This window comes from Sitophilus oryzae, unplaced genomic scaffold, assembly GCF_002938485.1.
Source record: "Sitophilus oryzae breed Bouriz unplaced genomic scaffold, Soryzae_2.0 scaffold_1442_pilon_pilon, whole genome shotgun sequence".
NCBI lineage: Eukaryota > Metazoa > Arthropoda > Insecta > Coleoptera > Curculionidae > Sitophilus > Sitophilus oryzae.
This window is the reverse complement of record NW_022146107.1, coordinates 2,668,225-2,771,685: the sequence shown is the minus strand read 5'-3', so window position 1 is coordinate 2,771,685 and position 103,461 is coordinate 2,668,225. Positions and strand designations below refer to the sequence as shown.

The following is a 103,461-nucleotide window of genomic DNA, read 5'->3' as shown; positions in this document are numbered from 1 at the left end:
GTTTTCCCGAAAGACTAACCGTTTTTTAAATAACAAATATTGTAATATTTGAGGGGCGTTTTCACCCTCTTGGAATTTGAGATTCGAGAAACCCCTCCTTATCACCCCACAGTCAATGCGTTTGCCAAAAATCAGCTTTAAACGTCAAGCAGTTTCAGCAGAATCGTGATTACTCAATGGTCATATTTTACGAAACACCCTGTATAAATTTTTAAAAAATCTTAAAATATGTAAAACAACAAAATAAAATATACGTGTTTAAGAGTTTTTCCGAAAAACTCACCGGTTTTTAAATAAAAAATATTCTAATATTTGAGGGGTGGTTTCACCCCCTTAGAATTCGAGTTTCCAAAAATCCCTTCTTATCGAACCTCTACACCCCAAAGTCAACCTGTTTTCCAAAAATCAGCTTTTTACGTCAAGCGGTTTAAGCAGTATCGTGATTAATCAATGACCAGATTTGTACAAAACACCCTGTATACATTTTTAAAAAATCTTAAAATATGTAAAAAAACAAAATAAAATACACGTGTTTAAGCGTTTTTTCGGAAACTTGACCGTTTTTTAAATAAAAAATATTGTAATATTTGAGGGGTGGTTTCACCCCCTTGGAACTGGAATTTCGAAAAATCCCTTCTTATCGGATCTCTACACCTTAGAATCAACCTGTATGCCAAAATTGAGCTTCTTACGTTGAGTGGTTTGAGCAGGATCGTGATTAATCAGTGAGTCAGTCACTTAAGGATTTTATATATTAGTATAGATTAGATAATCATAAAACTTTATTTTTCTTTATATCTTATTACATTTTAATTTATTAAACCTATAAAACAAAAACAATAAAACAACTAAAACTAAGTATTCTGGGACACATTTCCAAAACTGTCCGCGTTCCTATTCAGTAACTGCTGAGCCGATCTCGCAGCTATTGTTGGATCATAAATCAGCTGAGACGTATGAGTTTGTAAATTCGGAGTCGTCACACCAGGCACACTGACTTGCGGGTAATTTACATTAATTAAACCAGCTTGCGGGTACGAAACTTGATGACTCAGAACAGGTTGTGGTACTACAGCCTCAGAATAAGTAAAACTCGAAGGATTTGAAGGCAGTTTGGGGTAATTTGAAGGATTATACATCGGTACTTGTGGTGTTGCCGGTACTTGAGGTACGGTCAAAGGTGGTGGTACTGTTGCTTCAGAATAACTAAAACTCGAAGGGTTCGACGGCATTTTTGGATAATTTGCAGGATTATACATGGAGACTTGTGGAAGTGTCGGTACTACTTGAGGTACGCTCGAAGGTGGTGGGATATGTATCGAATTAGAATTAGGCAAAGAAGATGTTTGAAAATTACTAATGGTTGTATTAAACTCTGGCAAACTCACTGGGGGAGGGATATTTGAAGTTACAGAAGGTTGTTGAAGGTTAGGTAAAAACGAATTAATATTCTGAGAACTTAAAACTGGTGATTGCCCAGCGGTTGAAGGAATAATATTCAGTTTCTGTGTATCCTGTATGATATTCTCTATATTTTTGTCCATTGTACTGCTTTCAGTCAAAGAATTTCCTGGTTTTTCTGATGATAATATTACATTACTGGATTCACTTGCTTTTGTTGGACTTATATTAAAACTTGCAGTATTAGTGCCAGTGTTTGTCAATGTACTGTTGAATAGTGGAACGGAAGTGTTTGGTTGAGACACATAAGTTGGTGCAATTTGATCAGGATGTGCACGAACAGGTATTCTATGCAAATAACCATAACCTATTCCACAACCTAAAGAGAAACAGTAGTTGTTATTAATTTATAACTATGTATATGTTACAGTGAAAGTCCGAAATTCAGTGATTATTAACATTAAAGAGTTTTGTCAACTTTCCCAGTTTCCCTAGTAATTAAACATTCACTAGTGAAAGTAACATTTACTAAAGGTTGCCAGTAAAAGTTATTCTATTGTACAGGGCGAGTGTGGTGAGGAAGAATGTTGATGGAAGTTAGAACAAATAAAACTTTTAAGAATATTGGATCACTTCAATATTCAAGCTGATCCACATATTATCTTAAAACTACAATTTACTTCTTTTCTTAGTATATTTATTAAAAAACTATAGAAAATAACGACACAACGTTCTAAATATTAAAAGAGAAAACAAAGTAAACATTTTAAACTGTACAAAACGATTAAAAAAAACATTCTTAAACTTAAGATTACTTATGGGTACAAGGTTTTTTAATAAAGTTCTCCATCATGGACAAAATAAAGTGTGCCCGAATTTTCTTCAACGGGAGTTTATTAGTTCTTTCAAAGCCGCTACTTCAAGCATACCAAAACGTTTAATAACTTCATAGTCACTAGATTCTTTTTCTCTTGCATGCTTAGCTTTTGCTATGACTTCATTATATTGCAAACATGAAAAACCAGCACTATTACATGCTTGTGAGTGCCTAGTTTACCTTAATTTTTCACAGAAAATTTCTTTCATAGGGAAAATACCACACAGCACTTTTTAGAACAATAAAAAAACAATTATACATAACCACAAAAAACAAAGTGAATTTACGCCAGATGGCCAGATGTCTTTCAATCTCAATGTTATCTTTATATTGCCTATTATTCAACTTATCCTTGTTTATCCTTATATTTTAAATGTCCAACCGCGCTAACTGAATCTTTCAAACTCATTGCTATCGTCCAGGGAATGCTAGCATTCACTAGTAAAAGTTGGTTTCAAAAATAGCTGTTAAACTTATACTGGTGTAGTCTTAGCAAATCAGTGAATATGAGCTTTTACTAGTAATTGTTAGCAATCACTGACTTCCAACTTTTACTGTAACATATACAGTGACTAAAGAATAGAAGGACATACAAAGAGTACTTTATGAATAATGCATTTTATTCGTATGAGGTAACAATTTGGTTTCTGATGTTATTCCTTGTATTCTCTCGCTAGTTTTTGTATGTAAATAATGTGTAATATGTACTAACCTACTAAGCCTTCCCCTCCCCATCTAGAATTGGGTGTAATTGTTACTTCCCTACATGCATCATCGTCATAATTATAAACAAACAATTTTAGGCTTCTCCCATTGTGACTTTCTATTAAGCTATATATGTCATCACTGTGTTGTAGTATAGACTCAGAACCGATTATATAATCCGAAAAAGCCTTTAATCCTAAAATACAAAATATGAACAATACATACTTAAGTACAGGTCCTATATTCTTGAGTTTTATAGGGTGTTTCGTTTATCTGTATACCATCTTTAGTTTCAGGAAAAAGTAACATAGTAATGTAAAAACTGCATCTTTGTACCTCTACTCATAAACAAGAAACCCCAAGAAACACAAGACAATGAGACATACCGTACACAATAAAAATTCAAATACAAACCTGCTAAATCAGCAGGTGAATTTGGGTGGACTTCTAATATGTGCCAAACGTTATCTTTAGCTATTTCAAATGAGCAAAATCGAATACTGATCCCTAAAAGTCCCTGACCACCCCAGGAGTCACTTGGTTCCACTGTAACGCTCCGTACGTTCTGCGTTTTACAACTATATATTGTAACAGGCAATGATTTTCCTTAAAACATCGTTTTAATATATTTTACGGCAAGTTAATTTGGAATAATACTCACCAACACCATTTTTTAAGATATTTTTCAGCGTTCCATCATCTTTATTTAGTCGAACTCCGTTTATTGAAATGATGAAATCAAAAAAAGGTATTAAACCTGCTTTAGCACCCGGAGAGTTTTCCTGAACCTAAAACATAAAAGTTAACAAATGACTGGTACAATTTATTAAGTTGTTTCATACTCGAAGGACGTGAAATCCGTCTGAGCCTCCTCCGGGAATCTCTACACTTTCCGAATTTCCCATTTTTTACAAATATTATTTAAAAAATACGTGGCATTTCGTATTATATTCGTTTTCTAACCAAAAATAACACTTTTCTGACATCTGACTTAAATGTTATGACGTGTTTTTGTTGACTTTATTTGACAGGCACAGACATTAAAAATCGGTCAGGCGTCAGGCGTAGAGCTAATAAACAAAGATCATATATAATGTGTATATGTTTAAAATTTTCTTAAGGAGTTTGGTGATGATGAGCCATGAAGAATTTAAAGAAGTTCTTAAATGTCAAATGTCAATAAATTTGAATGTCATCTAACCATTACAAAACTACGATCTACGTTTTTCGTTTTACATTTTTATAAAATTAATAATCAACGATGCATTTCATATATTAGAACAATTTCAGCAAGAATGCACTTTTAATTTTTAAGAAATACGATCTAAATCATCAAGTTGGGAAGTGGAATGGAATTTACTTAACCTTTAGTGACATTTTCTTTGTTATCTTTATCCAAAATTTTTCGCATATTATATTCGATCTATTTTTGTCCTACTCTATTTTGCTACAAATTCACTGGGAGATATTATTTATAATGCTGTTTTATGCATCCCTTAGAGGTGAGTAAAAAACGTATTTGTTTTCATAACATTTATTTAATGCCTGTCATTTATCAGCTGTTTTTGTTTTGATTATAATTTTTATCAAAATGGTTTAGTTTAATAACCATTTAATTAATAAGCATTGTCTGTACCGTTACATTATAATTGTTATTATTTAAAATTTTTATTTAACATACTGTTTTGTATAGATAGGCTTAAAAATGTAAAGTATTGAATTTCTCTATCAATAATCTAAGTAAATTGTTTGTATTTTTATGTAAATATTGAATATAGTACCTATTCTTGTAGCTTAACATTATCTACTATGCACAATTACGCATCACTACACGAATATCCAGACCCAGAAGAGCAAGCTATCCCTCATCACCATGTCTCTGAGCCTACGAGATCTCGCTGGAATCATATTGATAACCTGGATTCATTTTTTATCAGGGTCTACAAATACCATCAAAAGCATGGATTTTGGTGTCTTACCGTTACGGTAAGTCAAAAAATATCTGTTAATTTTTATCGGAACTACGGAGAACTACGGAGAGAAATGTTGGAATTTTGATTTTTAGGAAATAGTAAAGTTGCACAAGTTCGTTTTCGTTTGTGGTTTGACTCTGTCTTTATTATACGCTGTCGATTATGGGAAATTATTTAACACCAATCCATCACAGAAGCATCAAACGATTTTTGATGTTCTTCTTCCTTTTCATGAGGTAATGAGTTCTATTAACTAGTTTTTTTTAAATGTACCATAAGAAAATATTCAATATAAACTTAATACTATAGCTATCCAACTCGGTAGTCAGCTATCAAAACAGTGAAATCTCTATGGAGTCTGATTTGCTTCATAAGTAAATGTGTGTGTGTAAATGTATGTGTATTTTAAAATGAAATAATCTCAAATTTTTTAAATGGCACACCCTGGTTTTTATTTTATTTTTTAATTTTGTGTAAATTTCTATATCTTTTTTAGGGTTCCATACCCAAAGGGTAAAAACGGGAACCCTATTACTAAGACTTCGCTGTCCATCCGTCCGTCTGTCACAAAGGTCTATCTTATGAACCGTTATAGCTAGACAGTTGAAATTTTTACAGATAATGTATCTGTGTTGCCGCTATAAGAACAAACACTAAAAACAGAATTAAATAAATGTTTATAAATAAAAAAGTACTTCCACTAAACATTATCTTTTAAGTAAGAATTTTACATTGAATCTTTCAAGTCCTCGGCGGCCGCGTGGTTTCAAGCGTTAGGACTTTACGCTGCTATGACGTTGGAGCCGTAGTAAGGCAGGTTCGAATCCTAGTCAAGGTGACTTTTTTTTAATCGTTTTTTTTTTAAATTTTTACATATTTTTACATATTTACTTTTACTTTTTTCATATTTATTATTGATTAATACAATTTTTAGTAATGTGTTTTTTCATTTTTTTTAAATTACTTATACGCGCATTCAAAATTTCAGCTAAATCGGAAAAAAAAGTTTATAATAATATAGGGTCTAATGTCGTATAGATAATGAATGGTACGGAACCCTTCGTGCGCGAGTCCGACTCGCACTTGACCAATTTTTTTATACATTTTGCGCCCAACGTGGGTTCATTTTTTACACATTTGGCGCCCAACGTGAGGCTATTATTTATTTATACGTTTCGCGCCCAACGTGAAGTTAACTCTTGAGCATTGACCAATTTTTTCTATATAAAGTTATACCTAAAACTAGTAGTTTTTGTAATATTTCCATTTATTTAAAAAAAATGTTAGACTGAAATCTGTTTGTGATTGTCAGTGGCTCTATTGCTTCTGAAGTTAGAGTATTGAAATTTGGTAGGAGAAGTGTTATAGAGATGAAGAAAAAGATTTATGTAAAGATATTAAGTTAGATACTATAGGGTGTTCAAAAATAAATTTATAAATTTTGAGTATTTAAAATGTTCTGATAGATTTTACAATAGACTTCAGCTTGCGATATATTCTGAATTTTTTAACATATTATGTAGCATAACAGTAGCAAGTGTTATTGTGTAATACTATTTATTAAACATAACATAAAAAACATCTACAAAGTGATAAATTTTTCAGGTTATGACAAATATGCCTCTAATTGGTTGGCTGCTGCTCCTGTTTTTAAGTTTACTATTTCTTTTGAGTTGTGTTAGAAAATTATACGCTATTATAACGTATTGGGACATCAAACAATTTTATAATCAAGCTTTACACATTAGCGACGACGAGCTGGATAATATGACGTGGCACGACGTACAAGCTAAACTTAAGCAGGTAAGCTTCACACATATAGAATGTTCGGCTATTGATCACCGTCACGCCACGTCGTCACGTCGTATATTGTCGAACTCTCTCAATCACTTGACAACCAGATGAAAGAGATTGGTGACGTCATTACGGCATTTCGTAAATTACTACATATTCTTTTTAGTAATTGTCATTGTTATTTGATTTGGGGTTATAATTTTATTGACGGATATCTATCAAAGTCAAAATTTGATTATTGATGTAAAACAAAATTGATTTTTTTTTGCAAAAATACCTCAAAGATTTAACCAAAATGAACAAGAGCTCATTGCTAAGCTTATAAATTATTTTTCTCGATAAAGAGACGCTTGTAGAACACTCTTGCTCGTGGACGCCTTATATGAAGTAAGTACAATGCAAAGTTGTAATAGTCCTATGTAAAATACAAATCGATAGCGTTTTTAAATAATATAGCGAGTTGTTGATGCTTTAGAAATAGGAATTTCAACAGTCCAAAGGATTGGAATTAAAGGGATCGTAACTGATGAAGAGTTTAAGAAAAAATAAATAAATGCCGAAAAAAAAAACGAAACTAGCTCAATCACTAATATAGGAACGTACTTAAAATTTTCTAAACAATATGAACCGATCTCAGACACACCCTAAAACTCATATTTGACAAATAATGATGACGTAACGGTGAACGATGGTTGAACAGTCTTTAGATAAATAAAACAAGTTATTTTTATATTAATCTCAATACAGGCACAACTAGAATTGCAAATGTGCATTCACAAAAGGGAACTAACGGAATTAGATATATACCATAGAATACTCAGACAGACCAACTATTTAGTCGCGTTAGTTAATAAGAAATTGTTGCCACCCAGAGAAGACTTTCCATTCTTAGGAGAAATTGTTTACTGGACCAAGGGTGTCAGGTAAGTAGTTTATTAATGTTTAGAACTACCATACGATCGAAAAAAACAGCGTCAAGGAAGGCTGGGAAATGAAAATCGATTTGATAATTTTTGCGAGGACAAATAATTTAATATACACTCACCGTTTAAAACGACCACCTTAAAATTTTCATGTATTTTAAAGTTTTATATATTGTGTTCGAGTGGACCGATTTTGATGAATTTTTAAGCAGTTTGTAGCTAAATTATTTGACTTTTTAATATCTCTTTCTAAATTAAAAATGAAAGTTGTCATTTGTCAATTATACGAGGAAAAACAAAACGTTGATATTTTGGTGAAAGTTACAAAGCAAGGAATTTAAAAATAATTTTGTCATCTAGGTGTATCTTTTTTCGATGGTTTGTTTTTTGATTCATCCGAATAGCTTTATTTTTTTGGAGATATTCGCTTTTGAAGAAGACACTAACATTTTAAAGAATTTTTTACATTAAAGGCATGCCTTTGGTTTTGGTTCTAGTCAAGAGACCTATAAAATAGTGTTTATGATTTATGTAATGTCATTGTCTTTGAAAAATAATATTATTATTATCTGTAGGGCAGTTACTCTAGTAGATATGGTTTTACCATGATCAATTAAAGCAGCAATAGCCAATACTTTAAGCGGGGTTTCTACAGGCAAGGATTACTGGCGCCAGTGTTCGCCAGTTTATTGGCGCCACAATTAAATGGCGCCATTACTCGTTTCCACAGGTCTATATGAATTTAAAACTGCCATGTCATTACATTCAGTTTTGTGAGATTTTAACACCTTGTTATGCTCTAGGGTGTAAGCATTGCTAATACTTTGAATTTTGGCCTTTGCGGAATTTACATCAACGTTGCTGAGAGAATCAGACATGACACCAACAATTCTTCTTGAGGCTTCCTCCCTTTTATTTCGGTCCTTATAATCACTTATTTTATTGTTCCATAAGCAAGGATGTTGTTCGTAGGCTTCCAAGAACTTTATTATTAATTCAGTAGACCACTTTTTTAAAACAAACGACATTTTTACGACTGAAGATGCTCGCTGTATTGTTACTATACAGCTGTTTACTCATAAAACTGGCGCCAAAAAGTACAGGAGCGTTTAACTTTACTGGCACATGAATTAGTGGCGCCGCTAAACTTGCGCCAGTCGATTTTACAGGTTTCCACATACAATAAAACTGGCGCCAGTAATCCTTGCATGTGGAGACCCCGCTTCAGAACTTAAAACCATCTCTACTAGAGTAAACGTCAATGAACAATAATAATATGACATTTCAATGACAGTGATATTACAAAAACAATAAAAACACTATTTTATAAGACAGATACGTTGACGGGGACCCAAAATCAATGCTAATCGTTAATGAGATCTTATTCAAGAGCGAATATCTTCAATAAAAATAAAGATATTGAGATGAATCAAAAAACAAACTATCGGAAAAAGACGTACCTAAACGATAAAATTATTTTTAAATTCCTTGCTTTGTTAACATATTCCACAGGGTCTTTCAAATTTTCACGAAAATATTTTTGCGGACCCGTGTGGATTCGGCCTAACCTAACTAATATGTCCCGCCCCCATATGACCTAGCATTAAAGAAGGGACACCGTAATGATCCATCGAACGTTCGAGAACAATCGAGTTCCACTGGAATGGAGGCTTACATACCGTCACCCTAGAATTAGGTTGTTCTATATCCGCTTTTGGGGTAAAATGAGTTACATACACCATTTTTTAATGCAGAATTAGCTTGTTCTATTTCCACAATAACAATATAGCCAAATTCACAAATAAAGAAAAAAAATCTGATATTTTGTACTATATCCATATTAATTTGAAAGTCGCGAAACCATATAATGGCCTACATCCAAAAATCACTATTTAAGGCTACAGTAAAAAAAAATAGAATTATTGTTTTCTTTATCCTAAGAAGTGGGTATGGAACGAAAATACCAGATCAAAAAATATGTTACTATGCATAAAAATTAGATTGTTCTATATCCATTTATTCTCAATCTCTTTCTCGCTAACATACAATGGATGTATCTGTTTTTATTTAAATTTAAGGTTTTTGTTTTAAGCGGGTGAAATTGCACCACTAAACGTTCGTTTGTCAAATAGGCGGTAAATCGGTTCGTTTGAAAAGCACTGATTGCCTGATTTGTTATCAAATTCGAATGTTTCACAGTTTGCAATTTCGTGAAACCAACTGCTTCAACGCAATTGACTGATTAATCGTTCGTTTGAAAATCACTGATTGCCTGATTTGTTAGCAAATTCGAATGTTTCACACTTTGGAATTTTGTGAAACCATCTGCTTCAACTCAGTTGACTGCTCAATCGTTCTCTAATACTATCAATACGAGAGATAGCTGAAAAAACATTTAAATAATCCAATGAAAATTAAAAATCAGATTTAAAATCTGAATAACTTATTCTATCATCACTATATACCAAACAAATAGGCGGAAAAATGATGGTTTTTAATAAACAATGCTTAAATTAGAATAATTACTACTATTGTATTTTAGGTTATTATTTTTTTATGTTGTTTTTAGTTAATGTCTTAATGTCTCCACTTCAGATATTTTGTGTTGAAATAATATTTTGAAATACAAGTAAATCAGCTTAAAATGAGTATTATATTATTCTATATCCCCTTATTTTGTTCTATATCCCTAAAATCGGCTCATTGCACAGCTAATAGACACATTTGTTCTACATCCAAATCTAAAATCACTGATATCTTTTAAATAAAGCTTCTAAAAGTAAAATAAATACATATGTTTGATAGGTTTTTATATTATCTTTAATTTATATGTTTAATAGAACCATTTTGGTATATAGTGTTCGCGGATATCCAGTTTAAACTTTAAACCTTGTTTTCTCAGTTTCATCGAAATGGTCTATAGAACAATCTTATTCTAGGGTGACAATACGAGAACATTCTAAACCTTCTCTATGCACCTAGTGATCTAATGGACTATTCGAGAACTGTTTAGAAGAGTGGGTATATAACCCGAGGCCTGTGCAAAGGAAGGGACAGACACAATCGGTCGACGTGTACAGTTAACGCGCTAAATTCAAAATAAATTCCTTTTAGATAAATAGTAAATAAGTTGTAAATAGTTTTTTAAGTAGTTTTATCGTTATTGTTTTGTTACTTAGTCTAAAATAAATTGTGTTTAAATAAATTAGACTTTCTATCCAACGGAACCGACGAAAAACGTAACAATATCAACATTTGTTATGTATGTTCTTTTTATTTTGTTTGCCTTCGTATAGTTTTTCGTTTTTAATTTAGAAAGAGACACTAAAAAGTTAAATAATTTAGCTACACATTGCTTAAAAGATCATCAAAATAGGCTCACTAGAGCAAAATATATTAAACTTTAAAATACATCAATATTATAAGGTGCCCGTTTTTCGTGCCGGTGAGTGTATTTGTATTCACAGGATTAATGATAATTTCCACAATACATCAAAACACTTTTACTTTTACACTGGACGCGCGTTTCTCTAACCATGTTAGCATCATCAGCAGATGATTATAAACTAAAGTACAATCTACAAGTTGAGCGTTTATATATTCGCTCAGTGGGCACCGAGTGGGCGTGGCAAAATCTAGCCAACCGAGTCAGAGCCAACTGAGCGTAACAGTTAGATTTCCGCCACTAGAGTAGTAGGAACAAAGAACTTGAAGGAATTGGACCGTTGACTCTGTTCATACTATCTTTACATTTATTAATTCTGATGCTTTCATATGCATCTAATTGCCTGTAATTTGAGACTTGTTTAATTAATTTTAAATTATTAAGATCTATACAATGTTCTTTATCAACAATATGTTCGGCAACGCAAGATTTATCCGGTCTACCATATCTTATCTGAGCTAAATGTTCTTTAAATCTAGTTAATATTGATCTTCTAGTTTGCCCAACATATTTCTGATTACAATCTTTACAAGAAATTTCATATGCTAACATGGTTAGCGAAACGCGCGTCCAGTGTAAAAGTAAAAGTGTTTTGGTGTATTGTGGTGATTTAGTGTTTTTATTTTGCTGTGAACACCAAAGGTTCCAACCCTCAACTGTAATGATAATTTATTTAACTTTTTTCAGAATAAATATAATGTTTTTGTTATTTTGGTCTCCCTGGTCCTTGTTCGAAAATCCGTGGCACTTAAAAGAAGAATATAAGAGAGCGGGACAGAGGGAAAAATTAGCAACCAAGCTGGGCCATCACGTGCTGTGGTTGTTTCTAGTGAATGTTCTGGCATCCCCTTTGATCTTCGTCGGACAAATAATCTTCTACTTTTTCAGTTATTTCGATTTAATTCGGCGAGAGCCTGGTAAATTTGGGGTTAGGTATTGGTCGCAGTTTGGCAGGCTCTATTTAAGGTACTAATAATACAGAGCGGTCAACGATGGTTGAAATAGTTGGCAATCAGCAGGGTTGGGTAGGTAGAAAATTTTATATTTTGTAGCGTGCGGTAGATCTCGGTCAAAAATCGAGGGAAGTAATGGAATAACTTTTCACTAGTAAGTAAACTTTTGTTTTGAAGCTAGTCAGAACAGTCTATTGCCAACCAAAACGAACAAAATCAAAACCAACTACCTCAATCGTTGTTGATTGCTACTTATTTAGCTACACTATTATTTTGACTGAATTTTAAAATTTTTGTAGACATTTCAATGAGCTGGATCACGAACTGCATTCGAGGCTCACAAGGGCATATAAGCCGGCAACAAAATATTTAGATTCATTTAACAGTCCTTTGATGGTTGTTATAGCACAACACATGGCGTTTATATGCAGTTCCCTCTTGGCAATATTAGTGACCTTGGGATTCTTGGATAACGAGATTTTGTATTGGGATCAGGTAATTTTGAAGCTAATTTTGGGGTTTATTATAGCCTGTCATTTTAATTCCAAAGTAGTTTATTTTGAAAAATAGTGTGAGAGAGACGGAAATTATTTTTTCTATCGCGCCCCACGTTGGGCGCCAAACGTATATTTACCCACAGTTTTGTAAATATTTGTGGACTATGGATGTTAAACTTTTTCTTTGTTTTATTTAACTCTGAAGTACACTTCCATATTCCTGGAATCTTTACAAAATTGTGGGTTATAATTAGAAGAAAAAAAACAATTTTTGTTTATAGGTATTGACGATATTGGCCATTTTGACAGCGATTATTACCGTTTGTCGTTCTGTTGTGCCCGATGACACTCTATTTTTGTGTCCAGAGTCCTTATTGCAAGCCGTGGTACTGCATACTCACTATTTTACAGGCGATTGGCAGGGAATTGCTCATACTATACCAGTTAAAACGCGCTTTCAGCAGTTGTTCCAGTACAGGTACAAGAATATTTTTTTTTTAATTTTGAGAATTTGTTGTTTCAAAACATGCCAGCAAAATATACTGTAGGGAGTTGCAATATTCCGTGGACATAGAACAACTGCGTATTTTCTGAACCAAAATAAGGTAAACTTGGCCACAATTTACCTCTAAACAAAAAATGCTTCGTTTGTCCGTTATAGGGCATCTTTAATTAATTTAAAATTTATGAAGCTTATTCTCAAATATCATTTGTGATACTAACATAATTCCATATTTTCGCCAACTAGATTAGTGCATATTAAATTTTATGCGCCTACAGCATCTGAAAACCTTTTTTCTATTAAGATCGAAGATTTAATTTCACCCAAAATGAGTTATTTGGGTCACAAATGACCTAAATACAAAATATTTTCATGGTGTCTGTCTGTCTGTCCGTCTGTAACACGATAACTCAAAAACCACTAAACCGATTTTAACCAAATTTGGCTCAAAAATACTGTGGCACCCGAGAATCTAGCTATTAGTTTTTGGTGGGGGTGGGGGGTTGGTATGGGAGGGGGTTAAAAATTTTAAAAAATCGTTTGTCCGTTAGAGTTACATTGTGATACTAACATAACATTCCATATTTTCGCCAACTAGATTAGTGCATATTAAATTTTATGCGCCTACAGCCTCTGAAAAACTTTTTTCTATTAAGATCGAAGATTTAATTTCACTCAAAATGAGTTATTTGGGTCATAAATGACCTAAATACAAATTATTTTCATGGTGTCTGTCTGTCTGTCCGTCTGTAACACGATAACTCAAAAACCACTATACCGATTTTAACCAAATTTGGCTCAAAAATACTGTGGCACTCGAGAATCTGGCTATTAGTTTTTGGTGGGGGTGGGGGGTTGGTATGGGAGGGGGTTAAAAATTTTAAAAAATTGTATCTCCAAAATTACAGTAGTTAGCGAAACGCGGTTTTCAATTTAAGATTAAGAATAATATTTGCAACAAAATTTGTAATAACATCAAAATCAGTCAAAGTTTTTGAGATAAAAAATTGAAAAAGTTCCTTTACTATGAAACTAAAAGAACTGAGTACCAACTTTTTATTAACAGTGCTAATTTTTTTACGACAAAATGTAGCAAATACTAAATGGGCCACGTTAGGAAAACCAAATCAGTCGGTGGCGGAGTTGGAAAATGTTTCTACTAAAATTTATGTAGGGGTGGGGGCAGTTTTCACAATTCCCGTACTTTTTCTTGATTTTTGTGAAAGTCAAATGTTAAACGTGCACAACATGGACACCCAAAATTTCATTCAAATCGGAATAACGGTTCTTAAAATATCTTAAAAAAAGTCTTTATTTTTTTGAAGTTTGACGCCCTCTAACGGACAAACGAAGCACTTTTGTATAGAGGTAAATTGCGCCCAATGAACTTACTTTGATCTCAAAAATACGTAGTAGTTCTATGTCCACGGAATATTTGGATACCCTGTGTTTGTAATGGAGACATCAACATTCGATTTGACAGGAAACGTTATCATAAATTGAATGATTTGCCATTTTTAGATTTGCAGCTTTGTTGGAGGAATTTCTGTCGCCTCTCCTAACACCTTATTTTTTACTGAGATACGTTTATCCACGATCTTTGGATCTAGTGGATTTCTTCAGAAATTTCACTGTATCGGTTGTGGGCGTCGGTGATGTATGCAGTTTTGCGCAAATGGACATCCGTAGACACGGAAATCCCGATTGGCAACCTGAAGACACTTCTGCTTCTATGGTTAGTTAACCAACAACACTAAATAGACAGTTAAAGCACGGTCAAAGACGTATACGTAAACTATGTAGGGCTAGAGGAACTGAACTTCATAGATAAATAAAACAAGTTTAGATTGGAAAGTGCCCATAAGGACAATGTAAATATGTATACATGATCGGTGTTATCTATGGAAACTGTCGATTATTAGATAAAGTATACAAGGAACCGTAAAAAGTTAAATACAAAAATTATAGGGTTTTTAAATGTCTATAGGCGAGTAATAAATTTATGTATACAGGGTCGGTCATAAAGTCGTGGCTCGTGAAAGTTTATTTTTTAAATAGATATTATTGAATATTTCAATTCTTCCTTCAATTCGAAGCAAAAATCGAAATACACACAAGGTACCTCCTATATTTTACCTAATAATCGATCGTTTCCATACATAAAAGCGACCCTGTATATGTGTGCTGAATACACAAAATTAAGAACTATTGAAGAATATTAAAACTAAATTAAAATCGTGTATTCGGCATTTTAGTGAAAATGTTTATAAAAGTGAACACTAGTTATGTGGTTGTAAGGCACTCAATAAACATTTTTGTTGGCCTAGTCCAAGGATACTATAGAGATAAGGATAGTTTGATTCCTATCTTTCTGCACTGTCAGTTTTTTACGTCATCTACTGACCGAGTTGAAGTTGGCGCTAAAGATTTTAGACAGTGACAGTTATTTTTGCATTTGACGGACGAGCGCACAGTGCGTTGGAAGATAAATTTAGCGGGACAAAAGCGTTTGGTTAGAAATAAGCCAAAAAATATGTACTGATAAGAATAAATAGAAGACATTCCAATTGATACAAAAATGCATGAATATTCTTTGTATTTCGATACATTTTTATCAACCAAATTTGGTCGTTTTCTGCTCAGCAAGGCAGAGATCATACGAAAGCAAAATATTTACTAGTGCTTATACATTTTATTAGAAAGCCAAATTATGTTGAAGATTGCCAAAGGTATGTACTTTTCTACTGTACGTATATTATTTGTTAAAATCCTTCGTGCCTTTGTTCTGCAGATATCAAACTTTCACTTTTTTTTCAAATATCGATATATTGAATGATGTAGATCTTTTGAGTTACCAATAGTTACCAACACAGGTAGTCACAGTCACAGGGAGTTCAAACTTAACAGGTGAATGCCCAAAAAGATTCATTTCAATCGGATAGTATAAAAATAAAACAACTCCATCAAAAGGCACTGAGCTTAAAAAATTGTCTTAGATACTTACTATATATGAATTTACAATTACCGAGTGTTAAAATTAAAATTAAAATATCTATCTTTTTTAAAATAAATTATGGAGGGTGTCACAAGATTACAAATTAATTAAAAAATTAAAAAATAAACTGCTAAAGAGTTTTTTGATATCATAATTATTTGTATTTGGCAATAGTTTACAATACGGTTTTTGTGTGTCATGTACGAATAATATCATAGTTTTATTATCTTGTATTTATTTATTAATAAATTAAGTTGTTAATAAATAAATAATTTAACCATATAGTTGCTATATATTAGACCATTTGCTACGTTCTTAAATTTTAAGTCCCAAACATTGCTCTTGAGATTTTGTCCCGCTAGAATAACCATCCGCCGCACTGTGGAGCGCTGGTCAGCGCGTGACGTAGCATTCCACGGCGACTACGACAGCGGCGATTTGACGCGATCGAACAGTCCTTTAGAATATATACAGTCCTTGGGCCTAGTCTACTATTTTATCAAAAAGATACTTTCACAGCTTTGTTTTTTTTACCTAAATTTAGTTCTTTTTTTAAATTGGTTTGATTATTTTTTAACCTGTTACATTTTTTGTAACTTCAAAATTACTATTTAATAAAAAAAGTATTTAATAAAAAAAAGAACTTTATTGGGCTGGTAAAATGTTAATTGCAGTTGCTTATTACATCCCCTTGTCGACCAAAAATTTGGACGTCGATACGTCCAAATTTTTTGCCGTGCTTTAACTGTCCTATATAAAGATATATGTATTAGGGTGAGCCAAAAAAACTAACCTATGGAATTTATGGGTTAAAATGAACCTAATAACCGAGAAAAAAATATCCCCGGAAGGCAGGATTTTTGCTTAATTTTAAAAGGTGTCGGTGAACATTCAAATATTCCATTTAAATAACACGTAAAAAAAATCTTTCCATTAAAAGTATCATAACTTTGAAACGGTTTACGATAAAAAATTTACATCGCGGATTCTTCTAGAGCATAAAATTTCCCAAAAAATCTACCTGAGAGTAATAGATTCTTTTTACTAAATATGAAAATTTTTAATTAATAAACACTAAAACTGATTGAATTTTGATTGAAAATTGATTCTTTTCACTTTTCAAAGCTTTCAAATATACGAATTATTGAGTGGAAAAAAATTTCTCTCAGATAAATTTTTTATTAAATTTTATGTTCTACAAGAATCCGCGATGAAAATTTTTTTATCATAAACCCTTTCAAAGTTATGGCGCTTTTAATAGAAAAATATTTTTTTACGTGTTATTTAAACGGAAAACTTTGAATGTTCACCGACACCTTTTAAAAGTGAGCTAGAAATCCTGCCTTCCGAGCCTATTTTTTCCTCGGTTATTAGGTTCATTTTAACCTATTAATTCCATAGGTTAGTTTTTTTGGCTCGCCCTAATATGTATGTATGTTTTATAAATGTTGTATTGCAGGAGCCTACCGATCAATATTCTCAAGCAGAAGACGGTAAAGTCGAGCTCTCTTTGATGCATTTCACCGCAACGAATCCGGAATGGGATCCTCCAAGAGATGTGCGAGGTTTTGTGGATAGCGTAAACGATGAAGTCAGAGACTATGAACGTTAGTTTTCCCATAAAAATTCTACTTTCTGTTCGGCGATTGCTCAGTGTTACGTCATATGTTGTCGTGCAGTCTCTCTCTTTCAGTTATCTGTTATTTTATAACAATTATTTAGAAATAACATAACGCAACCGTTACTACTTTTAAAAAATAACAGATATAAAATAACGACACGCAGAGATCGACCGTTCGTGAAACGAAGTCGGCGCTCTGCACCGCCACCAAATTCGATGCTGCTCGAAGAAATTCCAAAAAACAACTAGTATGGAGTATGGATGGAAGATGGAAAACATGTTATTTCGACAACCATCGATACAGGCGGCGAGATACAACGGAAACGGAGTGGGGTATGCGCTACAGCGCGGCGCGGCGAACGTAGCTGCATCGGTCGATGCCGTCGATGGTCGTGTTGGGATTGCAACAGCTTAAAAATAATGGGATATAAAAGCAGCAGCTTTTTTGAAACAGTTGCGAGCATAACGCCTGGCGGTCGAGATAACAGGAGTGGGAAAGGAACGCTGCTACATCGGTCGATTGTCGATAGAGGCTCGCAACAACCTGTTACGAGCATAACAGAGCGGCGGTCGAGATAATCGGAGTGGGAAAGTAACGCTGCTGCATCGCTCGATTGTTGATGGAGCTTCGAAACAGGTTGGAGAATAACGCATCAGTTGTTTTAGATATATTGTTTTTCAACTTGTTACGAGCATAACGGGCGGAGGTCGAGATATTATGGCGCTGATTTTTGGAAAACGGATTGACTTTAGGGTGTAGAGGTTCGATAAGGAGGGATTTTTCGAACCTCGAATTCTAAGGGGGTGAAACCACCCTCAAATATTAGAATATTTTTTATTTAAAATCCGGTGAGTTTTTCGGAAAAACTCTTAAACACGTATATTTTATTTTGTTGTTTTACATATTTTAAGATTTTTAAAAATATATACAGGGTGTTTCATAAAATATGACCATTGATTAATCACGATTCTGCTTAAACTGCTTGACATTTAAACCTGATTTTTGGCAAACGGATTGACTGTGGGGTGTAGAGGTTCGATAAGGAGGGGTTTCTCGAATCTCAAATTCCAAGAGGGTGAAAATGCCCCTCAAATATTACAATATTTGTTATTTAAAAAACGGTTAGTCTTTCGGGACAACGCTTGGACACGCATAATTTATTTTGTTTTTTTTACATATTTTGAAATTTTTCAAAAAAATCATACAGGGTGTTCCAAAAAGCTGAGTAATTCATTAACCACGATTCTGCTTAAACTGCTCGACGTTTAAAGCTTATTTTTGGCAAATGTGAGAAAATTTTATCCAGTTTGTAAATGGAAATTCTTGCTTCGCTTTATCATCACCATTACAAATTATTAATTCGACGCGAACGAGGTCGCGGGTAATCGCTAGTTTAAGTGTAAAATTAATTCGAACTCTAGTGTGTAGTTGATTTACTTATGAAGAATATACTGCATATTTTCTTATATTGCTTTTTTTAACCGCAGATGGTAAAATCATAACTAAGAGCTTCTCGTCCGTCGAGTGAGATGCACCCTGTACACTGCTACGTAATTCAGGATCTACGCGGATCGAGTGGCAGGGCGTAGGTAGATCGGAATGTATAGGTATAGACGAGTGGCGGCATTTTGGCTTTTTTATATCGCAATTTGTAAACAGCGCTTATTTGTAAACAACCACCGTTTTTAGAGAGGCATTTTAGATAACAATCGATATTGAGAAATGTTTTGACACCCTGGAAATACTACCACCGAGCACGTCATTGTTGCAACTTGCAACTGCGTTAATACTCCGGGCGGTGACCGCCTCACACTTTTTCAAATATTTAGCAATAAAATAAAGAAACCTGTTATTTTTAAGCTGTTTTGTCCAACATATCGCATGTAGCGGTATTTTTTCTATAGATATCAAATTCTAGACAATTAATAACACACCCTAAAACGTATATTTGACAAATAATGATGACGTAACGTTGAATGATCGCTCAACCGACTCTACGTTTCTTTTTAATTTAATAATTTTTTTTCAGTGTTCGATCTAGGAGTTATGTCTAGCATGGAATTGGATGCGCGTTCTTTGCCCATCTTCAGGACCTCTTCGATAGGGTTGCCTGCCTTGCCCAGCAAGTCGAATCTCGCGAGAAAGAGCATGTTTAATTGGAAAGCCGAAGGGCCCGATTTCTTTACGGGAGCTTCCAATATGCGAGCCAGTACGCTGGTGTTGCATACTCAGCATGCTAATAAGTGAGTTTGATTGAATCTGTAGTCTAAGAAGTCGTCTTGAACGGTAAGAGTAGACTCTCAAGAGTCTACTTCTACTGTTCAGGCATAATATATAAGCGATACCAATTAAACTTTTAGTTACGTAATCGATTTTTAAATTCATTGTTGCCAACCGTATATACATTCGGTGCCGTGCTGATTGTGCAATTTAAATTTACCGGCAACGTCGTGCCGGTAAAGCTTAATCACGTGACTAAAAGTTTAATTGGTATGAACTATACATGATATGGAGGATTCAGAAGTCAATCAGTGTAAGTCAATTACCAACTGCATTGAAAAAATGAGATTTAATAAAATGAAAGTTGTTTTGTATGATATTTCTCGTGTGCGTCATCCTTTAGTATTAAAGAAGATGCAGACTAGAAAAAGTCCTACTGTCAAGTAGAAAAACGAGCGATCAATCATATTATACGAAAAAAATGCCTCTTGCTTTCTGTAGTATTTTTAATAGGTCTGTTCTACAGGCAACACATTCGGTAAGTTTTAATATACCGATCTGGTCATTAAAACTGCGCAGTCCGGATTTTAACGTGTAAGACAGTGATGTAGACAGCTTAATGAAAAATCAAACGTATTAAAAAGAGACAAGAGTTGGGTTGATACGTTTCTTCTATGCGGTATTGCCGCATTTTCTATCAAAATTTCAAAACGCACAGGTAGGCGTGTACGAAAAGTGGAACTTTATTTTTCACAATACAGCTGTAATAGATTATATTTAGTTTAGATATATTATCTTAATTTTAGTAGTATGTATACATGAAAATTTTTAAAATAGTTAATTTTTTTCTACACGCGTAAAAAACCGGCAACACTGTATGCCGCTTTATATTTTCTTTCTGTCTGTTAACCGGTCATTTATATTTATCCCTGTCGCATGCGTTAAAATACAGACCACGCAGATGGAGTGTCCAGGATGGTATATCTTCGTTTATTAAAAATTGATCTCAAAAAATATTATGTCGCATGGCTAATTATAATAATGTTGTTAATAGTATTTAACTTGCTATATTAGGGGACACTAAGATGAAAAATAAATATATATGTAGATAATAAAATATATTTTAAATGAAATTATAAATTTTATAGGGCTAAATCCGAACAAATACCGGTAAAGAAATAAAGCGTGTAAATCATGAATATTAACAGGAATAGGCAATCAGTTGAGGATATGATAAAATGCGGCAGAGGAATACATTTGAAGACGAAACTGTATTGAAATATAAAACGTAAAGTTAACTTTTTCTATTTCAAATTTTTTTCTTTCTTTATATATATACAGAAAGGTCCACAGACTTCGAGACATAGGAAAAATCAAGTCCATTTAGCGTGTATCGCAATTTTCACACCTTAAAAAACTGTGTGGTTTTCATAGAAAATAAGGGCACCTGTAATTCATTTGAGAATGTTATAAATTGCTAAAAGAGGTTTCAAACCTCTTAGATTTCTATTAATATTAAATAAATTTTATTAAAAAATGAACTAAAATTGTTAGTGTCATTAAAAACAATTCAAATTCAAAAATTGTATCAGTCAAATTCCCTCATTTAAGGTGAATATTAAAGTAAATATAAATACGGCTCATTCTAAGCTCTACTTATCTTCAAGAAAAATTTAAATTATTGGTGCAATTGGGCCTTAATGCCATTTCGAATGAATAATAGTATTAATAATGTACATTATAATAATAATAAATTTTATATCATAGAGTGTATTAAAACTACTAAAACACTTTTAAATTGTTATTATATTAACAGCTTTTGTTTTTTTAATCCAAAAAAATAAAAGTAACAAATTTCTCAATCAAAATATTTGTGGTCCTGAAAAGGACCTTTGTTTTCCCATGTTCGTCAAGGTAGGTAATGGGTAAACGGTAAAAAAAAACAGTATAATGAAATTTAAAAAATTACAAAAATTGTTCAAAAATGTGTGCCTCCCTCTTGCATTAAACAATAACTCAAACGATCATAAAATCCCCTCCTCACATTGGATAACATATCAGGGGTGACAGTGTCAAGGCATTAAATATTTTCTGCCTTAACTACTCCAAGTTTTGAATTTCTTCATGGCCGTAAATTTTAGATTTTATGTACCCCCTTAAAAAGGAATCATTCACCGAGAGGTCAGGTGAAATTAAACGTCAGTCTAAACAAAACTGTCATTTTTGAAAACTTGTCAAAATTTGGACACACGCTAAATGGACTTGATTTTCCTATCTCTCGAAGTCTATGGACTTTTCTGTACACATACATTTTTATGATATCAAACTCTTAAAATTCATTGGTGGCAATTTCATAAAATAGGGGTTGGCAAAATTATTATAACAGTTGGAAATATTACTGATAATTTCTTTGAATAAAAAGATTTAGGAAGGAGTATAATAGGGTAGGGATCCTTGACAGTTCTGTTTGAGGATTCATTTGACATATTTCAATTTGATTTGAAATGTTGTGGATTTGTCTGTCTACTGACCTTATTTTATGTTATTAATTTCACTCTACAACTGGTAGTTGTTTAGAGGTAGTAATTCTAGAAGGATTTTTTTTGTGGCAGAACTTAAATAACGGTGAAGCTATTGCGATTTATTGAAAAAGACTTTAAAATAGTTGGTTGTGTAGCTGTGGTGCTGTAGATCTCGGTCAAAAATGAAGGGAAATAATGGAATCGCTCACTAGTAAGCGACTATACAGGTTGTTAATTTGTTTATTACTCGCGGCAAGAGCTTTATGGTTGAAATATGGCAACCTCGGTCCGCTCGTCGAGAGACGACGCGACGGAACGAATCGGCAGCTTAGCTTAGTACTAATTTGGAATGTAGGCAGTGTTGCCATTCCCTTCCCCAATAAGTAACCGTCCAGTTAACATCCTGTATAATATACATACGTGTAGTAAACTGGTCATTTATAAAATTCACTTAAAATTAACTAATTAAATATTTTTTCTTGCATTTTTGCTTTTATTTACTACTTGTCAAAGAATTTAGATACGTCAATTTGACTTACTTGTTTGTTGAAGTAGCGTATCGGATATTTGTGTTAATAACTAATAATTATAACTTATCTATTTTTATAAACAATTTTAATTACTACAACATTAACACTAACATTTATTGACAACGTAAAATAAACAACAAATTATTGAGTCTACCCTAAACCATATTTTTTTTGATATGCTCTTTCCTTTCATCTGTTTATTCAAGGGGTATTTTAAAATATGTGTTTAACAGGTTTTTGTTGGTGGCAATCATCCATTAGATCTATGGTGTATTCAGAAAAATTAAAAAACTCTTGAAGGACTTCCAACGCATATTTTGAATATTAATACTAAATTAAAATCGTGTATTCGTCATTTTAGTGAAAATGTTTAGAAAAGTGAACACTATTAGTTATGTGGTTGTAAGGCACTCTATAAATTTTTATATTATCTAACAGATAGTTTCACAACTTTGCTTTCTTGTCTAAATTTATTTTTTTTAAATCGGTTTGATAATTTTTTACCCTTTACCTTTTTTCAAAAAACTTTAATAAAAAAAAGAAAAAAACTTTATTGTGTTGGTAAAATGTATCCCCTTGTATTGGCGCCACGCTACGCCGCTGTCTTTAACTCCATTAACTATGAAACACGGTAAAATAACTTTATTAACGATTATTTAAATATTATTTTTATTGTAGGGTATCCAACCACCGCTACCCACAGCCGGCAGCACAAGAAACCACGCCACTGCTGTTTAACAAATGAGAAACAGTTCTAGTCAAAATATGTAGTAAACGTATATCGAAAAATTGTCTTTTAAATCGTACGAATTACATAGTTTTGTGTATATATTTTTATAAGTAAAATGATGCTGTATATCGCGAAGTATTTAATTTTTGTTAATTAATTATTATTCAGCTAATTCACAGAGATGTGATTCGTCTCAAAGAAGTGATATGAACGCTGGCAGTTTTATGAATGATGAGGCAACTGATATGAGTTTTAAGTTAAGGTAACGATTGGTAAGAAAATTATTGGTTATTTGTCTTTTTTTTAGTCGTATTATACAGGGTGGTCCGAATTGTATTCAACTTTTGGTAAGAAGCCTAGTTTTTATTACTTTTACAACTCGATAAGACTTTTTTCTTGATTCAGGCTAAGCGCTGACATGCAATTTTTGGTCGGCCGATTATACAGGGTGATTCAGTCATGGTACTTTAGACGTTTATGGAGAACCAGTGATTTTTTTTGTATAAAGGCACCTGCTCCATCTGTCTAAATTATTTTCAGCATTACAGTGTTGCCCTTTCATAATGAAAGTGGTAGCATCTTTGTTACTTTAAAAGGAACACCTGGTATATTATTACATTTTTCTAAACCACTTTCATATCGTAATTTTTCTATTATATTAACCTATACCTACATATATTTAATAGCTGTCGAGATAAAAAATTAATTGTGTAAAATTGACAGAAATATGATCTTGAATAAGCGTTGGTTAAATCACTTTCGATAATTTATTATCCAAATTTCAACTTTTCAAATGTTCAATTCATGATTTTACCAATTCTTATTCAAGAACATGTTTTTGTCAATTTTAAACGTTTTATTTATTATCTCAAAAAATATTAGAGATAGGTTACATAATAGAAAACTTATGAAGTATGAAAGAAATTTCGAAAAATGTAATAATATATCGGGTGTTCCATTTAAAATAAGAAAGATACTACCATTTTTCAAATGATGCGGCAACGTTGTAACGCTGAAAATAATTTAGACAGATGGAGCAGGTCTAATGCGCAATCGCCGTGAATAATCGGCCGACCAAAAATTGCATGTCAGCGCACTCAGCGCGTAGCCTAAGTATAACAAATAAATTTAAAGACCTTTTGCAAAAGATGCTTTGTAAATATAGACCTAATATTTTCGTGTATAATAAATAGAATATAATTAAAAAAAAAACTGGCGTCAGCGATGGCTATGAAACGAAGCTGTCATTTTATATATAAAATTATATGGGGAATGTCATCGATCGCGCGTCATTTCCAAGCCAACTGGACGCCGTTTTTTTTCGATCTTACGGTACTATATTTTTAAGAGTTTGTATATAATTGTATAAATGTTGTGCAATGGAAGTACTGTTAAGAATTGATAATAAATCAGGAATGAATTATTTTAAATACTTTTTATATTTTATTCATTTATTTACACCCTAATAATAATCTAATAAATATTAAGATTATTTCTATATAATGTTTAAAAAATTATCACAACTAGTATCAAGTCATTTATCAATTAATGTGCCTCGAACTTTCTTAATTTCTTGTGCCTTATTCTGTTCTTGTTTCCTTTTGTTTGTTCCTTTTCTTTCTAATTGTTTTTCGATAATTCTTGCATTGTTTGCATAACTATCAGCTACTTCTCTCTACAAAAAAAAAAATAATTTCTGTATACAAGGTGTCCCACCTTCGTGTGTTTTACAGGGTTTCTCGTTTATGAGTAAAGATACACATTACTGTAATACTTTTTTATGATTCATTCTTGAAATACAACCAAAACTTATGTTTTTTTTAAATGGGACACCTTGTATATTGTTTTTTTAATTTTATTTGCCTTGTTTTGAGCTTTCTAAAAATATAACATACTCTATATTTATTTTCATCAATTATAAAATGCATTTTTAATGCATCTTACACCTATCTACACTCATAAATGAGAAAACCCATAAAACTCATTAAATGGAATGAATATTAATAAATAAAATAATTAAAATAAAAAATCTTACAGCTTCAATTTCGTCCTCTTCCTCGTCAATTGTCGAGACTGTTACTGAACTGAATTTTCCCATATTTTTAGTGTGTTTTGTGACCATAATTTTCTTCGGTTTCTCTACAGCAACCTAAAAAAATACATTAAAATCAATTAATCCTTAGCATATATTAAAACAAGCAAGAATTACTTGGTTATAGATATCTGTAATCGGTCCTTCGTTAGTAGATGTAATCAGAGATCCCCGCACTATGAAACTTACAGGACTCTGAGCTTCGTGTTTGTAGTACAGCAGTAACCCACATTTTTTACATTTCAATCTACAATAAAATAAATATAAATGATCATATCCCTACAAAACCAAAGTTATATCTACCTAAATTGTCTTTCAATCCCTTCTGGTCTTTTCAGATACACTGTCTCGTCTGAATCGCATGTTATTTTATGAGCATGATTTGTTCCATCTAGAACCCTTGCACCATCACGTTTACGCAGTGGAAGCTTCTCTATAGAACAATCTAAAATTCAAGATTACTTATTAAAGAAAAGAAATGTATGATTTTATTGAAATTTACCTAAAATAAGAGTCATTTGGCCGCACAGACAGTAATAAATATGTAAGGGTTTTTCATCTCCATATTCCTCTTGATCTTTTGTATCAGAACAAGCAATACTTCTAGATACTACTTTGGGCATTGTTGATAACTTTACTTCGCTATATTTTATATTAAATTTTATAACATCTATCTATAAACTTACACAAAATAGTTAAAAACGTAGAAACATTCTCCTTTTTTTGCTTCTTGTATTTTATTTTGTTATTTATTTACACTTTCTGTACTTGTTTATTTGGTGTTGTCTTTGTCTAATAATTAACCATAGATTACAATTTACAGACACCCCTTTTGGTTATTTTCTTTAGGACACTGACCAGATAACCTATATGAGTTCAAGCCATATGAGAGAAAAGAAGAGAAAATCATTGTCGAGTCTGTGGTTAGCCATGTTTCGAGCCATAAATATAAAAAAAGAAGAACTTTATTTTTATCTGTGGATACAGTTCTTTTAAGGCTTAAAATACGAAAAAGAAGAAGAATGCAGGTGGCGCCATTTTGGAAAAGGTGAGGAAATTTTGAAACAGAGAATAGGTGCATTATTAAAAACAAATTAAAAAGGAACTTTTGAAATAAACTGTACTCTTGAAAAAAATAGGTACTTTTGAAATAAAATGTTTTTTACTTTTTTAGATTTTTTTTCAATTCCTAAGGTAATCCACAAAGGTCATTTTGACAAGCATTAGTAAATCAACCAACCAGCAAATTTACGGTTTTGTTTTTTAAATTTGAAATTGTTTTTATTTGAAATTTATTTCCAATACCCTGTATATGAAATCTATCTTAGTAAACATTTTTCTTTTATAATATATGCACTGCTTTTATTTTTCAACTATAGGAAAAAGAAGTGAAACGCGGAATTTATTTAAAAAAAAACATTTTTATATACAAAAATTCTTAGGTAACAATAACATTAAATGAGCAATACGTCTATATAAAGTACCTCTAACCTGGCTAAAGTCTCTGAAAATTGAATCATACAAAAATCTAATCTAAATAATAGTCTTTAATTAAAATATAAGAAACAATTGTTTTACTGCACAAAAATATAAAATAATACAATACGGAAGACTGGAATGTTTTAATGCATATATAAAATATAATAATTTCTTCTCTTTGAAATTTATATTGACTAGTCGCCACTATACCTAATTTTTTTAAATTTCAGTGGTTTGGACAGTGAGGGATCCAAATTAATATATTATACTTTTATACATAAATTTTTCATGGATCCACTACACTGGTTCTGGCCATGCCTTAATAATTGTTTCTCATACTTATTTGAACAATTATCACAACTCTGCATTAATAATTGATTTAATCATATAAAGACTGTCGAGTATATCACATTTAAACTTTGCATACAATGTTTTAATATTATATGCTGCACAATTTTAATATTGCTACAAAAGTTTTTACAATTTTTTTACAGTTTTTATATACTACAAGCACAAATATCTTTAAAACATTATATACAATTAAAATGATTAGAGTTGACTTTCAACATACACATATACCACCAACTTGGTTGGTCGTTAATATTTTTTTCTAGATAAAAATAAAATTGTCTTAAATTACTATTAAAAAAATGAAAAGTAATGTTTTGAACAATAATATCACCTTCAGCAACAAGTAGTAATAGAAGTTTTACATTTGCCAGGTGTATATATGACAAAAATATTCTTTATATTTTGTGAATATTTCAATAATAATTATTATTCTGCAATTTTAGAGATTTCATGTATACCGGGTGTTTCTTGAATATATCTTTTTTATTTTTTCAGATAAAAAAACGAGATTTGATATGCTATTAAAATATATCAATTAAAACAAGTTTATTTTGCGAATGTCGATGCAAGAGTGAGATACGGTGTCTGTGTTTGGGGTTGGTCAACCGAGATGTCTTCATTACTCAAAAGAGTAATGAATACGGTCTCTGGCAGGTATTATAGCGCCCTCACAGAGTTGTAGAGACTATTTTAACAAATTTAGTATTTTAACCGAAGTGTGTCTATTCGTTTTTCCCAACTATGATAAATTTAAAAGAAATTGTAATGTACATAGATTTAGTACTAGAAGTGCCTTAGATTTGCATATAAGCATTTGTAAATCTAAGGTACGTGGCTTATCGATCGCCACACAATATAGGACCTTATATGTTTAATAATCTTCCTATTAAAATTAAATTCTGTAATACACTAAATAAATTTAAGTTAAATTTAAAAAAATATTTGTTGGGAATGAACTTCTATAGTGTGGAGGAATACCTGCAAATCGTAATATGAGACCTACGAGTACTTAATAATTTTATTAGGGTCTGTTGTGTTTGTTTTTGTATATTTTGTATTATATATTTGCGTTAGCTTTATGAATTTATTGACTACTAGTTGAAGCCTGGCGCATCCGCCACGACATCAGGAAAAACAATACTTTTTATTTTTTTTTAATTAAATGAAAAATAAAAAATCCGGCGGCGACAGTTTTTAGAAGAGCCAATTAGCTTTCTAGAGCAAGTCGTTACTTCAGTAGAGACGACACAGATAAACATTAGCATTTTATATATGTAGATTCCTATACAATTGTATATTGTTTTATGGAAATAAATAAATTATTGATTGATTGATTGATTATATGACATAAATTAGAATTGATTGACGTATTTAGTTGTCTTTGGCCACTTCCTGTTTCACCGGAAATGACTACAACCTACAACTTTTGATTTTTAAATGGCTCTCTCGGTATATTTTTACTTTATTCGATAGAAAAAGCCACTCTGAATGACATATCAAAGTATATATGTCAACTTCTGACATTTTCGCTTAAAAATAGAGTGCCATGGCTGTGTTAAAAACACTAATTTTTAGTCAATGATCCTTGGAAAAATAGATTTGATCGTCTAATGTTTTTAGTGTCTTGCCCAGACCGGTTAAAAGATGCCCAAATCGTATTTTTAAACGTAACTCAATTTTTTCAAATGGAACGAGAGTGGCTCATTAGCATATTTGGAAAAAATAAAAAAATTTGTACATTGGAAAATGTCAAAATTTGGCATATGATATGTCATTCTATTCAGAACATCATGATCCATCAAATAAAGTAAAAAAATACCGAAGGTACAATTTAAAAATAAAAAGTTATAGTCATTTCCGGTGAAACAGGAAGTGAACAAAACTAATTGAATACGTCACTCAATCCTCACTCACGTCATACACTAACATACCAAATCTCGTTTTTTTATCTGAAAAATTAAAAAAGTTACAGGGGGTGAGCCGGAAAATGTACCTTAAAAACAAGGAAATATCTTATTTGCTTTTTTCTGAAACCCCTAAAAACAAATCATACTATATATAAATACAGGTTGAACCATAAACATTAGGTACTTAAATATAAAATATACAGAAAGTCTACTTTCGCACAAAATACACTACAATCAGATAATTGTCTTTTGTTTAGAAAAACAGATTTAAGAATAAAAATTATAGAAGTATAACGAAAGAGATTACAAAAATACAAAATACTTTTCTTCGCAACGACTAAAATTTATATGTATGTATTTTATTAATAAAAAATATCTTAATAAAAGGCATGATATTTTTTTAACCTGTCAAACTGCATTTTCTGCAATCACTGCATCCAAAAAATTTGGAATAGTCTAAAATACCGTATGATCGAATAAAAACGGCGTCCAGTTGGCTTGGAAATGACGATCGATGACATTTCCCATATAAATTTACATATAAAATGACAGTGATCTTCATTTCATAGCCATCGCTGACGCCGTTTTTATTCGATCATACGGTATAACCAAATACGTTTAAAGAAATTTTAATTTAAACGTATTTGGGTATAACCCAAAGTAATACAGTTTACTTTTTTATATAGTAAAAGCTATTGATAAAATAAACTGTACAGGGTGGACCAAATTGAACACTTTTAAAGTTTTTCAGTAAATTGTACTTAAGGTACTTAAAAAGCTGCTTTGGAAATGTTTTCATAAAAATTTAAAAATTTCCATACCAAAAAAATTACAGCGATTTATTAAAAACGCACATTTTTGAACAACACCCCGTAACTCCGAAACGTTAATAGATTTCGATGTACGGATTTTCCCATCATGGTTTTTGATAAAAATTGAGCTCCAGACATCGATATTAGTTTTCGTCTATCTCCTATAGAAAAGAGTGTTTCTCTTTAAAAGTGTCCAATTTGGCCCACCCTGTACATAATTTCATACTACATACAATAAGACATTTTTGAAGTAATTACCAATTCGAGTAAGTTTTACCTAACTATATTTAAAATTATATAAATACAAACTTAAATATTCTAGAATATTTTATCATTCTCTCGTTCCAAAGAAAGAAAGTTTTTTTTTTAATTAAAAGAACAACTTTTTGGTCAATTAAACTTAAAATATCTACCTCTGTATAAGAAAACTCGACTTGTACATGCCAAGTATGACTTAAGGTGCGTTTCCAGGAGTCAAGTAAACTGATCAAGTCACAGGAATTCAACTAACTTGAAAAAATAATCGGTGTTTAAGCTTGATTTTCATGCATCCGTTAAGCTTGATTTGCATCCGTTGTCCGACGATTCGTTGATACGATATTAATTTTATTGGTAGAATTTAGATTCTAAAGTTTTTTGGTATGCTCCTTCTTTATCTTTTTATTCAACGATCATGCGAAATAAATTCAACAGACTTGATCAGCTGACTTGAAAACGCGCCTTGTTTAGACGACTAAATATTTACACAAGCGTCCCAAATAAGTTTTGTCGCGCGATAAAAACAATAAGGTAACCCATCGATTGATCACATATAAAGAAAAAAATACATTGTCGGCAAGAATCTGCAATAGCTGAGACGATCCGAACTCTTTGCGCTAGATGCATTTTATTAGTCTACTCCCTCAAATTTAAACGATCTATGACTTGTTATTCCTATACTTCACCGTCAGCGTCAACATCTGGAAATTCTAGAAGCGTGTAAGTCTCTCTTCTGGATATTAACCTGAAATTAAAAGAAAAACACACCATATTAAAAACACCTCTCAAAAAAGACCACAGCTTATTTACGACCAGCTGGTCGTCTTAGCTTGCTTTTCAGTATTCGTTTTTTTTTCTAGTACTTTCGTAGACAAATGCGAGCTGTAAAGATAAGCAAATATAAGCAATACCAATTAAACTTTTGTTTACGTAATCGAGTGCGCGATCTTTAAATTCATTGTTGCCAACCATGGACATATTCGGCGCCGGCTCCGGAGTGACTAACTGAGATTTAAATTTCCCTCTGGGGATTCAGGTGAGAGCTCTGCTGTAAAAAATGGCAAGTTGCCACATTTATTTATTTATTTCCTGACATTGTCATTTCTTTTGACACTTTAGTTTTATATTACGATTTTTATGTTTAAACGAATTGTGTTGTGATCCTTTTAGCTTAAAATATTTTACTAGCAGATCTTGCAGTCGAACATTGTTCTTTTTAGAACCTCTTCTAGTGCAAAGTGTACAAAATTACAGCTTAACAGCCGCTGTATAAAACTCATCGCAATGAGGAATAAATGCTAAATGAGAAATAATGGCTGTTTATGTGCCTTAAGTGCTGTTAAGGAGGCGAGTTTTATTAATGCAAATAATAACTGTTTATATATTTACAATTAATTTATTTTTGTTTCCTAAAATATTTATTTAAAAAATTAAATCTCAGTTGATTAAAAGAAAATATGTAAAATTGGGCAACGCTGTGCTGGTCAAACTTAATCACGTGACTAAAAATTCTACCTGTTTTAATTGGTATGAACTATATTTAGGTATTACGCAGGTTTCCATGCAAATGATAGTGAGTCGACAGGCTGGGTATGATTAAGCTGTGATAATACTTTAGATTATACAGGGTGGTGACAATTTCGATACTTAACATTGGCATCTCAGACACTACGAGAAATACGAATGTGACAAAAGTTGCATAATTAGAAGTTTAAAGAATACCTATGAAGAAAACCCCGGTATCCTGATTAGTTTCGGATTTATGTCAAAAAAATTAAAAAAATACGTTTATTTTAAATAACAATATCTTCAGAACTATTGTATCTATTGCAATGTAAGTTGGTAGTTTTATATTATTGACCTCCGCCAATTAAATGCCGTTTTCAGAAAATTTCTAAGCCTTCTAGATTTCGCACAACAGTCAAATTTTTGTTTTCTTATGGCCGCCATTTTGAATTTTTATCCTATTAGAGCAAAAAATAATCTATACGGTGGTATCTAATTTTTATTCATTATTATGTAAATTCACTAAAAATTAGATTTTTTAAAAATTCGCTGAAAAGATCAAGTTTGCCTTGGAAATCCAATTGACACTTTATATGTTATATGACAACAAGTTATTATTTGTTTATTCTATTAAGTGTCAAATCCGGACGCACAAAAATAGTATAAAACAAAGACAAATTAAATTCTTCTACAAATACCCGACGAACTATTGCCGAATTCTGTTTTTCTTATGAAGACATCAACATTCGATTAGACAGCAAACCCTATTATAAGTACCGTATGATCGAATAAAAGGGAGAACCATAAACTCTCGAAAGCCCAAGTTATCGAAAACCCGAACGCAAGCGAACGGTAGACCGAATGGTCCCGATTGGAAGTTATCGAATCTCGGCTCCTCCCCTCGCTATTTGTATTTTAAATTGTAAACAAAAGTCAACGCAATTTGTTTTTGGTTGAAATGTACACTTAAAATACTTTAAAATGTAAAGTTATCTTGCAAAATTAGAACCTGAAAGCCTAGAAATGCGGAATCGGTACAAACCAAACATTTAACTTGTGAATAACATAGAAAATAGAAGCCCTTAGTTTTGATATCTATTTTAAATGCTAGCCCAGACTGCCCGGTGGAGTTTTCAAAGATATAAGAAACACGGAGGAAATTATTAGTAGTGTTCACCATGAAATCTTACAAATTTCCAGAAATTAAAAGGAAATAGGAGACGTGTGTTCAAATATTTTAAAGCAAGATTTTGTTAGTGATTATGGAAGCCTAAAGTTGCAGGCCATATCCTTATCAAAGCAAAAAGTAAGGCTTATGATAAACACTTTTTCCCCATAGTTTTTCTATATTTAGTGATTCTTTTAGGTCAAAAATCTACAGCGTATGAATAGTATGTAAACCTGAAGCTGAGATTGTGTTAGAAAGGGTTTCAACATCAAACTATACTGAACTCTAACCCTGAAAATGTTAATACAAATCCAAAGCAATTACCAGCATGACAGGAAAATTAAAAGCAAAAGTTTCATTGAAATAATATTGTTTATAAATCAGGATCAAAATTACATTATTTCACTTTGAAAATAGGACCGGGTGAAGAATATTCATAATGCGGAGCTTAACCAGTTGATATAGTTAGTGTAGTTATTGTGATAGTGAATGTGTTGAATTGAAATACTTATTTCTGCAGAAAAACGTGAGCCTAGCTTAAAGGATACTGTATAAATTTCTAATGTTTTTTTTATAACTGATGTTTACCTACTTTTTGTGTTACATCATGTGGCGTTAAAATATTTTTTTTGGAATACTTATATTAAATTCTTTTAAAAATCGGTTTTGCCTTTTATTTTTTCCCTCTAAGGTTTTGTTTTAATATTTTAAATACTTCTTAGCTGATTTCGTTGAAGGTGATACAATTCCTGCAATTCTATCATAAATCGACCAAATCAGATTATAAAATGGTCAGCGTGTGTTCGGCTAAAATTTAGATGTCTTTGTTATTACACTAGTGTAGGACCAGTATTTTGTTATTGAAATAAAACAGAAATGTAGAAAACAACGTTTATTTTAATAAATTCAGTACCACTTAAAGTAGACAACAAACACCAAGGCAAGATATTCATATGTTTATTTTGATGCCTAATGCCCAATTAAGTTATAACTTCTAACATAAAAAAATATCTACCTTTTTGGCAAAAAGAAAACGGTTACTAAGGTTCGAATTTTTTACTAAAGCCCTCCGCTGAAAACTAATTCATAAATATAAATTGCTTTTGACGGAAAACATTATGAAAACATCATAAATGTAGCACTAAATCAAAATCAATATTACATTCAAAATCATTCATTGTTAAAAAATTTTTACATAAAAGGGTAATTACCCATAAAAGATATTAACTATTACCCTTGTCTATATATAATCATCTATAATCAAGGCTATTACATAATGCTATTGAAAATTAATTTAATATTTGAATAAAATCTGCTCGTAACATGATAAATCTCCAGATCATATATAATTTATATACAAATATCTTAAAAATGTATTTCTATATATATATGATCTAGGGATAAACGTCAAATTTTTGTCTATTTGCCCAAAAATTTGAAAGAAGAACACGTTTTTATTCTGTCTCGGCCTAGACATATCCTAAACGAAGAAAGGAGGAGGCGCTTAGGCGGTTTACAGTCGGTTCCGCACGACCGCCCCCGATACTACACGAAAGTTTCGACAGTTTGAACTTTCGTCAGGATAAAGCCACCTCGAATAAAAACGGCGTCAGCGATGGCTATGAAATAAAGATCGCTGTCATTTCATATGTAAATTTATATGGGAAATGTCATCGATCGTCATTTCCAAGCCAACTGGACGCCGTTTTTATTCGATCATACGGTATTTTCTACTAGCTGAGTTGATCGCTTTTAAGGCGGGCGGCCACTGCGAGCGAAACTAAACTAAGCCAAGCAAAGATAAGATTTGTAAAAATCAGCTCCCATACTTTTAAATGCGTTAGCGGCCACTTGAGCGAAACTAAACGAAAATATATGAACGAAGATTTAAATCGTAGTTTAGTTTCGCTCGTTTTAGTTCGTTGTCACGAACTAAAAACTAAAAACGAAAACGCAGCTAACTTAGCTGACTACTGAGCGAAAATCGTTCCCAGTGGCCGATGAAACTTATTTTCGTTTAGTTACCGTTTTTTTATATTCTATTATCTATTATTATTACTATTTATAGCTTAGTTTAGTTAAGCTCGCAGTGGCCGCCTGTCTTTAAGGCGGGCGGCCACTGCGAGCGAAACTAAACAACTAAACAACAACTAACTAAGCCAAGCGAAGATAAGATATGTAAAAATCAGCTCCCATACTTTTAAAATGCGCCAGCGGCCACTTGAGCGAAACTAAACGAAAATATATGAACGAAGATTCAAATCGTAGTTTAGTTTCGCTCGTTTTAGTTCGTGACAGATTCCAGCGAATTTTTCGCAGCGATTAGTTCTATGATAGCAGAGACACAATACGAAAACGCAGCTAAGTTAGCTGACTACTAAGCAAAAATCGTTCCCAGTGGCCGATGAAACTTATTTCCGTTTAGTTACCGTTTCTTTCTATATTAGCTTAGTTTAGTTTTGCTCGCAAAGACGGCCGCCTTTAAGCTGCTTGACTATCGGATAAGATTATTATTTCTTGTTTTTCGATAGTTTTTCTCCAAGATAAGTTATACGTAAGATGCTGGGGTAGGTGCCCATTGATTCGGAGTACCTATTTACTTTACAATCAAGTAAGTTACTTACCTGTTAGAACTGATCAGTAGACTGCCCCTTCTTAAGTTTTTCATACCGATTTGAATTGTTTTCTTCGTGAACATGATCGACTTGTAGGCGTTAACAAAGACAGCTATGATCAGACAACTGCCGAAAATGATAAAGCCGTAGGTCATTAGAGGACAGGCTACATCGGCAAACGTAGTGGCCACGTACAACCATCTCCGGATCGGTGGTGTCAGTTCATCGATCCCCTGAAAAATGTTAATTGTCAATATATATTTAGAAAATAATCATTGAGACATGAAACAACATCCTATCATATAAAGTTTGATCAAAAGTTGTTTGTATAATGTATATATTTGAAATAAAATTGATGCATTACAAAAAATTCTCTTCAAAAAATGCTATATGGGTATTTCGCCACTGCAAGAAAATCTTTAAGATAAAATAGTTATTTTTTTGTAAACACTTCTGCCTTAATCCCAAACGGAAACTACTTATCAAAAGTTAGATTTACAGATGCTTAATGTTTCGGAAAGTTTATCTCTTTCCGTCGTCGGAAGCAAAAAAAAATACAAAGAATAAAGAAAAAAACTATTTAAAATATTTAAATCCAACTATTCGAGAACACTTTAGTTTTTTTTTAAACAGATACGTCTACAAAAACCGTTGACGTTCTGTTAAAATGACATTATATCCAAGTTAAACTTCGAAATTAACAATTACTACCTGATAACAATTACTTAATAAAGTAAAACCAAAACGCCCCAAACTTTCTGTATGATTATTTTTAATTTTTACGTATGTTATGTTTATTTATGGTATGTTCTTTAAAATCAAAGAAGCGATTGCCATACATTACTAACATTTACAGATGCATGAGCAATACATTTATTTTTATTAGATTGTATTAAAAAAAACCTCTTTTATTTTTCTTTTAGAGACAATCGCTTCTTTCATTATAATTTTGGCGTTATTAAAATTTATTCTGTGCCCTCTGTCCCATGAATGCTGACAAATCTCTAGTTGGTCTAGGGTCTAGATGTTTCACCAATGTAAAATTTATCGCATTCACATGGTATTTGGTATATTACATTTTTTATTTGTTGTTCTATATTTATTGGTTTAGTATGTGATAAAATGGATCTAAGTGTATTTTGTTTTTTGAAAGATTGTTTTCCTATCCTTCGTATTTTTTTCCGAAACGCCTCGTATGTATGGAATTGTAAGTTGTCTATATTGTGTATTGTTATCATTGTGTCTATGATTTGGGGTTTGTATTCCGTTTAATGTTTTGTCAATAAAATATGGTGGATATTCGTTTTTCATTAATGTATTTTTTATGTGGTTTATATCTCTGTTTAGTGAAATGCCGTCTAAACATATTATTTTTGCCCTATCAACAAAAAATAAACTTTTTATAACACCTTTTTACACTTATACTGTGATTAGATCTGAAAATATATAATATACTCATATAGGATTTTTTGGAGAAATGAATCCGCTACATAGGTATAGATATTTTTTCCAAAAAATTGCTTCGCGTTGTTTGATCAGGTTAAATTAATAAGGATTTTAATAAGATCACTTAATTAAGATTTTTGTTACAGAAATTCATACTTCTAGACAAGTATAAAGTAGTAAAGAATTTTCACACCATAAACTTTCAGCCTCCATATTGCCTTTCTAAGGTACGAAAATTTCCTAAAATCGCCTTTTCCCAGTTAATAATTTGTTATCTTAAACTCTGTTAAATTTTGTGAAAGAAATATGGGATTCGAACCTACCTCTTCTAGCCACATAACAGGAAACACCATCGTTTTAAAATCCTTGACCGGGTTGATATTGGGGGCTTGTTGAATCCGCAAGTTCAGCTGAACGCGAACTTTCCCTTCAACAGGAACACCAAGTTTCTGGAAAAAGTTTAAATATAAGCGATACCAATTAAACTTTTAGTTACGTAATCGAGGGCGCGGTTTTTAAATCCATTGTTGCCAACCGTGGACATATTCGTCGCGCCGGGCTGACTAACTGGAATTTTAATTTCCCGCTGGGGATTCAGGTGGTAGCTCTGCTGTAAAAAATGTCAAGTTGCCATATTTATTTATTTATTTCCAGACATTTTGAATCGTTTTGACATTTTAGTGTTGTATTACGTGTTTTTGGTTTAAATGAATTGTGTTGTGATATTTTAAGCTTAAATATTTTTACTAGCAAACCTTGCAGTCGAACATTGTTCTTTTTTGAACCTTTTTAGTGCAAAGTGTTTGAGATAGCTTAATAACCGTTGCAAAAAACTCAACGCAATTTTATTAGAATATTTTAAACGGGACAGCGGTATATAGTAATGACCCTTTATGTCCCGTAAGTGCTCTTAAAGAGGTGAGTTATGTTGATGTAAATAATAACTGTTTATATATTTATAATTAATTAATTTTTGTTTCCTAAAATATTTTGATTAAAAGAAAATATGTAAAAGCGGGCAACGCTGTGCCGGTCAAGCTTAATCACGTGACTAAAACTTTATTTGGTATGATCTTTGAATAAGAAGACTAAGGAAGGAGCATAATGCTATCCCTGTATTCATGCATGGTGGGCGGAAAAAGCACCATAAAAGCACTCTAGGGTGGGGATCCTTGACAGTTCTGTTTGACGATTCATTTGACACATTTGAATTTGATTTGAAATTTTGTGGATTTGTCAGTCTTTACGGAGCTTATTTTATGTTATTTATTATTTATTCTACTACTGATAGTTATATAAAGGTAGTAAATCTAGATGGAAATTGTGGCAGAACTTAAATTAACAGTGACAGTATCGCGATTTATCGAAAAAGACTCTAAAATAGTTGGTTGTGTAGCGTGCGGTATATCTCGGCAAAAATAGGGTGAAATAATGGAACAACTTTTCGCTAGTAAGTGACTATATAATATACATACGTGTAGTAAACCGATTATTTATGAAATTCACTTAAATTAACTAAATTATATATTTTTCTTGCATTTTAGCTTTTATTTATTACTTGTCAAAGATTAGATGTCAAAGAATTTAGATACATTAATTTGACTTACCTGCTTCAGTAGCGTTTCGGATGTTTGTGCTAATAAATACTTATTATAACTTATCTATTTTTATTAGAATTATATATTTTTATAACAATTTTAATAACTACCAACATTTATTCACAACGTAAAATAAAACAACAAATTATTGAGTCTACCCCACGTCTACCCTACATCATAGTTTTACATTTTTTAAATAAAATTAGATCGACACTGATAAACCGGAATTTAAGTCGGCCATATTTGAGGCCCATCGCGGTGTACCTAAGATTTTTGATATGCTCCTTCCTTAGTCTTCTTATTCAAAGGGTATGATCTATACCTTGATGTTTTATTAAGTTTCTGTACAAATCACGGGCGCATATACGGGAGGGGTAATGGAGGTAATTACCCCTCCCAGGAAGAAGTTTTAAGTGATAAAATGTCGTATAAAACAAAAATTTTTACAAAAGAAATTAATAATACCAATCAAAGTAGAAAATCCAGACCAATCCGAGTTTACTTTTACCACAGCTAAAATAGGTACATTTCAGAGAAAATTTAATTTAATTTTGTACTTTTTTTAAATATTGCTGCCTCTCCCAGACCCAATCTCTAGATGCGCCACTGGTACAAATAGATTTTTATGTGACAAATTAACTATCTTTAACTGAGATCATTAACTTACTGGTTGTATTCTGAAATACGATTGATGCTTCTGCCTTACTGGGTTCAAGCCTTCCACTTCGTTTATAAGTGAAGGATCGGCATCCAAAAAATGAGGAAAAGATAGGTATACAGGAGCATCTGAAAAAGAAGAGTTATATTTGAAGATGATAAATGGCGAAGAATAAATATAATAGTTGTACTGTAACTTCAAAGTTAATAAAAACAATTTAAGAGATATTGAAAACACTTTTAACAACAACAATATTAAACATATTTAAATTATTACCATATTGGCAAGGACTGATGTTTTGCAATCCTTTTGGAGGACAATATTCATTTCCGGGACAAAAACATTTATTTTCCGGATTTTGCCTAACGTCTTCAAAAACATCTTCGGGAGGAGTGTACAAATCAGCTGGAATTCCTGTAAAATATAAACATTTTTAACATATATTATGTAGTGTTGATATAGAGAAAAACGAGCCTAATGCTGCTAAGAGAAACCTAAAGAAAAAGAAGAGTTTAGATTTGATTAATTTTCGCACAATAATTTTTTAAAATTTTTGAAGACATTTGTCTCAACAAGAATACCTTGCCGAGTTGGTTTCTGTTTTCGGCAATGAAGCACTACATCAGTCGACAATTTCTCGCTGGTAAGGAGAATTTAAATATCGACGGATTAGTCTTAGAACAACAGGATTCAAGAACAAACAGGTCCACCAACAACGGCAGTCACCCAGGAAAACGTCGGTGCTGTACGTAAGCTGATCCAAGAAGATCTGCATATCACATATTGTGAAATTGAAGCATCATTGGGTATTTCAAAAACCTCAATTAAAAAAGAATATATGAAGAATTATCTGTAAAAAAATATTTTCTCGTTGCATACCACATCTGTTGAAGGAAGAACAGAAAGCAAGTCTTTTCGTCATAAAGCTGACGATATACAGTATACTCTGTTTTTTTCCCCAGGTAAGATTTCGACAGACGATGACAGAAGAAAAGCAGATGACGTCCCATACCAATCTATTTATTTTACTAAAAAAAGTTTCTAATAATTTTTAAGTTAACTATGGATGGGTTTAAATATAAATCCGTCATGTGTCGTCTCTTGTTGTTTTTAACCAGTTTTATTGGTTTATTTCAAAAATGGCAGATCGTATTTCAATTTTATTGGTTTGACGGAACGATGAACGACAAACGGACGCCGGCGCCGATGCGTATGAACTCGCATTTAGATTTTTGACGCTTGTCAAAGTCTTGCCAAATTAGAGGTTATAATTCTGTGTCAACTTTTGTCAGTTTTGTCAAATACCCTGCGTTTTGGAAGATGATGCATTTTGATTCGTGTTATTACGTGTGTTTTGTGTCTTTTGAAGTCAAGTGGAGGAAAAATCGAGCGAAAATTAACTGTAGACCCAGAGCACAGTTTATGGTTAATACTCGCTGCCCAGGCAAAAAGTCTTATACACCAATAAAGTTACCATCATTAAAGTTCGTATACCATCTCGTCGTAGATAAGTGCATCTCGAATATGGTAGAAGGACCATACTAAACACGTACTAAAAACTGGAGTAGCTATATCGACATCACACGATAGGTAAATAATGGATTTTAGTACTGCAGAGAAAAATAATGTCAAAAGGTACTGGTTTAAAAAAATTAAGATTAAAGTTAATTAACTAACCTTTAAGGTATAAAATTTGGTAAATGTTATTATTAATAAAATAGTTTGTTTTATTTATGTTGTTTTATTTATTCCTGCGGAATATTACAAGTTTGTATTTGTACATAAGTTATATTGATAAATATAATCATAAATGCGGGAAGTTTCATAAAGCTTGAAAGTAAGAAATAGTTCTTTTTTATATTTTTTTGGTATGTGGTGTCTTGTTCTTGTTTGTTTTGTATTAACACATACCGTTTTTATTAAATTAAATAACTCGATTACATTTTTTCAGTTTTATACAGTTTTTTTCACAATATTTTGTATCAAAATGTCCTGCTATGCGTTCCAGTTGTACCAACTTATTACTTTGTAACATAAAATAAACTACTTTGAAATTAAATTGACAGACACATCTATCACTGTCAAGGATCTTCTCGTTGTACAGACTATATTGTCAGTGGTAATGAATCCTGAATTTACTCTTACAAACCCGAAAATAAACGCCAATCGGCTGATTTTGTTCCGAGATGAACTAAAATCGACGAAAGTTATCCGTTCTCGAACGTTTCCAAAAGGATGATTTGGTTTGGTTTTATAAATCTTTGTTTAGAGCATATTTTTCAAAGTTAATAGTGATTGTTTTAAATATCTATTAAATTAACTAACTATTTGGACTTTTTTAAATATTCCTCAATAAAACGAATAAAAACCATATTTCAGATTCCATTGAAAGCAAATTTCAAAGACAATTTTTTAAAGTAAACAATATAAATTGAAAATATTTAGTTTTCTTTTGAATCGTATCTTAATTATTATGTAAACTATCTGAAAACTTAAATCGATTATTAATTCATAATTGTATATAATTGGTTATTGATAATAAACCAGTTGTTTATCCAGTGGCGTCGTAAGTACTTAAAAAATAATAATAAAAATAAAGATGTCTTATTTTAACGACACGCCCTGTATCAATATTTATCAAAATTAGAACTTAAGTATCTTAGGTAAGGAGGATTCAATATAATTTATCAGATTTGAAATAAATACTGTCCTAAGAGTAGTTTACTCTTAACTCGAAAAATATAAAACGTAGGTCTATGAGGTATCGCATTTCTTACCCTGGGCAAAATGTACGTCTTATAGCCATACAGCAGCCTGCCAAAAATGAAAAAGATCGCTCAACAAATAAACAAGATATTGGCTTGTATCCATCTTAAGTGGGACACCCTGTATATATAAAATATAAAAATCAATCAAACATCTAAACTTAAACTTACCATGCTTCTCGCCTGATTCTCTGTACTGAAACGGAAACGTCCGACACAAGTCTTTGTCATACAAGTAAACCACATCCCTCTTCGTGAAATACCGGGGTGGAAAGAAAGATCCTTCGCTAGCTGTCAAATCGTTACAAGGAGCCTCATCCCAGTACGGTAACGTTTCCTTTCCGTTGAGATTTGCCAAAAGTCCGAATTCCTGCATTCCTGTTTCCCCGGTATACATATTGTGTACTTCTGCCAGTGTACCGTTTCGCTGTATATGAATAATGGTTTGTAATAGTACGTATAATTGCTATTTTTTAATATACAAATATACTGTAATAATTAAGTAATTTTTGGTGTTAATTAAAAGTGGGCAACGTTGTACCGGTCAAGCTTAATCACGTGACTAAAAGTTAATTAGGTATGAAGTGTATATATATATATATCTAATTGCAACATTTGGTTTGGTATATTATGAAGATAACTGGCAGAATTATTTACTAGTTTTAGAGCTTTATTAATTTATTATTAACAAAAACATTTGTTTTGTCCAGAATATAGTAACGAGCCTTTCGTTAGAAAATACTAGACACACATCAAATAAAAGAAAATAACAATCATATCCAAAAATATTATAACTGATGTCTACCTGATGATAACTTCAGAAGTGGGATCAAATAATGATACAATACGTAGAATACCAATGTAAAGTGGATAAAAACTATGAAAGAAGTTTTACTCTGTGATATTTTTAGTTTATGATATAAAATGTCTGTAAGTATTCGTACAGAATGAAAAATGATTAATAAAATCGGTAGCTTTCTATGTTATGCTTTATTCTTCTTTCAGTACCTTATACAGAGTGTTGGCGACGTCTTGCATGTATTGATGTGTGTCATTAGTGTTTACAAGTACACGGGACATAGAGTTAATTGCCGAATCCGAACAGCACTATTTGAGGGGCTCGCACAGCAGTAGACATACCTACTGCTGGATGAATAGATATAAATATATAAGATATAAATAAATGACTTACCATTTGATTTAAAGTTTGCATGTAATGAAAACAAAACCCATCAGTTTTCAATAAATATATAGTTTATAGGGAAATTAACTTACACTGATAAGAAGACCCATCTTATTGGATGGTTTCTTCCTTTTTGGATAGAATTTGTGGGCTAGAGACACCAGACTGTCATCGTATCCGAACACCAGTTCATCGGCCGTTACGCTGACGAACGGTTTGCTGGAACCCATGGCCAGCAGTACTGATATCGTTTTCTGCAACCAGTAGCCCATGTTGTTGGACTGAGTCGACAAAGTCTGAAAATTATAAATTTTGAGTTAGTTAAAATATTTCTTTGAATGTGGTGGACAATGTTTTAGTATTGACCATTATCAATTATTTTAAATGGATATCTCATAGGTATCTATTTTTTATTAAATACCTACTTAAATTTTTTGTAAAATTTTTTGAATTTATATTTTTGTTTCTTAATAATATATACTGTTTCTTAAAGTCAGGAATATTATTTAAAGAAAACATGAAAAACAAGACAACAAGTAATCGTGAATGTTTTGTAAGCTATAAAAATATAAATATTGATTAGATTTGTTTATTTATTACTGATCTGTTTTAATATTGGACCTGCAAATCTTCACTTGAGCTGTCTAACGAGTTTAACAGTTTATTAATAAAGTACTTTTCAATATTAAACTCCATTGAAAAGAAGAAGCAAACGTAAAAGCAGAGAACAGGTAAATTAAAAATACATAAAAAATAAATTTTATAATAGAGGTACTGAAATTTAGAAAACGTCAAAATTTGACGTTTCCAGTATTTTAATTTTACCAAACCGTTCCGTATCAAACCGATGTTTTTCAGGACCCGCTCGTTACCGTAGTTTACCGGTCTGGTTCGCCTGGTTTTGCAACGGAATACAGCCTAAAATCGCTCAATTCCATGACAGCTACGGCCAATATTATATGACATTCAATCAATTTACTTTTTTAAATAGATTGTAACGTTTTTAGTTCGTTACATGTCTTTTTTATATATAATATATGATGTCTGGCCTATCATCACCGGATTCCCTCTCGTTCAGGCCGGATAGTTTATCTGACGCGTAATTTTTACGTTCCCCTAGTCGCCAACCCTGTTATCGTTCGACACAACCCTGTTATCGCTCTGAGGAGGCGCTGTCAACATCAAGCTTCTGTCAACTCCTCTCCGTGCTTAACCTCACTTTGTTTTGATGCTCTGTTGTATCCCAGTTTTAGAAATGGTGATTATTTAAATCTTGCTGTATAATCTGAATCAGCTGCTATTTCGAGGCTACATATTACCTTTTATAGATTCGATATTATTATTGAATATTTTTAGGTTAGAGTTACAGATGTCCCAACTTGTATTTGTATTTTGCTGGCACGTGTTCCTTTTCTTTTGTCCTCCAGAATGTCACATGGAAGAAAGGACAGGTTGTTTATTATTTATTGAGCCCTCGGAAGTATTTCGAGGTAGGTTTATTTTGTTTATTAGACCTTGTTTGGTTTTAAACAAGAGTCTCATATTTTTAAGGTCCAAGGTACGGATAGTGTCTTATGTACGGACATTATCTTATGTACGGATGTCCTGTGGACGAGTGTCCCCAGTAAGAACGATTTTCTCTTACATATAAGTGCCACAGCGTGGATGTAGCTTGAGTCCCATGCTGCTTCGTTCCCAGCTATAAGCTAGTTAGTTACGGCTGTGTCAATTCATGGTGTCCTCATTCTGGCCCCTTTGGTTGTGTTGGATGGCTGAGTACAGAGATGCGAGACCACCTCACGCTGTTACTGTTTAAAGCAAGATTACATAAAGAACAGCTAAGTGTAGATTTAAGTTCTAGTTTTACATTTAACATTTAAAACATTTACAGTCTTAAACAATAACGTACATCTTAAATAATATCGTACAGACTATGTTTAGTGGTTAGATTGTTAAGAACATTCATGTCGATTTAATATTTAATATAATAATTAATACTAAATATAATTTAGATCTTAGGTTTCATTGCATTACATCTTGTAATGGTATTACTTTTATAGATATTATTATCGCACTATTTAACAGATGAATAACCAAACATAGATTCTAGAATCTACAGGTTGCAACATCTTCGATTTAGCATCATATGGAATATATCAAATTAATTAAAGTAATGCTACATTTCATATATTCTCTTAAACATTACATGTCTTGTATTTTATCGTAGTTGTTTTCATTGATATTTAGTACGACTCTTACCACCACTTTCTTTGACATATAACCACTATATATTTATTAGAACTCTACAATGTCATGTACCATCTAAGAACGTCATGAATAAATATAGTCATTAGTTTTAAGTAATATACAACTGTGTTTTCTTTCTCTGTACATGCCTGGCGCCCAATATTTATAATTTCGAGTTATTATTGTTAATTAGTTTCCTTCCAGTGAAATACCTTATCCACGACTGCTCTACCAACGAAAAGCTGCCGTTCGCAATGATAATGTTTTAAAAAAACGCTACAAGATAGCCGAATAAATGTCTTGTCTTTTTGTCACAGTGGCTGTGATAATCACTAATTTTTTTTTTTGATGTTTAGACCTATGGTTTAGACTATACACATTTTTTTGACAGGAAGTTTTTTTCGTCCAAAAATTTTAAATATTTTTTTCTAAAAAACGGTTAATGTTAGATATAGGGTGTTTGACATCAAAATTCATAAAATTTTACGGATAATTTAAGTATACAATAAAAAATGGAGGTACCCATTTAAAATAAGGAAGTTGATGTTAACTTCCGGTATTTCCGGAAGTGTCGCCATATTAAAAATATTTTTAATCGATAGATCTCATTTTGAAACAATAATGTGCAAGAAATCTCCTTCTTCTAGATGTTGTAGTTCTCTAGAAACTTCTAATGCACGCTCAGCCTGGGACACCCTGTATACTATATATATTAAATTAATTAGCATTCAAAAAAGTTCTAAATATGTAATAACACCATCAATTTACATACATAATATGTACAAACAGTTAGATATGCTCTTGTACGCAAGACTATTGCAAATTACAATAGCAAACAAAGACACGCAACATGTCTCTTCTAAAGATTTAAGTGTTTTACTTTTATAACGAGTAAGCGAAGAGAGAACCATCATCATCATCCTTTATTTGCGGTTACGCCACGCGTTCGAGATGAAATTAAATTAGCGACGACCTTGGAACGGAAAACGCAAGTGAAACGGTGTCAACAGAGTTTGAGTTTCTTTTTTAAGTTCGCTTTTTGCTTGGTCTCGTTTAATTAGACGGTAGAACAAAGAATTTTGCTTTCAGTTTACACAGGGTACATTTTCTGGGAAAGAAGGTTTGTCTTTAAATAAAAAAGCACAAATTTTTTGGTCTTTTAGATTAGGGTTGGGTGCCCGGTGGCGTAGAGGTACAGGCTCTCGTCTACCAATCTGAAGGTTGTGGGTTCGAATCCTACGCCTGGCATTTCATCAGCCGACTATTTTTATTAAAATAAAAATAGTTTGGATACCTAGGTCGACTCAGCCTTAAATGAGTACTTGGGATTTACAATCCTGAGGTAATAATAGGCGGTTGAAGCGTAGTGCTAGTCACATTACCTTCCTTGTATACCGAACGGCTCTAGTATGGCAAGTTGTACCTTGCTCCTCCCAAGGCTTTAAACGCTATACAGGGTTGAACATACACACAGGTATTGGAGATGAGATGTAAGTAGTTTTGGATTGATGATGACTAGAGAGGTACAATTTAAAGCAATTTTACAAGATACAGGCTGGTCCCAAGGCAAGTAAAATATCAAAGCTGTATTTTTTAAATGGAACACCCTGTATATTATTACATTTTTAGTTTCTACAACAGGTAAGCTTGATTAAGATTTATTATTAAACCTAACCGTTTTGCCATTTTAGAAATTGCAGCAAAAAGAATTTTAATGCTTCATGAAAACAAGTGGTATCAAAGTTTAATACTAAATATTTATTGAAGTTTATTTACTGATCAGTTATTGTGTTGCAATAATAAAATAATACTACCACAGAGTGTCAAAATTTATTTTAAATAATTATTAGCTTCAAACAGCAATAACTTGTTTAATTTAAATGGAACATCCTGTATATTTTACGAGAATCAGATGCACAATTTAATTGTCTATCAAATTATATTATACCATTTTTTACCTATCTCTTTAAGTTTCCGTAGAAAATGCATTTTCTTGTAATTTAGAACTTATTTATCCATGGACTATTGACATTTTAGATTATTTTTAAAGATGTACCAAATTTTTAAAGAGTACAGATACTAATATTGTCGATATAATTCGTTTATTTCATTAAAAAATTAAAAAAAATTGTTTAAATATTTGTTAAAGAGGACCAATTAATATGATTCCAGTATTCAAACTACATTAAATGACTGCTTGCTTTGATTAATAATAATTGCTCCAAATACTAAAAAACTGAATTTTGTATGGGCATTAGACAGTGTGATAAAAAGTAACACCTTAAAAATGATATTTCATTTTTTAATAAATGCTTATTTATAACTACAGAGACTTTAATTTGATAACTTATTATTATATTGATTTCTGACTCAAATCCACATTTATTTATAATAATTTAATAACGAACACAATTAAGTATGTAATTAATTAGTATATGGGCGCAAATAATGGTGTTATATTTAATTAATGGTATACTCTTTTATAAAGATTTAAATAGTTTTCTTTTTGCATACAAATGGGTAGTAATATTATCGTTTTGCTAAAAACGATAATATTACTAGTCTGTACATTTTGTACATTTGTTGCTTTAAAAACAATCTAAAATGTCAATATTCCATGGATATATTGATAAATGAGGTCTAAATTATAAGGAAATGCATTTTCTACGAAAACTTGAAGGGATAGGTAAAAAATGGCATAATACAATTTGATAGACAATTTAATTGTGCATCTGATTCTCCTAAAATATACGGGGCATTCCATTTAAATTAAAGAAGTTATTGCCGTTTGAAGCTAATAATTATTTAAAATAAATTTTTAGACACTCTGTATAAGGTAGTAAAGTTTTTATTATTGCAACACAATAACTGATCAATAAATAAACTTCATTAAATATTTAGTATTAAAAACATTGATACCCTTGGAGAAATGAAGCTTTAAAATTTTTACTGCAATTTCACAAAATTGAAAATATTTAAAAACGGTAAGGTTTAAGTATAATAAACCTTAATCAAATTTACCTTTATTTTAATCGTAGAAACTAAAAATGTAATAATATACAGGGTGTTCCATTTAAAAAATACAACTTTGATATTTTTTATTTATTTGGGACACTCTGTATCTTGTAAAAATATTTTTAAATTGTAGCTCTAATAGTCCTTCAACGAACCCCAAACTTACAATTTGTAAAAATCTCATCGTTTAGCTACAATACTCCGTGTCGTATGTGGTGAACAACCCTGTATACGGGAGCTATTATTATTATATTAGGGTCTCCGGAATCGGATCTGTTTTTCTGAACCGGGAATTTCGGGACCGCGCCTCCTAGGAACTGGGATTTCCCGTTTTTTCAGTACTTTCCGCACAGACTAATTTTTGTTAAAAAAATCGTTGTTTTATAAAAATCGGAGAACTATTGGAACATATAACGGAATTCAATTACCTCGGCAGTTTGATTTCGGAAAAGGCCAATATCGACTATGAAATTCAGCACAGGATTAGCAGCGCCTCAAGAGCATTCTGGAAATTAAAAGACAGGATTTTCTACAATCATGACTTGTGTACAAAAACAAAACTTGCAGTGTACCTAGCAATTATAATCCCCACAATGTCATATGGGAGCGAAACCTGGGTGCCGTACCGCCGACACATGAACGCATTAAACAAGTTGCAACAGAATCCGGTGGTTCCATCATGTCTTAAACGTATCGGTCTTTGAAAAAGCTAACTGCGAGAGTAATGAAGTCATGGTTACAAAATCCCGCTTAAGATGGGCAGAACGTATGCAGAATGCAAGAAAACCGCTTACCAAAATCTCTGCTTTACGGTGAGCTTGCAGACGGTAAGAGGAGGCCGGGTGGACAACTCAAATGGTACAAAGACATTTTCCACGAAAACTTAACATGCAGAATGAGTGGGAGGAAGCAGCTCGCAATAGAACTCAATGGAGAAGAATTGTAAACTCAGTTAACAGCGGCAACCAGAAAGTAAAGAGACAACAAAGCAATGAGATTTTTGAATGTCCGGAGTGCGGTAGGCAGATAACATCACGTTTCGGGCTTTTCAGTCATAGAAAAGCTCATGAAGGAAAACGCCTTGCGTGACCATCTTCTGATGTGTGTCAACTACTCGTCAGCGTGTAATGGCAGTATGTATGTATGTAGTTTTTGTTCAATGGTGGTGCAGTTCATCAATCAGAAAACAAGGGATGGTTTTTCAAAGTAAAATGGATAAAAAATTGAGGTTTAAATGAAAATAATATCAAATTATTAAGTAATCAGTCATGAAAAAATTAACATGAACACAAGTAAACGAAAAAGTATAGGTAACTTAAATTTCGCATGAAACAACATAAACCAACTTAACTGAATTTGAGATAAAAGCCCTAAAAAATATTGAATTAAAAATTCAAATATCTATTAAAACATAACATAACAAATATTATAGAAACTTCAAGAGAAAAGAAGTTAGCGTTCTTGATAAGAAATAGCATCATTACTTATTTAATGAGTCAAATTTGAAATCATACAAAATTTAATGAAAACAATGAATGAAAACAATGAAAATCATACAAAATTTAATAGAGTTTGATTTCGACCGCTATATATAGAAAGTATCAAAGGACTTTCTCGAGTAACAATAAATTAATTATTTAATTATTGTTACCAAGACCCGGCTCTGTGATGGCCAAAAAGATTTGAACCCTAATTGGTGGTATTAATTAGAGTCTCCAGAACAGTACTAAAATATTTTCGTTCCAACGATTGTGGAGTTCGTCAAAAATTAGCAAGCAAGGGATGGTTTTCAAAAGAAAAACTGATAAAAATTGAGTTTCAAATGAAAATAATATCAAATTATTAAGTCATGATAAAGTAAACATAAACACCAGCGAAAAAAAAAAAGAAAACACATAGGTAGCTTAAAAATTACATCAAACAACATCAACCAACCTCGATACTAAATTTACCACATTAGAAAAAAAACTTAACATTTTCAATTAAAAATGCAAATGCCTATAAAAACATGACACAGAAAAATATAACTAATACATTCAGCAATATTATACTAAATAATAAAATAACATATTTAAACTTCAATGCTAATACACATTATAGAAACTTCAAAATAAGTTCAGGAGTAAGAATCATTACTTACTTAGAAGAGTTTGATTTCGACCGCTAGAAAGTGTCAAAATTCTTTCGTACGTAACAAAAAATATGTTTTTAATTATTATTACGAGTCCCGAAAATTTCCGTCCCAAGGTTCTTTGATGTCTCAAAAAAACCGGGAATTCTCGGTACTTTCGGTACCGGGATTTCCCGGTTCTGAACCTTATTGTAGATCCAGAGTATCTTTCTTGAGTTATAACTTATCAGACAGGCTTAAGGCTTTGATAAAAGCCAGTATCTTAGACGGTTTTACAAAGGTTAGTTCTCCATCTCCGATATTAGTCGTACCATCGGCGCATTCAATGAGGTGTTTTAGTGTTTCCCCATTTCCCCCACAGAATCTGCATTCGAAGTTGTTTCTCAGCTTCAAGGTGTTCGTTCAGGAGACAGTGTCCTGTTCAAAACCCCGTAACAATCCGAAGATTGTTCTTACTTAAATCACAGATTAGGTATACTATATGTATACAGATAAAAATCTTATCACTAATTCATGGTACGAAAATTGTTTTTTATGATAATGTGCAAACGAGTAAAATTTCCTGTGCGCAAAAATAAACTCGCGTAAAATAACAATAAACAGCGTAATAGAGAGATATCGCTAAACCGAATAGCGTGCATGGACGTTAATAAGGCCAGGTGTTATTTCCTTTACGTGAGGTAGTATTAACTCTCTTCATTTATAGTTATCGGATCGGAAAGAATTCTGTTCGCGTCGCGTCCGCTATTTAAACTTAACCTAACTTTGAATTTAAAACTTTGAAATTGTTTTGTTTACTAGGTATTTTAAAACTAAAGGGCTAAAGTGCTTATTTCCAGTGCTTTATTGTTCAACGTCTGTCAATGGGTTAAGGGCAACAAGCAACAAATTCTCTGTTGTAAACCTAAGCCTCTTTATAGGTTTTTTAATATTGGAAGATGTGGAATTCATATTTTGGGCCATGTTTATTTTTATTAAAACTAATCCCAGCTACTTAAATATCAAATTACCTAATAAAACTAAAGTAATAATTCAAATCAATTCAAATATAACCTAAAATAAAAGATCTCGCCGGCCGGCCCCGGTTATCAAATACCCGCACATGCCCATTTAAGCAATTCTTAAACGTTATTTAGAAATAGCGCTTGGTGTAATTGTTCCGCAAATTACGTCAGGCGGTAAAGTTATTAGCGGGTGTTGCGTTAAAAATTGACTCGCGCATATCGTAACCATGATAAGGTAACCATACGCGTAAATACTGCATGACGCTATTCGGTTTTCCGATATCTCTCTAATAACTGTGCCGGTCAGGCGCTGTGCACAATTTTAGAAGCCATAAGTGGGCGTGCTATGTGCGCAAACTAGTAACCTAACTAGTACCCGATTCCGAAAATTGGAACCACGAAAAACAATCAAGAAAAAACAAAGTTTATAATCTGTATAATCTGTGCTTAAATCAAGAAAAATCTTTGAAATCAAGGAAAATCTTTGAATCTATACATAACTAGACTACAATATAATACAATACATTACTGAATATCATATTAATTAACTTATTTTAAATACCTGTTATGTAACAGCCAGAAGAACCACCCATTTCAGCTTAAGATATAAAGAAATTACAAACATCTATGCAACAAAATGGACGGTACTATGTACATAAAAAGCGAAATATAATGTAATTTCCTGTTTGACTGGGCAACATTAAATAATCTCTCATTACAAAATATTAGGCGAAATTTCTAAAGCAATGATAAAGAAATGAAATTTTACAAGAGTAAAATAACCTTGAAGATGCTAATTTCTTTATGTATTTACTTGTATGGTTTGGTCAATCGGCGTTATGTTTTATTTTGATAGCTAAAAAATAAGCGCTATAATTAAATTCGCTGTTTTTATATGTAAAATTATATGAGGAATGCCATCGATCGTCATTTTCAAGCCAACTGGATGCCGTTTTTTTTTCGTACTCTGTACCTGCATAAATATTCAAATTAATTTTATAGAACAGAAAAAGATACTTACCAGCAAAGGGATGTTAGGCACTGTAATTTTATGTGTTCTATCTACACTTAGTTCAGGTACAAATCTGAGAATTTTCTTGTGCTGATATGATACCGTTCCATTATCGTGAAATCTTATGTTCACTTTTTCCATGTCTTCTCTGAAAAAAACGAAAAAAAATATAATGTTTTTTAATTATAATATGATTAACAACCCCACTCCCAAATAAATCTGCAAAAGTATAATCTATACTAATATATAAAATCCTTAAGTGACTGACATACCGATTAAAGGGATTTTTCGAAATCCCAGTTCCAAGGGGGTGAAACCACCCCTCAAATATTAGAATATTTTTTATTTTTTTAAAAACGGTAAAGTTTCCGAAAAAACGCTTAAACACGTATATTTTATTTTGTTTTTTTACATATTTTAAGATTTTTTAAAAATGTATACAGGGTGTTTCGAAAAATCTGGTCATTGATTAATCACGATCCTGCTTAAAGCGCTTGACGTAAAAAAGCTGATTTTAAGAAAACAGATTGACTTTAGGGTGTAGAGGTTCGATAAGAAGGGATTTTTCGAAACTCGAATTCTAAGGGGGTGAAAATATCCCTCAAATATTAAAATATTTTTTATTTAAAAACCGGTGAGTTTTTCGGAAAAACTCTGAAACACGTATATTTTATTTTGTTGTTTTACATATTTTAAGATTTTTTATAAATTTATACAGGGTGTTTCATAAAATATGACCATTGAGTAATCACGATTCTGCTTAAACTGCTTGACGTGTAAAGCTGATTTTTGGCAAACGGATTGACTGTGGGGTGTAGAGGTTCGATAAGGAGGGGTTTCTCGAATCTCAAATTCCAAGAGGGTAAAAACGCCCCTCAAATATTACAATATCTGTTATTTTAAAAACGGTTAGTCTTTCGGGAAAATGCTTGGACAAGCATAATTTATTTGTTTTTTTACATATTTTGAAATTTTTTAAAAAATCATACAGGGTGCTCCAAAAAGTTGGGTAATTTCTTAACCACGATTCTGCTTAAACTGTTTGACGTAAAAAGCTTATTTTTGGCAAACGGATTTTTCGAAAATCAAATTCCAACGAGATGAATCTACCCCTCAAATATTACCAAGTTATATAATAATATCGCCATATTGTTTTTTCTCTTGCTGACATAGATGTGAGAAAATTTTATCCAGTTTGTATGTTAATGGAAATTCTTGCTTTGCTTTATCTTCACCATTACAAATAATTAATTCGACGCGAACGAAGTCGCTGGTACACGCTAGTTCCTATATAAAATTAGCTACAAATTACGTTACTGCAGCAAGATCCGTCTTATCCATTTAGATCTGCATTTTACTGTCATTATTGTTGCAAATCCTGCATTTTTTCATAGGCTTTCTACACAAGTATAATAATACTACTCACGTCTGATTCATTTCAAATCCTTACCTAATTTTGCAAATATCTAGCTGTAGCAAAATCCGCAATGTGCATCATACTGCAAGAATATCCGCCTTATCTGACATAGTTTAGTTTAGTTTAGTTTAGTTTAGTTTATTAATTCCTTTTAATATAAATACATGGTACTTAGATTATAGGATCGTCGATAAATATATATACAGAAAACAACAATTTTTGACAGAAAATCATACAAATACAAATATAAAACAACTATACATGTTTTTATACACAAACAAAAAACAATTGTAAAGAAGAATCATTATTATATATGTGCTGACAAGCCTGGAATTTCCGGCTCCCGGAAGAATTCGTCTAGAGTGTAATAGCTCCTTTGATATAAAAAATTTCTTTAAATTAAACTTATTTTTTTGTTTAGGTTTAGAGAGTTAAACTCTACGGACACTCTTCTCATTTTGTTTAAACACTTTCTCCCAAATATTGATGGGTTGTGTTGCCCCATAGTAAGGCGCGTATATGGGATATCAAATTCATCTTTGTAGCGGGTGTTGTGACTGTGAACTTCCCGCCGTCGGGATAATTCTTCCTCATTCTTAATTGTAAATACAATAATTGAATATAAGTACAAAGAATATAAAGTCATAATATTTAGCGATTGAAAACATGGCCTGCATGAGTCTTTCTGACCCCTCCCAGCCATGATTCTTACTATTTTCTTTTTGGGCCACAAAAACCGAACACACTTCACCGGAGTGTCCCCAGTACACCAGACCATACGCCAACACAGATTGTACCAATCCATAATAAATCAGTTTTATTGTTTTCGCCAGAAACTGTATGCTTCAAGTTTTTAATCAAAAAGGAAGCAGAACTTAACTTTGCAGTTACTGACTTGGTATGGCCTCTCCATGTTAGCTTCTGATCTAGATGCACTCCCAGGAATTTGCTGCAGTCGACACTCTCAAGAGAACGATTTTCGGCTTTCACCAACAAACTATAGTCGAGGGATCTATTCTTTGTAGCAAACTCTACTATATTTTTGTGTTTTTTTTCTCTTAAAAAATTAAATATTAATTTTTATTTTTAGAAAAACAAGATACAAAACAATGATTCCACTCAGTGGATACGTTTTTTGTAAAATAACGCTTCATTTGCTAAAAGTTTTTGCATATTATCTCGAAACAACGTTTTTCGGATGGGTTATTAAACTTGACGCCTCAATTATTGACAATCAACAGATGATCAACAGATTATTCAAAAACTATTATACAGGGTGCTCCGAACTGTATACCGGAAACTTCGCCAGCATATTCTGCAGATAAAAATAAGTAAAAAACTTCTTATGTGTGTAGAAATTTTATATTTATTTCGATTTTATATTTCGAATATTTGGATGAAAATTGGTATCTGGGAGATTTGTGACATGAGCAATTTTATTTTGATGTCAATATGACTCATATTTGTAGGGGGCGCCACCTACGTGTGTTTTAACTGTTTTGAAGACTAATAACTTTTCGTCCGTACCTGTATAAAACTACTGAGCGAAAAAATATACATTTCCGTGATTTTTCACGCAAAAAATGTCTCTTGCTAAAAATCTCTACAAACAACCGTTCTTAAGATATTTAGAATGGAAATGGTCAATACATGTCATTATTGACAAAAAAAATAAACGTGTTGAAAATATATAGTCATTTGACTGAAATTATTAATTTGGAAACTATTTATTTTTTAAATTATTCATAAATTTTTCTTCGAAAAAATGATGAAAAAACTGTTTCTGTTGAACTTTTGACACAAACACATTTCAAATTTGTGATTTCAGTCTAATAACTATTTACTCAACGTGGTTAATTTATGTCAATGATGAGAGGTATTGATAATTTCGATTCCAAATATCTCGACAACCATTACTCGTAACGATTTTTTACCTACAGGTACGGATAAAAAGTTATTACTCTTAAAATAGTTAAAAAATATGTAGGTGGCGCCCTCTACAAGTAGGAGTCATATTGACACATCAAAATTAAATTTCTCATGTCAAAAAACTGCCACACACCCAATTTCATCTAAATATTGAGATTACTTCAGAAACTATTTGGAAAAAATCGAAATAAAAATGAAACTTCTACACCCCGTATCTCCGAAGCTAAGCATTTTAGGACATACATTTATACGAACTTTTTTACTTATTTTCATCTGCAGAATATGCTGCTAAAGTTTCCGGAATACAGTTCGGACCATCCTGTATATTATCTATAAATTTATTATCTTTTTATAAAGTTATATAAACATTATTTCCTTTTTAAAAAGCTATGATCTAGAATCTAGAACAACAATAACGAATCTTGGCTTAGCTTATCTACAATTTATTTTGTTCGGTGATTAAAGCTGCCGTTGCTCATTCCGAATGTGAAAGTATTATTTAATCGTAATTAAAAATCGAAATCTCCACACAAAATGGAATTTCGGCTTCGGATTTTTAGGTCGCCTGTTATTTAACACGCGCACGGCAAGTAGGTGAATTTTTTTAATATAATTATCGTCGTAAGTCGTCGAATTTGGGTCTCTACGCAGTAAAAATGAGATAACACAAGAATTAAATAATTAATTTCCATTTTGATTTATTTATGTAATACTAGGTACTAGCGGAACCAGGTTTTTATAGGCTTGGTGCATTCTCCGCCGGTGCTGCCACCATCGGAGAATATCGTACACAACCGAGCGAGTATACGAAGAATTTTATAATACAGGGTGGTCCGAACTGTATTCCGGAAACTTCGGCAGCATATTCTGCAGATAAAAATAAGAAGAAATAAGTAAAAAAGTTCATATAAAAGTACGAGGCATGTTTTTTAAGTAAGTACCGTTTTGGAATTAAAAAAAAACGTGCAAAGATATCGCAATAATTTTATTTTTACATGAAAGCCTGTACCTTAATCTACTTTTCTACATAATTTCCGTGAATATTGAGGCACTTGTCATAACGTGGCACCAGTTTTCCAATACCCTCCTCATAAAATTCTGCCGCCTGACTGGTTAACCACTGTATCACAACTGTTTTGACTTCGTTATCGTCTTGAAGACGCTGACCGCCCAGGTGTTTCTTCAAGTGCAGGAATAAATGGTAGTCACTGGGCGCCAGATCAGGGCTGTATGGAGGATGATCTAGAGTTTCCATTTAAAAGATTTGATGAGATCTTTGGTCCGATTAGCCACATGTGGACGGGCATTGTCATGCAGCAAAACAATACCCTTACTCAACTTGCCACGTCTTTTTGTTTTGGATTGCACGGCGCAGATTGTTCAATGTCTCACAATAAGATGCTGCATTGATTGTCTCATTACGAGGCAGAAACTCCACTAGCAATACTCCTTTTCTGTCCCAAAAAACGGTGCACATGATTTTCCGGGCAGAAATTGTTTGCTTAAACTTCACTGTTTTGGGTGATGATGAATGTCGCCATTCCATGGACTGTTGTTTCGATTCTGGTGTGACGTAGGCCACCCATGTTTCGTCACCAGTAACAATTTTGTCTAAAAAATCTTCACCTTCATTGTGGTACTGCTCAAGGAAAGTCTATGCACCGGCTAAACGTTGGGTTTTGTGCAAATCCGTCAACATTTTCGGAACCCAACGTGAACACAATTTCCGGTAATTCAAGTTCTCGGTCACAATGCGATACAAAACACTACGAGAACATTGAGGAAAGTAGTCGCACAATGATGAAATTGTAAAGCGTCTGTTTTCTTTCACCTTTTCGTCCACTTTCTGCACCAAATCTTCATTAACGACCGAAGGACGCCCACTCCGTTCTTCATCATGCACATTTGTGCGGCCATCTTTAAATGCTCTCACCCATTTCCTTACCATTCCATCACTCATAATGTTTTGTCCGTAAACTTCACAGATCTCACGATGAATATCGATCGGTTATACGCCTTTAGCACTAAGAAATCGTATGACAGCCCGTACTTCACAATCGGCGGGGCTCACGATTGTCGGAGGCATCTTAAACACTCAATAAACAACGTATACAATGAAGAATCAGACTGTACTGGCGTCTGTGCATAGACAAGAGATGTAGGTAACCAGCGCGCATGCGCGGAACGCCGACCGTAGCGCTGCGGCGGCGGAATCGCAAAACGGCACTTACTTAAAAATCATGCCTCGTATGTCCTAAAATACTTAGTATCGGCTGTCAAGAAAATGACGACCCCTTCATTTTCTTGACAACTTCTTGATCTTGTCTTGATTTCAGGACAAGAAATGATTTTTGGTTTTCAAGGCAAGACAAGAAATTACTTCTCAAGATCAAGATTTCTTGACAAGAAATCAAGAAAATCTTGAAATTTCTTGAAAATATAAAATAAAAAAAATACTCATTTACTTAGGTATTTGTAAATATTGTAATTTGTTATATATCAACATCCATTAATTGATGGATACAAAAATTATTAAGCAAAAAATATTTGTACGAAGTGGCACTTTTTCGGATGCCCAATGTCCAAAGTTGACATAAGTACGTCTAAAATCGGATGTCCAAAGTTGGCATACTGTGGGCCAAATTAAATTGAAACCTTTTTTAATGTCTAATAATTTTTTAATTTTTAACTGTTTTTTTTTTAATTTTTTGGATATGTTATGGCCTACGATATTAGAATAGAAAAAAACTTTGCAAAGCGGGTCTACTTCAGTGGCATACAGACTTTTTGAATTAAGGTAAAACTTTTAAAATAAAAAAAAATAATACATTTTAATGTACGCCACTGAAGTAAAGTAGCTTTTATCATTGTTGTTTTGACTGTTTTTATCTGTAGCACTCTTTGAATAAGAAGACTAAGGAAGGAGCATATCAAAAATCTTAGGTACACCGCGATGGGCCTCAAATATGGCCGACTTAAATTCCGGTTTATCAGTGTCGTTCTAATTTTATTTAAAAAATGTAAAACTATGATGTAGGGTAGACGTGGGGTAGACTCAATAATTTGTTGTTTTATTTTACGTTGTGAATAAATGTTGGTAGTTATTAAAATTGTTATAAAAATATATAATTCTAATAAAATAGATAAGTTATAATAAGTATTTATTAACACAAACATCCGATACGCTACTGAAGCAGGTAAGTCAAATTAACGTATCTAAATTCTTTGACATCTAATCTTAGACAAGTAATAAATAAAAGCTAAAATGCAAGAAAAATATATAATTTAGTTAATTTAAGTGAATTTCATAAATGATCGGTTTACTACACGTATGTATATTATATAGTCACTTACTAGCGAAAAGTTGTTCCATTATTTCACTCAATTTTTGCCGAGATCTACCGCACGCTACACAACCAACTATTTTAGAGTCTTTTTCGATAAATCGCGATAGTGTCACTGTTAATTTAAGTTCTGCCACAATTTCCATCTAGATTTACTACCTTTATACAACTATCAGTAGTAGAATAAATAATAAATAACATAAAATAAGCTCCATAAAGACTGACAATCCACAAAATTTCAAATCAAATTCAAATGTGTCAAATGAATCGTCAAACAGAACTGTCAAGGATCCCCACCCTAGAGTGCTTTTATGGCGCTTTTTCCGCCCACCATGCATGAATACATGGATAGCATTATGCTCCTTCCTTAGTCTTCTTATTCAAAGGTAACAGTATTATATCACCGTCACTATATACTGTCAAAGTCACTAATTAAACTTCTACGTCCAGGTGTCTGAGGTGGTAGGTATTAGGGTTCCCAACCGTCCCGGTTTAACCGGGATTAACCAGGAATCAGAAAGTTTGTCCCGGAAAATTTTGCCTTGGCCGGGACCAAAAAAATCACATTTACATATAATATATTTGAATTTCTAATATTTAACGTTTTGTTTCAATTATTTAAAAACTTAAAAATAATTGTCCCGGAATAGCCGATGCTCAAGTTGGGAACCCTAGTAGGTATTCTGAACCAGATTCAATTACGAACGGCTCAGATTTGCTGCTCAACGAACCATCGCAATCACTCATTTTAATGTTAGATAATAATAATAATAATTAACAAAATTATGTAAATCTGGTGATTTTGGCTACTGTAGTATAATGAGCCCAAAGTTTTTGAATTTTTTGAAAATTAGTTGCCTGACCCTCAATTTTACGCATAAAGCATAAACATCACATTAACCAATCTCATCGCTACTTTTAAACAGAGGGTTCCCCTTTTTAATAAACGAATTTTAAACGGGGGTTCCCCTTTTGTCAAGATATCAAGAAATTTCAAGATTTCTTTAATCAAGACAAGAAATCAACTCTCAAGAAATGGTCAAGACAAGATTTTTTTTTAATTCTTGAAAATATTTCAAGACAAGACAAGAAATTGCTTGTCAAGACAAGATTTCTTGTCTTGCCGATCCCTAGTATCGGAGATACAGGGTGTAGGAATTTCAGTTTTATTTCGATTTTTTCCAAATAATTTCTAAAGTAACGTTAATATTTGGATGAAAATTGGTATCTGGGAGTTTTTGTCATGATAAATTGGATTTTGATGTCAATATGACTCCTTACTTGTAGAGGGCGCCACCTACATATTTTTAACTGGTCTAAAGAGTAATAACTTTTCGTCCGTACCTGTATAAAACTATTAAGTAAAAATACTTACATTTACGACGTTTTTTGCGTAAAAAAAGGTCTCTTGGTAAAATCGCTACCGGGTAATGGTTCTCGAGATATATGGAATCCAAATTATCAATGTCTATCATAATTGACATAAATCAGACATGTTGACTAAATAGTTATTAGACTGAAATCATAAATTATAATGTTTTTGTTCCAAAACTTCAACAGAAACTGTCTTATCGTCATTTTTTTGAAGAAAAATTTAAGATTAATTAAAAAAATAAAAAGTTCCCAAGTTTATCATTTCAGTCAACATATTTATTTTTTGTCTATAATAACATGTATTGCCTAATTTTAAAAAGTTTTAACACCTTGTAACTATCAAACGAGAATCAACGAGTACTTATTTAAAGTTTAACTTTTACAAGTTAATGATATTAAATTTTTTAAGGTTGCTATTAGGCTTGGATCAAGGCAAATTAATGAAATGGCGTTTATCTCATCAAGAAGGCCGAAACCGACAAAATATCAAGAGACAACTTTTAATCGGCATTAAACTGGTTACACTATAACGCTAACAAGAAAAAAAGTCAGTGGCGTACATGCTTTTTTTAGAAAAATATTCCAGTGATAACCCATATGCACGTCCCTGGTGAATATGGCGACACTTTTTTAGCCTTAAAATATGTCGCATTTATAGTAACTTTTACCCTCAAAATTTCATTCAAACCGCTAAAGCTCTTGGAAAGAAAAGTATAATAAATCGAAAAAATATTAAGACTTTAACACCCTGTAGCTAGGAAACAAAGCAGATTCGGCCCTATGTTGATATGAAAAAAAAATCTTATTTTTACGTGATGAATCTCCCCACGAGAGATGGCACATGTTTTTTAAAACACCCTGTATATTGTGACCAACGGATCTGTAGCTACGGGGTATCGGCAGGGGAACGCAGTTGTAAACAAAACACGCCCAATTTCATTCATAAAATAGGCATGGGCGTACGGTGTTATATGAAAATAATGTGTATCATAAATATAATACTCAGATTAATAATTTTTTTCAAAAAACTTTATGCTGTTTGAATCGTTACTGTTGGAGTTAGCAGATAAACACTAAAAAGCTTTTTATTAAAGATCCCTTAAATATTTTGAATCATTTTATTATTGTGTTGTTAATATAATAGAAGAAATAATTACAGCTGGGGGTTGGAACCTTTGGTGTTACACAGCAAAATAAAACACTAAATCAGTACAATACACCAAAACACTTTAATTTTACACTGGACCACGTTTCGCTAACCATGTCTGCCATCAGCAGATGATCAAGACTGAGTCTTGAGGTATATTTATTTATATATCTGTACTAACTATATTTTTTTCTATAATACATAATTTTAGATATAACTATTTCCAGCAAAAAAAAATCTTGAAAATAGTTAACTTTGGAAGCGCAAACAAAACATAATTTTACTCATCAGTAGATCTGATATTGCCTATTACACCAGATATGGTATCGCTCCGCAGCAGTTTTTAAAGGTTAGGTCATTGTATACCCATATGTTTCATCCAAATAGATAATACTTGGCTATATTTTCGAATTTCGCGTATATATTTATATCCCTCTCTGTAATATAATGGGCCGCTCCATTAATATTTATCTGTTATTTTGACATTTACGCCAAAAAAAATCATTTGATTTTAATAACTCCCTAAGCGTTTCCCTGCAAAAGGAAAATTCGATTCTTCCTGCAATTTTTGCAAAAGCTTTCTAATTGTGAGGACGAGTTTGAATTCGAGATAAAATCTATTTATCAAATTCCTGACCACTTCGAAAAAGTCGTCGAGCTTTTCGACAGCAGTCTCACGTGGTCGTTTCTTTCCAGAGCTGGATATCATTTTATCGGGGTTAGTTTTAAGCCTTTTTTTAACTTCTGTGTTTTTAACAAGTTTACGTTTAAGCAGCAACTTAAGCGAACTCTCTGTAGCTTCTTCATCGCAAACCCTATTATGAACACAAGGAAATAAACCAAATGATATTTCTTCCACGTTATTATTAACTTACTTATATAAATTAGCTATTATTTCTCTTGTCTGACTATGTAGTGTCTTACCCTTAACAAATTTATTCATTTTAAAACACAAATATACGATCAAACTTGATATTAATAATTAAAAACTACGAACGAAAAACATTATAACAAGATAACAAAACAATAAAACACAACTGAACTATCAAATATACAAAAAATATAGGAATAAAGTTTAGGATAACCGGTATAAAATAATGAAATAAAGTAATAATGATCAAAAAAATGACACCGCCACTGGATATTTCAATAGTATTCAATATTCCTACTCTTTTCAGAAGAGATCGTGAAGTTGGGCATAAAGCAAGCGAATAGGAAAGGCGTAAAAGACATGGCAACCGCGTGGTAACAAATCCTGTGACGTACTCTCGCCAATCATGTTCAATGAATAGGCGGCCATGCGCGGCGATGCCGGTTTGCCAATGATATCGTTGAAAAATCTTCAACTTTCATAATAAGCAGATTATACAGAATGAAAGAAATAACTTATTAAATAAAAAATATCGAACAATATGAACTACGTTAAAATTCCTTAGTAATATACGTCAGAAAATAACTAACACATTATATATAATAAAAATATATTAAATTTATAGTTCATGTCTGGCAATTTTGCAATTTTATAGATAAACGTGGCAATATCGATTTTTTTTTCTCGCATTCCTTCCGTAGCTACAGATCCGCTGGTCAAACAGTACAGCGTATTAGACTCTTAAGATAACAGATACATTTTCAATGTTGAAATGCGTACTAAAAGTTAAAATATGTACTTCGCATTAAATCTGCTGCATTTCACTGACTAAAAATTGGCGCCGGGAGGCACGTATAGCCGCCCATTCTAAAATATGTTAATAAAAAGCAATTTGTTATATATACAATTGCAAATATTATCCCTAATCTTAAATTGAAAACCGCGTTTCGCTAGCTACTGTAATTTTGGAGTTATGATTTTTTCAAATTTTTAACCCCCTCCCATACCCCCTTACCAACCCCCACCCCCACCAAAACCTAATAGCCAGATTCTCGGGTGCCACAGTATTTTTGTGCCAAATTTGGTTAAAATCGGTTTAGCGGTTTTTGAGTTAGCGTGTTACAGACGGACAGACAGACACCATGGAAATATTATGTATTTAAGTCATGTATGACCCAAATAATTCATTTTGAATGAAATTAAAAAACTTTTTGCCGATCTTAATATAGCCTACCCTACCTGTTGGTATGGTCGGCTAAAAAAGAGTGATAGCGACGCTTTCTTTGCCCTACCGATGTAATAGCAGAGCAGTACCGTCGGTCGCGGCTTGAGGAACTACCGGCCGCGGTACTGTGTAGCAAGTGGCCGGCCTTGGCATGCCGACCCGCTTTGGTACTCTCCAATGCGAATAGTTCTGAAGAACGGTCGTTAACCTGCGTTTACTATACGCCGCACAGTGGGCCAGGAAGTAACTAGGAGTTTGACTAATTCAATTTCTTTTTGTATGTCAACAACTTTTATCTAAATATGTATTAAAAAATGAATAAATACAATTTTTACGAACATCGGACTTTAATAAACTATAATTGTTGCTATACAGGGTACTCCGTAAATTCCCTATACAGGATATCACTTTATTAACAAAACAAAGGCGCGAATCCTCACTTAATTTTAAAATGAAGATGTAGTATAACATTTTTTCGAGTTTCTCCTCTTTTTTGGTATACAGAGTGTCAATGATAACTAATTAAATGGATTTGTATATAATCAGGAATATGTAATAGAGAGTTTTTTTTTCTTGAAGATGAGGCAAGGTGCTAAAAATAAATAAAAAAAGTTGTATTTAATTTGCCTCTGTCTCCAAAAAAAATTAAGAATAAAGAGAAAAATCAGTGGCGTACATCTTTATCTTTATGAATTTTTATAGGCCTGCAATAAACAGTTGACGAAGGTCGTGGATTTTGCCATAAAAGAATTTTTTTGTTTTTTAAATCTTTCGAGTACAATGCTAAGGGAACCAAACAGGACAAAAATAAATTACTATCAATAAAATCACCCTCCTGAAAACCTTGTTTATACTCTTTTTGTCCTGAACTGCCGTCACATCCCCACTTACTTAGCAAAGTCAAATTGTTGTTAGTTTGATAAAATTATCGGAAGAAAGCTCAAGTACTAAAAATAATCTGGATACAGTGTGATCTAGTAATGACTGTAAAGTAACACAAACAGTGTTCTGTAGCAGTGATATCTGAGGGGTAACATAATTGTTTGGCGTTTCTTATTGTATTATAAGGTGGATATAAATTTAAATTGTTTTCTTTCGCATTATTTCGTAACAATTGATACTGTCGCTTAGAAAGATTTGTATCTATTATTAGGGACAGCGCTTTCTCTGGAGACATTTGAAAACTTGTTTTTTGGTTATTATTTGAATCATTTGATATTTTCAAATGCTTGACTGACTCATTTGATGAGTTTGCTACTTGAGCCAATAAACTTGCAGCTGCTGGCTTACCGGAAGTTCTTAAATCGATTTCTGTAGCAAACACAAGCTCACTGGTTTCAAATTCTCGGAGTTTTTTTGTTCTTTTATATTTTCCAGCATAACTTAAATTGTCAAATTTTACTTTCTGTGGACCAACATTAGACATTCTTGGTTTGTTGCAAGGTATGGTTACACTTGTTTCCAGCCATGCTGCGTATCTCACCAAAAATCTATTTTTATTTCGGTTAGCAATCTGCCATTTTTTTCGAAATTGACAAAAATAATTATTTGCCAAAGACCCTATAAGTTTTTGGTTTTGATTTTTACAGCTTTCACACAGACTATTATATAAAGTTTCTTTTATCAATAGTTTTTGATGGCAGACTTCATATAAAAAACTTATAGGAACTGAATGATTTTTGAACTCTGAAAAAAAGCTACTTTTTAGTTCAGTTGTTACTTGAAAACACCAAAATAAAATTACGCAAAAAGTAAGACCCGGATGTGAAATTTTATTTTCATTTGAACTTCGCCACCATCTTAGTTTTCAAGGTGACAGGCAAATAAATACTTCAACTCAAAAGCCCTGATCAATTGAATGTAAAAAGAGATTTGTTGCATTAAAAATTGATCATAGAGTTAAAAAAAATTAACGAAAAACTTGTGTTTCGATTTTTGTGTCACTCGGTTTAAATTATTTAAAAATATTTTTTTTAAAATGGAGCAGCTGGGAGCAAGATTTTGTTTTCCAGAAAATATTATAAGATGTTTCTTAAATACACAGTAGTAACGGTGGCCCTAAAGGATGCTAAAATTTTAACATATCGCTTAACAAAGTTAAAAAAACCTTTATTTGGCAATTTTTTTTGGTGTTACTTAAAATGTAGAATTTCTTTAGGATAGTTGTGTTTCAGAGTAACTTTATCAGCATAAAATTAATATGAAAACTTACCTTCCCTGGCTTCTTGCATGTTTACTTTTTTTAAAAAAACAATTACTTTGAAAAACAGCTCCAGTTTTAACAGGCAAAATTCTATAAATTAATCAACACGAAATGTCGCGTCAACAAACTTAAAATTATTTTTGACACTCGCACCATGACAACGGAGCGAGTTCATTTGTTTGTTTTCTGATGTTTCATGGTATAGTTAATCAGTCTGCGATAAGAAAGAAAAAATTTGGACGAAATAGGTTCTGGGTCCATTTCAATCGCTAAGGCTATCCCTGGCCCACTGTGCGTCGGAGTATACAGGTACAGAACACTGACGATTTTATAAAATACATCTTTCAAACTCCTCCACGCCCTCTCAATATTTTGGATATGACACCTGAAACAAGATATATGATAAAAACTCTTATATAAGGTAAATAAACCAACTCATCGTAGTGGTGCCATATGGTCCATAGAATAAGAACCATTTAAACCTGTGTCGAGGTGCCTGGTGGCATGGCTAGAGGTACAGCTCTCGTCTACTAATTCAAAGGTTGTGGATTCGAATCCTACAGCCGGCATTTTATCAGCCGACTATCTTTTATTAAAATAAAAATAGTTTGGGCACCTAGGTCGACTCAGCCTTAAATGAGTACCTGGGATTCACAATACTGATGTAATAATAGGCGGTTGAAGCGTAGTGCTAGCCACATTAACTTCCTAATATACCGAACGGCTCTAGTTTGGCAAGCTGTACCCTGCTACTCCCAAGGTGTTAAACGCTATATACGGGAGCTATTATTATTACAAAACCTGTGTCGATATAATTGTCGGAGAACCTTCCTGCAGGCACCCATGGTTCTTGATTTCTGGGGAGTTAAAGTTCCGGGAATGATTTATCGTACCGCAGCCGTAGAATACACGCACGATAACCTCGTCACTCGTCTGAACAGACACTGTCATTATCAATGTATTGTTGCATTATTGGCAATAGTGTATTAGCCGATCGGTTTTGAACTACCATTGTAAAGAGTTTCTTGGTGGTTCGGCTGAATCCACCAAATACCCAACAATGTTGCCAAGCCATTTGACGGCCTCTGTTGTAGTTCCCTTTGGTTAAATGGGTCTCATCTACTTCAACAATGTCATCGGCACCATCAATTTACAAAAATTGCACCAAGCCACTTTTATCGCGATATCACGGTAATATTAATATCATGCCACAGCTGTGTCAAGGGCTACTCCGGTTTCATTGACAATGATGCTAAGCTAACTGGCGTTTTTAGCTGTCACGAAAGCATTAAACGTGTTATGATATCAGCTCTAACATCATTAAACCAAATTCTTTCTCTAGAAATGTGGCATTTGTTGCGCTTATGGTATGTTTAGCAGGACAACGAAACCTCCATCCAACGCTACGGGATCGATTTAATAATCTCTAAATTCGCGTTTGTTGGCTTTCCTTTTATCATCGTTATGTCCCAAATACAGATGGACACTATATGTTATTATACACTATTATTATATTTATGGAATCATTATGTTATCAGCTCTAACATCATTAAATGTGCCATTTGTTGCGCTTATGGTATGTTTAGCAGGACAACGAAACCTGCATCCAACGCTACGGGATCGATCTAATAATCTCTAAATTCGGCCTTTGTTGGCTTCCCTTTCATCATCGTTATGTCCCAAATAAAGATGGACGTTATATTTATGAAATCGTTATGATATCTGCTCTAACATCATTGAGCCGAGTTCTTTCTCTAGAAATGTGCCATTTGTTGCGCTTATAGTATGTTTAGCAGGACAACGAAATCTCCATCCAACGCTACGGGATCGATCAATTATCCACTCATCTGTCCATTTATGACTTGATGTTTTGAATAACACAAAATGCTCCAACAATTTGATTCTACGTTTATTCTACGTTTGTAGCAGGACAACGAAACCTCCATCCAACGCTGCGGGATCGATCTAATAATCTATAAATTCGCCTTTGTTGGCTTCCCTTTCATCATCGTTATGTCCTAAATAAAGATGGACGTTATATTTATGAAATCGTTATGATATCTGCTCTAACATCATTGAGCCGAGTTCTTTCTCTAGAAATGTGCCATTTGTTGCACTTATAGTATGTTTAGCAGGACAACGAAACCTCCATCCAACGCTACGGGATCGATCAATTATCCACTCATCTGTCCATTTATGACTTGATGTTTTGAATAACACCAAAATGCTCCAACAATTGGATTCTACGTTTGTAGCAGGACAACGAAACCTCCATCCAACGCTGCGGGATCGATCTAATAATCTCTAAATTCGGCCTTTGTTGGCTTCCCTTTCATCATCGTTATGTCCTAAATAAAGATGGACGTTATATTTATGAAATCGTTATGATATCTGCTCTAACATCATTGAGCCGAGTTCTTCTCTAGAAATGTGCCATTTGTTGCGCTTATAGTATGTTTAGCAGGACAACGAAACCTCCACCCAACGCTACAGGAGCGATCAATTATCCACTCATCTGTCCATTTATGACTTGATGTTTTGAATAACACCAAAATGCTCCAACAATTTGATTCTACGTTTGTAGCAGGACAACGAAACCTCCATCCAACGCTGCGGGATCGATCTAATAAACTATAAATTCGGCCTTTGTTGGCTTCCCTTTCATCATCGTTTTGTCCTAAATAAAGATGGACGTTATATTTATGAAATCGTTATGATATCTGCTCTAACATCATTGAGCCGAGTTCTTTCTCTAGAAATGTGCCATTTGTTGCGCTTATAGTATGTTTAGCAGGACAACGAAACCTCCACCCAACGCTACGGGAGCGATCAATTATCCACTCATCTGTCCATTTATGACTTGATGTTTTGAATAACACCAAAATGCTCCAACAATTTGATTCTACGTTTGTAGCAGGACAACGAAACCTCCATCCAACGCTGCGGGATCGATCTAATAAACTATAAATTCGGCCTTTGTTGGCTTCCCTTTCATCATCGTTTTGTCCTAAATAAAGATGGACGTTATATTTATGAAATCGTTATGATATCTGCTCTAACATCATTGAGCCGAGTTCTTTCTCTAGAAATGTGCCATTTGTTGCGCTTATAGTATGTTTAGCAGGACAACGAAACCTCCATCCAACGCTACGGGATCGATCAATTATCCACTCATCTGTCCATTTATGACTTGATGTTTTGAATGACACAAAATGCTCCAACAATTGGATTCTACGTTTGTAGCAGGACAACGAAACCTCCATCCAACGCTGCGGGATCGATCTAATAATCTCTAAATTCGGCCTTTGTTGGCTTCCCTTTCATCATCGTTATGTCCTAAATAAAGATGGACGTTATATTTATGAAATCGTTATGATATCTGCTCTAACATCATTGAGCCGAGTTCTTTCTCTAGAAATGTGCCATTTGTTGCGCTTATAGTATGTTTAGCAGGACAACGAAACCTCCACCCAACGCTACGGGAGCGATCAATTATCCACTCATCTGTCCATTTATGACTTGATGTTTTGAATGACACAAAATGCTCCAACAATTGGATTCTACGTTTGTAGCAGGACAACGAAACCTCCATCCAACGCTGCGGGATCGATCTAATAATCTCTAAATTCGGCCTTTGTTGGCTTCCCTTTCATCATCGTTATGTTCTAAATAAAGATGGACGTTATATTTATGAAATCGTTATGATATCTGCTCTAACATCATTGAGCCGAGTTCTTTCTCTAGAAATGTGCCATTTGTTGCGCTTATAGTATGTTTAGCAGGACAACGAAACCTCCACCCAACGCTACGGGAGCGATCAATTATCCACTCATCTGTCCATTTATGACTTGATGTTTTGAATAACACCAAAATGCTCCAACAATTTGATTCTACGTTTGTAGCAGGACAACGAAACCTCCATCCAACGCTGCGGGATCGATCTAATAAACTATAAATTCGGCCTTTGTTGGCTTCCCTTTCATCATCGTTTTGTCCTAAATAAAGATGGACGTTATATTTATGAAATCGTTATGATATCTGCTCTAACATCATTGAGCCGAGTTCTTTCTCTAGAAATGTGCCATTTGTTGCGCTTATAGTATGTTTAGCAGGACAACGAAACCTCCACCCAACGCTACGGGAGCGATCAATTATCCACTCATCTGTCCATTTATGACTTGATGTTTTGAATAACACCAAAATGCTCCAACAATTTGATTCTACGTTTGTAGCAGGACAACGAAACCTCCATCCAACGCTGCGGGATCGATCTAATAAACTATAAATTCGGCCTTTGTTGGCTTCCCTTTCATCATCGTTTTGTCCTAAATAAAGATGGACGTTATATTTATGAAATCGTTATGATATCTGCTCTAACATCACATTGAGCCGAGTTCTTTCTCTAGAAATGTGCCATTTGTTGCGCTTATAGTATGTTTAGCAGGACAACGAAACCTCCATCCAACGCTACGGGATCGATCAATTATCCACTCATCTGTCCATTTATGACTTGATGTTTTGAATGACACAAAATGCTCCAACAATTGGATTCTACGTTTGTAGCAGGACAACGAAACCTCCATCCAACGCTGCGGGATCGATCTAATAATCTCTAAATTCGGCCTTTGTTGGCTTCCCTTTCATCATCGTTATGTCCTAAATAAAGATGGACGTTATATTTATGAAATCGTTATGATATCTGCTCTAACATCATTGAGCCGAGTTCTTTCTCTAGAAATGTGCCATTTGTTGCGCTTATAGTATGTTTAGCAGGACAACGAAACCTCCACCCAACGCTACGGGAGCGATCAATTATCCACTCATCTGTCCATTTATGACTTGATGTTTTGAATAACACCAAAATGCTCCAACAATTTGATTCTACGTTTGTAGCAGGACAACGAAACCTCCATCCAACGCTGCGGGATCGATCTAATAAACTATAAATTCGGCCTTTGTTGGCTTCCCTTTCATCATCGTTTTGTCCTAAATAAAGATGGACGTTATATTTATGAAATCGTTATGATATCTGCTCTAACATCATTGAGCCGAGTTCTTTCTCTAGAAATGTGCCATTTGTTGCGCTTATAGTATGTTTAGCAGGACAACGAAACCTCCATCCAACGCTACGGGATCGATCAATTATCCACTCATCTGTCCATTTATGACTTGATGTTTTGAATGACACAAAATGCTCCAACAATTGATTCTACGTTTGTAGCAGGACAACGAAACCTCCATCCAACGCTGCGGGATCGATCTAATAATCTCTAAATTCGGCCTTTGTTGGCTTCCCTTTCATCATCGTTATGTCCTAAATAAAGATGGACGTTATATTTATGAAATCGTTATGATATCTGCTCTAACATCATTGAGCCGAGTTCTTTCTCTAGAAATGTGCCATTTGTTGCGCTTATAGTATGTTTAGCAGGACAACGAAACCTCCACCCAACGCTACGGGAGCGATCAATTATCCACTCATCTGTCCATTTATGACTTGATGTTTTGAATAACACCAAAATGCTCCAACAATTTGATTCTACGTTTGTAGCAGGACAACGAAACCTCCATCCAACGCTGCGGGATCGATCTAATAAACTATAAATTCGGCCTTTGTTGGCTTCCCTTTCATCATCGTTTTGTCCTAAATAAAGATGGACGTTATATTTATGAAATCGTTATGATATCTGCTCTAACATCATTGAGCCGAGTTCTTTCTCTAGAAATGTGCCATTTGTTGCGCTTATAGTATGTTTAGCAGGACAACGAAACCTCCATCCAACGCTACGGGATCGATCAATTATCCACTCATCTGTCCATTTATGACTTGATGTTTTGAATGACACAAAATGCTCCAACAATTGGATTCTACGTTTGTAGCAGGACAACGAAACCTCCATCCAACGCTGCGGGATCGATCTAATAATCTCTAAATTCGGCCTTTGTTGGCTTCCCCTTTCATCATCGTTATGTCCTAAATAAAGATGGACGTTATATTTATGAAATCGTTATGATATCTGCTCTAACATCATTGAGCCGAGTTCTTTCTCTAGAAATGTGCCATTTGTTGCACTTATAGTATGTTTAGCAGGACAACGAAACCTCCACCCAACGCTACGGGAGCGATCAATTATCCACTCATCTGTCCATTTATGACTTGATGTTTTGAATAACACCAAAATGCTCCAACAATTTGATTCTACGTTTGTAGCAGGACAACGAAACCTCCATCCAACGCTGCGGGATCGATCTAATAAACTATAAATTCGGCCTTTGTTGGCTTCCCTTTCATCATCGTTTTGTCCTAAATAAAGATGGACGTTATATTTATGAAATCGTTATGATATCTGCTCTAACATCATTGAGCCGAGTTCTTTCTCTAGAAATGTGCCATTTGTTGCGCTTATAGTATGTTTAGCAGGACAACGAAACCTCCACCCAACGCTACGGGAGCGATCAATTATCCACTCATCTGTCCATTTATGACTTGATGTTTTGAATAACACCAAAATGCTCCAACAATTTGATTCTACGTTTGTAGCAGGACAACGAAACCTCCATCCAACGCTGCGGGATCGATCTAATAAACTATAAATTCGGCCTTTGTTGGCTTCCCTTTCATCATCGTTTTGTCCTAAATAAAGATGGACGTTATATTTATGAAATCGTTATGATATCTGCTCTAACATCATTGAGCCGAGTCCTTTCTCTAGAAATGTGCCATTTGTTGCGCTTATAGTATGTTTAGCAGGACAACGAAACCTCCATCCAACGCTACGGGATCGATCAAGTATCCACTCATCTGTCCATTTATGACTTGATGTTTTGAATGACACAAAATGCTCCAACAATTGGATTCTACGTTTGTAGCAGGACAACGAAACCTCCATCCAACGCTGCGGGATCGATCTAATAATCTCTAAATTCGGCCTTTGTTGGCTTCCCTTTCATCATCGTTATGTTCTAAATAAAGATGGACGTTATATTTATGAAATCGTTATGATATCTGCTCTAACATCATTGAGCCGAGTTCTTCTCTAGAAATGTGCCATTTGTTGCGCTTATAGTATGTTTAGCAGGACAACGAAACCTCCACCCAACGCTACGGGGCGATCAATTATCCACTCATCTGTCCATTTATGACTTGATGTTTTGAATAACACCAAAATGCTCCAACAATTTGATTCTACGTTTGTAGCAGGACAACGAAACCTCCATCCAACGCTGCGGGATCGATCTAATAAACTATAAATTCGGCCTTTGTTGGCTTCCCTTTCATCATCGTTTTGTCCTAAATAAAGATGGACGTTATATTTATGAAATCGTTATGATATCTGCTCTAACATCATTGAGCCGAGTTCTTTCTCTAGAAATGTGCCATTTGTTGCGCTTATAGTATGTTTAGCAGGACAACGAAACCTCCACCCAACGCTACGGGAGCGATCAATTATCCACTCATCTGTCCATTTATGACTTGATGTTTTGAATAACACCAAAAATGCTCCAACAATTTGATTCTACGTTTGTAGCAGGACAACGAAACCTCCATCCAACGCTGCGGGATCGATCTAATAAACTATAAATTCGGCCTTTGTTGGCTTCCCTTTCATCATCGTTTTGTCCTAAATAAAGATGGACGTTATATTTATGAAATCGTTATGATATCTGCTCTAACATCATTGAGCCGAGTTCTTTCTCTAGAAATGTGCCATTTGTTGCGCTTATAGTATGTTTAGCAGGACAACGAAACCTCCACCCAACGCTACGGGAGCGATCAATTATCCACTCATCTGTCCATTTATGACTTGATGTTTTGAATAACACCAAAATGCTCCAACAATTTGATTCTACGTTTGTAGCAGGACAACGAAACCTCCATCCAACGCTGCGGGATCGATCTAATAAACTATAAATTCGGCCTTTGTTGGCTTCCCTTTCATCATCGTTTTGTCCTAAATAAAGATGGACGTTATATTTATGAAATCGTTATGATATCTGCTCTAACATCATTGAGCCGAGTTCTTTCTCTAGAAATGTGCCATTTGTTGCGCTTATAGTATGTTTAGCAGGACAACGAAACCTCCACCCAACGCTACGGGAGCGATCAATTATCCACTCATCTGTCCATTTATGACTTGATGTTTTGAATAACACCAAAATGCTCCAACAATTTGATTCTACGTTTGTAGCAGGACAACGAAACCTCCATCCAACGCTGCGGGATCGATCTAATAAACTATAAATTCGGCCTTTGTTGGCTTCCCTTTCATCATCGTTTTGTCCTAAATAAAGATGGACGTTATATTTATGAAATCGTTATGATATCTGCTCTAACATCATTGAGCCGAGTTCTTTCTCTAGAAATGTGCCATTTGTTGCGCTTATAGTATGTTTAGCAGGACAACGAAACCTCCACCCAACGCTACGGGAGCGATCAATTATCCACTCATCTGTCCATTTATGACTTGATGTTTTGAATAACACCAAAATGCTCCAACAATTTGATTCTACGTTTGTAGCAGGACAACGAAACCTCCATCCAACGCTGCGGGATCGATCTAATAAACTATAAATTCGGCCTTTGTTGGCTTCCCTTTCATCATCGTTTTGTCCTAAATAAAGATGGACGTTATATTTATGAAATCGTTATGATATCTGCTCTAACATCATTGAGCCGAGTTCTTTCTCTAGAAATGTGCCATTTGTTGCGCTTATAGTATGTTTAGCAGGACAACGAAACCTCACCCAACGCTACGGGAGCGATCAATTATCCACTCATCTGTCCATTTATGACTTGATGTTTTGAATAACACCAAAATGCTCCAACAATTTGATTCTACGTTTGTAGCAGGACAACGAAAACCTCCATCCAACGCTGCAGGATCGATCTAATAAACTATAAATTCGGCCTTTGTTGGCTTCCCTTTCATCATCGTTTTGTCCTAAATAAAGATGGACGTTATATTTATGAAATCGTTATGATATCTGCTCTAACATCATTGAGCCGAGTTCTTTCTCTAGAAATGTGCCATTTGTTGCGCTTATAGTATGTTTAGCAGGACAACGAAACCTCCATCCAACGCTACGGGATCGATCAATTATCCACTCATCTGTCCATTTATGACTTGATGTTTTGAATGACACAAAATGCTCCAACAATTGGATTCTACGTTTGTAGCAGGACAACGAAACCTCCATCCAACGCTGCGGGATCGATCTAATAATCTCTAAATTCGGCCTTTGTTGGCTTCCCTTTCATCATCGTTATGTCCTAAATAAAGATGGACGTTATATTTATGAAATCGTTATGATATCTGCTCTAACATCATTGAGCCGAGTTCTTTCTCTAGAAATGTGCCATTTGTTGCGCTTATAGTATGTTTAGCAGGACAACGAAACCTCCACCCAACGCTACGGGAGCGATCAATTATCCACTCATCTGTCCATTTATGACTTGATGTTTTGAATAACACCAAAATGCTCCAACAATTTGATTCTACGTTTGTAGCAGGACAACGAAACCTCCATCCAACGCTGCGGGATCGATCTAATAAACTATAAATTCGGCCTTTGTTGGCTTCCCTTTCATCATCGTTTTGTCCTAAATAAAGATGGACGTTATATTTATGAAATCGTTATGATATCTGCTCTAACATCATTGAGCCGAGTTCTTTCTCTAGAAATGTGCCATTTGTTGCGCTTATAGTATGTTTAGCAGGACAACGAAACCTCCATCCAACGCTACGGGATCGATCAATTATCCACTCATCTGTCCATTTATGACTTGATGTTTTGAATGACACAAAATGCTCCAACAATTGGATTCTACGTTTGTAGCAGCAGGACAACGAAACCTCCATCCAACGCTGCGGATCGATCTAATAATCTCTAAATTCGGCCTTTGTTGGCTTCCCTTTCATCATCGTTATGTCCTAAATAAAGATGGGCGTTATATTTATGAAATCGTTATGATATCTGCTCTAACATCATTGAGCCGAGTTCTTTCTCTAGAAATGTGCCATTTGTTGCACTTATAGTATGTTTAGCAGGACAACGAAACCTCCACCCAACGCTACGGGAGCGATCAATTATCCACTCATCTGTCCATTTATGACTTGATGTTTTGAATAACACCAAAATGCTCCAACAATTTGATTCTACGTTTGTAGCAGGACAACGAAACCTCCATCCAACGCTGCGGGATCGATCTAATAAACTATAAATTCGGCCTTTGTTGGCTTCCCTTTCATCATCGTTTTGTCCTAAATAAAGATGGACGTTATATTTATGAAATCGTTATGATATCTGCTCTAACATCATTGAGCCGAGTTCTTTCTCTAGAAATGTGCCATTTGTTGCGCTTATAGTATGTTTAGCAGGACAACGAAACCTCCACCCAACGCTACGGGAGCGATCAATTATCCACTCATCTGTCCATTTATGACTTGATGTTTTGAATAACACCAAAATGCTCCAACAATTTGATTCTACGTTTGTAGCAGGACAACGAAACCTCCATCCAACGCTGCGGGATCGATCTAATAAACTATAAATTCGGCCTTTGTTGGCTTCCCTTTCATCATCGTTTTGTCCTAAATAAAGATGGACGTTATATTTATGAAATCGTTATGATATCTGCTCTAACATCATTGAGCCGAGTTCTTTCTCTAGAAATGTGCCATTTGTTGCGCTTATAGTATGTTTAGCAGGACAACGAAACCTCCACCCAACGCTACGGGAGCGATCAATTATCCACTCATCTGTCCATTTATGACTTGATGTTTTGAATAACACCAAAATGCTCCAACAATTTGATTCTACGTTTGTAGCAGGACAACGAAACCTCCATCCAACGCTGCGGGATCGATCTAATAAACTATAAATTCGGCCTTTGTTGGCTTCCCTTTCATCATCGTTTTGTCCTAAATAAAGATGGACGTTATATTTATGAAATCGTTATGATATCTGCTCTAACATCATTGAGCCGAGTTCTTTCTCTAGAAATGTGCCATTTGTTGCGCTTATAGTATGTTTAGCAGGACAACGAAACCTCCACCCAACGCTACGGGAGCGATCAATTATCCACTCATCTGTCCATTTATGACTTGATGTTTTGAATAACACCAAAATGCTCCAACAATTTGATTCTACGTTTGTAGCAGGACAACGAAACCTCCATCCAACGCTGCGGGATCGATCTAATAAACTATAAATTCGGCCTTTGTTGGCTTCCCTTTCATCATCGTTTTGTCCTAAATAAAGATGGACGTTATATTTATGAAATCGTTATGATATCTGCTCTAACATCATTGAGCCGAGTTCTTTCTCTAGAAATGTGCCATTTGTTGCGCTTATAGTATGTTTAGCAGGACAACGAAACCTCCACCCAACGCTACGGGAGCGATCAATTATCCACTCATCTGTCCATTTATGACTTGATGTTTTGAATAACACCAAAATGCTCCAACAATTTGATTCTACGTGTAGCAGGACAACGAAACCTCCATCCAACGCTGCGGGATCGATCTAATAAACTATAAATTCGGCCTTTGTTGGCTTCCCTTTCATCATCGTTTTGTCCTAAATAAAGATGGACGTTATATTTATGAAATCGTTATGATATCTGCTCTAACATCATTGAGCCGAGTTCTTCTCTAGAAATGTGCCATTTGTTGCGCTTATAGTATGTTTAGCAGGACAACGAAACCTCCATCCAACGCTACGGGATCGATCAATTATCCACTCATCTGTCCATTTATGACTTGATGTTTTGAATGACACAAAATGCTCCAACAATTGGATTCTACGTTTGTAGCAGGACAACGAAACCTCCATCCAACGCTGCGGGATCGATCTAATAATCTCTAAATTCGGCCTTTGTTGGCTTCCCTTTCATCATCGTTATGTCCTAAATAAAGATGGGCGTTATATTTATGAAATCGTTATGATATCTGCTCTAACATCATTGAGCCGAGTTCTTTCTCTAGAAATGTGCCATTTGTTGCACTTATAGTATGTTTAGCAGGACAACGAAACCTCCACCCAACGCTACGGGAGCGATCAATTATCCACTCATCTGTCCATTTATGACTTGATGTTTTGAATAACACCAAAATGCTCCAACAATTTGATTCTACGTTTGTAGCAGGACAACGAAACCTCCATCCAACGCTGCGGGATCGATCTAATAAACTATAAATTCGGCCTTTGTTGGCTTCCCTTTCATCATCGTTTTGTCCTAAATAAAGATGGACGTTATATTTATGAAATCGTTATGATATCTGCTCTAACATCATTGAGCCGAGTTCTTTCTCTAGAAATGTGCCATTTGTTGCGCTTATAGTATGTTTAGCAGGACAACGAAACCTCCATCCAACGCTACGGGATCGATCAATTATCCACTCATCTGTCCATTTATGACTTGATGTTTTGAATGACACAAAATGCTCCAACAATTGGATTCTACGTTTATTCTACGTTTGTAGCAGGACAACGAAACCTCCATCCAACGCTGCGGGATCGATCTAATAATCTATAAATTCGCCTTTGTTGGCTTCCCTTTTATCATCGTTATGGCCTAAATAAAGATGGACACTATATTTATGGTATCGTTCTCTCTTTAATATTGGAAATGCTTCTTTCGTTTTGTTTGTTGTTAAAACTTGGCACACCATATCAGTTGTTATAAGTACCCATATCAATGTTATGCTTGTTTCAAACATTTAAATTTAGTTTTTTGTTTTCAGTACCGAGACCTAACCAAAAGGCCGGTGACGTAGTGATGAGCGTCGAGCTGCTTGTACAATTTTTTAAGCTTCCTCCCGATGGCTCGCCCTATCAACTCTTACCCATTTCTCACTGAAGGATCAAACAAGCACCGACAAGGAGACAAGCATGAAGTTTTTCGAATTAAAACAACTAATTGGATAACTTTTTTGTAATTGTATTCATATTCTTCCCATCTTAATCACTAAAGAATATGACTTGTCCTATTTGCGGCAATTTTTTTTTCAAAAATTGATAGGGAACTATTAAAAAATACGGATATCTATCTCTTAATTTTATATTTTTATTATGTATTTAGAAAAAAAGCATAGAAGTCATGCTAGAGAACGTTTTACACCTTCTGCATCTTTCCCAACTCGGCATCGCTATGATAGCAAACACAAGCTAAACACGAAGAGTTCTTTATTAGAAAATGCTTCATTTAGAAATATGTAATAATTACTTTTATTTAAATATGCGATAATTCTTCACAGTCTCCAATCTATTTAAAAATGTAAGTCAGGGAATTCAAAGTGTCTTGTTTTTCAAATTAATATTTTTTTTAGAAAATATGCGATAATTGTTTGGAGTAGTTTAGTTCCTTATCGAGCAAACTTTCTTTATAAGCGACTATACTAGTTTTAATATATCTTAATCAGCTTGCCTCTCTTAGTTTAAAATTAACTTTTTTTGTGGTCCTCTGGTATATCACAAAATGCATAAAAATGTTCAATTTCCTTTGGATAAACAGGAAAAAACTGATACCATTCTTTGGGTAAATGGATTTCAACAGCAGATTTATTTTTTGCTCTTTCAATCACAAGGGATATGAAATTTATAGAATATTATTATTTTATTGTGAATTATTATTGAAACATGGAAATTACGTTAATATATAAGTTGAAAGCTGTCTTAAATAAAACATTTTATTTAGTTAGAAAAGGTGTTGGTAGAACTTGCTGAAGATCAAAAACATAAGTTATGTGAGAATTATTTTGGGTCTTTTTGTTTATCCATTGCTTTAGAGTTATATGCTTTTTCCGCCGCAGCTTGGTGTTCTTCCCACTCTTTACGATATTGCATTTTTTTCATTTTCATTCTCTGTATATTTTTCTCGTGCGGCAAGTGTATACTCTGAATCAGGAAAGAAGACGATTGCATAATCATATTATTTTGTAGTAAAGACAATCAATTTACCATTTCAAATGTGTTAAGCTACATTCGTAATGAATTCGCTGGCCGAGTGGCACTTTGGCACGCAAGCTAGGACACTGGTTTCAATATGTTTTCGTTCGTAATGGAATTCGACGCCAGCGTTGAAGTTGGAGTGGAAAATATTTCTTGCAAGCTGCAAACTTTCACTTCGACTCGCGCTTTCGTCCCGGCTATAGGACATGCGCATTGCTTTTGTTTGATGTTTTGACATTTCAAATTTAATATTACGGTGGTGTTTACAATTTGTCTTTGTGCCCTTTGCAGCCCTTTGTACTTGTTCTTGTAAATTTGAGATGAGATACGCTTCTCTTGCGTTTTTTCTTATGGTTTTTTCTAATTAAAGACCAAAGTTAAAGACATTTGGAAAAAATGGCTGAAGAAAACAGTCTTTCAATTTTATTTGCCACAATGCTAGTTTTGCTACTAAAAAGAAGACAATTATTGATGCAGTTTGACAAAAAGAGTTGTCCAATAAGGCCAAAAAGATGGGGCATTCGTCCAATGTTAATGGCACGAAAAAGTTTTGATATTATGAAAATCTTTTACAAGAAGCCCGTTTAAGTGATCCATATATTTTCTATAATTTTACAAGGATGTCAGCAACTAGCTTCGATAAACTGCTAGCAATAATAGGTCCAAATATTAAAAAGGGATCCAACAGAGAACCCATCTCTCCAGGTTGTAGGTATGATTAATAATTAGTACCAGCGCTGATTAGCTACTATAAACACCTGGTTCCAATGTTACATTGTATGGTTTCTTTGTTTCAGATTAGCCATTACATTACGATTTTTGGCTACTGGTGACAGTTATCCGAGTCTTTCATATGGTTTCCGAGTTGGAGTATCTACAATATGTGAGATAATTAAAGAAACATGTTGCATTATTTGGAATTTACTACAGCCTTTACAGTTGCCTGTTTTGACAAAAAAAGAGTGGAAAAGTATTTCTGAAAATTTCTTGTCTTTGTGGTCATTACCAAACTGTGTGGGAGCAATTGATGGCAAGCACATCATTATGCAGGCGCCATCCAACATCGGATCTTTGTTTTATAATTATAAGAAATCATTTAGTATCATTCTATTGGCAGTTTGTGATGCCAAGTATAATTTCATTTGTGTAGACATTGGTGCATATGGGTCTCACAGTGACGGTGGGGTATTAAATAATTCTTCCTTTGGCAAAAAGTTATTGGCTGATGACCTGGATATACCACAATCAGAAGAACTACCAAACTGTCCCACAAAAATGTAATCGTAATGTTGTAATCGCTGTAGAAACATCCAGCAGAACTCTGTCGATTTGTTTTATCTCTGTTTCCATTGTAGATTTTCCTTTGCGTTTCTTTGGTGTAGGTGCATTTAAGCGTGTATTATGTATAGTGCTTGTTGATGCAACTGTATTAGGATCTTCCTCTTCAAATTGAAGTATGATGCTTTCTTCATCTGAATTAACAAGACTTGATGATTGACTGGCTTGTGATTCATCAACTTGAACAGGAATGTTTGATGTTGTATGCCTCTGGGATTCTTCACCGCATTTATACATGTATTTAAAAAAACTCATAAGGGACCAAACTGGTCTTGCTGAAGCAGGAGCCCCACTTCTTCCTAGTTTTTCTATTATTTGCAATTCCCTTCTATACTTCTCTCTAAGGCTTTTAAATCGAGCTTTCGCTTCAGGAACTAAAGACAAATACGATTAAATCAAATATCATGCCATAATTACAAAAAACAGTTCGCTCTACGTCTCGTCCGTATCACAACAACCAACAAACCTGTGCAAAATAGACTCTTGGCTACAGAGGCCCAACAATTTTCTTTTTGTAAAATAGATTTATATCCTTTGTCTGTTTTGTCGTACAGTGGTTTATAATTGGCAACACACTGCAGTAAGAATTCGTCATTTACACAACTATTACATTCCGTGTTTTGATTTTTCAAAAAAAAAACAAAATCCAAAAGCCGCTGTGACTCTAACCTAACTTCATTAATCCTGAAGCATAGCCAATGCAAGCATTATGAATGGCAAATTTCGTGCTGGAATGCGTGCCAAAGTGCCACTCGGCCAGCGAATTCATTACGAATGTAGCTTTAGTCATTCCCTAATAACATGACCTAACTTCAATATGTCAACGGTCGTAACATCATGACCTTATCACGTACGGACATTTATAAGTTCGTGTACTTTATGATATCATGCAATCGTCTTCTTTTCTGCTTCAGAGTTTATCATATTTTGTACATAATAATAATAAATGTCTTTATTGCAATTTAAGAAACATAAATTACAAACGGCGGAATTGAAGCCAGGCTTTCTTACTCAACCAAAAATTATTCTACAACCATCACACTAAAAATATAGTATTATCAGTAAACCAACATTAATTTTGAAATATATAACAGTGTTAATTATTAGTAATAACCATAGTCTGAACTAAAAAAATATCAATTACTTATAATTAAAAAGAATAAATATATGAGTTACAATTCAACTAAAAAACATTACAATAATATGAACCAGATATGAACCAACACAGTAAAAATCCAATATGCGTTATTTAAAACTTGTGTCTAATTGGACAGAGATTTGATATTATTAAAAAGGTTAAGATTAAGATTTATTTATAATAATTTTATTGTATATAAGCTATGTAAGTAAAAAGAATAAAGAATAATAAAAAGATTTTTTTTAGAAAATATGCGATAATTGTTTGGAGTAGTTTAGTTCCTCATCGAGCAAACTTTCTTTATAAGCGACTGTACTAGTTTTAATATATCTTAATCAGCTTGCCTCTCTTAGTTTAAAATTAACTTTTTTTGTGGTCCTCTGGTATATCACAAAATGCATAAAAATGTTCAATTTCCTTTGGATAAACAGGAAAAAACTGATACCATTCTTTGGGTAAATGGATTTCAACAGCAGATTTATTTTTTGCTCTTTCAATCACAAGGGATATGAAATTTATAGAATATTATTATTTTATTGTGAATTATTATTGAAACATGGAAATTACGTTAATATATTTTTTTTGGGACTATCCGGGCAGGCTGTACCCGAATCTGTTCGATATCGCTAGGCTACCACGACCGATCCGGACACAAGGACACCCACTCCGAATCAGGCAGAGAACAGGTGCGATAAAGTAACGAATTGGATATAGTTTTGTCTTTGTCTATAGACATTCTGGTTCTGATAATAAAAAAATAGTCTCCAAAGAGAGTCCAAGGTAGTCCTAAAAAGACTGTTTTAAATGCAGAGAAAGGTGCAGTACCTAAACAAATAAACTGGGATCCAAAAGTTTTGGATACATTGGTAAATATTTATTTTATTTTATTTTTTTTGTTTTGTTTGGTAGATTGTTTATTAGTTTCTTATTCTTGTGATTCTACTATAATAATTTTATTGTATATAAGCTATGTTTGTTCTCTAATAATGAGCCAACTCAGCTCTCTCAATGTGATACTAACTCTATGTTCGTGTTTCTTTAAGCCGCATATTAATTTCACTCACGAGTTCTGCATTAACTGTATTCTTTTACAATCTACTGACAGTAAACAGGTTCCATATACACCAGAATCCGCAAAATTAAAAGCAGCCAACACCAATGACTCACATAGCATTTTTTAAGCTGTAAATTTAAAACTTTACAGTGAGAATACTAATTTTTAAATTAATAAATGCTCTTCTAATGCAATTCGATTCGACGACTACCCTCAATGGATAACTCTAGTTGAGTTTCAAACTAGTTTTTTGCATTTGTCCTACCAAATATCATTACTTGAGATTTGGAAGGGTTTAATTCCAAGCAAATGTGCTTTAGAAGCGGATACATGAGCTTTCAGGTCAGCAATAATATCATTTGTAGAGTGGACATTTTCTGGGTCAAAGGAACGATATAGCTGCTATTATAGCGATTTAGATTATAAACCGCTTTTGGTCTGCTGTAATTATTGGGCTGGCATATTTCAATCGAGATTGATTATCGTACTCTTTAAACTGGATAAATACATGCTCTGGTTCTATATCTTTGACAAAAATTAAATTAATAATACAATTGGTATACTGAGGTATTGATATTTTTGAAATTAAATAGACAGTAGTATAAGCAGTTCCCAATTTGTTACTATAATCAAAGTTAATGTTAATTTGTTCTTCAGTTTAATTTTCATAGCAGTCATCAAAAATATTGGTCGTATCGGCAATGTTTGTTAATAAAATAAATAAGTTAAAATTATATATTATATATTAATTAGTAAAATAATTATTATATATTAAATTTATCTTTTTTGAGGCAACAGTAAATTGATAGGAAGAGGGAGGAGTATTAAGTATTCCATGCCAATTTGGCACTATTATCAAAATTAGTGTCAGTTTGTTCTCCAGTTTCATTGTCGCAGTCTGTTAATAAAAGATATACGTTATAATTATATATTAATTAATTAAATAATTAATTATATATTAACTTTAGACAGCTCCCTTTTTAAGGCAACAAGGAATTGATAGTTAGAGGGAAGAGTATTAAGTTTTCCATGCGACCTTGCTAATCCAAAGGAATTTTGAATTAGTAAGGTAATGGGTCATGATTAAATGTCTTCCTAGTTAAAAATATAAGTCTACTGTTTAATTTATCGCATATATATAAAATTAACTTAATGGTGATTTTTCACCCACGATTTTTAAACTCTTGTTTCAGAATTTTTAGGAATATAATATCATTTGAACCAATTTAATAAACTTTCCAAAATTCTAATTTAACATGTCATTTAAAATATCAAGAAGTGGAGAACTAGCTGAAAAGGCACATCCGTAGGATTTTCTTACTGGAATATCGATTATTAGAATTTCATAGGTCAAATAGCCTATCCATTAATTTAGCAGACGCTGCATTATGAAATAGCATCAAATCGAATTTTTTTAACACAGTATTAGTGTCTATAGAGGCAGCCATTGACTGACTAAGTTGCTGTGCAGCTGTTTTTACTTTCATTTTATTATAACTATTTTTAAAATTGAAATGTTCATTATTTAAGTATGATAACTGGCCAAATATTCTAGTTTGTTTGTCTAAATAAAAAGCTGATTTTGTATACTACAATTCTGCAAATTTATATTTATCGACTTCCAAAATATCCCATAACCGTATTTCTGGTATTTTTAAGCAAACGAGGGACATCAAAAATAATACAAATAACTTCGTTATTTACAGAAAATAGATGCTGTATTGAAGCTCTGCTCTTTCTAAATTAAGAGCTCTAAGGGCGGCTTGATTAGTGGCACCTTGATCCACATAACTAGAAATTATTTTTAAATCTAGCCCTTGTAACATATTTTAGTTATAATATTATAGGATATTAACCGTTAAGACGCAGTGGATACTGAAGAAGAGGTAAAATAATAAGCAATAATTTGTTTCCACTATTCTCTTACACGGTGGGAGATGTCATTCGTCCACTCTCCAATAAAATCGTCGGATTACTCAGGTACGAACACTCCGACGACTTTTTTGAGAGGGTCAGTCCTCTCAAATACATCTTTCAAACTCCCTCACGCCCTCTCAATATTTTCAGTATGAAACAAGTTATATGTAATATAAACTCTTATTAAAGGTAGATAAGTATATACTATTCATCGTAGTGGTTGCATATGGTCCATAATACCTGTGACAATTTTTCCAATTTTCGTGGAACGTTTTCGCAGGCACCCATAAGGCTTCTTGGTTTTTGCGGGGTTTAGAAAGTTCCGGGAATGATTTACCGTACCGTGGTCGGATAACACGTACGATAACCTCGTCACTCATCTGAACAGATAACTGTCATTATCAATGCATTGTTGCATTATTGGTAATAGTGTATTAGCCGATCGGTCTTGAACTACCATCGCAAAGAGTTTCTTGGTGGTTCGGCTGAATCCACCAAATAACCAACAATGTCGCCGAGTCATTTCACGGCCTCTGTTGTAGTTGCTTTTGGTTAAATGGGTCTCATCTACTTCAACAATGTCATCTGCACCACCAATTTGCAAAAAATTGCACCAAGCCACTTTTTTCGCCGACATCATGGTAATATTATTAATATCATGCCACAGCTGTGTCAAGGGCTACTCCGGTTTCGTCGACAATGATGCTAAGCTAATTGGAGTTTTTAGCTGCCACGAAAGCATTATACGTGTTATGATATCAGCTCTAACATCATTGAACCGAGTTCTCTCTTCAGAAATGTGCCATTTGTTGTGCTTATGGTATGTTTAGCAGAACAACGAAACCTCCATCCAACGCTACGGGATCTATCAATTATCCACTCATCTGTCCATTTATGACTTCATGTTTTGAATAACACCAAAATGCTCCAACAATTTGATTCTACGTTTGTTGTGGCTTCCCTTTTATTATCATCTCCCTCGATATGTTCTAAATAAAGATAGACATTATATTTATGGAATCGTTCTCTTATTAAGATTTGAAATGCTTCTTCCGTTTCGTTTGTTGCACCGCTGACGATAAATTCAATAAAATTAAATAGCCAATTCTCATATTTAAATACATTAAAAGTTGATATAGCCTCCATCCAATCCTACGGTGGATGTCATTCGTCAACTCTTGAATAAAATCGCCGGCGTGTTCAGTACCTGATCTTCTCTTAAATACAAATTCCTTTATGCTCTCTCAAGATTTTGAGTGTGATACCCTGAAACAAATTATATATAAAATGTTATGTAAGGTATAGTTTTTTTGAAGTCAGTTGAAATAGATTGGGACTCTTAATTCCGGCACTGTCTTTGTCGGCGTCAGCTGGACAAGGGACTTAGAGTCTCGTTCTTGGTCTTACAAACGTCGAACAAGTTGTTCATAGTCTCCTTGTTCCGATGATGGCTGTGTCTGCAGTATGCCAGTAGCGTCCCCACGCAGTGCAATTTACAATGCGGTAGCGTTTTCAGTGGGTGGCCAGCCATTGGCTTTCGCAGCGCGGTTCTTGAGCTGTGAGTGGTAAACATGCTGCAAATGAGCTTGGCCTTCCAAATGTCGAACAAGTTGTTCATAGTCTCCCTGTTCCTATGGTGGTCGTGTATGTAGTATGTCAGTAGCGTCCCCACGCAATGCAATTGTAGCTTGTTCAGCGGGAAATTTTATCATTGCTTTGGATATTTTTGGTTGTCGAAAATCACTAAATTCATGCCAAGTAAAACCGTTAATATATTCACAGGCTCTGATAACATTATTTTTCTCATGAACGATGTGGCTCATGAACTAAATGCCCTAGTTTTTTCAGCGGGTGGCCAGCCATTCGCTTTCGGAGCGCGTCTATTGCCTGACAATCTGGAGCTCTTTGCTGGTCTGTTTTGGATCTTTGTAAGGTATTCTGTTCGTTCATCATGGTTTTAATAATTTTTAAACACATAATTGTTATTCTACAGGCCAGCTAACGGCAGTCGTCCCCTTAATGTTCAAGGGCAAACGGAATGTAAGATGGCACGTTTTGCCGTCAATCATTAAGGAGGCGGCGATTCCGGTCCAAGCTACCGCGAGAACCGAAATCGGTACGGGACTGCTTTTAAACTTGGAAATGATGGCATTAAAAAGGAAGATCTTGCCGGTGTCTCTCTGACCGTTTACGAACAGTAAGTTCTCGTCGACGATTTTGGCCGATAGTCGTTGCGTCGGATCTCTGAGAATGCGAGAACGTGTTCGTTGTTGTTAGACGGTTGTTCTAGGGACTCCTCGTAATCCTCTATCTCAATGTGTTAAAATTTCCTGATTATTAAGCCATCCGTTCAGAGCGACAACACGAAATACCACGTCTTGATACACGGCCAATTGCTCCGCGTTTAATTTAGAAATTCCGCTTCGGTACGTTGGCACAAATCTCTCTCGTCTACATCGTTTTCGTTGTCTAAAAGTTGTCGATCCGGTCGCGCAGCGTCGGCTACGTCCCTGGACGCAGCTTCAATATCGCTTATACCGATTAGATCGAGATCATCTCGGTTGGCTATGATTTCACACACCTTCGATCGCATCCATAGCTTTTCGGATTGCTACGGATCGAGAAAAACCTTGACCTATAAAATCCGCGATCAGATGAGGCTCCCTAAACTCCTGTCACAACAACGGCAACTGTGCCCCGTACGTGTCGTCGACACATATGAGACACAAGAAGCCGAAGAAGCGCCGTAAACTGTATGGAGGCATGTGAAGAGCCGCATCCGACATTGTCGATCGATAAACTGTGCCATCTTGCAGTAGTCTTAATTTCCTGCACGCCTTCTGAAATGGACACATAGGATACCGTCGAGAGTTCTTAAGGAATCGAAGATGCTGGCAGCTCGGACGTGTTGCAGTAAGAGCCTTAAGTGAAACTGTTCAACGTTAATAGGGGACAGCTCGCAAATTGTGCCAACAACTTTAGTCCGCCTTCCGGTGTGCGCGATCCAAGATGCGTTTCGATTCTGCTAGACAAAATGTTCCGGAATATCGACATATTTGTACTGACGAGCCTCAAACGATGTCACATTTAGATCAAAATATGCCATCAATTTCGACTGACGGGCTAAAAATTGCTCTAGTTCATCCAAATCTGGATCAAAAATGATATCCTGTTCCAGAGGCAAATGAACTGGTAGACACACGACTGAATGGGACCTTCGAGTCAATGGGAATTCGAACAGTCTACATTGAACTCATATACCTACAATCCTGGTAGTTGCGGATTTCGTTCCATTCCGCTACGCGACTTCCCCTGTGCTCCTTAATGGTGGCGCTATCAACTCCTTTGTGCACGTATTTAAAGAGGTACTTCATGGAGGATAAAGACCCGCACACTTCAAAGTTGATATGACACCTGTACTTGAGGGTGGCGTATCGGTTGTAAGGCACGATTCGACTGTTGTTATAAATTTTACCGTCGATTGTTCGACCATCGTCCGGTCGCCGATAAACGGGGCGTTCGTCGCCGGAAGAGGTCTCGCAGAGGTTTTTTGGGTAGAATTTCGAACACACGCCCTCCCGCATGCAAGTCGCACCTGGATTGTCTCTGCCGCAGATACGATGAATTTGATTGTCAGAGAGGACCACGGTTAGTATAGGTTCGAGCACCGGATTCGGTATTCTGGCCCATATCACGGGATTGACTCTGGCAATCGTATCCACCTTATCTTCTGGCCGGAAACAGACCATAATGTGGGCATGCGGAAGCCCCCGTTTTTAACCCATTAGGGACTGCATTTACAAAAGTCTTTATTTGAAGGTGTTTTTAACTGTATGTATATTAAAATGACTTATAATTAATAATTTTAACAAATAGAGACTGTCATATATGGCACACTAGTACCTTAAGGTGTGAAAAATAAACACAATATAATGCAAAATTGTTTATATTTTATATTTTGATAGCTATAATAATAATAAAATTATAGTTAATAACTTAATACACAAATTATCTTGTATGGTAAATAATAAAATACTGAATACATAATCCAACATTGCCACATTGTGTCCTAACAGCGCTGGATGGAGTGTGATCTCCCGCACATCGCCTTCGTTTTGTTGTTGGGGACAAATTCTATACAGAGAAGACCAGGCTACTAGTAACATAGCAAGTTGCCGGACGAATTTACGTTTACCCGTTTTGCGTTCGTACTCGAGATTCACTGCCGGCTAGTCGGCTGGTCAGGCAGTACGCAGTTGCAGTTGTGCTGGGACGGGTCGGTCATGACAGACTAGGAATACGACTCGAGGAGTGCCGAGTATTTATTTTTTTCATTTTAAGTGTTTACCTTCACTTAAGGTAACATTTAAAATGAAAATACTTAAATATTTATTATTTGTGTGTGTTTACAAGCCAAAAATAAAAATAAATAAATTCTCTAAACCCCCAAAAAAAACTAAAATATTATTCTTAGTGTTCAAAAAGACCATTTTCTTGTGCTAGACAAAAGCCTAGGCGGTCGTAAAATCCCCGTCTGACATTGGCTAACATATTAGGGCTAATAGTTTGGAAAGCCTCTCGTATTTTTACTTGAAGCTCATCCAGATTATTAGCCCTAATATGACCATACACTTTGGATTTTACATAACCCCACAAAAATAAGTCATTGGGAGAAAGATTTGGTGATCTAGCGGGCCACAAAATAGTTCCATATTCACTAATTAAACGGTTAGGAAAAGTATTGTTCAAATATTCGTGAACAATACGGGCATTGTGGGCAGGACAACCACCTCAGCAATTTGATTATTTGAAAACGTGGGATTTTGATCACAAATGAACACTTGCTTTAACTCCTGTTCTTCATTAATCAACACATCAGCCCTTTTGTGTTTTTGTGGGAACACGCACCCATGTGTTTCAAAATTATTAATAACTCTTGATACAGTAGGTAAAGATGGAATTGGCCTGTCTACAAAAGTTTGTGGAAAAATTGTTTGTATATCCCGATAAAACCTATTTTGGAAATACCATTTTACAATTTGAATTTTCTCACGAACTTCGTAAACATCCATTATTTTACTTAAAAAATAAATTTTACACGAGAACTGTCGCGAGAACCTATGTATTCGTTTTGGCTATTAAAACACGAATAAATACGAATTCTGAAACATTCTTATCACATATCTACCTATTTTTATTTTATCGCATTTTTTCGCCTGCTTTTTATCCTGGGACGGGTATACGCTAATTCGTCCGGTTCTGCCTATGTTACTACTACGGTGGTCCGGTCTGTATAATGACCGAGATGATCGTATCTAATATCAACAGGTACTCTACTTTCTGATGAATAAGTCGAAGGACGGCCAGCTGATCTCGGAAGGTTTTGGTATTTTTTCAAATAAATTTGAGCAATTTCCCTCCGAAATTTTAACTGAGAAACGTCCGGATTATGCTTTCTGTATGTTATCCAAGCATTTTGTATACAAGTGTCTAGTAGCCAGGTGAAAATTGGCCACCTCCATTTTTTGCCTCGGGTTCCGATTCTGTATACGTTAAAATTTGCGTCTATTTGATCTGTCCCACCCATAAACTCATTATATTTGCCAATACAGTGTGGTCTTGAAATGCCGATTTTCTTTTTCTACTTGAATGAGTAACGTAGAGCATTTGTTACAGGTTGAATTCCATGCACAGTTGACGCAACTGTTACCACTGAATTGTCCATCCAGCGAGTAATTACAATTTTTTTTGTCATTTATTAGTCAGAGCATAGTCGTATGTTCCTCTAACTGTTTTTTTTCAGTTGTTTACAGGTCAGGTCAGGTCAGGTTTTTTCAGGTGTTTACAGGACTTAGCACCTTATTTTGTCTCATTGTTCCAGTTCCATCATAATTTTCTTTCAGACGATGCAACAGGCCAATCGACGTAAATAAATTGTCAAAATAAAAACGAAATGGCAGAGATCTAATTTCTTGCAGCATCTCTTCTATGAATTTTAGTAATTGGGCTGCTGCTTTACCATTTTTTTATGTTCTTCATTCGAATTAGGTATAGAGCCTTGGTAAACTTCAAAATTTATTAGGTACCTAGCCAGTTTTTGAATTTATGCACCAAACTTTATATCCAAAACGGATTGGTTGACCACGGATGTATTGCTTGCATCCGTGTCATCCAACGTACTCGACCATACTTTCTTCATATGCAATCTCTCGATCTGGTACGTAGTTTTTTTTAAAAGTTATGTTTTATCTTATTTACAAGTTGTCTAAGTTTGGTCATTTTATCGTTGGCGTCTAATTTAGTATTATCCGCGCAATGCATAAACCTCATAATCTGTACGAATCTGTCCCGGCGCATACAGTTATAAACGGCCATATTTCGTAGATCCTCTCCAGAGTCCCAATAACTCTTTTTTGAAGGTTTTGAGTCATAACCCGATACTAAAAGGATACCTATAAAGGCTTTCATTTCATTCTCCGTTATCTTGGGATTTTGACAGTTCAAAAAAAGAGCATATCTATTACTATTCTCACATAATAGCTCTATAATGTCAGAATTAGCATAAACTCTTTCCCCATATTACTTGATAATAAATAATTATCCCATCTGTTGCAAACCTTTGAAATTAACTGTTAATTTGTTACAAAAATAAGTCGTTACACGAGCTCCGACGTGATCGTACGTAAGCTTGCTGACGTGGCCTTGCTCCATCCGCTGCGCTGGTTGAGCAGCCATAACTCCGCCTAACCCCCTTCGAGCACTCGTTCTTGTATCCTTGCAAAAACACGCTAGATACAAACACCTGGATTATTTTGTTATCATAATTCCTCTACCAACATATCACTTACATCTCACAAAAAAAAACAAAAAAATATTCGAATATACAAATTAAAATGAAAATAAATATCTTACTTTTTACTGGAACCCATTTTAAATAATTATCCCATTTGTTGCAAACCTTTGAAATTAACTGTTAATTTGTTGCTTACCTTTTACAAAAATAAGTCGTTACACGAGCTCCGACGTGATCGTACGTAAGCTTGCTGACGTGGCCTTGCTCCATCCGCTGCGCTGGTTGAGCAGCCATAACTCCGCCTAACCCCCTTCGAGCACTCGTTCTTGTATCCCTGCAAAAACACGCTAGATACAAACACCTGGATTATTTTGTTATCATAATTCCTCTACCAACATATCACTTACATCTCACAAAAAAAAAATATTCGAATATACAAAATAAAATGAAAAATAAATATCTTACTTTTTTACTGAACCATTTTAAATAATTATCCCATTTGTTGCAAACCTTTGAAATTAACTGTTAATTTGTTGCTTACCTTACAAAAATAAGTCGTTAAGCACGAGCTCCGACGTGATCGTACGTAAGCTTGCTGACGTGGCCTTGCTCCATCTCGGGCTGCGCTGGTTGAGCAGCCATAACTCCGCCTAACCCCCTTCGAGCACTCGTTCTTGCATATCCTTGCAAAAACACGCTAGATACAAACACCTGGATTATTTTGTTATCATACCTCTACCAACATATCACTTACATCTCACAAAAAAACAAAAATATTCGAATATACAAATTAAAATGAAAATAAATAAATACTTTTACCGGAACCCATTTTAAATAATTATCCCATTTGTTGCAAACCTTTGAAATTAACTGTTAATTTGTTGCTTACCTTTACAAAAATAAGTCGTTACACGAGCTCCGACGTGATCGTGGCCGTAAGCTTGCTGATGGCCTTACATCCGCTGCGCTGGTTGAGCAGCCATAACCCGCCTAACCCCCCTCTTCGAGAGCACTCGTTCTTATCCCTGCAAAACACGCTAGATACAAACACCTGATTATTTTGTTATCATAATTCCTCTACCAACATATCACTTACATCTCACAAAAACAAAAAATATTCGAATATACAAATTAAAATGAAAATAAATATCTTACTTTTACTGAACCCATTTTAAATAATTATCCCATTTGTTGCAAACCTTGAAATTAACTGTTAATTTGTTGCTTACCTTTTACAAAATAAGTCGTTACATCGAGCTCCGACGTGATCGTACGTAAGCTTGCTGACGTGGCCTTGCTCCATCCGCGGCTGGTTGAGCAGCCATAACCTGCCTAACCCCTTCGAGCACTCGTTCTGTATCCCTGCAAAAACACGCTAGATACAAACACCTGGATTATTTGTTATCATAATTCTCTACCAACATATCACTTACATCTCACAAAAAAAACAAAAAATATTCTAGGAATATACAAATGCTAAAATGAAAATAAAGATCTTACTTTTTACTGGAACCCATTTTAAATAATTATCCCATTTGTTGCAAACCTTGAAATTAACTGTTAATTTGTTGCTTACCTTTATTAAAAATAAGTCGTTACACGAGCTCCGACGTGACGTACATAAGCTTGCTGACGGCCTTGCTCCATCCGCTGCGGCTGAGCAGCCATAACCCGCCTAACCCCTTCGAGCTACTCACTCTTGTATCCCTGCAAAAACACGCTAGATACAAACACCTGGATTTTGTTTTGTTATCATAATTCCTCTACCAACATATCACTTACATCTCACAAAAAAACAAAAAATATCTGAATATACAAATTAAAATTGAAAATAAATATCTTACTTTTACTGGAACCCATTTTAAATATCCCATCTGTTGCAAACCTTTGAAATTAACTGTTAATTTGTTGCTTACCTTTACAAAAAATGTCGTTACACGAGCCCGACGTGATCGTGTAATGCTTGCTGACGTGGCCTTGTTCATCCGCTGCGCTGGCTGGAGCAGCCACCCGCCTAACCCCTCGAGCACCTGCCTCCATCCCTGCAAAACACGCTAGATACAAACACCTTGACACTATTTTGTTATCATAATTCCTCTACTACTATCACTTACATCTCACAAAAAAAAACAAAAAATATTCGAATATACAAATTAAATGAAAAATATCTTACTTTACTGGAACCCATTTTAAATAATTATCCCATCTGTTGCAAACCTTGAAATTAACTGTTAATTTGTTGCTTACCTTGGCTAAAAAATAAGTCGTTGCGAGCTCCGACGTGATCGTACGTGCTTGCTGACGTGGCCTTTGCTCCAGCCGCTGCGCTGGAGCAGCCATAACTCCGCCTAACCCCCTCGAGCACTCGTTCTGTATCCCTGCAAAACACGCTAGATATTAAACACCTGGATTATTTTGTTATCATAATTCCTCTACCAACATATCACTTACATCTCACAAAAAAATATTCGGAATATACAAATTAAAAATGAAAATAAATATCTTACTTTTACTGGTGAACCCATTTTAAATAATTATCCCATCTGTTGCAAACCTTTGAAATTAACTGTTAATTTGTTGTTTACCTTTACAAAATAAGTCGTTACACGAGCTCCGACGATCGTACGTAAGCTTGCTGACGTGGCCTTGCTCCATCCGCTGCGCTTGTTGAGCAGCCATAACTCCGCCTAACCCCTCGAGCACTCGTTCTTGTATCCCTGCAAAAACACGCTAGATACAAACACCTGGATTATTTTGTTATCATAATTCCTCTACCAACATATCACTTACATCTCACAAAAAAAAAACAAAAAATATTCGAATATATAAATTAAAAATGAAAAATAAATATCTTACTTTTACTGGAACCCATTTTAAATAATTATCCCATCTGTTGCAAACCTTGAAATTAATTGTTAATTTGTTGCTTACCTTACAAAATAAAGTCGTTACACGAGCCCGACGATCGTACGTAAGCTTGCTGACGTGGCCTTGCTCCAGCCGCTGCGCTGGTTGAGCAGCCATAACCCGCCTAACCCCCTTCGAGCACTCGTTCTTGTATCCCTGCAAAAACACGCTAGATAAACACCTGGATTATTTGTTATCATAATTCCTACCAACATATCACTTACATCTCACAAAAAAATATTCGAATATACAAATAAAATGAAAATAAATATCTTACTTTTTACTGGAACCCATTTAAATAATTATCCCATCTGTTGCAAAACCTTGAAATTAACTGTTAATTTGTTGCTTACCTTACAAAATAAGTCAAGCTGTGGACGAGCTCCGACGTGATCGTACGTAAGCTTGCTGACGTGGCCTTGCTCCAGCCGCCGCGCTGGCTGAGCAGCCATAACTCCGCCTAACCCCTTCGAGCACTCGTTCTTGTATCCCTGCAAAACATTAGATACAAACACCTGGATTATTTTGTTATCATAATTCCTACCAACATATCACTTACATCTCAAAAAAAAATATTCGAATATACAAATTAAAATGAAAATAAATATCTTACTTTTTACTGGAACCCATTTTAAATAATTATCCCATCTGCTGTGTAAACCTTGAAATTAACTGTTAATTTGTTGCTACCTTTACAAAAAATAAGTCGTTACACGAGCTCCGACGATCGTACGTAAGCTTGCTGACGGGCCTGCTCCATCCGCTGCGCGCTTGTTGAGCAGCCATAACTCCGCCTAACCCCTTCGAGCACTGTTCTGTATCCCTGCAAAAACACGCTAGATACAAACACCTGGATTATTTTGTTATCATAATTCCTCTACCAACATACATCACTTACATCCACAAAAAAACAAAAAATATTCGAATATACAAATTAAAATGAAAATAAATATCTTACTTTTTACTGAACCCATTTTTAAATAATTATCCCATCTGTTGCAAACCTTTGAAATTAATTGTTAATTTGTTGCTTACCTTTACAAAAATGTCGTTACACGAGCTCCGACGTGATCGTACGTAAGCTTGCTGACGTGGCCTTGCTCCATCCGCTGCGCTGGTTGAGCAGCCATAACTCCGCCTAACCCCCTTCGAGCACTCGTTCTTGTATCCCTGCAAAAACACGCTAGATACAAACACCTGGATTATTTTGTTATCATAATTCCTCTACCAACATATCACAAAAAAAAACAAAAAAATATTCGAATATACAAAATAAAATGAAAATAAATATCTTACTTTTTACTGGAACCCATTTTATTTTGTCACTTGAAATGCACACAACCTTTACGCTTTAAAAATTCAAGAACCACTAATTTTTAAAACGATTTTCTGGCACTCATGGATAACCCACATATTACTCAACCTAAAAACGTCAGAAGGTGGGATAGTAACCGTTTCTAAAATATACTACGCGCAATTATGCACCTAATGGGTTAAATACAAATTCCTTTATGCTCTCTCAATATTTTGAGTGTGATACCTGAAATAAATTATGTATAAACTGTTATGTAAGGTATAGTTTTTTTGAAGTCAGTTGAAATAGATTGGGACTCTTAATTCCGGCACTGTCTTTGTCGGCGTCAGCTGGACAACGGACTTAGAGTCTCAGTAATTCCAATTGATTTCGGAAATACTATAGATAAGTCTATAGTATTTCTACTATAGATAAATCTATCCAGTTGTCTATGCCTTTGATCTGATCCAATTATATGTAATATAAACTCTTATAGAGGGTAGGGAAGTTACTCGTCGTAGTGGTAGCATATCGTCCATAAGACAAGGGCCATTAAAATCTGTATCTAGACAATTTTCGTGGAACCTTCCTGCAGGCACCCACAAGGGTTCTTGGTTTTTTGGGGGTTTAGGAAGTAATTGGGCTGCTGCTTTACCATTTTTTTTATGTTCTTCATTCGAATTAGGTATAGAGCCTTGGTAAACTTCAAAATTTATTAGGTAGCCATATTTTGAATTTATGCACCAAACTTTATATCGAAAACGGATTGCTTTACCAAAATTTGTCTTCCAAAGTACTCGATCATACTTTCATCATATGCAATCTCGATCTGGTTCGTAGTTTTTTTAAAAAGTTATGTTTTATCTTATTTACAAGTGGTCTAAGTTTGGTCATTTTATCGTTGGCGTCTAATTTAGTATTATCAGCGCAATGCATAAACCTCATAATCTGTACGAATCTGTCCCGGCGCATACAGTTATAAACGGCCATATTTCGTAGATCATCTCCAGAGTCCCAATAACTCTTTTTTGAAGGTTTTGAGTCATAACCCGATATTAAAAGGATACCTATAAAGGCTTTCATTTCATTCTCCGTTATCTTGGGATTTTGACAGTTCAAAAAAAGAGCATATCTATTACTATTCTCACATAATAGCTCTATAATGTCAGAATTAGCATACTCTTTCCCCATATTACTTGATAATAAATAATTATCCCATCTGTTGCAAACCTTTGAAATTAACTGTTAATTTGTTGCTTACCTTTTACAAAAATAAGTCGTTGCACGAGCTCCGACGTGATCGTACGTAAGCTTGCTGACGTGGCCTTGCTCCAGCCGCTGCGCTGGTTGAGCAGCCATAACTCCGCCTAACCCCCTTCGAGCACTCGTTCTTGTATCCCTGCAAAAACACGCTAGATACAAACACCTGGATTATTTTGTTATCATAATTCCTCTACCAACATATTTCACTCTACATCTCACAAAAAAAAAACAAAAAAATATTTCGAATATACGAATTAAAATGAAAATAAATATCTTACTTTTTACTGGAACCCATTTTAAATAATTATCCCATCTGTTGCAAACCTTTTGAAATTAAACTGTAAATAATTTTTCTTACCTTTTACAAAAATAAGTCGTTGCACGAGCTCCGACGTGATCGTACGTAAGCTTGCTGACGTGGCCTTGCTCCAGCCGCTGCGCTGGTTGAGCAGCCATAACTCCGCCTAACCCCCTTCGAGCACTCGTTCTTGTATCCCTGCAAAAACACGCTAGATACAAACACCTGGATTATTTTGTTATCATAATTCCTCTACCAACATATCACTTACATCTCACAAAAAAAAAAAAAATATTCAAATACAAAATTAATGAAAATAAATATCTTACTTTTTACTGGAACCCATTTTAAATAATTATCCCATCTGTTGCAAACCTTTGAAATTAACTGTTAATTTGTTGCTTACCTTTTACAAAAATAAGTCGTTACACGAGCTCCGACGTGATCGTACGTAAGCTTGCTGACGTGGCCTTGCTCCATCCGCTGCGCTTGTTGAGCAGCCATAACTCCGCCTAACCCCCTTCGAGCACTCGTTCTTGTATCCCTGCAAAAACACCACGCTAGATCAAACACCCTTGGATTATTTTGTTTATCATAATTCCTCTACCAACATATCACTTACATCTTCACAAAAATAAAAAACAAAAAAATATTTCGAATATAACAAATTAAAATGAAAATAAATATCTTACTTTTTACTGGAACCCATTTTAAATAATTATCCCATCTGTTGCAAACCTTTGAAATTTAATTGTTAATTTCGTTGCTTTACCTTTTACAAAAATAAGTCGTTACACGAGCTCCGACGTGATCGTACGTAAGCTTGCTGACGTGGCCTTGCTCCATCCGCTGCGCTGGTTGAGCAGCCATAACTCCGCCTAACCCCCTTCGAGCACTCGTTCTTGTATCCTTGCAAAAACACGCTAGATACAAAAACACTTGGATTTTTTGTTATCCATATTCCTCTAACCAACATATTCACAAGAAAAAAAAAACAAAAAAATATTCGAATATACAAAATTAAAATTGGAAAATAATATCTTTACTTTTTACTGGAACCCATTTTATTTTGTCACTTGACATGCACACAAAACCTTTTACGCTTTAAAAATTCAAGAACCACTAATTTTTAAAACGATTTTCTGGCACACATGGATAACCCACATATTACTCAACCTAAAAACGTCAGAATGGTTGGGATTTGTAAACCGTTTTCTAAAAATATTACTTACGCGCAATTATGCACCTAATGGGTTAAATACAAATTCCTTTATGCTCTCTCAATATTTTGAGTATGTGATACCGAAATAAATTATGTATAAACTGTTATGTAAATATAGTTTTTTTTGAAGTCAGTTTGAAATAGATTGGACTCTTAATTTTGGCACTGTCTTTGTCGGCGTCAGCTGGACAACGGACTTAGAGTCTCAGTAATTCCAATTGATTTCGGAAATACTATAGATAAGTCTATAGTATTTCTACTATAGATAAATCTATCCAGTTGTCTATGCCTTTGATCTGATCCAATTATAGTGTAATATAAAACTTCTTATATAGAAGGGTTTAGGGAAGGTACTCGTCGTAGGTGGTAGCATTATCGTTCCATAAGACAAGGGCCTTTAAGAAATTCTGTTATCTAGCAATTCTTCGTGGAACCTTCTGGCCACAAGGGGTTCATTTGGTTTGGGAAGGTTTTATGAAGATAATTGGGATGTTCCTTAACCATTTTTTTTATGTTCTTCATTTCGAATTAGGTTATAGAGCCTTGGTAAAACTTCAAGAATTTATACAGGGTAGCCATATTGAATTTATGCACCAAACTTTATATCGAAAACGGATTGCTTTACCAAAATTTGTCTTCCAAAGTACTCGATCATACTTTCATCATATGCAATCTCGATCTGGTTCGTAGTTTTTTTAAAAGTTTATGTCTTTTTATCTTATTTACAAGTGGTCTAAGTTTGGTCATTTTATCGTTGGCGTCTAATTTAGTATTATCAGCGCAATGCATAAACCTCATAATCTGTACGAATCTGTCCCGGCGCATACAGTTATAAACGGCCATATTTCGTAGATCATCTCCAGAGTCCCAATAACTCTTTTTTGAAGGTTTTGAGTCATAACCCGATATTAAAAGGATACCTATAAAGGCTTTCATTTCATTCTCCGTTATCTTGGGATTTTGACAGTTCAAAAAAAGAGCATATCTATTACTATTCTCACATAATAGCTCTATAATGTCAGAATTAGCATACTCTTTCCCCATATTTACTTGATTAATAAATAATTATCCCATCTGTTGCAAACCTTTTGAAAATTAATTGCTTAATTTGGTTGCTTACCTTTTTACAAAAATAAGTCGTTACACGAGCTCCGACGTGATCGTACGTAAGTTTGCTGACGTGACCTTGCTCCATCCGCTGCGCTGGTTGAGCAGCCATAACTCCGCCTAACCCCCTTCGAGCACTCGTTCTTGTATCCCTGCAAAAACACGCTAGATACAAACACCTGGATTATTTTGTTAACATAATTCCTCTACCAAATATCAACTACATCTCACAAAAAAAACCAAAAAAATATTCGAAATTACAAAATAAAATGAAAATAAAATATCTTACTTTTTACTGAGAAACCCATCCTTTAATAATTATAACCCATCTGTTTTGCAAACCTTTGAAATTAACTGTTAATTTGTTGCTTACCTTTTACAAAAATAAGTCGTTACACGAGCTCCGACGTGATCGTACGTAAGCTTGCTGACGTGGCCTTGCTCCATCCGCTGCGCTGGTTGAGCAGCCATAACTCCGCTTAACCCCCTTCGAGCACTCGTTCTTGTATCCCACGCACGAATAACGTGCAAAAACACGCTAGATACAAACACCTGGATTATTTTGTTATCATAATTCCTCTACCAACATATCACTTACATCTCACAAAAAAAACCAAAAAATATTCGAATATACAAAATAAAATGAAAATAAATATCTTACTTTTTACTGGAACCCATTTTAAATAATTATCCCATCTGTTGCAAACCTTTGAAATTAACTGTTAATTTGTTGCTTACCTTTTACAAAAATAAGTCGTTACACGAGCTCCGACGTGATCGTACGTAAGCTTGCTGACGTGGCCTTGCTCCATCCGCTGCGCTGGTTGAGCAGCCATAACTCCGCCTAACCCCCTTCGAGCACTCGTTCTTGTATCCCTGCAAAAACACGCTAGATACAAACACCTGGATTATTTTGTTATCATAATTCCTCTACCAAATTGGTAGGTATTTTCAGTTTTATATTAAAAAAAAAAAACCAAAAAATTTCGAATATACAAAATAAATGAAAATAAATATCTTACTTTTATGGAACCCATATTTAATAATTATCCCATCGTGCTTGCAAACCTTGAAATTAAACTTGATTAATTTTTTTGACTTTTACAAAAATAAGTCGTTACACGAGCTCCGACGTGATCGTACGTAAGCTTGCTGACGTGGCCTTGCTCCATCCGCTGCGCTGGTTGAGCAGCCATAACTCCGCTTAACCCCCTTCGAGCACTCGTTCTTGTATCCCACGCACGAATAACGTGCAAAAACACGCTAGATACAAACACCTGGATTATTTTGTTATCATAATTCCTCTACCAACATATCACTTACATCTCACAAAAGAAAACAAAAAATATTTTTTTATATGTTATTAAAATAAAATGAAAGCGACAAATATCTCTTTACTGGAACCCATTTTATTTTGTCACTTGAAATGCACAAAACCTTTACGCTTTAAAAATTCAAGAACCAATTAATTTTTAAAACGATTTTCTGGCACACATGGATAACCCACATATTACTCAACCTAAAAACGTCAGAAGGTGGGATACTAACCGTTTCTAAAATATTCACGCGCAATTATGCAACTCAATGGGTTGGGCCAAATTCCCTTTGGCGTCTTCCTTGAGTGTGATACCCGAAACAAATTATGTATAAACTGTTATGAAGCTTGGTAAAGTCAGTTGAAATAATAGATTAACCGTCTCTTTGTCGGCGTCAGCTGGACAAGGGACTTAGAGTCTCAGTAATTCCAATTGATTTCGGAAATACTATAGATAAGTCTATAGTATTTCTACTAGTGATGAGCCAAACCGTGATTTTCTGTTCACAGGCTTACCTGTGACAGCGACTTTGTATTATCTGTGACTCTTAACTGTGACTGCGACTTTATGATTATGAATCCGAAAGCACAATCACGGCTTAAATATAAGATACGACAATGTTGTTATTCCACTTTTATTTGTCCCTTATCCAAGGCCGCTGAAATAGAAAACACCAAACAGTGGGTAAAGGTTTATTAAAATAAAATAAAACAATTTTTTATTTAGCGAAACCAACGGAAAAAGAATAAAATATGCAATATGCTCATAACCATAACGAACGAAACATAACAACACGAGATAAGTAATACATTAAACGCTTTCCTTGTTAAAATAAACGAAATATATTGAAGTTTCAAAAAAATAAACAGTATAAAGGTAAAATTTTATGTTTGGCTTTAAAACCTGCTAAACTAAAAGGAACCAAACCGATTCGTAATGATAAAAAATAGTAATAAAAATATAAAATACATAAAAATTAAATCAATTCTAACAGTCACTGTCTTTAGATCACTTTGTCAAATATCTATCCTATGAGACGTACGCCGTGACTCGTGACTGTGAACTGATTGGCGACCGGCGCCATCGGAAGCTGCGTTCGCGACGAGCGACGCCGACGTCCCGCTCTGTGAAGTATTTTCTCGTTACCAGAGAAATCACAATTAACTGTAATCGTCACGCTTTAGCAAGTCACCGTTTATTTTCAAATCAGTCACAGGCCGTGACTGTGATTATAGAATATCAGTGACAAAGTCACAGTTACCGATATTTCACTCATCACTAATTTCTACTATAGATAAATATATCCAGTTGTCTATGCCTTTGATCTGATCCAATTATATGTGATATAAACATTTATAGAGGGTAGGGAAGTTACTCGTCGTAGTGGTAGCATATCGTCCATAAGACAAGGGCCA

The 103,461-nt window shown here is 34.0% G+C and overlaps 5 protein-coding genes and 1 long non-coding RNA gene across 7 annotated transcripts; 2 read left to right on the top strand and 4 right to left on the bottom strand.

Annotated features, from left to right (window-relative positions):
* Positions 1-764: 764 nt before the first annotated feature.
* LOC115877053 (Golgi reassembly-stacking protein 2) lies at positions 765-3,991 on the bottom strand. The gene is made up of 5 exons (XM_030893121.1): positions 3,826-3,991; positions 3,645-3,771; positions 3,398-3,589; positions 2,991-3,179; positions 765-1,780 (listed from the first exon to the last, which is right to left on the bottom strand). The coding sequence occupies exons 1-5, from the start codon at positions 3,886-3,888 to the stop codon at positions 855-857; spliced, it is 1,497 nt and encodes a 498-aa protein (XP_030748981.1). The 5' UTR covers positions 3,889-3,991; the 3' UTR covers positions 765-854.
* A 137-nt stretch (positions 3,992-4,128) lies between these two features.
* Positions 4,129-23,824, top strand: LOC115877052 (autophagy-related protein 9A). Of its 2 annotated transcripts, XR_004049278.1 has the most exons (13): positions 4,129-4,485; positions 4,777-4,969; positions 5,049-5,192; positions 6,562-6,759; positions 7,498-7,673; positions 11,806-12,084; positions 12,371-12,566; positions 12,850-13,046; positions 14,592-14,805; positions 17,525-17,672; positions 19,717-19,930; positions 21,056-21,195; positions 23,638-23,824. XR_004049278.1 is itself a non-coding variant. In XM_030893120.1 (12 exons), exons 2-12 carry the CDS (start codon positions 4,793-4,795, stop codon positions 23,702-23,704), a joined length of 2,010 nt encoding a protein of 669 aa, XP_030748980.1. In that variant the 5' UTR covers positions 4,129-4,485; positions 4,777-4,792; the 3' UTR covers positions 23,705-23,824. The 2 variants fall into 2 exon arrangements, 1 of the variants encoding a protein (XP_030748980.1); XM_030893120.1 differs by lacking the exon at positions 21,056-21,195.
* Positions 23,825-25,128: 1,304 nt separating this feature from the next.
* On the bottom strand, positions 25,129-26,556 carry LOC115877054 (UPF0428 protein CXorf56 homolog). Its single transcript, XM_030893123.1, has 5 exons — positions 26,284-26,556; positions 26,085-26,226; positions 25,899-26,028; positions 25,725-25,838; positions 25,129-25,364 (listed from the first exon to the last, which is right to left on the bottom strand). Exons 1-5 carry the CDS (start codon positions 26,402-26,404, stop codon positions 25,224-25,226), a joined length of 648 nt encoding a protein of 215 aa, XP_030748983.1. The 5' UTR covers positions 26,405-26,556; the 3' UTR covers positions 25,129-25,223.
* A 3,514-nt stretch (positions 26,557-30,070) lies between these two features.
* LOC115877224 (scavenger receptor class B member 1-like) lies at positions 30,071-66,474 on the bottom strand. The gene is made up of 9 exons (XM_030893383.1): positions 66,456-66,474; positions 52,946-53,118; positions 43,620-43,823; positions 42,516-42,771; positions 39,856-39,993; positions 39,589-39,707; positions 37,647-37,772; positions 35,887-36,110; positions 30,071-31,333 (listed from the first exon to the last, which is right to left on the bottom strand). Exons 1-9 carry the CDS (start codon positions 66,472-66,474, stop codon positions 31,264-31,266), a joined length of 1,329 nt encoding a protein of 442 aa, XP_030749243.1. The 3' UTR covers positions 30,071-31,263.
* On the top strand, positions 32,894-33,925 carry LOC115877051. The gene is made up of 2 exons (XR_004049277.1): positions 32,894-33,400; positions 33,461-33,925. It is a non-coding gene; the product is annotated as an uncharacterized LOC115877051 (long non-coding RNA).
* Positions 66,475-89,088: 22,614 nt separating the features above from the next.
* Positions 89,089-89,595, bottom strand: LOC115877223. Its single transcript, XM_030893382.1, has one exon. It carries the CDS (start codon positions 89,593-89,595, stop codon positions 89,089-89,091), a length of 507 nt encoding a protein of 168 aa, XP_030749242.1.
* Positions 89,596-103,461: the final 13,866 nt, after the last annotated feature.

Bases quoted from the DNA above. Each gene is read 5' to 3' on its own strand.
- LOC115877053 (XM_030893121.1), bottom strand. From the start codon at position 3,888: ATGGGAAATTCGGAAAGTGTAGAGATTCCCGGAGGAGGCTCAGACGGA. The intron at 3,590-3,644 runs GTGAGTATTATT...CGATGTTTTAAG, and splicing joins TATCTTAAAAAATGGTGTTG to GAAAATCATTGCCTGTTACA. The intron at 1,781-2,990 runs GTTAGTACATAT...GTTTCTCTTTAG, and splicing joins GGGAGGGGAAGGCTTAGTAG to GTTGTGGAATAGGTTATGGT.
- LOC115877224 (XM_030893383.1), bottom strand. The intron at 37,773-39,588 runs GTAAGTTAATGA...AACTTTTTCCAG, and splicing joins CGTATTTCAGAATACAACCA to AAACTTGGTGTTCCTGTTGA. The intron at 31,334-35,886 runs GTAAGTAACTTA...TTTTAATTTCAG, and splicing joins CTACTGATCAGTTCTAACAG to GTTAATATCCAGAAGAGAGA.
- LOC115877054 (XM_030893123.1), bottom strand. From the start codon at position 26,404: ATGCCCAAAGTAGTATCTAGAAGTATTGCTTGTTCTGATACAAAAGAT. The intron at 26,029-26,084 runs GTAGATATAACT...ATTTTATTGTAG, and splicing joins GGGATTGAAAGACAATTTAG to ATTGAAATGTAAAAAATGTG. The intron at 25,365-25,724 runs GTAAGATTTTTT...TTTTTTTTGTAG, and splicing joins AAGAGGACGAAATTGAAGCT to AGAGAAGTAGCTGATAGTTA.
- LOC115877052 (XM_030893120.1), top strand. From the start codon at position 4,793: ATGCACAATTACGCATCACTACACGAATATCCAGACCCAGAAGAGCAA. The intron at 4,970-5,048 runs GTAAGTCAAAAA...TTTGATTTTTAG, and splicing joins TTTGGTGTCTTACCGTTACG to GAAATAGTAAAGTTGCACAA. The intron at 17,673-19,716 runs GTTAGTTTTCCC...ATTTTTTTTCAG, and splicing joins TGAAGTCAGAGACTATGAAC to TGTTCGATCTAGGAGTTATG.
- LOC115877223 (XM_030893382.1), bottom strand. From the start codon at position 89,595: ATGGTCTGTTTCCGGCCAGAAGATAAGGTGGATACGATTGCCAGAGTC.